Source organism: Haliotis asinina, chromosome 5, assembly GCF_037392515.1.
Source record: "Haliotis asinina isolate JCU_RB_2024 chromosome 5, JCU_Hal_asi_v2, whole genome shotgun sequence".
Classification (NCBI taxonomy): Eukaryota; Metazoa; Mollusca; class Gastropoda; order Lepetellida; family Haliotidae; genus Haliotis; species Haliotis asinina.
In genome coordinates this window covers 24,108,917-24,253,095 of record NC_090284.1, presented here as the reverse complement: position 1 = coordinate 24,253,095, position 144,179 = coordinate 24,108,917, and the positions used below count along the sequence as shown (strand labels likewise).

Sequence of the window (144,179 nt, the reverse complement as noted above, 5' to 3'; positions counted from 1 at the left end):
GTATTGTGAATATATTTTCCTGTGATGTTACTGCGTTGTAGCTATAAGTCTGGAAATGCTTTGGCGTGTTGTGAATATATTTTCCTGTGATGTTACTGCGGTGTAGCTATAAGTCTGGAAATGCTTTGGCGTATTGTGAATATATTTTCCTGTGATGTTACTGCGTTGTAGCTATAAGTCTGGAAATGCTTTGGCGTGTTGTGAATATATTTTCCTGTGATGTTACTGTATTGTAGCTATAAGTCTGGGAATGCTTTGGCGTATTGTGAATATATTTTCCTGTGATGTTACTGCGTTGTAGCTATAAGTCTGGGAATGCTTTGGCGTATTGTGAATATATTTTCCTGTGGTGTTACTGCGTTGTAGCTATAAGTCTGGAAATGCTTTGGCGTGTTGTGAATATATTTTCCTGTGATGTTACTGCGGTGTAGCTATAAGTCTGGGAATGCTTTGGCGTATTGTGAATATATTTTCATGTGATGTTACTGCGTTGTAGCTATAAGTCTGGGAATGCTTTGGCATATTGTGAATATATTTTCCTGTGATGTTACTGCATTGTAGCTATAAGTCTGGGAATGCTTTGGCGTATTGTGAATATATTTTCCTGTGATGTTACTGCATTGTAGCTATAAGTCTGGGAATGCTTTGGCGTATTGTGAATATATTTTCCTGTGATGTTACTGCGTTGTAGCTATAAGTCTGGGAATGTTTTGGCGTAATGTGAATATATAAGTCTGGAAATACTTTGGCGTATTGTGAATATATTTTCCTGTGATGTTACTGCGTTGTAGCTATAAGTCTGGAAATGCTTTGGCGTATTGTGAATATATTTTCCTGTGATGTTGCTGCGTTGTAGCTTTAAGTCTGGGAATGCTTTGGCGTATTGTGAATATATTTTCCTGTGATGTTACTGCGTTGTAGCTATAAGTCTGGAAATGCTTTGGCGTATTGTGAATATATTTTCCTGTGATGTTACTGCGTTGTAGCTATAAGTCTGGGAATGCTTTGGCGTGTTGTGAATATATTTTCCTGTGATGTTACTGCGTTGTAGCTATCAGTCTGGGAATGCTTTGGCGTATTGTGAATATATTTTCCTGTGATGCTACTGTGTTGTAGCTATAAGTATCTTAATGGTACATCTCGAAAACATACCATTCAGAAGAAGTCAGGGATATCCCATACCACTAGCCAATGCCAATGCATATGAGGAAAAGTGATATATATCCACACAGACGAAACATTTCCAAGGGAATGTTTGAAGAAAAATGGTCACATTTCCCTTAATTTCTCTTCATCATCTGTTTCCTCCTTGGCTTCACCATTTTGCATTTTATCAACCTTGTAAATCCAATATCCCCTACCTATTTGGAATGATGTACAATAACTTGGCATTGGTTTTGAAAAATGACTCAACACTCACGTGATACGTCGTTTCTACAATCTAGTTAAACCGTAATGCAACGTATTGTCTTGACAGATCAGAGGCTGAGGTAGTTTCTGCTTTAACCCTCCGTTACTGTCAAGGAATATTTTAAACATTTGTTTACCCGATCATTTTAACCCCCCCCCCAAAAAAAAAAAAATAAATAAATAATAATAATAATAAAAATAAATGAATGAAACAACTAGGACACATTTTCACGTGTTACGTTTCTACCAGTAATGTTATGTTTATAGACGTATTTATATGTACTTATGTAGAACTGTGCGGGTGTCAGCATCAACATCAGCTTCATGAATCTCTTTGAGACAGGACACTGGGCATTGGGAATCTAGCATGAGAAACTGGAACATGAAGTAAAGGTGAACGTGCCCCCGCACTTCTTCCTGTCGATCTAGACACGAGGGTAGAGGACATGGATCAAATCCTTAGATCACCAAGGCCCCGTTCCTCAACGCAAGGTCCGTGAAGGTCTAGGAAAGACTTGATTTTGCAGTAACCCATGCCTGTCGTAAATGGGGATCGGGTGGTCAGTGTCGCTGACTTGGTTGACACGTCATTGGTCCCAGTTGCTCAGATCTATGTCCATGCTAATGATCACTGTATCAGGCTCAGTTATTTACGGACTGCCGCTATATAGTTGCAATGTTGCTGAGTGCGGCGTAAAGCTAAACTCACTCACTCCTCAAAACGTTCGTAGCGTTGCGACTGTCTTAAGTCTGTGTTACAGTATTGGACATCTCAGCGTTAAGATCGTTTCGTGGAACGTGGCCCTGATCGTTTACTTCAGTGATTATATCAATGATTCAGCAGGGTGGATCCATGATTTGATCAACCTGCTCATCAAGGGAACGTGGCCCTGATCGTTTACTTCAGTGATTATATCAATGATTCAGCAGGGTGGATCCATGATTTGATCAACCTGCTCATCAAGGGAACGTGGCCCTGATCATTTACTTCAGTGATTATATCAATGATTCAGCAGGGTGGATCCATGATTTGATCAACCTGCTCATCAAGGGAACGTGGCCCTGATCGTTTACTTCAGTGATTATATCAATGATTCAGCAGGGTGGATCCATGATTTGATCAACCTGCTCATCAAGGGAACGTGGCCCTGATCGTTTACTTCAGTGATTATATCCCTGATTCAACAGGGTGGATCCATGATTTGATCAACCTGCTCATCAAGGGAACGTGGCCCTGATCATTTACTTCAGTGATCATATCAATGATTCAACAGGGTGGATCCATGATTTGATCAACCTGCTCATCAAGAGGACCGAGAAAGATGATGGATTGGAGAGCCTCCAAGGATGATGGGTGGGTTGGTGGGTGGGTGGGGGTTCCTCTATTTCGGTGGAATACTCACACAGAGTCACGAATCTATACCCATATTATATTGTTGAAATTAATGTTACACTTACATTAAATCATTTTGATAATCACCAATATGATCTTCACATACAAACTCTTGCCAAGTATACCAATCCACTTGACATGTTTCCATAGACTTACATGCTAATTTAGTGTGGCATAATATTTTTGTTATGAATTTAATATTAGGAAGATCCAAGTCATGTGAATATGTAAGGAATCATCTTACCCACAATCAAGTAATTTCTGTTTAATTTTCCGTTGCATATTTATTAAATGGCAACAGCTTAGTCAACAATTTTACAATGTCGTGAACGCTTTTACTTGGTGGCCTGTGTGATTGTTCATTGTACCTTGACAATGAGAGATTCACTGCCTGTAAGTTGATAGATATGATGTCAGTAGTTGAATACTGGACGGAAAACTGAACAGAAATTATGTGCGCAGAGCAGAGAAGATTTGACATTAGCCTGCCAAATTGTACAAAGATCCATCCTAAACTCACTTCAAGAAAATTATTTAAGCTACACTGAAATAACATGTATGTCTATGGAAAGACGTCAAGTGGCCCAAGGTAAAAGGCACGGCTCTGTATATTATACTTTATGTAGTCAGTAAATCTATTCTAGTAAATGTTATATTATTATGTAAAATTCCTTCATATGGTTACCCATATGAAGTTCACGTATGTTAAAACTCGATACAGACAGTATGAATATGAATGTGAGTGTTCATGAGTTTCTTTTTTCCTTAGAAAATATCAGATTGTCTACCAGTAGCAATTCATGCCTTACAAATGAGCCGCCCTTGCCTTAATCTTGTAGCAGGGACGTTCAGACAATAAAACGTTGAAATTTAAATAAATAAAAACAAAAACTCGACACGGACACCAATTCTGTCATTGTCATATGATTATTGTCCTACCCCATTCAGAGTAGAAGATATTGAGGAGGCGAAGTGTACTTGAACGTGCACTGCGTTCTTTCTGTCTGTAGAGATTTTACCTTGTAGAAATTTCCGGACATGTCTTGATCAATATTGTAGCTATAAATCATGACTACCTGTAAATAATGGAGACGGTACCAGGCAGACCAAACAATCTCCGCACGCTAACGTACAATTAGACATGTAACACAGATACTCAATTACAAGTGTATTATATTTCTACTTCACTGTGATATAATATTATACCCTTAACGGTATCCTCCCATTATGCAAACACCTCATACCAATATTTACGGTTAAGTGACCAGCTACTACATGTTACCTGCATATTTGAATGGAACCGTCCAAGTGAAAACACAAGAAAAAATCTGAGGCTGTATTATTTACATTTAAAGATATGCATTTGAAACCCATTAACTCATCCGCTGTCTTGCGATTTCGAAAAGGGTGGTTCTTGAAAGGTAAATACGCGTTCATAATAAATACTAGACTCGTGTCTTGGTATTTTTCTTCCTTATTCAAGACAAGAGGTGGAACTTATTTACATGACTGAATTCATTGATTCACTCTCAAAACAGATTTCGAATAGTTTCTTATGACAGTACACGTCACGTGGTCTCACTAAACAATGGTATGAACGCTCGGCCATCAACGTAGCACTGAAGATGAGATGCGCGACATCAGCTTCAAAACAAACTAATAATCACCAACTACCACATCTACGACAACGCAAATGCCACTACAACTGCTATTACTACTACTGCACAATTTGCTGCTAGTTAATGTCAAAAGGCACGTCTTCTGTTGTCACAGCTACTATAACTACCAACATTGTTGCGTGGTGTTGAGCAATATCTTTCCCAGCACGACACGGAACAGTCAGCATTCAGCTTATTCAGAATGTTTCTGATCATATTCCAAACAAAAGAAAAAAATCAAGAGTGCGGATATTTCGATCTCTTACAAGTATCTTCATGCACAAACACAGATTAGAGAAAATGTTTTGGGCCTCATGAGAGAGTGTTGGTGGGTGATGCCGCAGTGCAACATGTCAACAACACCTACACAATATCGCCTAGTAACATTACACGTGACAACAATACTCAGTCTAAGTATACTTATCCTCAGTACTTTTCGTTACACCCCACTACAGCGGTGGAGGAGTGAGCGAGTGAGTTTAGTTTTACGCCGCAACATTCCAGCAATATCACGACGAGGGACACCAGAAATGGGCTTCATACCTTGAAACCATCTGGGGAATCGAACCCTGGTCTGAGGCGTGACGAGCCAACGCTTTGACCACTTGGCTTCCCAACCGCCCTTATCACGGAGCGCTGCTCATCGTAACTGATCCATTTATTGTGTGTTCAAAGCACCCTGCCAAGAATAAAGGACTGAATCTTGAAAGGAAACTCAACGTAGCGTTGCCACAAGCCTCCCCAACAAACAATCACAAATAAATAAATAAAATAAAACAAAATATCGTTTTGACTTTGTAGTGACAAACATGTCAAAAGTTTGTTGTGGGAACAAGGTTTACAGTCACAAGCGGTGAGTATGGTTTCCAATGTTTCAGTAATATCGAGGCGAGGTACACCAGAAACTTTGGTTTGGTTCCTATGTGGGACATAATGTACAGTGGTGTAAAGTGAATGGGTGGAAAGCATTCAACTCGTTTCTAGTTTAATGTATACGTTACGAAACACCTTACTGAACTTATATCTAGGTTACACTTGATATTATGGTAACACTCGCGACTGTCAACCAGTAAGCCCTAAAGACTCATCGTTATTGCATTGTGTTTAGGTCCTTAGGGAGCCGGTGCGGCAGTGAACCTGCCATTGTCCTCTACAGCAAATGCTGTGTACAGCTGCATGCTAAATGTCCTATGGGGCTCTATGTAAGGAGGCGCTTTTGGACTTCTTTGATGTATACTATATAAACATTGTTTGGAAAGAAACGTATACTATGACCTCAATGACAGAACGCGATGTTTGCTTCTTCAAAACAAAGAAAAACATCAAAGATAAGCAAGTCCTTACCATTATCAGCCATGGGTCACTGAGGACGTTACAAAAGAGACCACAATTAATTGTCTACAAAACCTACAACAAAAACACAAAATAAAAAGGCCAATTTATACAATGCCCCCAAAGGCCCGCTGATGTATCTTAACCATTATAATTGCCTTTCTTAATTTCCAACTCTTCGACTTGTGTGTATCAAGGCTGTGTTTATATTTTTCAAAGACGTAATTATGTCATTTTTGAAAAGAGGCAAGTACCCCTGTTGAATTCCTTACTTACAAGCACTGCGCATGCATGATACAATATTTAAACAGTACATCCTAGTTGACAGCCTGTTAGCTTATATTTATTAAGAAAAGTCATACAAAAGGCAATGGTCCTTTGATAGCTAGAGGAAGATGATGGGAAGCTAGGTTTGAGAAAACATGATGTATACGGTATTGTAGAAAGCAAATCTCAAATAAAATGAATAAGTTATGTAACAGTTGGGTCACCATGACGACTTGAGTTGAGTGAATTAATGAGAGAGTATAGATCTATGAATCTTTTAGCAATATCCCAACTGTCACGGCAGGATGACAACAACTTCACATATTGTACAAATGTGAGGAACTAGACCTCGGACGTTCAGACATTGCGTCCGATTCCAGTCTACCCCACCACACCTACCGCTATCATTTACTATATTAGGTCATGTTAGTAGAAAGTGAGATCCACAAACCGGGAATTTTTTATGGTATCTTTGCTATCCACACTTACATAAACTATAGTGAGGATATACTTTATTCTCGACGAGTCCGTCCTCAAAAGGCAATTCTGTTAGTCCTCCAAATTTAGAAAGTTCATCATCTAAATGACAAGAATTTGTTTTCAGCGAGTAATATTTTGAGGGAGTTCATTGTTTCAAGCGTCACAATTTGCTGTGTAGAGTTGGTGTATCTTAGACAGCACACAAATATGATCACAGGTTAAAATCACAGTTGATTCAGTAGGTTTGTCATGGTATATGTTCGCGTGGTTTTCCACAAGACGTACACATCTAGGAGGTACACCTCTTCAGGATTTCCTAACTTCCACATCTGTCACCTCCATCCACAATTACTGAACTATTGCTCAATGCGGGACTAAAACCCCAGCCAACCCGAGGTTCAAACTGCTTGTCTGCTGTTGTTTTGATACAATAGACACTGCTACCCTAAACGATGGGACCCACTTGCACAAAGCGGCCTTTGTGCTACGGCGATCGTAAGTCTAATGCCTAGGTTAAAGTATGGGAGTTACGATCACTTAGCGGTAAAACAGCTTTGAGCAACGGGTTCCTGGTTTAATACTGTCTTCAGCAACCCATGCTTGCGGTAATTGGCGACTAACGTGATGGAGACTCAGGTTCGCTGACTTGGTTGACACGTTCTGTCACAGAGCTATGGTAGAGCTAAATGATGCAACTCACATAGCTTAACCTGCACCTGCGACATTCGTTGCGCTACGGTCGCTGTGTGGAAGCAGTGCCAGGGTGTTGTTGTTCATAGCGATCTCACATCCCACGTTTCAGGTAATCTTGCCGATAAGTTTGTCTTGCACACCGACACCACGGACATTATATGAAGTGGCCAAACCCTTCGTATTTCAAGGGCGACCATTATCTTCATTTTCGAAAGAGTTAAATTGCGAAATAAAATGTATAAATCGTTTACAAATGTTCATATTTCATATCTGTCTTCACGTGTATTAAATGGTTGTCACATAAAAAAAACATTAACACTTCGCCAGCAAACAAATAGAGCGTTCTTTGAAACGAGGAATCAAACATAAAGTATATAGTAATAATGCATGATAAACAAAATTATCAGGGAGGTTATGTTTTGTTTCAAACAATCGATGAAATCGATCTGTCTAATTTGTGTTTACGCAACCATTTCTTGATCTGTAACAATGACATGTGGCTAACACCGGAATACTGCGTCGACAAGTCGTTTTTTCCTAAAGCATCAAGTCGTGGTTTTCTAAACTGCCATTGATACTCCATATACGCGTGTAGATAATTTATGAAATTCATTTATCGCCTGCATAGCTCCAGAAATATGCTTTGCCTGAGTACACGGACTATAAATGGTGTACCCCAGTCAGTTGATAAATAAATTGTATAATATGTTTCAACATGGTAAAGATAACCCGTATCATTTGTGAAAATGTGCGAGACCGAACGTCACATACAGTTTTAACGACGTATGAAAACAAAGTGATGAATTTAGACTTATCAGCCAATTAGCATTGCAGTTTACTTAATTATGTCGCTCCTCTACTATGGTGTCAACATTGTGCACAATGTACATGAACAAAATGCCAACCGTACTGGGCCTAGATTTCCGAAGCTCTCTTAGCGCTAAGATAGTCATAACTTAGTGTTCATGTATGGCACTTGCAACTGCATTAGTGCCAAGACTGCTTCGAAAATCTTGGCCCATGTGTAAACATTTACGTTAAATAGCGAAGCCTATTTCGTTTGGGATTTTTTCATTAACAAAGCGTATTTGCTGTATATTTTTAAAACGGCTGGTACACTAATATTAATATTGCATCCACGGGATGACATTTTCCATCTTACCCCACACCTACTCGTTATGAGCAGTTTACTCAAGGATCAAAATTTGAATCTACTGTTAAACGTGTCATCACTGATATCTTATTTATTCATCTGATTTTTTTATGCAAATGAGGGAAAATATTTCATTTTGAAACAGCGTCATTTATAAACAGTGATATTTGATAAAGCGTTTGAAGCTAATACAATCTATACGAATAATTCGTTTTTACCAAGAACAACCCAAAACTAACACTGAAGAATCAGAGGAAACGACTTTTGTGTGCCACTATTACTTCAACCATTCAGAGACACATACACTGATTGTACCATTAGATGTCTCACCTGTGAGGATGGCAGCTAGGGTGATGAGTATCCCCAGGTTGGATGGGGCCATTTTGGGCGTTGTCATTCCACCAACATACTTCCACGTTGAATTCACAAGACAGAATAAACGTTTTCTGCTAAGTACAAACACAAAAATATCTCACTATTTCCGCGGCCTATCTCCCACACTTAAAAATTGATCACGGTATTGATATATCTTAAGCTGTAATCCAGCAAAGGAAATTATATCGTGACGAGCTTGGATTGTCATATGGGAATACGGCAAGCACCTGTCGCATGGTCCAATCGCAGGTGACTGCAAGCCGTCTCTCAAAGGCTCGCTTTAATTATTCAAACACTCGCAAATCAGCAGGGGCCCTAAACGATGCGTTGAAAAGAACAATTGTTTTGAGGACAGGTTCAATACGACCCAAATCTCTCCCTAAACGAAAACTTGTGAAACCACTCTTTTTCTGAGACTTAATTAGTGCAGCTGCAATAAAACCAATTTATTCCCGTTCTTTTCCGGTTTCTGACGGAGTCTATGCATTAAGACACTGTATAACAGCTGGCTATTATATACCAATAAACGGGTGCGTTTAGATATCGCCTCCATTGTTCTTGCTTGCATAGTCAATAAAGGGGGATAATTTGTTGCCGTATGATAAACCCATTCTAAACAATTACTGAACGCTCGTGGCTGTCTCTGTTGTGATGGCGCTACGCGTGGTCTCCATGGCGAGCAGTTCTTCCGCGGTAATTGACCAGCAGGGGAGATATTCCATTACACTACATTAGTAAATAATTTTTGTACTCATGCAATAAAGAATGATATCACAGGATTAATGAGCAGATTATTGTTACGCGATCCATCAGCTTGCCACTCAGATCACAAGTTATCACTGCAGGTTGTTATGCAATCCTAGTGGTACGCGCGCACCCGACAGTTACTGAGGCACAGTTTCTGAGAAAGGACTTCATTGATAGCGGGTATAGTACCGAATTAAATATCTGAAAGGCATTTAGGAGTGGAAAGCATAAGAAAAGCCAGATATATGGATGTCAACTTCTTTATTGTGAATAACACAACGTTTCGGAGTGTATGCTTGCTACTTCATCACGTGACCTGATGACAGTTGGCATCCATAAACCTGTCTTTTTTCCCAACGTACAGAAGGTTGTGCGATATTCGCTAAGCTTGAAGCATTCGTGAAATTCACAACTCTATATTTTCGCGCCCGTGACACATGTATTTTGAGACATCGTGGCTTGTGTACACATAAACATGCATTTTAAAAACTATTATAGAGAAACCCGTGAAGGTCCCGGGGTAGAATAGGCCTTCAGCAACCCATGCTTGCCATAAAAGGCGACTCTGTTTGTCGTAAGAGGCGACTAACGGGATCGGTTGGTCAGACTTGCTGACTTGGTTGACACATGCCATCGGTTCCCATTTGCGCTGATCGATGCTCATGCTGTTGATCATTGGATTGTCTGGTCCAGACACGATTATTTTCAGACCGCCGCCATATAGCTGTAATATTGCTGAGTGCAGTGTAAAACTCAACTCACTCACTCACCATTATAGAGATGTAATTGTTAGACCACAGAAACAGTCTAAATAAGCCTTTAACCAAGTGACAAGACATGTCTTACAATTGCTTTTGCTCCTTCAACTTTATCAAAGCCTTTACTTAAAACTTTCAGCAAAGGAACACGAAGGACATGGTTCCATTATAGAGATGTAATTGTTAGACCACAGAAACAGTCTAAATAAGCCTTTAACTAAGTGACAAGAAATGTCTTACAATTGCTTTTGCTCCTTCAACTTTATCAAAGCCTTTACTTAAAACTTTCTGCAAAGGAACACGAAGGGCATGGTTCCATTACAAAGCCAAAAATGTTCTAGCATGTTTTGGGGCGGTGGGGTAGTCTAATGGCTACAGCGTCCTCTCGTCACACTGAAGACCGGGTTCGCTTCCCCACATGGTCACAATGTTTGAAGCCTATTTCTAGGGTCCTTTGCCGTGATATTGCTGGAATATTGCTAAAAACGGCATGAAACCAAACTCACTCACTCTAGCATGTTTTATCGTCATTTGCACTATACCAGTATTTCGTATTTCGTCGTATAACAGTGCGAAGGGTGTGGGTGAAAAAATTCCCAAACCATTTTCACAATAAGTGAAGTCCATTTCGCTTCATGCGCTGTTTGTTCTGGAATCGTGATAAACGCAGCTTTCAACATTCATTCCCTAGTCTAGCACAGGGCCCCCTTTAGCAAAAAAGATAATATCAAAACCACTGCTTAACACTAACGGACGACAGTGGTGGTTCAACCAGCTTCGTGACAAGGAGCCATAGAGCGTGAACGATCTAACTTGCTGAAATCGAACATTTTTAACGACGCCACTTAAAGCCAAGCTATTTCAGACTATATCTAATCACAGGGGATGCTCATATACCATGGATAAGCAAATTGTGCAGCAACATTGAACGGTTACGTGAGGCCTACGGGATGTTTACGCAGTGCCACGAAACAATGAACGTTTCCAGAACGTACCGTTGTCATCAGACCTTTATGTGGTAAACTATTATAAGTTATAAAAACAGAACTGCAGTCAGCCGCACACATGACGGGATGTGATTATAATTACATCTGGCTGATCTCTTCCATACAATCGATACATCGACATCCGTGAAGGAATAAGTGACACTTATTGCTGGTCTGGTAGACACTAGCTTGACTTTCCATCCCGGAACAAATCGACAGCCAATGTCCAACATGTCCTTAAATGTCAGCAACATATAACGTCGGTGCCAAAGAAGAGTGAGTGAGCGAGTGAGTTTAGTTTTAGTTTTTAGTTTTTTTTTAACAATATGCCAGCAATACCACACCGGGAAACACGAGAAATTGGCTTCAAACATCGTTCCCATGTGGGGAATCGAACCCGGATCTTCGACGTAATGAACCACACTTTGACCACTTAGTCTTGGCTACCCCACTGTCTCGCCAAAGAATAACCAGTCTCGATTATCTCACAAAACAGGTTCCACTGGTAAAATAACAGTGAAAATTAGTAGAAATAATCACGGATAGTGAAGACACGACAGGGGTTGTAGTCGAGGTTACGATTGTTCTGCTCTACCCCTAGTGCCCGCCACTCACAGTTTACGTAAAACAAGTAATTGTTCGGATAAAAACTGAGGGATAGGATAGGTGATGAATGTGAAAAAGGTAACTGTTTTTAAATATTGTTTTTTTTTAAACAAAACGTATTCTCGTTGATGATCTCAACACTCATTTTCTACTACTGTGACATAGATTTAAGCAAATATGGATAGCAGAAGTTACCTCTTCCTGTCAAAAAGTTAAAAAAAACCTGCTACAGTGCATGGAGTGTGTTTATAGAGGGAATCGCGACCCTTAAGACCTTTAAAGTCTTCAGGTTATTGAGAATATGATGGGGCCGATGGGATTGTTTAGTTGTTAAAGCGTTCGCTCACCACGCCGGGTTCGATACCCCACATGGGTACTATGTATGATACCCATCTGTGGTGTCCACCGATTCTACTGGAGAAAGTACGTTCTAACACTTATTGCGGATATCTATGATTTACTTTATACAATGGTCGTTCTGTTGCATTTGTGATTTGCATTTTAAATCTAGAAGGGTTAAGAAGGTCGTCACCTTCATTTTTCAGCAGCATTTCTGTCTTTGATGTGAACATTGCCCCAAATAATGCACCCCAGCACCCCTTCATGCCGATCTGTTACCCAACCGATATGCTGCGGAATGCCGGATCATCCCACCAAAATATAACCTGGGAAGGTCACTTTGTAAATGTCCATTTTGAAATTAGACTTAGCCTTATCACAAACGATAGCTGACGTAGAAATTAATAACTTTCATACTGAAACTGTTAAGGATGCAGCTACCATCACTATAAAAAGAAACTGTTAGGACGGTCGTATGAAAAGCAAAACCAGGACGGGTGTCGCAGACGATGGTTGCATGGGGTCGGACTGGGGGATAGAGATATCAGCTAAGATAAGATAATTCCAAAGGGGAACTAAAGTAGGGAAGTACACGATATGCCCTAACATATATAACAATATCTAGTCTTGTCCATCTTCGGGTGGCCATGCCACCTATATATTTTGAGACATTTAATTCGATGCGTTTCTGTGGGTACCGGGTATAATACTCTTTTACATCTCTTACATAACATAAACATGACGAAGGAAAGACATGTGAGATATTTATCATTAGATGAGACAATTTCAACACACATGATAAAGAACGAAATACCTTTGATATGGCACCTTGTACCAGAAGACGGCGCATGCATTTCATGCCAGGTGAGTCGACTTTCCGTCGTCATACCTGACTGAGCGACATAATTGCCATCTATAGTCTGTACTATTGTTTTCAGTAGCTACTCGTACGTTTCCTAACTTTTGCCCGATATTACGAGTAAACATGCTTTTTCTTGATATCCTCTTATGCACCCCACTGAATGCCAAGTTAAGCCGAAGTGAGTTATTTCGACATACCTTATCTGCAAATGTGTAAATTTGAGATATACAGAGTAACAGCCTAAAAAAATGTTTTCTTCTATTTTCGACAGTACTTTAGCAAACCTATCGCTCTATGGGTGGATTCAGAGCAGTGGGTAAAGTAGGTTTCTCACCCCTGGTGATGTTTAATGGCAAACTGGGTATGCCTGCTGCAGAAAGGCAACTGTGGTGTCAGCTGAGGTCGTATGTATATCTGATTTTATGGGTCTGTTATCGGTAGTGACTCTGCTGACCGATTGGTCAACATATCCAGCCGATTAGCACACTAGATAGTGCAAAGATATTTAACTGGTAACTAGAACTAATTTCAAACATTAATGAACTCAGTTTTATATCGTCCTTAACCTTAACTTTAACCTCTGCGCTCCACGTTACATGCAAGCATACATTTACAGTATCATTCAACATGATTAATCCCAGCAGAAACCTTTTTTCAATTATGGGCAGATAGTGAGTATGTGTGTGTGAAAGAAAGAAAGAAAGAAAGAAAGAAAGAAAGAGAGAGAGATGAGGGGGGTGGGGGCGCGACTGTTACTCGCGTTTGAAACATAAAGGTGACGGTCGTACAATATTGCGCATGTGCAACAGAAATGAACCACGGGTCTCTTTCAAACTCCTCAGCGTGAGATTTATTACTCCTATTACACCTATTAGCCCTGCTATAGTTAAGACAATTAAGCGTTGTCCTTTTTAATTTGGTGCCAGTACACCTTTCATTAATCAAGTTCATAAGTCCGTCAACACCCAGTCAAGAATTTGCTGACTGTATCTAATATTTCATTTATCATAACCCATGTGGAGCACAGTGGTGTAGTGGCTAGCCTGGCATGCTGATCTCTCGCGCCCGGGTTCGAATCCCGGTGGAGAAGCCAAATTATTTGTGACTTTGGTCTCATACTGTGTTGTGTGCCTAGGCAAGGCACTTCGTCTACAATGCATTAAAATTGGTACCTGAGAAGCAGATTTACTTGCCAATAATGTAACACCTGAGGACAGCACTGTTTGGATTCTAGGTGCAAATAATCAGCATTATCATTAGTAGTAGTTTGCCAGTGGAATATGACGGTACCTGTATGGTACTGAATACCCGAAAGGATCACACGCATGTTCTGGCTGAGAATCAGAACATGACCATGGAAAAAGGGGGTTGAGGTATCATGGCCAACACGGCAAATGTAATAGCTGCGAAACTGTAGCTGTGTAGTACACACAAAGTTTGACAAATACAAAATACATGTACACTTTGAAACGTATCAGGGAGAATTTTTATTGAATCTCAAAATTTAACTTCACAAATTATTTACTATACACACAAAAATGTCACTTAAAAGTGTAAATTCATTCCCTAACATATGGTCTCATAGTGCAAATGTGAGCTGGCAATGAGAAGGCGAACCTTCAAGTGTGGCCTGGTTGTGTACCCCCGAGGGGTGTGAGAACGCATGCAATATGAATACAAACTGGTCCATTAACTTTGAAGGTACACTAATTGTGTAACACTATGTGCATGCATTAGAAAGTGCATACAACACAATATAAGTATGCATTTTTCATCGATATTATCATTACTAATAAATGGGCGTCGCACTGATAACTGCCGTTTGCGTAATAATCAGGTACACAATTTGTGATTCTCACAAATCTATCCAGTATGTTGTCAGTTCATTGTCCCGTATATTCATTATCGATGAGAATTAAACGTAGCACAGATATATAGTCTTCTACTTGCTATGGGGTAGCCTAGTGGTTAAAGCGTTCGCTCGTCACGCCAAAGACCCAGGTTCGATTTCCCACATGGGTACAATGTTTCAGCCCCATTTATGGCACACGTCCCTCGCCGTGATATTGATGGAATGTTCCTAAAAGCGGCGTAAAACCATTCCCATTCAACTTGTATTATATCTTTTGGGGTTTGGTTTATTTCATGCATTTCTGTTGTTTGTTTGTGTACTGCAGTCACACATCACAAATGCTCATATTGCACATGGTTGATAACAAATGATATGCTGAATGAATGAGCGTATAATAATGTAATAATTAGCAATGTAGCCGAAATATGCTAGAGTGAATGAGTTCAGATTTGCGTCGCTTTTAGCAATTTTCTAGAAATACCGAAAAATGGGTTTCACCTGAACCCATGTGGGGAAACGAACCGGGTCTTCGGTGTACCGCGCGAACGCTGTAACAAACTGTGATAGACACATGGAACTATACAAGTACCATCAAACCACCTGACAAGGAGAATGTTAACTATACTGCATGTATTTTTGTTTTGCTTGCTAGAATCATAAGGAATGAGAGTGTGAGTAGCCCGAGGGTTTACGCCACTTATTTCAGCAAATCTTCCGTAATATAACGGCGCGAACAAAAGAAAATGGCTACACACTTTGTTTCCATGAGGGAATTAAACTCGGTATTCGGCATGACGCGTGAACACTTCTACTGGTTTGCCCAAGAAATGCTACTTGATCTCCTTCATGGTTCAATAGATTCGTTGCTTATGACACGATCGCCCCGCCAATGACTGGGTTGTCTGTGTTAATTGTTACCTGGTAAGAAGTCTGTTTTAAATAGTTAACAATCGGAATGTGGTGGCGTGAAGCAGGAGCGCATACAACACGTGAATCACATGCTATCTTTCCATGTCTGCTGTGTTTATATACAGATCATGAAGATTCTCGTGTTACGTCGTAACTGTTGGATTTTCAGGTGTATTTTTCTGAAAGACTCACTGTGTGAGGTATTCCTGGCAGTTATAGCAACATTGCATTCCGATTCTTGACAACTGGACTAGTACAGTCTAAGCATGATCTTAAGCCACTTAAGGTATCATTTGGTATTATTGATAGCGAGTGTTTATACGCCACATCAACGACATGTGCCGTGGACATTAGTAATGAATTTTACTTGTTAAATATTATACATGTATTTTTATATATTATGTATACCTACATGAGGTTCCTCCGTGTAACAGACACTATGCGTGTCCTCAAACTCTGCCGCCCTCGACAGGTACAGTGTACGCTTTTATGTCACTTCAACATGAAAACGGTGGAAATCAATTGGGGATTTCACAAATTTCCACCCGTGTCGGGTGTATCAACGAAAAGGTCATTGTTCGTTTCCTGTTGATTAAAACTGACGATTCCTTGGACCCAGGTAAACATTGCATGTGCCAGGACGTGACAGTCCTTACCGTGGTGTGTCATGTATGCTTCGTATGTGAACGGACAAAGCTAACGCCCGTGAAGATCATATGTGATGTGATGATCTTCAGCAACCCAGGCCTGTCGTAAGAGGCGACTGAAGGGAGTGGGTAGTCAGGCTCGGTGACTGGTTGACGCATGCCATCCTACCTAATTTGCGTAGATCGGTGCCTATGCTGTAGATCACTGGACTATCGTGTTCACACTCGATTGTTCACAGACCATCGCCATTAGCTTGGATATTGCTGAATGCGGCATAAAACAACAAACCAAAACAAAGCTAGACAATCACACCGCGCTAGGCAGGTTGTATGTCTACAAGACTTATCATAACCAGAGTAACTGAGTGAGTTAATATTTAACGTCACATCGGCAATATTTCAGCCATGTTGTGAGGAGAACCATTAATATTATGCATTATAGTGGAGGGTAAAAAAAACTGTCAACGAAGGACAGTAAAACAACTAGATTATCACAGATAGAAATTTAATACTAGTAATTAAATCTAAAACGGTTTATCTACAGAGAACGATACAAAGTGAAAACTGGCTATAGTATCATAACCAGAACTGCATGAACTGGGTTTATTTCAGTAAAGGTGTAGTAAGTTTGTACTTTTTTAAAACCTCATTGCGGAAGGTACCAATTTTCAAAAACTGCTTAATGCAAATAGAGCAGAAAAACTTATAACAAGTATACAAGTGCATTTGCTGTCTGCTCTGGTGGTAAATATTTATTTTGTTTCTAATTTCAAAATAGGAGGCAACGTTAGCCTTGGTCTTGCTCCTATCCATCACATTTGTGTTATGTGTTCCACACCGTTCTGATTCACAATCCCAGTAGGGGAGCCTAAAGGCTAAAGTCTTGGCTCCTTACACAGCGATTCCTCACACAGGCACAATGTGTGAAGCCCATTTCTGGTGTCCCCAGTTGTGGTGTTGCTGGAAAATTGCCAGAAGTGGCATAAAACCACACCTACTCTCAAATATGTTGTTTGTGAGGTATTGTTTGTGAGGTATTGTTTGTTTATATTCCAGCTGGTGCAGATGTATCACCACCACTGAAAAACTCTTGATCATTATATGGCTTGAATTAAACAAATGTATAGGGTGTGTTTGGAAATGCCCTTGGACTGTCATGTAATATTTCTACCTGTGTACCAGTCTATTCATTAGTAGCATTAACAATATTGGTTTGGTGCTGGACCAGACAATCCAGTGACCAACAGCATGAACATCAATCTACTCAATTAGGATATGATGACAAGTGTCAACCAAGTCAGTGTGCCTGACCAACAGATCTGTTATTCTCCTCTTTCAACATGCATGGGTTGCTGAAGACCAATTCTAACCCAGATCTTCATGGGCAGCATGCATAGGAGTTATATCCCGAGATACTAGAACTAACAAAGAAATAAAACCCTGTACATTTGACTGGTGTCTGGATCACCGATGTTATTTTACAACATGACCAAACTATCAATACATCAGATGTCTACTCTACAACAAAACGCATTGTTGATAGCCAATTACTTTATTGTGTTATAAAGCCAAAACATTTCTCTTTAAAAACATTCTACATACATGGACATCAATAATGTCTTATTATTGTTAGCACTCTGAGCATACCTCTTGTGAGGTTTGGCGCTATATAAATGGACACATTATTATCAGTATTAATATTATTAATGTACAATCACAGACTTTTATAAGCTTCCCCCCAGCAAAAGTAAGAATCAAGATATAACACTGTGTTCACATAATAATATGTTTATGTGCAACATAACAAAACAACACTCATCTTTGTAATAAAACTACAAGACCAAAAATATATACGAGTAATACATAAGGATTTGTGCGCATCACTGACATCTCACATAAAACAATGGCCATCAACAGTCAATGAGTTTACATGCATCATTTGATTGTTATCTATAATCTGAGAGAAACTGTTTGAAAAACTACTGTACTATCAACATGAATTTTCAATATTAAATTACTATTTTCATCCGAATCTACTGACTCAAATCAACTAACATACCATTATTTCACATATTAAATATCCTGTCCTTGTCAGTCAACTGCCAGGGTCATTTTGTCAAAGGTAGATATCCTTTACACAAAACATAAATGCTAGACAATTTATACATTACATGAACGATTAGAAAAATACATTATTGCTTAAACAGATCTCCCAGATTAAATAAACTGACACAAATTTGATTGAATATGCAATATCAGTATAAAGAGATACATACAAGTAAAATGTCATCTTTCCCTTCTTAACTACAGGTAAAAAATAGGTATATTAGAATGAAACTGATCGACTGATGATGTCCCCAAGAAAAACACAGTTCTGTAAATCAAATACAATGACCCTGAGATTCAAACATATATGTTCATTCGGCTCTGAATGGAACTCACTCATGGAATCAAGAATGGTTTAATGGGTATCTTTGTAATATTTCACCAATACCATGACAATGTAAATTAAGGTATACACAAGAACAGGTTTTATTTTTGGTATCGTGAGAGAATTGTTCAGGCTATCACAAAGACCCCTGCTCAGTAAAAGTTGATATTTCACGCTTTTCAATAGCATGAGTGGAGATTTTGAAATTTTGTGTTAACAAGCAGATAATATTGAATCCTTCTCACATAAAATGTTTTTACCATTATGAATGTTCCATTAGACATGTGCAGTTACCGCTTTATCGCTATAGATTTTTCTCAACAAACAGACTTACTAGTGCTGGCTATTAAGATCAATAACTGGAAATATCATTGATAATACATCACCATATGTGATGAAATATAGTTTCAATTTATGGACACAACACACAAACTTTGGTCTTTATTTGTGTGCCGTTTCTAAACTGTATTCAGGACGATGTTTTGTTAGTTAACCATACATGAATGTCTTACACATAACCAATACGCTGATTTCTTTCAGACTTGGGGGCAGTTTTGCACTTAGTTACTTCTCCAATGTTTATCGACCCGTGAAAGTCCCGGGGTAGAATAGGCCTTCAGCAACCCATGCTTGCCATAAAAGGTGACTATGCTTGTCGTAAGAGGCGACTAACGGGATCGGGTGGTCAGACTAGCTGACTTGGTTGACACATGTCATCGGTTCCCCATTGCGCAGATCGATGCTCATGTTGTTGATCACTGGATTGTCTGGTCCAGACTCGATTATTTACAGACCGTCGCCATATAGCTGGAATATTGCTAAGTGCGACGTAAAACTAAACTCACTCACTCCAATGTTTATCGACAACAATCAATATTTAGTGAACAATTCTGATCTCTATGATCTGCATTGGTTCGACACCTTCTTCTCTGATGAGAATTACTTATCAAAACATACGTAAAATCATTCATGCTAGAGATACTTGCTTAACTTTTCCCACATACTTTTGAAATGATATATATTTACTCATCCATGTTATTTGGATTTCTTCTTTAACTTCTTCAAGGAACAATAATGGCAGATGAGTTGCTGGTCAACAGTAAAACTCAACTATTCAGTCACACTACAACAACCTGTTACTACTTGATATATTAAATTCAAAACAGAAACAAAGAGCATGCATATTTTGAGACTCTTTCCTTTATATAAACTCCATCCAGAGTCAAACACACTGCTTCTTCCACAGAAAAAAACAACATGTTACCCAAAGAAAACCAAATATAACACAATTCAGCCTTTTAGTTCTGAAATATAGTAGACTTGCTTCTTTGTTATTTAACACAACATTCAGAAATAATCTATCCACATGACAGTGATGTTTGAAATATGTCAGTTGACTGAACAATTCGATGCTAAGCATAGTAATTAACTGATTCATCAAAGTTTAAATTGTGACAGCAAGGGTTGCTAAAGGTTATTACCCAGAATTCACTCAGTGTTTATTCTTACACACTTAGAGTATATTGTTCTGTGGCCAACAGATGAGTATTGCAATTTGTCAACAACAAAAATCAAGGACTTGATCAGTTTAGCTCCATGTAATACTGTCTGGACATAGTAAACAGAGATAATATTCAGAACTAGTTTCTATACACTGTTTCTCCACTCCCATGAAAACATGGGACACTTTGTAGTTTAGTTTCATATTTCAATGCAAACATTAAACCACAGCCTAGTTTCAACCATGAAGTGGTTAAGCAGAAAGTGCTCTGCTACATGAATCTCATCTTTCCAAGACACCATGTGCAACAGACACAAAGCCAGAGACTCTCGACAATGGTCATTTGAGTTCGAAAAAAAACCACAGTACAATTTACTATAGATGTGTCACTATTACATCATAGTAGTATTTATAGGTGAGGGGCACATGTACAGCATTTACTGACAATGCTTCTGCTGGATTTTACGCAAAGCACAAATGTGGAGAATGGATTCAGACAAAAATTCACTGCATTCAGTAGGAAGCACAATTAGTGGATGCACAATATCATTCACTGTACCCTCCACACATCTATTGTTGTTTGTTTCAGAGCAGTTACATGCATCATTTCACCCATCAGTACACATGATCAATGATTCATTTCAGGCTCTAAAGATATGATCAAAACATACAGTTCTCTAAATCTTACTGCACAGGACCCTTGAATTGCCTGCAAGGACCCTTAAAACTAATAATTTAGGGTCACTGGGAGCCCCACTTTTGCGTCGAGTTAGCACCCTGCTTATGGTAATCATCAATGGTCTTCTTTCAGGGATTCTTCGATCGCTTGTAACTGGGCTTTCAATTCCTCCATCTTCAGTCCGATGGTTTTCAAGACGTCTTGTCGCTGTTGCTCAGACAACTTGGTTAGCAATTCTGAATATTCCTTTACTGTCTCTAAGACAGCTTCCTGTGCTTCTTCCATGTCTTCAGAGAAGTACACACTGCCCTGACTCTCTCGCTGCAAAACACATGTCTGGGTGAGATCGTGAACATTTACAAATAAGTTAAAACAAACTGACCGTTTGATTTTCTTGTTCCTGTAACTTCCTTTTAAAACACATGTCTGGGTGAGATCCTGAACATTTGCAAATAAGTTAAAACAAACTGACCATTTGATTTTCTTGTTCCTGTGACTTCCTTTCTAAACAATCATTAGTTAGGAAATGGAAATGAACTTAATCCTCAGGTTTTACTCCTACCCACACAAGAATTGTGCTATACAAATAATTAGTACAGCTCCTTCTTTCACAACAAACACATCCCTCAAAGGTTGAAAAATGAATGCTACAGTCCATGATAGGAAGGAAAAGTACTTAGGTACCCATCATGGTCCCTTGTATGATAATAATAATAATAATGAAGGTACTTATACCGTGCAATACTCCACACTACTAAGGGGCATGCTCAAAGCATGCACCAACTGCACAACTATTACCCCAGATAACCGAAGCTGCCAATTAGGTGGCAGAAGGTTATCGTCATATGATTTATTTCACCTGGTACCATTTCCTACTGGGTGAACAGAGGCAATTTGCCTAAGGTGAGACATAATGTATCACATGTGCATCATTGTGGAGCAGGACTGAAGTCATAGAAAATCACAGGCTGCCAAACATGGTCTCCCATCTAAGCACTATCCAAGCTCAACATTGCTAAAATTCCACTCATTTGTGACCTAAACTCTATGCATGGGACCACATGCCACCATTATGATCTGCCTTCAGTTACTGGTGATCTGTTTTTAGTACATTAAATCAAGGGTCCCTTAACAGTACTAGTATGCAATTTCTATGTGATCTGCAAGTACCTCATAGAAATATCCCCTTGTTTCTGACCTTCGCATAATATTAATCAATTTCAAATGTTTGAGTTCATGTTGCTGTCAGAAATACTTCAGCTATTTCACAATCCAGTTTTGTTCATAAAATATGTAACTGATATTATGAGCAATGACAAGTTGCTGTGGAGTTACGCAAGCATAGTCACCTGATCCATCTTGGAATGCTCTTAAAAGCTCATATTACTTATGACACATTACCTTGGTCACACAGGTACACAAGAAATGTAATCACTGATTTCCGAGGCATACATTTGGTTTTGATGAATTGTTGTTTAATGCCACACTCAGGAATATTCCACCTATATGATGGCAGACAGTAAATAATTGTGTCTGGTTCAGACAATCCAGTGATCAAGAGCATGAGCATCGTTCTGTGCAACTGGTGTAGAATGATGTGTTAACAAAGTCCGTGAGCATGACCACCCACTCCGATTAGCTCCCTCTCATGACAAGAATGGACTATTGAAGACCATATTTTAAAGAACAGCCTGCTGATTTTAAACTTTTGTTTATAACTTTTGTTTATAATCCAAGTTTCAGTTTTCATTCCCATACATAAAGTACTTACAGCATCTGAAAGTAATTCTCTTGCTTCCATGAATTTATCTGTCAAACTTTCTATTGCCCTTTTCAGATCAGTTTGGGTAATTTCTTGAAGCAAAACTCTGGCTGTCGAGAAAGGCCGCGTACGTGGTTTTTCACTTGATTGATGCCATTTTCGTTGCCACCATAAACATCCTACATTTATGGGCGATATCTTACAGTTCAACCAGAAAACATTTTGGAGCACATGATTTTGTGAATAACATTTGACAAGTGGTTCAGTGCCGGCTGAATTGTGCGTGGAAAAACATGACTTTTTGAAACGATTTACAGACACATATCTCAGTGTTCTAAAGCAGAGTGCTTTCGTATTGTTCGAAACCAATGTCATCATAATATAAGTCTGATATCCTCGAAAACTAATGCACACCCGAAACCTCAGATTCTAAATCGAGTTCTGTTGCGGAACTTGATAATGCGCATGTCCGGAACCGGAAGACGTCATATCGTGGCAAAACCCGTATGCAACATTCGAAAGAAGATTATTTTTCGACACTCGGAAGTATTTTCAGGTAAAACATGATGCTATTGCTACTAGACATTGGTATTTCAGTTTTTAAATGAATCAGATACACTTATATATCCACAGTGAATGACAATTTCTATCCCGATTTACTTGTTTACTTCTTGCGGCCGGCGCACAAACAATGTGAATTCCATGCCTTCCACCGCATGCTTTTCATACATGTCGCCCGATAAGAAATCGAATTTGAAGATGTTTCACGATTTTAAGAACAGTTAGTGAATAAATATCATCTAATTCAGGAATGTGTAGATATTATTGTGTTTGAATTTAAAGCTGTTGGAAAATTGTCGAGGTTATATTTTGACGTTTGAATAATCACATGGTCGTCACAGGTCTATGATCATATTAAACACACGAAACAGCACAAGATACGCTACCATTACGCAATTCAGGCCTTGTAAGCAAAAATGAGAAGACATGGCATGTTACTACACTATTACCATTCAGTATCATCTTGGAAATGAAAATGCATTGTTACATTAAGCATGTTTATCTATATCTGAAACCTTTAGAATTGATAACTCCATCCATCATGTTCACTGATTCAGTGTGTACATTGATCTCTTGTTCAACTTGTAACTTCTAAAAATGTTTGATCAATGTTTTCATCTGTATCAAGGATGTATTAAGTAATTAATTAATTAAATCAACAACAGAATGTTGAAAACAGCCTTTTTAACATTTTCAGAATATGTGCTTACATATCAGAATCTTGATCATGTTCATAAAGGATGTATGATATATCCATGGTTAACAGGATACATTAGGATTCTAGGAACAGTTAGAGGTCTCATTTCCTTTTGAAAAGAAATTGCATTTAAATTTTACTATTTAAACACAATAGCTGGCAGCAGTGTTGACAGACCTCAGTGGAGAGGTTGTCATGTTTTACTCATGCTGACACAGTATTATGTACATGAGTATAGAGTGAATGAGTATTTGGGGACCCTGAAGATATGGCGGTGGAAATAAGTCACATGCTTTTTCTTTTAAATGTCAAGACAACTCTTATTATAATTGTTAATTATCCATAAACATGATTAGCAGTACATGTATTTCCCTGAAAATGTATCTCAAAACATTATGCAGCCTCAAAGAACATGGGTTTTTTTTTTTGTTGTCTGTGTGGACATAACAATATAATGGAAATACTGATTGATGCTTTTGACATTTATGCAAATGCATATGATCCACTTGAGAGTTTATGGGCATTTGTTTGAATTCCAAAGTTGCTATTATCAAACACATTAAAATGAGATAATAGTTCAAGTTGCCACTAATTAGTAATCTGAAGGTATCACATTTCAGGTCTTGTTACGATAGCACTTCATCCAATCAGTGAACATGTTGCTTATCAGATGGCGAAAGGGGCAGTGTGAAGTTGTTTTCCAACCATGCAATCTTGAAAAGATATTCTAAACAATAGTTCAGGGCAGCACGATTCTATCAAAGTCATTCAGTATGTTTCTTATCAGTAGGATAAGCATTTGAAAGAGAGGGAGACATTTTACACAGCTCTTGGGAAGTTCGGACCAACAATCTCTACCTTCTATAGAAGATATGATTTTGTTATGCAAATGAACATGGTTATTATGGTCATGATGTTGATGTTAAATAACTCATCCTTGTTGAACAAGGTGGACTAGTGTTGTCACTGAAACCACATCATATGGTTCCTTACAAGCATGACCTTTATTTTTTAGGCCTACTGTGGAGTTAAATGGTGATTGGTTATCTCACTGGTCGTTGTAGATGAACCAATGCTATGCCAGCTAGTGCTCTGGAGAACATTGACTCGGCTGTAGACGAGACTCTGAAGGCCTCCTTGATAACAGGGAACGGCATCGACAAGCAGCTGGTCTCTTCTGCCAAGAGAGTGCTGCTACACAAGGTGGAATTCCACCCAGCAGACCGACCCTACTCATTGCAGATAGACTCCCTCAGATCTAAGTACATCCCCCTCAACCCATCCCAGACCTACACATCAGGTAGTGGTACTGGGGCAGAAAAAGGGAATGGTAAGTTGACATTTAATTTTCTTACAACTTGGACGTTAAGACCTACCCATTTTAGGTTTTGTGATAAAATAGAGCACGTTTGTTCTCATATCTGTATTGTTTTGCTGGTGAAGCATCTCTTGATGGGAGTACTACAGGTGTATAGTATGCACTTTGCATGTTAGGGCTTAGAAAGTTGAGACTATACAGACGAGAAGACTTTCTTTTTAGATCAAGTAGAAATGAACAAACTAAAACATTTTCAGTTGTGAATGATAGAAATTTTTATGCACTTTTGTCGTTGTGGCTCTTTTCTCTGAAGAAATCATAAGCACACTACATACGTCAGATATTATATGGTCATGGTCCTTCTGAATTTAATATTGACCCGCGATGGTCCGGAGTAAACTAGGCCTAAAGCAACCCATGCTTGCCATGAAAGGTGACTATACTTGTCGCAAGAGGCAACTAACAGGATCTAATGGTCATGCTCGCTAACTTGGTAGACACGTCATTGGTTCCCAATTGCGCAGATGGATGCTCATGCTGTTAATCACTGGATTGTCTGGTCCAGACTCAATTATGTACAGACCGCCGTCTTATAGCTGGAATATTGCTGAGTGTGGCGTGAAACTAAACTCACTCACTTACTCACTCTTAATTGAATGTGGACCCATGAAGATCTGGGGTAGAATGGGTCTTCAGCAACCCACGCTTGTCAATGACGCTATCGGGTGGTCAGACTCACTGACTCAGTTGACACATGTCATCGGTTCCCATTTGGCGCAGATTAGTGTTCATGCTGTTGATCACTGGATTGTCATGTCAAGACTCGATTATGTACAGACCACTGACTACTCAATCTATCTGTTCAGTGTTACACTGATATAATATCAATCATAAAAATACCAATATCCCTAATTTTTCCAGTATATTATATTGTGTCTGTGCATACAACATGTGTTAAACTTGATAAGTTTCATGCAAATATTATTGCATATCACTTAAGCATTTGGATTATTCAACCTGTTCAATGATATTGTGTTATGTATTATGTTGTGTCTGTAAATACAGAGGAAAAATGTCTTATTCATGATCAGTGTTTTATGTTGTGGTTATCAAGAACATGCTTGGATATTCAGCATGGTTTTGTTTGGTATTTAGTTCCTGGTAGAGTTTTGCTTTCATTCTCTATATCACCAGACCAAGTGAATATTGATTTATTTGGCATTATAAACAGCCAGTATTGAGTCATTTTGATTCCCTGTGGTGTTTTTTTTTGTTTTTTTTTGAGTTTGTCCAGCAGGATGTACAGCTAAGCATAATGTCATGGGTACATGTGATAACTATATAAAGGTTTGAGGTTTGAATTCAAGCACCCAATCAATGTTGAACAGTGTTAAATGTTGTAAAGACTAGAAACATGCCAATTTTCTGGCATCAGATTATTTGGTATAAATGACTCTGGAGTCATTCAAAATGTCAATGAAAGATAAATCATCTATTGATCTTCGATTAAAACAATGAAATGTTTAAACTTTGTTGATGTAAAACATGCTAAAAATTATTCTTCTTGGTTTTATGTGACATTCATTCCAGTTCTGGTGTTCTCTGTCATAATCTTGTTAGAATATTGCTACAAGCGATGTAGAACATTGCGGTGTCACTCATCCCTGCATTCATCAAATTCATAGCAGCTCCATCTGAGATGTTTTTTTAGGACGAATACATGATTTATATGTTTGACATTCAAATCATGAAAATTAGGGCTGTTATTTTTCACTCGTGAATAGGTTAAATTGACAAGACTCCTTTAATGAATGAATTGCGTCATTTGCAATCAGTGAAATGGAATAGTCAAGAATTTTGTACAAAGGATTGTTTTGCTTATATTTCTGTGTTACTAAAATGGAAGCCAAGCCACAGTATAGTCAACACTTGCATTTTCAGTTTGACAGTCAGCGGGACACATTGTCATGATAAATTATCATTGTCTACCTGGTCAAAACATGTCAAACAATCATTTTAGTTTTGGTTCACTGAATGCAGTGATAATGCGTCATGTTCGCCCTATAGTGGATTTGTTTAACCATATAAAAAAAACCCAAAATGTATCTATTACCATTCTGGCAAGTACGGTATGTACTGTAATTTTTCAATTATTAATTCAGATTTGTCATAAAAGTCCAAGAGTAAGTAAGTGAGTTTTATGCTCCACTCAGCAGTATTCCAGCTATATGACGACAGTCTGTAGATAATTGAGTCTGGACCAGACAATCCAGTGATCAGCATCATGAGCAATGATTTGCACAACTGGGAACCGATGACAGGAGCCAACCAAGTCTGCAAGCCTTAAGACAAGCATAGTTGCCTTTTATGGCAAGCATGGGTTGTTGAAGGCCTATTCCACCCCAGACCTTCACGGGCCTAAAACGCCCAAAAAGAGTAAATGGCTCAAAATTGGTCCTTAAGGTTTGGGGAAAAAATGCATATATTGATCTTTGTCTTCTTTCACAATGCAGCCTGTATTAAGGTTAACCTATCTCCCATTCTTTAACATTGCACTGAGGTTACCTTAGTGATTTACAATCACCTTTAGTGCTTTGTGAAAGTAAGCCATGTTCTGTATGGATGGTATGTTGATGTTGCCTTCATCATGTTAGTGGTTTGAAATATTGACCACTTTTTGTTACGTTTTGTTTACTTTGTGAATGTATCACATCACTATAATTTTAAATGGACTTTAGGAAAGATGAATGTTGCAAGTCAAAGGGAAGGCGAGGATGGTTTGCCTGTCCCCAAAGTGGTGCTCTACCCAGAGGAACGGGTCAAGTTGGAATGGCGACGTGTTCAGAAGATTGGATCGGGATTGGTCAACATGGGCAACACATGCTTCCTCAACTCCACCCTTCAGTGTCTGACCTACACTGCACCGCTGGTCAACTACTGCCTGACTGATGACCACATCACTTCCTGTAAGTGCCCAGATACCATGTTGTGTCCAGTATTCTTTGGAATTGGTTAAAATCTCATAATTGATCCCTTACAACCAGTCATTGAAAATAAGTGGTTAACATCATTGATGAACTTTTCCTGGCTATTATTATATAACAAACAGAGAAAAAACATCCTTTTGATGGATGAGTAGTATGTTAGAAACATGCACTTCTTGGGTTCTTTAAGATAAATTCAGTCATGACTTGGAATGAGCTTGAAGTGTTCATAAAATGTATCAAACAAAACCAACCTTGTGACAAATATTGTGTTTCAGAATTGTTTGTGTTTCATTATGGAAAAAACATGATCAATTGCTTTGTCATTTAGTCACTGCAACCAATCTTTGATTATTTCAATTTATGGGAGATCTTTTTGTTGCAAAGGGCGATAATTCTCCTTTTGAAATGATGTAAGCGACGGTCCAATTTCTCGCTTTTGGTCTGGTTCCTAACTCACAGTGCAATGCAACAACTTGCTTACATGTGAAGACAGAACTCGGCAAACGCAATGACACAGTCATCCTCATTGAAAAAACAATTGTTTACAACAAAAAGCCATTAACTGACATGTTTTGCTTTGATTTTTAGTTTACAAAAGCATTGTTTGTTTAATTTCCAAATGCAGTATAAATTGACACATTAGAAGATAACAGGGAGAAATGCCATGAAAACTTGGTATATTGTTACAGCATTTCCTACAACAGAACACAAGGCAGCGCAAGTCTCGGGTGTTGCAGCATCTATGAAATAATGAAAATTCTTTTTATATGTTATCCACCCTTATGTTATTCCCAACGATAATTCTTTAACACATAAACTCTTACAAATAGTTCCTTCACTACCACTGATCGCAGTGTAAAAAACTCCTTCAGAGTTACACCTTCAGAGAACGAGTATCCCCTGGAAGTTCTGTATGGAGAATTTGTGATTATTACACATCCCTGACAATTGAAGAAATTCCATATAGAATGTATCAGTTAGTCAGAAACTTATAAACCTAAAGTGTGCTTCTCACTATGTATTCGGTCATCACTTGTTTTCCCAGAACAACCGTATTTGAGGTTTTTGTTTTGGAGGGACAGGTTTTAGTAAGACCGCTTCCCAGGTTTTACTTTTCCTAACTTTATAGGAACATTAACATTCAAATGATACATGAGTGTTTGAAATCAACTGAAAAATATCGATCAAGATTAAACTCACAAAGCAAAGGTTTTCCAAAGCGGGAATGGAACCGCAATTCTCTCATTCATAGGCAGACGCTCTACTGCACGGCCACCGGGCTGACGAAAGTGGTGGGGTTAAATTATCTCCTTAAAGTTACTGTCATAAAAATAATTAATTATGCGCGCTTCAGTCATTGTTACATAACTTCATTAAATGATCATCTACATTGTAATTACCCATCATTGATGGTATATATGTTAGAGAAAACACTTCTCCTCGATTTTGGTAGACAATGGTCTACCAAAACCTTGGAGGTGTGTTTTCTCCTATACTCATTAATTACAATTTCAGCAGCAGTTCGTCACATATCTGAATCCATTTTGGCTTTAAATTCTGTATATTTTTATGTATACTCATACAAGTGCCATATAATTATTGTCCAAGCAGTTACTCGACTGCATCAGAAACACCAGTCATCATAGCTTGAAATAAAATATTTACCCCTTGTAAAATATGTCCTTCAGTCAGTGTTGTGGGTCATTTTATATGTGTGAATTTATTAACTATTTGTTACGAGGGAGGAGTGCAGAGACAGGGCCAGCCAGGTGTGCGAGAAAGCATGGAGACAGCACAGCATAGGCTAATGAATAAATAGCTTTCTCGGCACATGTGCTTCTCGAAGACCTGGCTGTGCCGTTCTCTACACTCCTCCCTCGTAATTAAAAGTTAACACTGTCAGTATTTTAATGATCATTTGTTAAACAACTCTTTCATTATTAGGACAAAAATTCTGCAAACGCCACACAGAGTTGGTATGTTGTTTTGATTATGATCAGCGCTTCATTGATTATGTTATGCTTATTAGTTTCCTAGTTACATTGCAATTCATCGGTTCACTTTTGGGCCAAACGGACTATATTCTATGAAGATATGTTCATGCATTTATTTATATTATTACAAATTTAAAAGATAATATGTACAATGACTGAATAAAGTCATGCACATGCAATATAATATTATAATTTAATGTACACACCCACCAGAATACAAAGAATCAGATGGAATTTCAACATTGTGCAGTGCAGATATAATGTAAGGTGGGAAAAGATATTGACTTTATTAATATGTTTGTGTCAGAATTTGAAAAATCAATTTATAGCAACAAAACAAAGCAAGATCTAAAAAATAAAATTTTCATGATTATCATAATAAGCCGATCATTATGAAGACAAGACATATGTAGACACTGTGGGGAAAATGTAAACCATTTGATTCTGACAACACTTAACAGTGCCATTTATTATACGGCTTTTGAAAACATTATGGAACCTCTGGTCCTATTGCATTTTTAAAGTGATTTAAGGTGTCAATGAATCATCAGAGTTCTGTTAATTATTTTTCCTTATCCTGACTCATGCTTATTTGCTTATCTCCTCCTTCTATGCGAAGATAGCTGAACACTTAAAATCCCATGAAGTTACCTTCTTTTGAAGCAAACATACAATGGTCTACATATGTAGGCCTGTGTCTAGGCATTCATGGAACATGAAGATCACACGAAGATCGCTCCGACATATGGCTCAGGGACAATGTTCAGCGAACCCTTTAGGACCGCTCGTGAATACATTTGCGGAAGAAAAGAGACGACTCTTTGGAGAATTGTCAGCTTGTATGAAGAAAAAGGGAGAAAAGTCACCTTCTCAGATCCAGAGATTACATCTTGGATTATGATTGGGCTAGACCTCACTTCAACATCAATGGAGCCCTCACCTACAAGGTGATCTACGATGCCTTGACATCTTGACCTTCCTTCTGATTGCGCTGATATCTATGGTACCGGACAACTTATCTGCGATTTCCCAGACTGTGACAAAGTGTCAGCATCAACACATCCTTCAGCGCTCAGAGATTTACTCATCAACCAACTCGTGACTGCACTCAAGCACTGTCAGCATTTCATCAGGAAGGGTTCTCACAAGCATTGTCAGGACACTACGACTTGAGATATGTGTCATCTTCACCGTTAAACAGTGATTTTCATCCTTCACAGGAGCATGCACCCTGTTCTACTAGACCGATGCATGCAGGATCAGCATACCCACATTTGCCATTTAACGCCAGAAATTTTCAACTTCGAAGAAGATGGATGATGTATCTACTCTACTTTCTGTGAAGAAGGATCACCAATTCATCTCCAAGTATCTGGCGCTAATGCCAGGTTGTTGTGCACTGGCAGCGAGGAATTCAACAAGATTATTTGGACACTTCATGGAACCCGGTTACTTAAGTCAACCTCTACCAACATGGGGAAGCATGGGAATTGCCTCGCAACATCTGCATGGATAACAGTCAGATATGGATAACTAGGAGGACAGTCTACCTATGTCAGTATTACGCGATGGAAGGTTTTGCACATTTCTACTCAATCATCTATGCACATGCACCAGATTTCATGATGATCATTTAGCTGCAAAACCGGTGACATCACATCTACCATCTGATTGGTCTTCGAAGGATGTAAACAACATCTCCAACAGATGGTTTCGACTCATCAGTCAGACATTCAGATCACCACAAATAGACCTATTTGCCACAGGGTTCAACAGATACGAACATTCGTATCTCCAGTTCCAGATCCATTTGCATGTGCAACATGTTGCTCTCAGCATCTTGTGGGAAGGAATGAACGCTTACGCGTTCCCACCTCCAGTCGTACTACTGAAGGTCATTGGTAAGATAAGATAGATAATGATTCTGCAACTGACTTTTGTCATGCCTACTGGCCAGGGAGAGAATGGTTTCCAGTTCTCATTGAGGAACTAAACATAGGACAACCATCACTGAAACGCTCAGAAGGGAAAAACCTACTTGTCCATCCTCACACCAAACATGGTTCCAACTACACTTATGGATCATATAGTAGCAAAATGGCGTTGAAGTTGGTGTCAGTTTCACGCAGATAATTAGCTTTACATTTGAAGATTGCATTTCGCATTAAACTGTAGGATTCACCTCGCCACTTCAACAACACGGAGAATGCAACATCAATTTAACATCAGAAATATCGTTATTTGCGGTAGTGAACAAAATCATTATCAAGTCGATATCATAGAGTACACTTCTCACCCGCTTCAGTGTTGAAAAAGGTATAAACACCATGCCTTTGTGATACTCAAGGAAAGGATAGTAACGAAAGGTGTCTGCATGCGATGGCAGTGGCCATGACCGTTTTAACACTCAAGGGCAGCTAATCTTAGTTTTTATGCAAGATGGGAGTGATTACCCTTTGCATATTATGCCGTTGCTGTAAAATCTGCCATGCCCAAATACAGTGCATGTTGTGTTGTGACAGCGCAGATCTCAACATATTTCTTTTCTGTCAGTGATTTTGTCTTAGTTTGAAATAATCTACCGTTGGATAACGTACAAAATCATGTGTTTTAATCTGTGCATTTTTAATATGGTACAAGTATTCTTCAAACAGGAAAAATACACTTGCTGAGGTATGTGAAATTTGAGTAAAACATATTTTTAATAAAATGAAAAAATAATTGTCAACAAAATTGCATAAAGTAATTAACATACTGTGGGTGAGCATTTAACAACACATACAACACACATGAAATAATAACGTTTTCATACTTCCCTGTCATGCATTTTCCAGAATGGTCCCACAGTCATGTTACACTTTCATATCTTTCAAAGCTAATGCTTGTGGGATATATTGGGATTTTACTCCAAATAACACCAGATGCCAAACTATGTTTAACTGACAGCCATTGACAAATTGGTTATATCATAAGGAAGTTGTATTTGTGTTATCTTTTAATTTCATGATTATTAGGTCAATAACTCCACACACAAATTTGTTAATGTATTTGTTTGTATATCAGTATTTTCTTAAAACATGATGTTTCTGTGGTTGCAGTATCATAAATCAAATTAGAATGTAGAAAAATTAGAGAATAACCCACGAGGTACGAGTGATTATATGTGTTACCTTCCATGTTATCATTTCCTTCAAAGATATGTGGGTTGGATTTTTTTAGTTTTTTTTTGTTTTGTTTCCATGAGAAATCTGCAAGGTGCGATTAAGGAAGGAAGGTCAGTTGCGTGCAATAACCAGTTCCACATTTTATTTGCGCTGCATGCTATGTGTACTGTAGACAGGAGTCGAGTTTAAACGTTGATCTTAGTTCGATCTTAGTTAAGATTGTGATTTTAAATCCATGCTATCTTAAGATCGTCTTTGTGCAAGTGGATTAGGGCAATTGTATGGTGATTGTAAAGTTGATTGTAGGGGCCTATGATTGATTGTAACTAAGATTGCTCTGTGCAAGCGGGACCAGCAGATCTGGAGTCAAGTTGACAAAAGTGCCAGATTTACTCGCCTTACTCTGCTCATTCAAGCTGGAAGACCAACAACGTTGATTTAAGGCTCCAGCTGAGAACTTATGTCAATGTCTCAACAGTGACACTTACGAGCCTCTGGATTGGACATACTTCAAACTGTTGACACAGACACCGTTGTTTCTACTCGCCATAGCTACAGCAGCATCATTTATCGTTATACCCAGTCAGAACATTGAAAATACATCCACAGTGAGACAAAAGTTCAGGCTCCTATTCATCCCACTATTTGCTGAGACACCTACAGAAGCATCCCACAACACTATCTTAGTATGGATGAAAGCCATTATACTGAGGGCCTACAAAGCAGCAGAACTGGAAACTCAGTGAGCCTCCAATCCACATGAAATAAGAGCCTTGGCATCAACACCCGCTGTACGTGGAAATAGCTCGCTTACAACGATAATCGAGGGCTGCCTTTGTAGATTGCATGGTGTTTTCCAACCACTACCTACGAGACACCACCACATGAAGACATCGCTGGCATTGATCAGTTTGGGCCACTTGTAGCACAACAACTAATGGTTCCACAAAGGTGGTAAGTTTCATTCACCCCTTTTTATCAAGAGTGATGATGACCCTGAACTTGAAAAGGAGTTACTTTTACAGGAAGAAGGGTTGAAACTCTATGATGAGGGCATCATGAAGAAAGAGTTGCTATAGATAGCTAGTTGGAGGAAGCAACCAGTACAGTTATCAGCATGCTAGCTGATCTATGTATCATCATATTCCAGTCAGTGATTGCTTCACAAGAAGAGAAGTTCGCCTGGATGTGATCCCTGTTTCACAGATGAATATTGAAACTTCAGGACTGAATTAACGCCTTTACAGGTGGGGAAGTACTTGATTCCACTGGATTCTGTAAGAAAATAAGCATGAGTCAGGATAAGGAAAAATGTTTAATTTTCTGAATAAAATGAATATTTTATCCTTATCCTGACTCATGACATCTGCAATCCTCGTGTCGGGCTTATGGAATTACAGAGGGAGTGACAAACATGGCTGATCATGTGACCATTGGAAATGGGGGTGGAGGGGGCTTCCTATGGGTGAGTGTGATGGTACATACGCTTCAAACGAAAGGAATTTTGACAGATTTCAAGTGTTACACTATCTTTCGTATATAGGGAGGACATAAGCAAATAAGCTTGAGTCAGGATAAGTATAGAATGTCAGTTGTATTCAGAACATAGCATGATTCTGGGTATCACAGGCAGCTAAGAATTTTATTGTGTGGTGTTCTGTCCCTTGTGTCCCTTGAACATATGATCATTTGTTTGAATGTCAGATTCACCCTGACTGTGGTTTAGGTTTCTTAGTACCATAGCCATGGATTTCAAGAAAGTGCTGAGTAGTTTAGTCTGTGCTTTTTCTCCACTTCAAGAGACTTCAGATTCCCAAGTCAAGTAGAATCTGTGTATGCATTATACTGTCCTTGTATTTCAGGTAAACAGGCTGGCTTCTGTATGGTGTGTGAACTACAGCGGCATATACGGAGATGTTTTGAGAATGCTGGTCATGCTATCAAGCCTCAGTCTATTCTGCAGAAGCTGAAATGTAAGATGGTGTTATCATTTCAAGGAAACCCTCTCACCCATAGAGTCTTATGTAGTAAGAATTTGTCCCTTCATATGTGCTGCTACCACTTCACATGCATGTCTACTAGATACATGAAGTGTTAGAAATTGAATGGATTTCATCAAATTTGCTGAAATAATTCTTCAAGAATTATTCAATTTCCGTGGTTCATTATGCTGGTGAACAGTGGCATATTTTGAACAAAGTCGTTTGCCCAGGACACACCAAAGACAATGGTTTGGTTCAGGCGATGGAACATCCCAATGGTCAAAGTTCTTGCTCGTCGTTAGCGAAGGACCAAGTTTAATTACCAGTTGGGTACAATGTAAGAAAGCCATTTCTGCAGTTGCTGGAACATAGCTTAGTGTGTACACCCCACTCACTCATGGTTTGGTCCCACCAAGGCTCTTTCAGGTCATCTCAAACCCACCTTCTTCGACACAAAACTCTTTGCATTAATCAGTGTAGTGGTCACGACCACTATTGTGCATCATTGAGTATGCACTTGGCAGATGTAGACTGGAAATGGGTTGTAGTGCATCATCTGCTTTTGAGATTAAGTGAGAGCAGGATTATACTTACCAAAAGGGTATCAACATTTGAAAGTTACTTTTGTTATCAGTTTAAATTTGAAACAAATGACAATTTGTTTCAGTGATTGCAAAACATATGCACTGGGGAAGACAGGAAGATGCTCATGAATTCCTTCGCTATGTTGTGGATGGTTTGCAGAAGGCTTGTCTGAATGGCCACTCCAAGTGAGTATTGATTTTTGTTGATCCTTTGGTTTATAAGTGTTTCTGTTCTATTCCGTTTGATTGGCTAGTTTCAGAGCCTTTCAAAAACATTCTTATTTCTTCGTGTAAGTGAACTTACAAGTCTGTGTTATGACTACTTCCATCATTGTGTTTTAACAAACATCCCCATGACCCGACTTCTTCAGATCAGAAAATTCAGTCTGGTCAGCACTATTGTGTATAAAACATCTCTTTTTTCAATTTCAGACTAGACAAATTTAGCAAAGAAACCACCGTGATAAACCAGATTTTTGGAGGTTACCTCCGAAGTCAGGGTAGGTAGCCATGATAACAAAGTGAAAATGATGTCAACTGATTTACTCTTACCATAATATCAAGGAGACCTGAGTTGATAAGCTAAGTAGGTTTGTGTTTATTTACCTCTAGTGAAGACCCGGATTAGAATTAGTCTTCAGCAAGCCATGCTTCTGATTAGAGGTGATTGACAGTATCATGTGGTTTGGCTTGTTGGCTTGGTTGACACGTCATTGTATCCCAGCCGTGTAGGTTGGTGCTTATGATATTCATCACTGGATCGTCCAGACTCATTATTCACAGATTGCCACCAAAGAGCTGGAATATTAATGAGTGCGGCGTTAAACAGCAAACAATATCTATTGCTGACATTTTAAAAATGGTCTTCCTGTTTTTTATGTTGCCGTGATACTGATTCATATTGAATATTGATCATTGATCCATGGGAATGGTGGTTGGACTGCTGCCTTGTTTGATTACCAGTTATCGTATCCTGACTATGGAGGATGCTGTTTCTTGATAAATTTACTGGACTGTCTGCTTCATACATGATTATTATTATTATTATTATTATTATTATTATTATTATTTATGGCCTATTGTAAAGCTTGAATATTGACAACAAAAAGCAATGCATAAAAAGTAATACTGAGTCTCTATTTCTCTTTCAGTTCAGTGCCTCCGATGTAAAGAAAAGTCGAACACATTTGATCCATTTCTGGACATCAGTTTGGATATTAAGGTACATATTTAAATGCTTTTATCAGTGTAACTGATCCTTCGTGTAGATGCTGAAAGTGGAACCTTCCACTATGGCCATGATTGTCTTAGAACACCAATGAACTATGTGATACAACCCATTATACACATCACATTACCATGGAATACATCATTCATATCAACTTCTAGCAAGTCCATTAACTGTGGCACTGTTATTCTGTTACAGTTATTTTAGCTGTATGGTTGATGTTTCAGAATGTGCAGAGTGTTGAAAAGGCGTTCGAGAGATTTGTGCATCATGAGACGCTGGATAATGACAATGCCTATATGTGCCCAAGGTAAGTTAAAGTTGTTCAAAGCTGTTAGGGACTTTAAAACAAATAATATATGTTATTTGGTTCGAGGGAGGTCATGTAGCCCACCATGTATAATGTATTAAAGCACACTTCTGCCCTGAACTAATATAGATAATAGTTACTAGCTTTAACATTATGATAGTTCAGGGCAAAAGTGTGCTCGATTATAATATACATGGTTGGAAGTATTTTGATTAATCTAAGGCAGAAAGCTAATGACGGTGTCAGTGACCTAGAATAAGAATCTTTGAACAGGGCTAACTGATGCTGTGTTCTGTTGACATTGCTTTATGTTGAACGTAACAGGAAAACAAATGATAAACTGTTAGGTGGCGGGTTGTGCTTGGATGAAATATCTTCTCTGTATCATTAACGTAAACCATATGGGGCAATTTGAACGTTGCATTTCTACTGCAAAGTGTAGATCAGGACATCCGGATGAGGTTGACTAGTCAGCTACTTTCCAAAATTGATTGTGGGAATGTTAACATTGCAAACGTTACTGTATCGCTATAAAATTGTGATTAAATTTTATCCTTTGGAATACATAAGCTTTAATATTTCCTACAGTGATGTTAGTTGAGTGAAGCAACTACAAACCTATAAGCAGTAACAGAGTAGTTTACTGTAGCAGGCTGTATGAGGCGTTGATAACTGACATACATCGTGCCATAATGCGAAAGTGTTTCATTTTGAGGTGGTGGACTAGAAAGGCTCTGTGACACCAACACATTGTGCTGTAATGCAAAGAGTGAATTATCCTCTGAGAAAGTACTATCAGCACCTTTGATGTATCACCGAAGCATCTTACAAAATGCAGCGTTTCACCATTCATAGTTACCTCTCTCGGAAAACATTCATAGACTAGAACTGATTATTTGTACTCACAAAGCACAGAACGTCTGAGTGGTTTCACTTTGTGATTGCCTCACAGGTCATTACAATTATGTTATCTGATGGATAAAATGAATAAAATCATTGCTGCAAATATCCTGATAAATCCTAATAACCAAAATTTGAAACAAATCTGAACTTGAAATGGGTTTCATGATATATGCTGCAATTACAGTACATGACCTATGCTTTGTAATCATGTTGATGAACGTATTTAGTGTCTTATGGTGCAGGGCAGTGAGGTAGCTTAGTGGTTAAGGCATTTGCCCGTCATGCCAAAGACTTGGGTTCAATTCCCCTTGTGGGTAAAATGTATTAGGCCCATTCCTGGTGCCCCCCGAAGTGATATTGGTGGAATGTTGCTAAAAGTGGTGTAAAACAAAACTCATTGACTCTTAAAGTGCAGAGTATGATCCATGTTTTGACACAAGGTGGAAATAAATTTGATTCTTTCAGGTGCAAGCAGAAAGTTTCTGCACACAAGAGGTTTTCAATCCACAAAGCACCAAATGTACTCACAGTCCAACTTAAAAGGTAAGTTGATTCAGAAGAAGTCTTTCCAATCCAATTTCTGCTCTATAATGTTTTAACCATACTATTATACTTTGGTCAGGCATCAGATTTGAGGTATGAGCTCTGTCCATCCATCCATCCATCCATCCATCCATCCATCCATCCATCCATCCCAGATAATGAGAACAACTTTTCTCAAAAACTGTTGGAAACACTGAAACCAAATTTATGTGTTTTCAGAACAGCAATGCCTTGATGGAGTTCTAAAATGGAAACTGTGTAATACTGTTATGATTCATTACCGAGTTATGGCCTTGTCATGCGTCCCCAGTGGGGACAAATTTTCACAGAATCCATATCTCATTAAACATCTTATGTATTGCCATTTGCAGGAAGAATGAATAGTTATCAAAATAGTAACAGAAAACAGTGGCAGGGGAAATTGATGACCATATTTCTGGTTGAACCATCATATTATTGGTAGGCATATCACCCTAATGACCATATGTCTTTGCTTTTGACTACCATTAGTGTCCTAGAATGTCCCACCATGTTTGATATTTGCTGCAGGTTTGACTATAACCGTTTGATGGGGAAAGTGAGTCGACACATCCAGTTTCCTGATAAACTCAACATTCGGCCATACATGAGCAGTGAGCAGGTGAGAGAAAGTGGAACAGATTATTGCTTAAGACGGGATCAAAAGTAGAAATCTACGACAGACATAATTCAAAAAGGTTGTAAATCTGAAGTTTTGGTGATGCAGTTGATGCCAGTGTGTAAGAAAAGCCTGTTAGTGTTAAATAAATACTGAGCTATACTGTGGTATGGGGGACTCATTGTCTTTGTATCGTGTTGTCAACCACTGGATTGTCTGGTCCAGATTTTTGACAGGTTCCAGTGTTTCTTTGTTTGTTATTTAACACCTTTTATCAGCAATATTTCAACTATGCAATAATCAAGTTAAGGCCAGACGGTCCTGTGATCAACAGCATGAGAACTGAGATTCAGTGACGTGTCAAGCAAGTCACTGAGTAACCACCAAATCGTTACAGTCACATGTATGTGTTTGTCTCCAGGGTGAAGCAGTGTTGTACCACTTGTATGCTGTACTGGTCCACTCAGGCTTATACTGCAACTCAGGTCACTATTACTGCTATGTGAAAGCGCCTTCTCAGATCTGGTACTGCATGAACGACTCCACAGTAAGTTGCTTCCCTTCATTATTACACTGAAATGTACTTAAAAAAAACAAGTTGATCGCTTTTGATTCATATTTTTAATTCTGTACAGATTTGCAAACATAAGCAGGTTTGAGTTTGCCCTGATATCTGAAAGGACTAGTGTTACCTTGCCTCCTATGTCTTTGAGAAGTGTTTGTGCTTGGCAGTGGTACGAGAATCTGTATGGTAACGTCAGGCTCGTGAATAAAAGAAATTGCTATCCTTAAAGTTTGTTTTACATAGTACCACCTATTACCAAACAAAATGCAAATCTCTTTGAATAGTATTATTCAAACAAGCCCAATTTTTCAGTAATCAGTTTTATAGCAGCTAGACTTTCGCGTTCATATCAACAGCTTCCTGTTCTCTTTGCCTCATTGAGAAAGTCATAGAGACAAAGTACAGCTGCACATATCATAGAGTACATCAAGCAATCTTGATAAAAGTATGCAAATTAGGGATGGGGTGAATCCTATTGTAGGATGAGAAAAGAACAAAACACCCCACCCACCCCTCTGGACAAAAAATATAAAAAATGACCTGTGGACAAAACACTCATAATATATGTAATGTCAGGTAGGTGCTCATAATGTATGTGATGTTGGCTGAATAAAACAGTTGAATAATAAACAACCTCAGTTATTCATTTGGAGCTTTTGGAGTTTTGTCCTACACAGTGTTTCTATTTTCTTTTCTTTTTTTTGTGTCCTAAGGGATTTTTGTAACCTTTCAATGAAACATGAAGCATGACACAAATGGTAAAACATATGACTGGTTTTCCTTTTTCTGTGATGTAACTCAATTGTTAACTTGCGTTGTGCAGGTTCATCAAGTCAGCAGCAGTCGGGTGTTCAATGCTGAAGCATATCTGTTGTTCTACATCAGGTCAGCAGCTCCTCGACAACAGCAGACCAGCAAGGTACCGTCACCTCACTTCCTTAGAGAGTCTTACAGTTCATTATTCTAGTGGGATTTAAATATTTCATGCAGTACTTTGCCAATATGTATGCCATGTTTATGTATTTTAAGATAATATTTGTATTCAAAGAGAACAAGCTTCATTGTGTGAAAGTGTGTCATGGTGTGTTAGAAATGTTTGAACTGACATTGATGAGATGTAGTTTTGGTATATAGCATCAGGCCTTTCCATGAGAGGATTGGGATAGCCATGTGGTCAAAGAAAGCATTTGCTTCCAATGTCAAGGTACCAGTTTGAAGTCTCTGCATGGGTACAAGCTCTTGTTTGGTATCCATGCCATATTATTATGGTCCATTTGTATAGCGCCATTCCAGGATGAATTTCTTGCTGTTATTGCCCCGTGGTAACACACCACCCATAATAATGTTACTGACAGCAGTATAGAAAACAGTGTTGAAAGTTTATCTTCACTTGACTATACCAGAGCATACCGACATATGCTGACACAGTAATTTTAATGTACATAGTTGTCATATTTTTAATTATCCTTTATAGATACGTGTTGAAGCTGTTTCTATTTAGATTATTACTAAAACTGTTTCCTGCCTTCCAGACTGGTTTTATTGGCCCAACTATGCCAGCTAACCACACACTTAATAATCAGCAAAGATTCAAGACTGTCAATGGCACCCATGGAGGTATGTGTGGTATATACATTAGATTTACAGATGAAGTGATTATGATCATGATGATTGTGTCGACTAGTTTGGTTGAGATTATGTTTACAATGATTTTCAACTACCTTTGTTGTGATTATGATCATGATGATTATGTCAGCTACCTTAGTTGTGATTATGATCATGATGATTGTGTCAACTCCCTTGGTTGTGATTATGATCATGATGATTATGTCAGCTACCTTAGTTGTGATTATGATCATGATAATTGTGTCAACTACCTTGGTTGTGATTATGATCATGATGATTGTGTCAACTACCTTAGTTGTGATTATGATCATGATGATTGTGTCAACTACCTTAGTTGTGATTATGATCATGATGATTGTGTCAACTACTTCTGTTGTGATTATGATCATGATGATTATGTCAGCTACCTTAGTTGTGATTATGATCATGATGGTTGTGTCAACTCCCTTGGTTGTGATTATGATCATGATGATTGTGTCAACTACCTTGGCTGTGATTATGATCATGATGATTGTGTCAACTACCTTTGTTGTGATTATGATCATGATGATTGTGTCAACTACTTTTGTTGTGATTATGATCATGATGATTATGTCAGCTACCTTAGTTGTGATTATGATCATGATGGTTGTGTCAACTCCCTTGGTTGTGATTATGATCATGATGATTGTGTCAACTACTTTTGTTGTAATTATGATCATGATGATTATGTCAGCTACCTTAGTTGTGATTATGATCATGATGGTTGTGTCAACTCCCTTGGTTGTGATTATGATCATGATGATTGTGTCAACTACTTTTGTTGTAATTATGATCATGATGATTATGTCAGCTACCTTAGTTGTGATTATGATCATGATGATTGTGTCAACTACCTTAGTTGTGATTATGATCATGATGGTTGTGTCAACTCCCTTGGTTGTGATTATGATCATGATGATTGTGTCAACTACTTTTGTTGTAATTATGATCATGATGATTATGTCAGCTACCTTAGTTGTGATTATGATCATGATGGTTGTGTCAACTCCCTTGGTTGTGATTATGATCATGATGATTGTGTCAACTACTTTTGTTGTAATTATTATGGCCCTCCTTAAAAGACTGCAGATGCATTGCATATCAGCTTATTTGGTGCCTGTTGCTCTTTGAATTCTTTCAAAGTGTTAACCTGTTAGGTTTCTCTTTTTAAAATAAGGATAAGAATACGAAGCTGACATGCTATGATGTTCAGGGTTAGTCAGATCCAACAACTGATTCAGTGATAATTTAACTGGGAGAGGACAACCTTACTACTGTAGTATAGTAGCATCAGTAAATGTGGTTTTCCATTATTCAGGCCAGTCAAGTACAGATATTGGAACCCCAGTAGCCAGGAAACAGAATATTACTTGTGCAACCACGCCTGAACGAACACCAAAACTTGTGCCAAAACCAATGGGTACACCCTTGCCTGAAAAGCGTGATAAGGTTTCTTTTGGCATTCGACCAACATTGGCCAAACCGCCTCACTCTCAAGAAGGGACTGGAGATGGTAAGCCTAGAATTGTTGTGCAAATCAAGAATGGAAAAGTGACAGCCTTGGAGAAATCTCCAGATGGCAAATCTAAAGTGGTTAATGGTGGTTCCAGAGCCAAGTCTCAGCTTGTTCCATATGGAGAGGATTCCGATTCTGATCAGGAAAATAAATCCAAACTGAATTCAAAGAAGACAGCTGAAACTAATGTGGATGAGAGTGTGCAGAAGTCAGAGGATGGAGATGGTATAGTGTTTGACAGCAAGCTGAATGCCACAACGTCAGTGCCAGGGAACTCTAAGCTGTTGGAGTCTGCAATTAAAAGGGAAACCGTTTTAGAGAAAGGAGAAATCACACCTAAATCGAACACCCATGACCTAACATTAAAACTGAATAAATCACACAGTACTCCTGTGAAAAGGTCTTTCAGTGAAAGTAATTCTCTATCATGTGTTACGTCTCCTACTTCCAAAATTAATGCAACTTCGTCTTGGCACGTACAGAGTCAGGACACAGCCCCCAGTCCATCAGTGGGTAGCTGTTCCAGTACAAACAGTGTCAACTCCACCACAGAGTGGCATGTGATTGATAAGAGTGAGGCATTGCAGTACGCCAAGGTCCCAGAGCGACAGCATGTAGGTTGGACAGTGATTCCTGAAGGCGGAGACATGGGGGAAGGGGACAACAGTGGTGGGATGGGACAAAGGGATGAGTTGGGTCAAGTCAGTATAGGTGGTGATGGGGACATTTTAGATGACATCGAGAAGGACCACCAGATATGTGATACTGAACTTGAGAAGTGTTCTGTTCCTGAAGTGGATACTGTTGACAGATTGAACCTTGAGATTGAACACAAAAAGACAAATGGTGATCACTTGAATGACATTTTTGTCAATGGGAAGTCCTCAACAGCAAGTTCAAGCCCTTCCAGTTCAGCCATTGCAAATGGCAGTCATGTAGATGTGTCCGAGAAGCAGCATTTGCTGTCTGAGTCAGCTACACCTGATGTCCATGTACACAAAAAGCATAAGAAACATAAAAAACATAAAAAGAACCATGAATACAAGTATCAGGAACTTATGAATGAGAGCAGCAGCTCTGTAGAGACATCAAGTAAAAAACACAAGAAGAAGAAAAAACACAAACACAAGCGAGACCGGGATGATTCTGAAAAAGATAGGAAACACAAGCATCGGTCGAGTGATGAAGACAGCAAATCGAAGAAGAAACACCGAGAGACGGATGAGGTGGAGTATCAGTATGAATGGGTCGAGAAGACCAAGGACTCATTGCCGGCAGAGAATGGGGACAGTAAACAAAGTGTCAAGGAAGGTATGTTATTTGCTGCTTTAGTGGTTCTCTTGTGCAACAATGGTCACAGTGTCTTACTTCAGTTGACATATGGAGGATGCCATGATAGGTTAGAATTATGTGTGTAGAGAATATGTACATTTCAATCTGTAGCTATATTGATATGCTGACAGTGCAAGCATGTTCTATAGTTGTTTGTGGAGTGTAAACGTAAGGGTGTCCTGCCTTGGGTTTTCTTAAGAGTTTGAATCTTCAGACCTTCCATATTTAGGAGATAAAGGCGTTCTGTTTTCATTTTTGCGGTTCTTTATCTGTTGATTTAAGACTCGTAAATGTCATTTAAAGCCGAACGCTTTTTTTTATTTTTGTGGCTCATTTAAAAACACTGTGATATCATGTCCACATTTCAAATGGAGACAGGCAGCGGTAGTGAGATAGCCCAGAGGTTAACGCCTGCGCTTGTCACACAGATTTGAGTTCCAACATGGGTACGATTTGCGAGGCCCATTTCTGGTGTCTCGTAATGTGATGTTGCTGGAATGTTTCTAAAAGTGGTGTAAAACCAAACTTGCTCACTCACTCAAATGTAGACAGTTTTCTCTGAACTATATATATTTCCTTCCAACAGTTCCCAGTCAGCCATGGGACTGGCATATAAAGGAAGGGAAAAAGACCCAGGAAGGTGACAGCAAGATGAGGTGGACCATGTGGGATGGATCGAAGACGTCCAAAGTGGCATCTGAGCTGGAGAAGCAGTCCTCCAGTAGAGTGTACGGTGCATCAGGTCTGTGCTGGGAGTGGCATGTCAACATTGTGTAGCCCATAGAAGTTCTGGGGGAATACATTGTCTCCAATGATTAGATTTTCAGCTGCAAGTCTGTGTCACATGTCAGTTCAAATAATACAAAAGAGGTGATATGAGACTTACTTTCCAAAAAAAAAAATCACCACCCTAAATTCCATGCATGTAAAGTGGTACCTATTCAATTTAGGTAAGTAGCATAAACATGTTTTCAGCAAAGTAAAAACAAATTGGCCAAAATTTCAAGATTTAGATAACTGCCTGTCAACAGTTATATTTGTCTCTTGCAGTATTGTCATGGGAAGGAGAACAAAGTATACTAGACCAGCAAGCTGAGAGGGACAAAGAGCGGGACCGCAAACGATACTGGGACAATGACGATGAAGACGATGAGCTTGACAGGGGGAAAGTAAGGAGTGCTCTCATGTACATTAAACTAAAACCAGTCATATAATGAACTATGGAGGTAATGTCCTGGAAGCATCACACAGTCACACTCAACTTGATTCGGGCCTAAACAAGGCTAGAGATACATCCTAGGATTCTCACTTACTCTGAGGTTCCTTTAAACTGGAAAACATATTCATGAACCACCTTTATTTTCCTCTAATTTTGTTTCATATAAACTAGTGTTGTCAACCTTTGAAAATTACCTTCTATACCACAGGACGAATGACAGGACAATAATTAGTGGTCCTGTCTGTATTTCACTGCTCCAAAATAACGTTCATTGGTATACTTTACCGTCAAGACAAGATCCACTGGCCACCAGGACCAAACGAACTTATCATTTAGTGGTCCTGATGAATTTTTACTAGTCACGGACCACTAGACCAGCGTAAATTTTGCACACTGATAAAGTAATTTCAAAACCAGTTAAACGTACTGTATCCATTTCATTTGTTCTGTAAAATGAGATGTGTTTCTTTCAGACAAAGAAGGTAAAGAAAGTCCACCCTGAACCAATGTACCCAGTTGGAAATCCCTTCCAGCGGATTCAGGATGACAGAAATAAAGGCAAGGTATGACTGAATGGGTCAAAGTTGGTGGCTTGTCCCAGTTTATCAGCATGGGCAGGAGGTCTAGGGTTAAATAAAGTGTGGGTCCCATGATGTGCATATTTTTCATTTGATAAGGTTCATAAACATGTACTATTGAAAAACCAGTGTAGTTCTCATGATGTGCTTATTTCTCATTCGATAATGTTCATAAGTGTGTGAACAGGTTAAAAATGGTCTCCAGCAATCCAAGCTTGTCATGAAAGGCAACTAAGAGGATTAGATTTTCAGACTCGTCAACTTATTGATTTTTTATATCCTGCATGTGCAGACAGATGCTCATGATGATGGACATTGGATTATCTGATCCAGTTCATTGTAATATTGACGCCACACTCCACAATATTCCAGCCATATGGTTTCAATAGTCTGTTTATATTCGACCCGTGAAGGTCCCGGGGTAGAATAGGCCTTCAGCAACCCATGCTTGTCATAAAAGGTGACTAAGAGGCGACTAACGGGATCGGGTGGCCAGACTTGCTGACTTGGTTGACACATGTCATCGGTTCCCAATTGCGCAGATGGATGCTCATGTTGTTGATGACGGGATTGTCTGGTCTAGACTCGATTATTTACAGACCGCCGCCATATAGCTGGAATATTGCTCAGTGCGGCATGAAACTACACTCACTCACTCACTGTTTATATTCATCAACTCCAGACAATCCAGTGATCAGCTGCTAATGCTGGAGTCATGATTGACTTGTTCTGATTTCAGTCATGGTTTAACACAGACAATCGCCAACCTCACTCGCAGCATCGAAACTATGACCACCACGGTGATCATACAGGCAGATACTACAGCCATTCATACAACCGGGATCGCCATGCCTACAGACATTGATTCCTCCACGATGCTGATTGGATGTTGTGCAACTAACAGTTGAAATGTTTTGTAGTGGCTACAAATGACATTGGATGTTCAGGTTTTAGTCTTGTAGAAGTTGGTAATTCAGATTCTTTCACACTGCAATTATACTCTTTTCTGTGCTCCATTCTTTGACTTGATGTATAAAGAATTGTGAAAATGATATGTGATAATATTTATCATGTGTCACAATATTTATTGCAAAATGTTTGGTACTACTATTTTCAAATTTGAAATATTGGCATTACTAGCATGGTTGAGCAAACTTGAATTTTGACTCTCTGTTTGTATGTTTGGTATGCTGGGTACAATAAAAATGTATGTCTTTAAACCAAATATCTCAGCATTGTATTCCCTTGAATGGACAAAGATTTTGATGAAATTGTTACAAGGTGAGAAAACAGAAGGGATTGTTCATATGGCTGTGAACATTTCTAATGAGGCAATCCTTTTTTGTCACAAATCTAACAATGCACAGATTTGAATTTTTTATTTGTTACTTGCTGAAATAACGTGCATTTTAAATACTTCCATGTTCTGTTTGTGAATTTGTTTTTACCTTTTGATTTCAGATTCTTTTATAATTTGTTATGTTTTACTTTAAACTTAAAACTTAAAACCCAGTGTATCAAATGTATGTAAATGAAGGTAAATGAGAATATGTAACCCTCCCCCTCCCTCTTTAAACCAACTGTACGATTTTTGTTTCATTTCATGTGTGTATTTGTCAACAATGTTGCGTTCCACATTTGTCTTGATGCTGAAGTTTTGTATAGACTGAACGTGTGAACACTGTTGTCACATGAAGCTGATTGCTGTAGTAGTCTACATGATGGTGTTAGTCTCCAGTTAAAGTTGCACATAGGGGTTTGCGATACGGTACTATCACTTCAACCGTCTTAATACACCAAAATACACATATGAAATATATATTGTTTGTAATAACCTCCTTGTTTGGACACCTTATACTTGCAATATTCTCTAATTGTAAAGGCTTTTGCTTTTATTTCTCAACTATGTTTTTCAGAACCTCTGGGCTGATCAGCATTACCAGTTTTTTCATTTTTTAAAAATTTGTTTGCTCCAGGTTTTTTATCACCATTTGAGAAGTATTGATATACCTTTAAATGATGAACTTCAACTTTACTTACCATATGCATTAATCAGCCAAATCTCATTAATTCTGGAAATGTTGTCTTGACCAAGGTTCGAAATTACTTTGCAGTGGCAAATTCGATATTTAAAATTCTATTTTGCTACCTGAAAGGAAAACACAGTAGCAACAACTTGCTACCAGGTATTTTTTTAGTGAAACCATTTACGTTCATCAGTTAGTTTCATTTTCAAAGGATAGATCTCCTCTTGACGGAGATGTAGACTGCAGACAGATATAGTATTCCCAGAAATTATTGAGAATCATGTTGCGTCATGTAACTCATTACGTTTATTAACTTCTGGCGTTTTACTTACATAAACATGTTAAAACATCATGCTTTTACAGTCTCAGTCTTGTTTTAGTACTTTGTTAGACCTCCTCGCTCAGCAATGCATGCCTGAACAGGTACACTACCCATGAAAGTTTGTAGGTAATCGTGTGACAGGGTATTCCAATATTGGACCACCTCGGCCTTCATATCTTCAATATTTCTCAGTCCCTTTTGGTTTATTCTGTCCTTCATGACTCCCCACACATTCTCAACTGGGTTTAGGTCTGGGCTGTAACTGGGCCAGTCTAAAACTTGAACATTTTCGCCTGACAACCACTGTTTTGTGTAGCGCGCAGTGTGTTTTGGGTCATTATCATGCTGGAAAATCCTATCATCTTCATACAATGTTTGTGCTGTCGGAAGAAGGTGACCATTTAGAATGTCAACGTATCTTTCTTTTGTCACGTTTCCCGTGAAAACACACAATGGCGTCACTCCGCGAGCCGATATGCCACCCCACATGTGAAACTTCGGGCTATGTTTTGGTCGCTGGTAGATAGGTTTGACAGTATCTTTGGTCCAAATTTTCACACAATTAGGGAAAAGCCAAACAGAACTTTCATCCGAAAAGAAAACATTATCCCAATCTTGATTTTCATGAGCCCGACACCAGTTTAAACGTTTTTCCTTTTGTGCATCTTTCATCAACGGCGAGGGAATTCCACGTTTTTTCACCCAATTAAGTCTCTGTAATTCCTGCCTAACAGTTTCATTCCATACCTGAGGACTTCCTCTGCTAATCATTTCATTTCTGATGTTCTCAACACTTTTCAATTTGCCCCTACTGACAGTCTTCAGCGATCCACAACACTGAATTTCCTAGGCCGACCTGCCCCTGCTTTGTGCTCTATCCTGGTTCCTGTTTGAATATTCTTCCAAGTTCTGTATACTGTAGACAGAGGAATACCATGTCTGCAAGCTAACACTTTAGCATCAGCCTCACCCCTTTCAAAATCATCTAGAATGAGCTTTCTTTTCTCTCTTGCTGTAAATTCTGCCATGTCAACACAGGAAGCCGTCTGCTCAGACAAGGGAGATAACTCTTGACGTAATGAGCTGCCTTCTAAGCCTTCAAGAGTTGTCTCCCTTATTTAGTATGCTTAGTGCATAGTGAAAGCCCTTTTTCCAATCTTAGCATCATTAGAAAAAAAACAAAGATTTTCTCAATAATTTCTGGGAACACTGTACAATTAAAGATTTGATGAAAATCAAACTTGCAGGCCCACAGACTTACAGAGAATTTGATCCTGTAAATCACTAGTGAAGTGATGGTGGGTGAGTGGAGAGGGTCAGGAGACTTATACAGTTACATATGGCCAAAGTCAGTAAGGGACTGAGAGGGAGGGATTAACAGCAATACGAAAGAATGCTGCCACCAGGTAAGGGATATTGCTACCTATTTTTAAACCAGGTTGCTACAGGCTAAAGTTAATTTCGAACACTGTTGACAACACAAACAATATCACTGGTGTCAATGTTCATGTACATGAAACAGTTACAGCACATGGTTTTCTCATCACAAGCAAGCTTGTTGTTTTAACATTACAAAATTGTCCCATCAGAATGAATTTTGGATGCAATTTTGAAAACTTACTTAATTTACATAGAAATATATAAGAGCACTACCCTTTTCCCCTGTTGATAATGTACGGATGAATGGTCTGTTGCCGTATCGTTACACCTTTGTATGCAACTGATTGCTGTACAGTTTGATGTTAGCATTCATCACTTGTCCCTTTGTGATATTAGTCAGCATTTGTAGTCAGGAGAGCATCAGCTTCTGTCAAAATGGATCCTTGCCTAGCTTGTGAGTGATACTGCTTTGATTGGACTTAATGTCAATCAGACAAACATTTTTACTTGGTTGGGATCTGGGTTATGTTACATTTATTAAATTCATTGGCGAGCAGAATCTTGGGGATGCAGTGGCCTAAGGTGCTATGTATAATCTGCTGCACAGAGTTGTGTCCCTTTGTTGCTGGGATCTGCTAGCCATGTCCTCGAATACAAGTTAGCTCATATTATGATCCATAGCCTGATGGTTCCATAGGAGGTTTTGCTGAAACCCTAAAGGTCATACATAAGTGAACTGACCATCTAATAAGTACCAAGGGTCATGATTAAGCACACAGTTTTAGTGGTCCTTTTCATAAATCTGATGTTAAACATTCAGAATGTTTTGGGTCCAGTTTACTCGTAGAACTATGTCATCAAAATATCTTCTACTGACCTGTCATTGAAAATATATGTAAATTGCTTGAAGTGCACTTTTGGAGACTTGAAACTTGTTTTGTTTTTGACTTTGTCCAGGAGGTAACAGCATAATCCTCTGACAAATGTCAGTTTCATGTTTTTTATCATTGAGATGACAATCCTGACAATCTACTTAAAAACCAGTTTGTACAATTTTCTGACTCTCACCAGAGATTAATAAATTTCGTGAATTATGTTAGCATGAAATATTTTCATTAATTCAGGAGATGTATACAGCTCAAATTGTGATTTTGGAATTTAACTATGGACTTGTCTTCCACCATGGATATCTACAGAGAACATCAGTTGGCAAGACCAACAATCCTTAAGGCCCCAATTATGAATCTTACTGTGTCAACACCATCCCCTTGTTTCGAGGCAGTTGTTATCTGTGACATTTGAGGCCAAGTTGAAGTTAAGAGCAGCTGTGATGGTGAAGAACATAGTACCAAAGATATACTTGTATACAAATGGGTAAAGAAGGTCTTTTTCATGTAACTACTGTCATTGCATGACTAATTAATGAATCATTGAAAAAATTGAGTGTCCTTTGACAACTCCTGGGTAGTATATATTCTCCAAATTCATGTGATTTTTTTTTTTTTTTTTAATCTCATGTGAATTAATGGTTCTTCCAAAACGTGGCACAGGTCACTGTGATATGATTGCAGAGGAAAAAAATTGTACATTTGCATATCTGATGATCCTTTTACTTTATTGGTACATGTCGAAAAAAAACCCAGGAAGTTCTTGAAACAGGTTTCATATGGTAACAAGATTCAGTATTTTACAAAGAGAAAAAGATTAAACATTGACGTTTAACTGTGATAGTAGGCTTCAATTTAGCATTACTAGTCAGCTTGTAGTTTGAAGTTGAATACTCTTTTTGGACCAGAGGTTGTCTAGTGGTTAAAACGTTCGCTTCTGAAGACCTGGGTTCTTGTCCCCACATAAGTACAGTGTGTGAAGCCTCCTTCTGGTGCTTCCTGCCATGATATTGCTGGAATCTCTCACTCCCTCACTGATTGGAGCACTCATCTTTAAATATTGATATGTAAATTCCAAACCTTTAGGAATTCTGTTTCATGTGTGCTTGCTTTAATGCCAAAACTTCCTCCAGTGTAAGGTAAGAAAGTAGTGCTAACTTCAGTAATAGTGCAGGCATGCAGATTTATCTATATTTGGCTGTCCTGCCTCGTTGAAGGATGGTCCAAATTAATGCTACTAGTTCAGGTATGCTGCTCAGAGTTCTGGGTGTAATCCCTGACTTGTCATCACACTGTGCTTGTGTGATGTCATGTGTAGAGCTTTCCTCCCATCTCTTGCAGGAATGGAGGGACTTTGGAAATACTGTTAAACATGACTTTGAATCTCAATTCGCGTACACGTGGTTGGTTGCCACCTGTGTTGCTGTAGCATTGTAGGATAGCTGGCATTCTCTCCAATATTCCTCACCAACTCTCATATTGTGTGTGCATGTCGTAAGAGGCGACCAACGGGATCGGGTGGTCAGACTAGCTGACTTTGTTGACACATGTCATCGGTTCCCAATTGCGCAGATCGATGCTCATGTTGTTGCTCACTGGATTGTCTGGTCCAGACTCGATTATTTACAGACCGCCACCGTATAGCTGGTATATTTCTGAGTGCAGCGTAATACTAAACACACTCACTCACTCTGCAGAAAAGTAAAAGATGTCTTGACCTGCACAGTATCTGTGCTTTACTGGTTCTACCAAAGTGATAAATGTTAGTAACTTGATTGACTTTGGTTTGTCCTCTACAAGGGTGATGCATGTACATGATGAAGGGTTCAGACCTACATCGTTCCTACTCTTATGCTTGCCTGCAAGTAACTCAAGGACTGGGAAAAGCTGCTTCTTCCTCAAACTGATCACAACAAAACTGGGCTAGCTTTTCTTGAAATTTTTGTAGCCCTACAAACTTCCTAAGCCCATTCTTAACACATTGGCTATGATCAAAGAATTCTAACATTTTGAGAATAATGGCCCTGAATATCTCTTTGGGCTGTCTTCTAACCTGCCATGTATGTAATTGAAATACACTTGAAAGCAGTGTTAGGTACAGCTCTCACAGACTGCATGTCTGTGTGCTCCACACTTGACTAAAGATTAACAAGTTAGCCTTGATCTGATTGGTTTTTAATATGGATTAAGTGACCACTTCTGCAACCTCCTATCAACACTCCAAAATGTAATTCTACCATGGAACATTCATTGTTTTTTTTCCAACATTTTTCCAATTCTGTCAACTTTTTTATGTTTAAACCCACTTTCATTAGTGAATTTCTGCCATCAGTTTTTATGTGGGCATCATGAGATAGAATCTGTCTCAGAAACTAAATGCTGAAGCCAAATGTGCCCTCTACATTTTTCTGAAGTAGATAACAGCCCTCAACAATGGCAGACTATGTGCATTGTGCCACTTTGGGAGAATGGTGTTAGGCGGAACAGAATGTGTATCAATGCCCTGATATTGCCTCTTCATTAGAGAGTAGTTCAAACATTTATTTTCAGAGAAAGATACATTTGATGAGTAGAGGTGTCTTTTTTCTTTACCTGGATGAAAATCTCCTGAGTAGTAGAATTTGTCAGATGGAAGTCTTGCAGACCTTATTTTTACTGGACATAGAAATATTGTGATGCTACTGAATCTGGGCTGGGTTTAATTAGTTGTTTGGCGACCCTGGTTGAACTGCTGAATCACAAGTAAGACATTAAACCCATTCTCTAATCATGAGACTGAAACTAGTTTGAGGGTAATATTGTTTTCAACAGTTTTGAGCTTTCACGTCTGATCCTTCGGAAGTGTTTCATTACAGTGAATATTATATTTGCCTGAAGTCACTTACTCCTTTTCCTTGTGACTTTATTGTAAAGTGCATATTTTTCATATACAAATGCAACATATCATATAGAATTCTGCTCAAGGTGAATAGGCGCTGTCCTCTGAAATTATTTGTACCAGTAAAGTTTGTGTTACACAAAATATTTCAAGTACCGTAAATCACGAAATTTTTGCGTCATGATATTTTTGCTCTCAAAAATTTAATGATTTACAGTATGTTGACAGTGTACTGGTTTCAATCAAAACTATCACCATTGCTTCCATTCAGTATTATTAAAAGACTATTTATGCTATTATACCTACCTACCTACCATTTGCATGAACTTTGAACCTGAAACAAGAGTCAGGACTGAAGCTTTGAAAGGTCTAGAAAATGCTCCTGTTTAAAAACAGACCCATCCTCTTTTACCAGGGGTGAAGGCTAGTTAGATGCAATTACCAACCCTTGTCATATATCCCTAGAGGAATGTTGTATCTGCTCTTCTGCACTAACCAATTGTGTACCAGTATCTGGATTGTCAAGTGTTTTGAGTATAATGTAGCAGTTTGGCTGGACATCCGTCCTGGAGTAAACTGTTCATGTGTACATTTCTCAGTTTGTGTCAATGGTGAGTACCAATCATGTGATGTAGATATGCAAGGGCATATTTCACTCACTGTATGTATTAAATTAAATATTCTAAATCATAACATGTTTGTGTTGTCTTTTATGAATTCTGTTTGTTCTCACACTAGTGGGTTTGAGATGGAAAAACATGTAGAGAAACCTTTAAACCAATGGTAATTTTTTCTGATGCACAGTTGAGTGACATGGAATTAAAGTCACTGTCTGTATGAACTTTTGATCACATAAACAGAAGTTTAAATGCACTGCACTCCCATTACAGGATAGGAAAGAGCAGAGTGACACAAATCTTGGGTGACAATACTTGGGCGAAACCTACATCCATGGGTATGATGCTGTCTTAGGAAAACTCACTGGGTGCCTTCTTAACACAATGTCTAACACTGGCACCTTGGACAATCCTTGTCCCTCACTAAAATTCAAATGGGCTTACATCAAGCTTTGTTTGCCATTAACATTTCCTCAAGGGTGGGAGAAGAAACAATTGTACTGAAATTTAGTATTTATGGGTTCGATTCAGAACATGGTCTGTTTATACATTATATGCTCTTCAATTCTCTCAAAATATCTCATGGCAAATTTTGTTTATGGCATTTGGGGTTTGCTTTCAGGCCTTGGTATTTATGCAGAAAGGATCCATGGGAAAGCAACCTCTTTGAAAAGTGTGTGGACTTCATTAAACTGATAAACACTGTTAACAGCATAACCCCCAGTTACTGACGCATGAACATCACTGCCATCAGAATGGTTGCCTTGGACTTTTTCCAAATGGTCCAAGGGATTTCTTTGAACAGGAAGGTTTGTTTTTTGTTTTGAAGGTGGATGATGAGCTGCTCTACTCCTATCCAGTACTTGCAAAGACTGGAATTGATAAAACTTGATACATCAAACATTAGATTGTGGACTACATCTCATTACATTTTTGTTTGCTTTGTCAACAAGTAACCAACATATAATATGACCATTACGTGCAGTCCAAGTGTAAGTGGCACTGTCCAGTGTAAAAGTGTGAGTGAGTGTGCTTAGTTTTACGCTGCACTCAGCAATATTCCAGCTATATGGTGGCGGTCTGTAAATAATCAAGTCTAGACCAGACAATCCAGTGATCAACAACATGAGCATCGATCTGCGCAATTGGGAACCGATGACATGTGTCCACCAAGTCAGCGAGCCTGATCACCCGATCCCGTTAGTCGCCTCTTACGACAAGCATAGTTGCCTTTTATGGCAAGCATGGGTTGCTGAAGGCTCCAGTGTAAAAAAAACCCTGAGACTTCCACATCTCCAGCAAGTCGTGCAAGTGAAGTGAAAACAAAACACAATTTCAAGTTGTAATTTCATTGAAGACGTTGCATATTTCACAATACATATATCAAATAAAAGTGGTATATCATAGCACATTATTCCCTTTATCAAACAATGTCATAATTACAGACTGGTGCAGACCTACCTATAAGGTTACTCTAAGGGTAAGTCTACAAAGTTCCCTTTCTGTGATGGTTGCAGTCCTATACGTCAAAGACCTGAGAACACACCTACTAGATTGCTGCATCGTTACAACTATGTCCTATACACCATGTTCCTCATCACTAAGGAATCCACAGGACCACAGCACAGCAGTGATAACATCAAGCTTATGAGGCCATGTGTAACTGACAAGTTGAAATGAGCCCTGGGCTGTGCATGACCTTTTTGTAAAACCTGGACATTGCGTTACATGTGTCATTGAGTGGGCTTTTTTTAAACGCTGTTTATAGCAATATTCCTGCAATATCATGGCAGGGCCCACCAGAAATGGGCTTCACACATTTAGCCCATGTGGGGAAATGAACTCGGTTCTTCAGCGTGATGAGAAACCATCCCTTTGCTTTATTTTTAGTTCAAAAACACTGAATATGTAGTCGCTGCATGTATCAGTGAGGTATGGAGGAACAGGGTGTGTACACACATAAAGTACTGACATGGGAATGCTTTGTAGCCAATATCTGATGAACAACAGGGATCAGAACCCAGTTTTGTCTCTTTTCACGTTTGTGCAATTCATGGAAGAAAAATCGAAATTTCAATCTCATTTGAAGATGCATATTCAGTGATCCGTTTACTCTAAAACCAACGTGAATTCCTATGCAACAGACCCTGACTATTCAAATCACAAAAACTCCTTGATAAATTTGTAGGCAAACCCTTTTACCAGCAATTTGAGGGTGTACATCTGCACTAAATATAAGGTGCTTTAAATAATCATTTCTAGATATCCATTTACTGAAAGATGTATGTACAAAAGCATATAAGGAATTATGAGTGCTCTAAACTGGATTTTTTTCACAAGAGACAAAAAAGTTATTATTTTCCTTCAAAGTCCTAACAAAGAATTCTTTCTAAAGATTTGAGCTTGGTGAGTCCATTCAGACGACTTGTCACCCTCCATAATTTCCCTGGCTACAAGATCAACTCTGGGGCCAAAAGAGGCACAGTTTGCATTCCACACAGATTGGAGGACAAACAAACAAGTACATGTATGTATGTCAAATTGTGTGTGATTGTGTGTGTGTGTGTGTGTGTGTGTGTGTGTGTGTGTGTGTGTGTGTGTGTGTGCGTGTGCGTGCGCGTGTGCGTGTGCGTGCCTATATATATATATATCAATAGTGCAGGTAGAGTTGTCAAAGTTGCAATATTGTTTAACATTCCAGTTTCAAGATATGCATGCACCAAGATGAATAAATAGCTTATTTAGAAGGTATCAAATGTTTTGATAATACACACTTTATATGATGTCTTCAAGTCATTAAAGTTACCTTTGAACATGGACATTTCATAAATACAATGCATCAGTAACAATGCCTGACACATCACATAGGCATAATAAACTCTTGTGGCTCTGACAGAATGAAGGCCAGGGCTCCCAAAAACTTGGGTAAAAATGTGGGTTTCATGTTATATCTGTCATATGGAAACAATGGCGGACATACAAAAGAAGTCAATAGTTTAATAAATGTCACGAATGTTTATTGAAGCTCTAAGGTTATCAGGAATTGGCTATTTTGACGAACCAAATACTCACAATTCCCTTTATTTTGTTTACATCAGACTGATTCCAACATATTAATTTCTCGTTTCTTATTTCTGTCTTCATTGATGTATGTGTACTTTCATTTACATATATCGAAAACGTCCACGCATCAATCGGAAATAATAACATACCAATCAACATCTAGGACACAATGATGACATGATTCTTAAGCTATGTCCTATCATATAATGCCAAGAAGCAGATGAAAAGTAAGTTAATAAATACTGTCATGGAACACCTACAAAACATGTCACCTGAAAACAAAACTGTTTTCTGTAGTTCAAAATGTGTGTCACTTTGTAACAAAACTAGATGTTTTGTCAGACACAATCACAGCTGGATAGGACTTCTAAACTTAACGTCTTGACTTTTTTCATGGGGTATATTTCATAGGAAAGTAGTACAATTTTCTTGTCAATACTTGTGTGGTGAAAATTACTTCTCATGCAGGAAGGAAACCAAAAAGAGATGTATGTTGGAGACATTTATTAGTTTCATGAAACCTCCAAGCACAGACGTGGTGCTCACGCCCTGAAACGAGCAATTATGAGATCAGAGTGTTACAACAGGAGAAAGTATCATTACGGTGGGCCTGGCCTACTGATCAGAACCACAAGAGTTACTGTGCCAGACTGCAACTGATTGCGGCAACAACGTGAGATGAGATGCAGTGAAGCAGATATGGGTATGACCATGCATCTACAGACTGGATCGAGTACTTGGATATACTTCATAACATTAACTGAATCATACAGAACAATTCATGAGTTGCCATCCAGCAGGTCGTCAAGACTTGCTTGCCTTCTTTGCTGCTTCCTTTGCTGAAAAAGTAAAGAAAGTTGGGATAAAACTTTGGGGTTCATAGCTATCCACATGCATACAGAATGTAGCACATTTGGGATGAATTTTACACACTGACATTTCTGAAGTGACTATCTGTAATCTCTATAGTCAACATGGTTGTTGCTGAGTTTGTGACAGTGAAACAGAGTCAAGTTTCACATTTGCTCAGACCCACGGCTAGATCTTGTTGCTAACAGTCCTTCTATTATCTCTCTATACAAACACATTTTGGGTAATAAAATCTACAAAATATATTTCACTGAAACCAACCTAATCTTTCTTCCTCTTTCTTCTTGGCTGCTTCTTCTCTCTGTTTTCTGATGAGGGCAAGTCGAGCAAGATCTGCGCGGGCCTCTTCTGTTTTCCCCTCTTCATGCAGCTGCTGATACCGTCGGGCAGCTTCCTGTTTCTCCAGTTCCTCCCTGATGGCAGACATTGATGAATCAACAGTCAGGATATAACACTTGATGATAGATAAGCTGACGGTTCAAGTACATTGGCAGTCAAAGAGACCATGCACTGTGACCCACCCTCAATAGCACTCACAGTAAAAGACTGAAAGCTGTGAATCAGTCAGCAAAACTCCAGCTATATCCCATGTCAACATAAACATACCTGTCTGGATCAGACAAACAAGTGAAAGAGTGAGTTTAGTTTTACACAGCTTTAACAATATTCCAGCAATATCATGGCGGTGTACACAATATAGGGGCTTGACACATTGTATCCATGACGGGAATTGAACCCGGTTCTTCTGCATGATGAGAGAATGCTTTAACCACTCGGCTACCACACCGTCCACAAGTGAGTGAAAGAAGAGGCCAAAATGAAACTCAATGAGTATTTAGCCATGTTTCAATTTTTCAATTACTGCTTAAATTTTTTTCAAAACACTCTACAAAAGGTCAAGTACTTAAAGCAGTCACATTGCATCATTTACCTTCTGGCAAAAAACACTGATCAATGCAACGAATTCCATACCGTTCCCTCCTTGAGAGCTGAGTTGAAGCTTTTGAATCTAATTCTGTAACTTTTCGTGCCGTTCTATTTCCTGTTCGGTTTGGATTGTGAATCTCTATCAAATGTTCTACACCCTTGGGACGAGCCTCCTGTAACAAGGAAATAAATTTGGTCAAGATAAAAATGGACTTTTACATTAATACAGAGCTTAATGTAACTATCAAAGAAACATCATACTTTGTATATGTCACTACAATACTACAGTAATCACAAAATTGGACAACCCAGTAAACAGTATGTTATGCAAAGCTTAAACACACAAGAGGCAATGACAATTTTCAAAGGAAAATTAACTAATAACTAGGAATGTGAAACGATAACAGAGCAGACATGTAAATGCTAAATGACAAGAAATGTGAACTGACAAATGGGTAGAAACAGGAAGACTGTATAACTGTCCACACAAGCAACATGACACCTGACAAGGACTCAGCTGGTAACAGTACTTGTACGCACCTCTTCTTCTGACGATTCCTCTTCACTTGATGAATTTGGTGGCAATTCCCCAACAGCACCACGTTTGTTTACTTCCGTCTCGTTTTCATCATCACTATCTTCTATGCCCTTCTTTTTCTGGAAAATCAGAGAATGTTGTGCAATGTAAACATTTAATCAAAAGCTAATGTGGTAGCGGATATGCCACTTTTTAAAACACAGCCATTCTAATTGGAATAATTTAAGAACTTGATCATGTGATCACATTAAATCATTCTAAATTAAAATAAAAGCTTCCCAATGGTCCACATATAATTTTTTTTAAAACAAACAGATCTCATTTAGTTTCTGCACAGCCAAATTCTTCACCTTTCTGAAATTTTGGTCCTGACATATGAAAACTACAGAAAACTGCACTAATGTGTTGAACCTATAGAATGTAGATTCTACTGTATTAAGACTAGTAAGAGAAGCAAGTGAGTGAGTGAGTTTAGTTTAGTTTTACACTGCACTCAGCAATATTCCAGGTATATGGCAGCAGTCTGCAAATAATCGAGTCTAGACCAGACAATCCAGTGAGCAATAACATGAGCATCCATCTGCGCAATTGGAAACCGATGACATGCGTCAACCAAGTCAGTGAGTCTCATCACCCGATCCCGTTAGTTGCCTCTTACAACAAGCTTAGTCGCCTTTATGGCAAGCATGGGTTGCTGAAGGCCTATTCTACCCAGGAACCTTCACGGCTAAGAGAATCTAAACAGGAATAGATAAACCTGAAGAGGTTTCCAAACCTTTGAGGAGAATAGTCCTTGGGGTACATATATGTAATTTTCTGAATAAAATTGATATTTTATACTTATCCTGACTCATGCTTAATTGCTTACTCTCCTCTTCCAGGCGAAGGTAGTGGAACAACTGAAATCCCTTGAACTTCACTCCTAAGAGAAGCGAACGAAAACTCACACTCACCCAACCTTTACCTCCCTTTCCCTCCACGTGTGCTGACCGCAATGATACTTCACTTTCTCCTTTAATCACCTGACACGAGAATATGAGAATTCAGCGTGTCTGTGAAGGGCAGCTGGGAGGGCTTTCGTCATGAGTCAGGATAAGTACAAAATATCAATTTTATTCAGAAAATTACATATTTTTCCTTATTCTGACTCATGCTTAATTGCTTACAGAATCCGACGGAAATGGCGGTGGGTCAGGCCGTGCTGGATTCTGCTGGCTGTTCCAAATTACGTCCAATAATTCACCCCCTCTAATGGGAACTTGTAACGGCGATAATTCGGTCTTATTCTTCTCATATTCGTTGTAGATGCTGGAGGGGGAATCACATCCAGTCGAAAAAGCTTCGTTGACTGGTACGTGATGACACTAATATAACTAGTGTCTTGTTAGTTTCTGATGCAGCTAAATATCACGATATAACAATCGAATCTAGTTGCGACCTTTCTTCATGTTAATTATCTGCATAATGAATACAAGGTCATGATCACTTATGCTAGTCTGTTCAAGACGTGCACACAGACCTTCCAGCAATATACTCTGCAGAGCGTTTGGCTACCAGAAGTCACGTGATAAATCAGGCGAGTTAAGTCAGTGTCATTGGGGTGTCATTGGGGAACTGTTAGTTGCTGAGCAACGACAAGTGGTCCAAAATGATGAATGCCAGCAACGTCCTCCGTGGCTATGTCTCGCAGGTAATGGTTGGTGAATACTGTATTTGACATAATAGTAGATAGCAAGTAATTACCATGTAGCACTAAAGTAGAGGCTAGAGCTCTGACTTCATGTGGGTTAGAGGCTCATGGAGGGTCTAACCCTGCTGCTTTATATGCTTAACAGGCACTTGAAACGTTGTACTTGCGATGCATATGTTCAATGCTCTGACTAGACGATATGTTGCCTTCATCACCATGAAGCCTTTCTTCTTGGCATATGTCTCAAACTGCTTTCACTTGTCATCATAAAGGGTGCGAGTGGATTTCCGTAAGGCAAAGGTAACTGCTTTCACTTCTCTCGTCGAGTATCCTCTGTTTTAAACAGATTTAGATACATTCCACACGTGAAGTCGGAACGCAGATGGGTTGCTGTGTGCCTGTTTGGGGATGGACAAGAAGATTTTCCCAATCTGGTAATTGTAATGTTGGTTGTCCTCTATGACCGTTGGAAACCAATGTCTCGTTAGCCAGTAAGGTGCGACCAAAGAGGATGAAATAAGGCATATTCCATGATGTTACAGACTCCTGGTCCTCTATGTCGAAAAGTTGAAACCACAGGTGTAGTAGAGATGGACGTCTCGATGATGCTTGTTTACGTAGAAAACTACTGTTGACTTGTTCGTCTGGACCAGTAACTTGTCTCTCGCTGTTGTCGACCAATGATGGATAACATGCATCACCACTTTCATCTCCAACTGGTTGATGGGAAGAGTTCGATCTTCCGTCTTCCAGAATCATGCTGCAACGTTGTTGTTTAGATGGGCACCCCATCCTTGGAGAGACGTGTCTACATAGAGATGGTTGTTGAATGCTGACTGTAACATATAAGTTTCTGTAAAGACATTTGACTGGTGAGTTCCCGGTAGCGGGTGTGGTTTCAAGTTGTCTAGCATCGTAAACCGTCAAGACGTGAAACTGTGACTTAGGAACCGCTGTCATAAACATAGTAAACGTCTTCGCCTGGTCATATCCTGACCCGAGCAGATCGAGTAGACATTACCCCTGACATAGCGATAACGGAGAGAGTAGAACTTGTTCTAATCATCGGCTTGAACTTCGACCCACCGATCCTGGGACAGCGATGTATTTCAATGTAGGGATGAATTAAATCCCGAGGAGTTAGATTCTCAAGTCATTCGAGCTGACTTAGTAACCTGATAGTGAAATCCAATTGTAGATTGAGTTGACTTCTCCATGATGAGCTTGAATGGCATGAAGATGCGTTATTCTTCGTCTTCAGATCATCAACGCTGAATGTGTTGACATTCCAAGGAAGTCTACTTATAGCTGGCTGGCTGTGCAATCAGAAACTGCCATTCATTGCTGCAAGCCTCCTGATAGGCAACATTGAGTCTGCAGTAGAAGATCTCTATGCCGTCTGAACAATCAAATGACACTGTGGACTGCTAATCTAGTGTGTAAACGACATCTTTCCATCGTTAAATGACTGTAAGTCAAATGTAGACGACTTCCTAACACTGGAAAAGTAACATCACATTCTGCGCAGGGCGTTGTCTCTAAAGGAGCAATCAGATTGTAGATGTAATGTCACTGGCTTTCTTTACAGGGCATTGTCTCTCAGGCTCCAATCAGATTGTAGATGTGATGTCACCGGTGTAGCAGATAACTGATCATAGGAAAATAATGTTCAAACGGTGATACCCTAGCTAACATTTAGGCTTGTCCGTAACCATGCTGTTTGGCGAGCACGTGTCTAGATGAGTAAAGCATGCAAAAAGACTTCCACCGCTTGAAGCTGATGTAGACAAATTATCTTCAAGGTAGATATGTCGGAATTTTTCCACCAAAGATAACACCGTCGTCTCTTGTGATCAGAGGTGTAGTTTGCAGTGGTATGTTGCAGTCATCTCAAAGAATCTTCGTGACGTATTCATCTTTGAGAATTCCCCGCTTTTTCCAGTCGAGTTGAAGACATTAATCCACTGGAGACGGTTGTATGGGAACGGCTGAGGGTGGAAAACTCCAGTCATTCAAACCCTGATCTTCAATGTTTACCTCCTGGACGCTCCGATATTGAACTTCTTATCTCTCATACTCTGGACTCTGCAGAAGATCATCTTCCATTGACGAGTAGACCTGTGAGTGCACTCACCCACGTGTGTGCACTCGCCTGTGTGGACGCACACATGTGAGTGCACTTGCATGTGCGGGTGCACTACCTCGACGTAAGTGGATCTCTCTCCGAACTGCGATGGGATGATAAGGACAACGGTGACAATCCTTCTGAGCAGGTGCATGCATACGCCTCCTGTCAACTTTTCCAAGCTCATGTTGGATGAAGGTGTCTGTGTCAAACAGCTGTGTTGAGTCCAGTGACGGCTGACTCGTAGAGATGTCTACTGCTTTGATCAAGGCTGCTGAGTAAGTCTCCATTGTCTGACGACCCAGAGTTGTCTATGCCGGTTGACATTCTGCTATAAGCGTAGCATCAACTGCAGCTCATTGTATATATGTCATTCCTGTAGAGGGACGATCTTGTCACCACAGGACTTCTTCGTTGAAGAATGTTGATTCTGCGACAACTTTTGATGCACATGAATTCGTCTTTGACGACAATGGTGATCTTGACCTCTTAAGCGGCGATGACTCCGTTCCCGATGAAGTACTCTTCAGTTGTCTAGGGAATGACTCGCTGGACCCAAGGTATAACCCCCGGGGAAATGCCTGACTGGTAACTGGAATAAAATTCAGCAGTTAATGAAAAACCGGTTACCCGAAGCTAAATCATCCGATTAGACATGCCAAATGAAAGTCGATGTTGAAATATGTGCTATATCAACACACAATAATCACAGATAAACAAATTGTGATACATATACATAAACCAAATACTGCACGACAAAGATATAGTTAAAGAACGAAATAGTTGAAAAACTTATCGTGGTAGTGGAGACTCCAGGTAACTCCAGCTGCCCTCGTCGGGCGATGAGGAGAGAGTGACAAGCATGGTCGGTCAGCTGACCGTTTGCACAGGAAAAGGGGAAGCTACATGTGGGTGAGTGTATTTTACACCTGCTTCTTTTACTAGTTTCAGAAGGGAACTTCAAGGGATTTCAGGTATTCCACTACCTTCGCCAGGGAAGAGGAGATAAGCAATAAGCATGAGTCAGGATAAGGAAAAATTTACTTTTAAAGTAACATATAATTATGATGGCATGACTTCTTAAATAATATGTATGGTCGCCATGTTCATGAAAAGAAAATATTTAGATTCAGATGAAGCTTTGGGAATAATCTGTAATTAGTGCCATTTTGAACCTGAGGGGTAAAAAAATCGCCACCTATAAATAAAATACAGAACTTAATAAATTAACTTAATAAATATTATACTATGTTGTGACCTGTGAGGAAATCTGTCTCATGCATATACTTTTCATTAGGCCAGTGTGTAAAGATTGAAGTAACCAAAGCTGAAATGTCACTTGACTTTCATTACATGATCGCTTGAAAAGATGGAAACAGTCATTTAGATGTGCATTTGACAACTCTTATAACTGTGTTTATTTTATTCATTAATTTATTCACTTCATACAATGATTTCTTCAAAACATCAGTAATTCAATCGTTGACAACTTAAATATGGTTGTGTTGCAATAACATTGCAAAAAAATAGTTTATAATACTAAATCTGGGGATAATATATGGTCAAATGAAATGTAATAATTATATTTATACACTGTAAAAATTTATGTATTTAATGAATTAATCATATGTCATTTTGATGTGACTACACCGAGGCCAGTCAATTGTCCTGCTGTGTCTGATGACTCATGACTGATTGTGCAGCATGCAGTGTAGTCTGTCGAGACTTGTGAGTCTACATGCAGTGTTGAATGGGTTTATGAGACTGCATACCATCATAACTAGGTGTGTTATTGTTATTTCAACTCACTCTCCATTCTCTGGCTTTTGCATCTTTCTCATCCTGTTGTTCCATCTCACGAGGATCAGTGAAGTGGCGACTCTTGCCTTTGTGGTTCTTTTTGCCACCACGGCCGCCGCCTCCTTTGCCTAACAAGTTTAACAAACATTTGTGTAAAATATCACTTTGATCAAGTCAAACAATATGTGAGTGACAAACTGTGCTGGATTGCATCAAGTAATATAACAGCTGGGAACATCAAGAATTATTTACTGTTAATAAATTGTCCTGGTTAGAAATAACACCATGTAAACAGTCACAAATTTTGTGTTCCAATCTGAGCAATACTGCTGCCTCGCAGTTGTCATTACACCCATAAAAAGTATTCTTGTTAGACTCTTTGAGTGAGTTGAGTTTCCAAAACTTGAATTTCCCGCCTGGAAATTCTTTCCTGCTTAATTTGTGTCAAATGAATATTCACTGTTTATCTGAGACCAATGTGTAAAAGATAAACAACAATTGCGTAGATAAGTCTGACTGATAAAACATGAACCATCTGATATCTGTATCTGACTTGCACAACAAAACGAAATCCAGCAGAAAAAGTGACATGCACTCACAGATGGCATATGCATGACATGAACACACAGAGCAACCGGACATTACACTCCATTACAAAAAAACATAGCAGACAAACGTTTATGTATTTTTAACTTTATCTTTAAATAAAAGAAATATGGGGTGTTCGATCATTTAGCCATGTGTTCTAGGACCACGGCTCCACGTTACCATTTGGAAACCCATACGAGGGAAAACGTCACATACAACGATTCTGTATCTAAATCTTTACAAAGAGAAATATGTAAAGAAGAGGAATGACCATCGTGGCGTAACGCGTACCTCTTGGCATTGTTCTTATTTCTTAAAAATATTGCAGGACTTCTGAGTCAACAAGCACCCTGAGTGGCGGAAGAACTACTGCGCCATCTAGGGGGGTCATAAGTTATTATGATAGGGTATTTTATGATGTAAGATGTTTTAGTGACATTTCCTGAGACATGAACGAAAGAAACGTATAATTTTTAATTTATTATACATTATTTGTATAAAACAGTGGCATTGCTCATCTATTTAATTGTATGAAGCAAACATCTCTAATACTATTTTGCTAAAATATCAATTTCTCCCTTTTCACGGGAAAGTACGAACTTTGCCGACTACCGTTTATCTCGCGAGATCTTAGTGGCAAATTTCATCGTACGGAAAGCAGCGCTTTGGACAACATGCCAAAAGTAAAGAGGAGCAGAAAACCCCCTCCAGATGGATGGGAACTCATCGAGCCTACTTTGGATGAACTTGATCAGAAAATGCGGGAGGGTAAATATCATTAATACCCATGATTATCACTGCTTAATGTTTGATTTTGAAACTGTCCTGTTTTCGATCGTTCAAATGTTTGTACTACACTGTCTGTCTGACTCTAGTGTGTCCGTGAAGATCCGGCATAGTATAAGTCCCTTCGACTCCCAGTTTTGTTAGTCAAGGTAAAGCCCTGAGTGTGAGGACCTTTGCTTGTGGGTGGTTGTGGTTTTATTTCATTAGTGCGAGGCGTGTTTAGCAAACTGCTGGGTGATGAGTGACAGCATCCTTTGTAGATTATTACTTCAGTAACTGATAGTGATAGCTTCAAATTATGACATGACTTTAATCGGTAAGAATCCCGTGCCTATCAAAACCAAAAGTACAAACTGACATGCATGTCTCACCCTAAAGATAGGTTCAATAAACTAGAACAGGTATTAAAACTTACGTCAGTGTTACTCGAGGTAAGGACTCCCTTTTACTATGTGAAAAGAGAGGGGGTACAGGTGGAACTCTTTCCCATCATTCTTCACCTACTTAATTGAAATCCATAAAAGTTAATTCAAACATATGCCCAGCAAACAATAGAATGAGTAAAGTGTTGTTTATTTTCCAGCTGAGACAGAGCCACATGAGGGAAAGAGGAAGGTGGAGGCACTGTGGCCAATATTTCGCATTCATCACCAGAAGTCACGATATTTATATGATCTATTCTACAGGAGAAAAGCTATCAGTAGAGGTGAGACTTATTCATATGAATTATCATCTCCAGTGTCAGATGATGCAACTCCCCATAATGGTGGCCCAGTAATTGCTGACTTCTGAATTGACAAGAATAACATTAACAACAAAGATTCACTTTGACTCTTGCTAACCTTTGCTGGTGTAAATGTAAAATTGCAGATTTTGTTAGTGAGAACACTTCAACTCATTAAACGTTGCTTAGACTCAGACTGCTAGTTGGTGGAGGAACTCTAACATGGCTGACTTTATCATAAAAGCAAAACAATGATCATTTGGCAATGAACCTGTGAAGATCTGGGTGTGGTGTTCAGCAACCTATGCTTGTTTAAGAGCCTATATTTGGATCAGGTGGTCAAGTTCACTGATTTGTTGACACATGATTTGTTTGATTGGCATTAATAGAAGTTAATGAGTAATTAGAGAGTAAGATTCTTTATGGATAGTCATCAATCTTGCTTGGCTACGGCAGCATTCATGAATGTTGTTACAAAGTAACTGGACATTTGGTCCTGTAGGTTTCAGATGTGCTGTCTGACTCACTGAATATTCACATGACTCACAGAATAAAATTAAACATACATTTCAGATTTACCATTTCTTATGATTGGAATTGAAACTATTAACATTATGTAATGACAAATATAAGATTTATAAACAGCAAACAAGTGTCACATGCCACAAATAACAACTTCAGTCAAGGTCATTGTGAAATGTTTAGTCAGACACTGGGGCCAGCAAGTTGGTGACTTCAGTCTGACTGCTGGCAAAAATGCCAGATTTGTCAGTAGGTCAGATGCTATTCGTGAACACTGCAAGGGTGTAAGGATCCATACCAAAACATTGCATCATATGTAATAAAGAGGTTGTTATCCATAAAGTATCTTACTCTCTTATTGTTGACACATGTTATTGTATCCCATTTGCACTTGAGTTATCACTGGAATCCAAACTCAGTTATTTACACACTGCCACCATATAGTCTAAATATTGCAGAGTGAGGCATTGAACAACAGATGAAAACAAAGTGATTGCCCAAGCTCATGAGGCAGTACTAAACAGTAGAGGGTGTAGCATATCAGTTGTCACTATAACTCATTGACTGCCTGATCATGTACAACAGAATTTTGTTAATACTTCTGGATCTTCCTATTTCCAGTCATCAGTGTTTGCGGTAGGCTTTGTATGAGTGTGTGCAGAAATAAAGTTATAAATATGTACATATAATCCAGATCTTTTGCACATGCTATTTTCATTACGACCCTGAATCATTTAAAATTATTGCTTTTTTGTATGTTGCTGTTTTAAGGGACTTTTTAAGATTAAGTAGATCAGAATCTATGCATCCAGAACATGCACACAAAATATTGTTTGCATGTTTTCTGCATGAAAAACGGAGGTTTCTGCGTTAACGAGAACACTGGTCATTGTAGATACATTGTACTTGTAGGTATTAAGATACTGTTTATCTGACTGTAGATAGGTCACAGTGGTAACTGACAATAGTACTTAGGTAACTGTTTTGACAACTAAGTAAAGACTTTGTTATGTTCCAGAACTGTATGAGTACTGTCTGAAGGAGGGAATAGCAGACAAGAACCTGATAGCCAAGTGGAAGAAACAAGGATACGAGAACTTGTGCTGCCTCCGCTGTATCCAAGTCCGTGACACCAACTTTGCTACCAACTGTATCTGCAGAGTACCTAAAGGCAAGCTGGAAACTGTAAGTCTTTTTACATTTGTGGTGCATGAGGATGTTGACCACAGTTATATGTTGCTTTATTATGACCTGTATAAGTATATGAAAAAAGCCAAAAACCCAGCCAGACATCAGGGCTGCTTACTTCAAAATGTTACCAGGCCAAAAAAGATTTAATCAGACCAGATCTGGTGAATTTACCCAGATGAATGGATCGTTTTAACCAGACCATCGGGTTGGCTAGCTGTAAATTTAGACCCTCCGTCAGAAACCTAATCCGTCTCTGGCAGTTGGCTGGGCCTCTTTTCATACACTTCACACATCATTGGTGTTCTCATGTGCAATTCTGATGAGTGAAAGTAATCTAAGAACAAGTAATACAGGTCTTGTGGGTCTTGCATATCCCACAGGTAAAAAGCACCCTAGTTCAATGCAGAATTGTCTCCCTTAGATGTGCCAGGATTTGTCAGTCAAAGGAATAAAGACCTAGATTCACATTGATACTGATGTTTTGCCTGTCACTGGTGTGCATTTCTAGCTACTAGTCCAAAGCAAGAGTTGAGTAAAATTCCGTTTGGTCTATGTAATTGTAAAATCTAATGAAAATGCTGTTAAAAGCCATCTCCTAGCTTTTGGTGTTGCAACTTTTCGTCACAGGCTACTGGCAGTACCATATCTGTGCTTGTGGGTGTCACCATCATTTGATCAAACATCTGTGACACCAGTTAAATATTTTTCAGATGTGTGTAGTACCAAATTTGGTCATTCATTGCAAAATTGTTCTCTTTTGTACTTTTTCAGGGCAAGATTGTTGAATGTATACACTGTGGATGCAGAGGCTGTTCTGGCTGATACAGAGAAAAGTGGGAATTTGTTTTCAACTAATCTCAGACCTCATGTGACCTTTACAAGTCATGAAGATTTCACACACTTGTTGAACTACCTGTTAGGCCCATTACAGTGTGAATACAACAAATACATGAGACACATTTGTAAAAAATAGTTTGCATATTTTATAAGTTTGTTTGTATTCACCATATGAAAAAGAATGTCAGTCACAATCATGTTCTTCTTTGCCTTATTGATAATTAGGATGCAATTTGGTATGTAGATATTTTCAAAGGTCATTTTTATTTGTGATTGGTTATGTATGTACAATTCAACACATTTTCCACAAACTTTCAATGATACATCATGTATATATTTCTCAGTCTCACCTTATGTAAATATGAATGTTTCTGTCACCATGGTAACTGTTTTCTGTAGAACTTTTGGATGGAGTAATCTGTGTTTTCAATGGAGCGCTTGGTGGTGATAGATTCACTGGAGAGTACATCATGTTTACTTTTAATAGTAAGTGTGGTTCTAGTGTATGTGTGAATAAAATGGGAAAAAACGGAAAGGTTTCATTTATTTGTTTCACATAATGGCTAAGTAGCAGAGAAACAAGGGTGTTGGCAGAATAATACCTGGGTTTGATTCTCCACAGATGTACAATGTGTTAGACCTATTCTTGGTGTCTCCTGACGTGGTGTTTTGTATAGGATAAAGCAGGACTTCAAGGTAATGATTGGGAAAGTAAAACCCAAGACCGGAGGGTGGGAGAGGTCTTACTTATGTCCACCCGATGGTGAAGGGCTTACTTTCCCTACCATGACCAAGGATGAGGCTGTAATGAGGCTACACAAAAATAACTGAAGCTCTAGTAAAATCAGTTCAATGGCAGTTACTGAGATAAAGTTCCCTGACAGATGTGGTTCTATTCCTGCTAGGGAAAATATTTGCACTTTAAAATTGATCTTTGACAAAGTTTTCAATTGATTTTAAACAGTCACATATCATCTGAGATTGAATGTTGATGTTAATGTAGCATTAGGAAAAAGTAAAACCTGGGAAGAGGGCCTACTTTCAAGTAGTAAACCTGGGAGATAGATCTTACAAAAAGTAAAACCTGGGAAGAGGGCCTGCTTTCAAGAAGTAAACCTGGGAGATAGATCTTACAAAAAGTAAAACCTGGGAAGAGGGCCTACTTTCAAGAAGTAAACCTGGGAGACAGATCTTACAAAAAGTAAAACAAGGCAGCTAAACAACCCTAGAATGTGGTTATTCCAGGAAAATAAGCCATGCCTAATTTACAGTGAGAATTACCCTCCAGGTTCATATTGCTCTCCTGCACAAGATATAGTATCTCACTCGCATAACTCAGAGTATATGTTGCTGGGAATTTAAACTTTCAGAGAGAGTAGAATAAACTATTCATATGTCTGCAATATCTTTCAGTTCAGTTCAAGGATCAGGACCTGATACTTAAAAAGTGTTTTGGAATATTTTCATTGGCATGTTCATGAGAGATGGTCATCATGTGCATAAGTGAGAACGGTTTAACACCGCTTTAAACAGTATTCTATCCCAGTGTCAGATTTGTGTTAGGAAGTCCAGAAGTGATGCATGCATATGTCATGGCCATGGGATATAGTGGATTTCTGATGTCTGTGTAATACACAGCATTTGATTTCCATGTGATAATTCATAATATGATAGGGGCAGTTGGCTACCCTCATGATTAATGATTTTGCTCGTCACACTAAGAATCAGGTTCGATTCCCCACATGAGTGCAATGTGTGAAGCCCATTTCTGGTGTCTACCACAATATTTCTGGAATATGCTAAACTTACATAACTCAGTAACTGTAATATACTGCATATTTAATGTCTGATGCACAGCTTTTATTGGTCATGTGATATACTGGATGACTGTGTGATATTATTCATACCTAATGTCTGTGTCATACACAGCGTTTGATGGGAATGTGACTACCAGTCATTTATCCACTCAAAAGCAAGAGACAGATCCATCATAAAACCTGAATTCAATGAAAACATTAAATCATGATAATATATAATTTATTTCATAATTTAGTAATGAGCATAACAATCCAGCATCCCTGATCAATATACACTTGCTCCTCAAGAATGGCTGTAGTCTATAATACTGCAAATTCTGACGAATGATGTCAACACCTGTACTTGTACATTGCTTGAGATCAGAAACATATGGGCAGCACAGGTATGTGTCAATGTTATTCATAATCTCATAAATGCCAAACCATTTTATCAAGTGAAAGAGAATTGATATTGAATGAATGCCTATAAATTCATAATTCACATCAGTCTTAGAATAGCCAAGTTAGAATGTTGAATTTGTTTTATGGAGTGAGTTTGATTCTCCAATGAAAAATGTAATTAAATGTTGAGTTTGGAAAATCTGACCACGAACATGGTTCTTTAATTGTAGAGCACAATAAAAGCACACACATGAACAATGTACCGGTACACATATTTTGTATACATAAATTCCAATAATTCTCATTCAAATGTCTTGCTGACTAAAATATTCAGTATCATGTACAGACCTGACAAACTCAAAGAACTTAAAACATTTTCACAAATACCTACCTGCACCTTGTACTTTGTTGCGTAACACAGCTAAGTTGTTAACTTAGTAAACTTAGTACTAACAGCAAATGAAATGCAATGGTTTTTTTGGGGGGGTTGTCAATTTTTTTTAAACAGAAGACAAACATAAACACTTACTTTACTAAGATTTCATGTTTTCAAAACTTACATTTCTTTTGCTGTTAAGTATATTTTCAAAACAATTCTAAAATTGATCTAATGCCAAATTTAACAGCTTTTCAGTCAAATCATGGCATAAGAGCCCAGTCTTAGAGTATGTTAGGTTAAATGCTGCTTTTAACAAAATTCCAGTCATATCACAGCTTGTTGGCTTGAAACAAGAGGAAATCCCAAAGTGATGCAGGTACCTTAAGTTTACCACTTAGGGTTTGCTGACAGAATCTGAGGGACATAGTCATACAATGCAGTATGCAACATGCACAGTATCACAGGGCAGGTTAGTGTCAACAGCTCACTACTGTCAGTGTGATCACCAGAGTAAAGTGAAAGAGGTAGTTTCAACTCAACTTTAAAATTCAACTCTTAAACTGAAGCAAGGGCACAGGTAAGCTTACGTTTAAGTGTTATATACTGAGGGAAAAATAAGGGATCACATAAAGAGATAAGCATTCCTCTATTTTTGCGCAAGGATAATTCACCATCTTTGTATTGCATAACATGAAGAAACCTGGAAAAAAGAAGGGAGCACTTATGTTTGTATGTGATCCCTTATTTATTTCCCTCAGTATATTTAAACCAGTAGAGGGCATGATTAGATCCTGGCACAGATAAAGCATGTAGCTCTGCACAGCCTCTGACTGAACCCAACTATGAGTAAAGAAATATGATATGAACAAGGGGTGTGTATAACATGATTATTTACAAGAAGACAGAAATGGTGTTCCAAGCTTAAGAAAATAGATGAAGATGTGTAATGATATTAATATTCCTAAATATGCTGTAGACAGTTACAATCACCGGAGACTGATATAATGAAATTGTTTCAGGCAGTCACAAGATATGAAAATCATGACAAATATTCTTTCTTCATTTACAGTGTAGAAGCCATGCTCAATATTCCAGCAATATCACTGTAGTGTCTCCAGGCTTGGCAAACAATCTTGTGTGTTCTGAACACATAATTCACTCCTAAAACGTGGGATCAAACAGATGCAACACCACACAAACAGCACTGACTAGGTTTTCACTAAAACAAATACATAAACACCACATATATTCAGAAAAGCATGCCACAACCTGATCAAGCTAATCATGACAATGAGGCAATCAATGCAGTAAGATACGAGTTTGCAAAAATATATCATGTCATGAAATAAACAAAGACCACAAATAAGATCATCTGCAAACTAAATGACCTAAGGTCCTCGACCTGTAAACAAAGTTGGTCAGAGATATACCATTAAAAGAAGTAGGAGATATTCCATTTTGTAGCCAATGCAAATGAGAAAAAGTAGTTAATATCCATACAGATGAAACAGTCCAAAGGAATGGAATAAATTGTTACATTTTCACTTAATTTCTCTCCATCATGTTTCCTCGTCGGCTTCATCGGTTGTATTTTATCAGTCTTAAAAATGCAATAACCCCTACTTTTTTTCGAAAGGTATAGATATGAATGCATTTCTAGATGCTGCCATGCATAGAGTGGAATGTCACCATCACTGAAGTTTGTTTGCATTCAAAAGGATGTTTAGTAAACAAATTTAATCTTTCTTTGTTTGATGCCCCAGTTGGCAATTTTCCACCTGAATCATAGTGGACTAACAAATTAGGTCTTGAAAACTTATGGTCGATGAAATGAGCAATGGTCCATGTAGTTGGTACAATAACACACACCACTGAGCCATATGAGCCAAGTTCACATTTTAAATAACAGATGGCTCTTATAAGTCAAGGATTCCTCTACTGAACAGCAAAGGAAACAACTTTGTTAAGTTATTAAATAGAAGACTTACTTTAATGAGATTTCATTTTTATTTAAACTTGTGTTTCTTTTGCTGTTCAGTATATTCTGTTCTAAGATTTGCATGCTTTTCTCCTGATTCTGATTTCACCTACCACTTTCCTTAAAATGTGTACTTGCATCTACATACAGCTTCTGAAATTCCCTGAAGATCAAATTGATGTACATTCAACTCAAACTGGCCGCTTCAAAGTACAGATAAGACAGTCAAAGTGTAGACTGAGAGCTGATTCTGTTGTACTTGGCAAAGGAGACTGAGCATGTGTTCACATGATAAGAACATGCCCATTTAAAAACAAATATACCATACATATAACACATATATCTGCTATCTTGTAAGTATTAAGTCCATGTACATGTGGATGTACCATGGGAAACTTGTAAGTGTTTACACAGCAAAATAATGCTAATTAGAAAAAAAAAATATACTCGGTTCATTGACATAACTGCTTTTGTATTAGGTCCATGTACATGTAGATACTCCCATAAGATGTGTGTGGGCAAAACTGTGTTTAACATAATTTGAAACCAAATTTGCACCAGTTAGAACATGTAGAAAGATAAATCAGCCAGACAAACAAAATGTGGAGAAAAGATACAAGAAAAGGTACACATTGCAACAACTGTTAGCAAAAAACACATTACACCGATCCCAGACACTGCACTCAACACAAGCAAGTTACTGAATATTAAATATATACAAGTAGGAAGCACCCATTATTGCCCTTGCAGCAATTCATCAACATTATTAAACACCTCATTATCTGCACAATTCTATATGTCTGTGGGTAGTAACTTTTCACATAATTTCAATCTCAAATATTTTAGAATCTGTAACAATTTGTATAAAAAGCCACCATAAGTTTGAATTTAAGATATAGAGTTTTTCTTTTGATCAGGTGTATAACCCTCACTAACAGAACTCAAAGAGTGAACGCTACAAACTTGATTCAGAAATGGCATTGATTCTCAGGCAGTGATCACATCGACATGACAAATCAACGTTAAGACAGAGCTTGATTGCACTCAGTTTGTGTGCCCCACTCACACCATTATACTGACCAGTTGTTTAACAACAATACCATCTTTAAATATATCTTGGTATGACAGGCATGGGGATCAAACCACCAATCACTCAGTCTCCAGTAGGGGTGCCAAAATTATATTCCATTCATCAAAAATCAAATCTGACACCTTAGTTTTGTTTTTCGATATAACCATTATCACTATTTTGATTCAACAAATGAATACCAATTTAAATTATTTCTACACAGCCACAATGTAACTTTGACTACAACTCTCAAGCCATTTCGAGTGATGAAAAAAGACGAAACTTGATTGGTTGACACCAGGTTAATTATACAAGTATACTGACAACTGTTGTCAGTGGACATCACAAGTTGATGATAGATTTCATGATAATCAGTTGCCTCTGAGATTTAAATGAAATCTGATGTATTACTTGTATGAGGAATCAAATCCAAAATGAGGGTCCAATATCGAAAATTTAATCGAATTGAGGTCTGGGTGAATCATTGCTGCCCTGGTCTCCTGGCAGATGCTCTATCCAGTAGACTATAGGCAGTCACATCATTGGCTTGAAATGGGTTTATATCCATGTAACAGTACTTAAGCTACACTGTGATATTGTAGCTACATCAAGGTATCTCGATCATGGAGGAGGGTGAAGCAGGTTCCAGATGTTTATCAATGTGTTGGAGGAAACCTTTGAGAATGATAACGTGGTCAATATGGGATCTGTGATCACCAGATCCTGGCAAGACTAAGGGATGTTACTCTGCACAGCAACACACACCTGAATGTTCCTTACTGAGCATATCTTTTCACACTTAAAATAAGAAAATTGGAAAAATAAATAATAATCCACATCATATATACATTGTGATATCACCTCTGTCAAATGTGAAATTGTGCATCTGTAGATAAACTGCATAAGTCCCTGATAAAATAACACAGCAAGGTAAGTACAATTCAACAGCAAGGTAAGTACTTAATCTGGACTCCATAATCAAGCACAGTCACTGGCGGACTGGGAAAATGGCACAAGGCCAGACCAATTTTATTTCTTGTTTAACAGATCCATCAGTCATGTTTTTTCAAGAATAAGAAAAATAATATAAATAAATTTTTCCTGCTCCAAAAATAAAATTTAACATATTTATTGGCCAAAAATATAACTGTGCAAGAAAATCTTCATAAATTGTCACAATTAAATTACTTTCAGTATTTAAAAAGAATATTACTTTAACAGATTATTTTCTCTCCTGCCTTTAGGTTTTCCAAGGACAAAAATCCCCCAAACAAGACATAATACTGGTCTGGTCCAAGGTTTGTTGTGTAAAACGTGTGTCTTCTGTATATCAGCTACCTCTCCAGATATCCCCAACAATAACAACTAGAACAACAACATATAACCATGTATTGTCTACATGAAATAAGTTGTGATGCACAGATTCACTGAGAAACAATGTAAGTCCTTCTTAAGTCAATAATAGGTAACATGAAAATATGAGGGAAAGTAGAGGATAAACTGTATTTGAGACTGGCTGAAAGAGATGATGAGCAAATGGCTTTCACACCTTAGCAGCAATATTTCAGCCTTATCACAGTGGCCAGTATGTGAAACAGTCAATCAAGTGATTCACATGCTATGGCAACACACAGCCATACAGCTTGACTTAGGATAAACTATCTTGCTGCCATAATGAACAATTTCATTAGAATCAGAAGATTAAATTCTGTGTGAAGACTGACTATTTATGAGCCCACATCAAGCAATTCTTTCAGTCAGCAATTCAGCCCTGAAGTACAAAGAAGAAGCATGGAGAGCAGTGCCATAGCATATGTACCATTCAAAACAACTAGGGGATATTTCATTTTGCGAGCCTACCAGTAGCCAATATTCCAAAGCATGTAATATATATCCATACGTAATATATATCCATACAGATAAAATGTTTCTAAAGGAATGGAATAAATTGTCACATTTTCCCATAATTTCTCTTCATCATATCTTTCCTCCCTGGCTTCATCATTTGCATTTAATCCATCTTGTAAATCCAATATATCCTACTTTTTAAGAATGGTGTACAAAATCTTTGAAGAAAGTTTGTATGGAAGTTCTTCCATAAGATCTACAAATCGAGACGGTTATGAAAGATTCTGATTTGTCTTGAAATGCTGACATTTGAGGCTCAAGAACCCATGTATTTCTCCACACAGACTAAGTATTCAAACTTTGCTCACGACTCTCATACTACCTCCTACAGATAGTTTCTTCACACAGTCAGGTATGAAACTGGAGTTTTTAATGAGTTACCCATGTGTTGTCAATCTCACACAGAATCATGAAAACAGCACCAGACTATATGCACACCATGGGCTAAATGCCGCCAATCACTAAATGCAAGAGTTTCAGCAACAAAAACCATTCTGACTAATTTTCAGTTGGTGACTTCATTGTGAACAGTTGAATAATGCTTCTGTTCATTCCACGGCAATCTTCCAATCTTCATGGGTAAATCTCATAGCAAAATATAGTTGATGTGCAGAGAACTGTCGACTCAGTGGCATGCCCAGCATAGGTGTCGCTGAGAACCCAGCAGCGCCACCTGGTGGCACTTCAGCCTTCCAATCAAATGTCACTTCTTTGTCATTAGTCTCTACACTTACTCGCACTTTCCCATTTGGTAGAGGCTCAGTCTTAATGGTGAGCACAGACCCTTTGATTATTGGGGACAGCTTTGTCTTCATCTCTTGGCCATCAACATACACTTTACCTGCAAAATACAGGGCATACAGAGTGCACACATTTATTAACACACTTTACCTACAAAATACAAGGGCATACAAAGTATTCCTGGTGGGGCACATTCATTAACACACTTTACCTAGAAATACAAGAACATACAGAGTGTTCCTGGTGGGGCACATTCATTAACACACTTTACCTACCAAATACAAAGGCATGCACAGAGATCCTAGATGAGCATATTGATGAACCCACATTACCTACAAAATACAAGGGACTTCCTAATGGGGCAAAGCAAGGACAGTTTGAAATGAATTACAATTAATAATCATATAACTCAGTAAGTCTAACATGAAAGCCATGTAAACAGTTTGGACTGTTCTTTCAGTACATCAGGCTTTTGCTTTTATGATTTCTGTGGATCAACTCCCAAAACATGCACAGAGGGGCAATCTGACTCACCTCCTGTATCTACAAAAACAGCTCCTGCTCGTCGAAGAGTATCTGTATGGTCATCCATCCATGATACTCCAACACCATCATCAAAGGATTTTTCTCCAGTATCCAAAATCCTGAATGAAATCTGTTCCCCTGATGATATGCTTGGAACACCTGAGTAGAGAACAGATGTCAAGGACCCGCTGACACGAGTCGCAGTCTTGTCTTCATTACTAGTGCAATAAGCCTCACTTTCACTGTGCCATTCTGAGGAGAAAATAAGAAGTTCACATCAGACCTATATTCACCTGTTGTAAAATCCAGCATAAAAAGTGTTTACAAGTACCACAAAAATATAAGCAACTCTTCACTAACCTTTACAGAGGGACAGAATATCATAAGATATGATGCATTTCTTGTGCAATACCACTGCTTTTTTTGTGTTGAAGTATTAGGTACTCTATTACATACCTTCAAAAGCAATTCTAATAGCATCTTTCACTGACAGTTAATTGTAAACCCTTTTCCTCATAAAGCATAATTTCTGGGCATTTATGAAACAAACAATTAGTTGGACTGAGATAAATAACCTAGCACTAATTACAAATGGTCATGAAGGAAGGTGAGTCAGTTTCAGTTTTACACTGCTTTTAGGAAAATACCAGCAATATCATGACAGGGTACACCAGGAATGGGCTCCAATAGTAACCACATGGGTAATCGAACCCAGGTCTTCAGTGTGACGAGCAAATGTTTGAACCACTTTTACACCCTCCCTCATAGAGCTGAAAGAAATGGTTTGAGACACACCAAGCATCCTCGGTAAGTAAGGTTTACATACGGTAATGTGGTATAGTAGTTGCAGCTGAAGTAGGTAGGCTCCAGGCACTCCAGTCAGACTTGGGGTCAGTTCGACCACATACTCGGAATGAATAGATTTTACTGGTGGAGAGATGCTTCACAATCGTTTGTGTATCACTGCCTGTGTAACTTGTATGCCAGAGAGCATTGACATCATCATTAAACTTTATATTGCCATATGCATGTTGGAGCCAGAATTCAGTGACGTCAACTTCATCATCAACCTGAGGAAAAAGGTTGTTTATTAATCCACTCAGAAAACACAAAGAGATGCAACTTTATTTAAACTACAGTGGTACAGCTTATGATAGGATCATGAGGTGCATGGTTATGCTGTTATGCAAGATAAAACATTAAGCTTTTGTTCTACAAATTGGGTCTTACCATAATCACTAATGTTTATCTTAATGTGAACTAGTGGTGTTCCAAATAATTGAAGTTGCTGAAGATTTGTTGCAGTGACCAAATGACAAGGCAATCAATCACATTTTTGCATAACCGAACACAAATATTTTTTGAGCAATTGTTTTAGTTTTTGAAACACTTGACAATAGGACATATCTTAGAAGTCATCAGTGTTTTGTTGCAATCATCAGATTTTGTGTTGGTCAGCAATTCATCAGTCTCAAATGAAATCAAACGGACTGTAGGTGTCTACACAACTGGTCTTGACCTTTGACATAACTGCTTTTTCAGAACGTTGGCTGTTACTTTATACTCCCTATAACAGCTCATCAAACATATTCAATGTGACAAACATTTTCCCTTTACTGGTACACATCACCATACTCACCTCACTCCAATGTACAATAAGTCCTCCTGGACGTTCTATCAAGTCTGTGATCTGAACAGGTGCTGACGCTGTTACTTTGCCCTCCTTCCGAACCATACTGCATATCTTCTCCCTTAAAGGTCCTCTCAGTTCTACTGTGATATCAGGGACAGCTGATCGACATGGAATTTCTGGCAAGCTGAAATGGAATCAAAGCATGAGATATGTCTAACGTCTTCCACAGTTACAGGATCAGGGGCTCCTTTGGGGTAAGGTTAATCTAACATCCTATTGTTTAACACTGCACTAAGGTTACCTTAGTGACTTACCATCACCTTAGAACTTTGTGAAAGGAGGTCCAGCTCTTTATGTTGTTGCTCATCTCAGGAGAGTAAAGCATGTCCTTTGTCATACATGTATATTTCAACCAAAAGGGATTCTTCCATTATCAGAGTAAATAAATTCTTGTTCACTTTCAAATTCAGAATGTTCATGAGCAAGAGTGTGTTTGGTTTTACGCCACACTCAGCAATATTCCAGCTATATGGTGGCAGTCTGTAAGTAATTAAGTCTGGACCAAACCATCTTGTGAAGATCAATTCTTACACAGATCTTCAAGGGTCACACGAGCAAGAGAGGAAGTCAAATTATATGCCTTTTTAGCAATATTACAGCAATATCAAGGAAAATCAGAAATGGGCTTCACACTGGGAACTTGACAGCCAGGTCATAAAAGCCATGAGCAAGTGCTTTTATCTCAATGTTATCTGGCAATGTACAAGAACTTTGGGCAAGTAAATCCTTCTAAAGGCATGAATGACACATGCAATTCAAATTCCAGTCATCTCATCGCAGTTTGTAAATAACCATGTGTGTCTTATTACCCATTGACTGACTGTTAGCTGGCTCTTGTGATGAAATGTAGCACAAAAGACTTTCTCTACCCTGGAATCCAAATAGGTTTGAACAAATAAAAATTCTATTTGCAAAAGTTTTCTTAATACCTGGAAAGTCCTTTAGTGTGGGGATTGTCCTTGAACTTGATAATGCCCTCTAAATTACTCTCAGGGTCATTTTTTAGCAGAAGTGAACCTGAAATGTAGATAACCACACTGTTACAATCACCTGTCCACCAAGGTTTGTCATTTAAACCTAGACTTCTTAATTAAAGTAATGCATCTGTGGTGGATATAGAGAGGAACAGTCTGCTAAATCGGGTCACATGTTGCGGCCACACAATCAACATTTAGTTTGCTCTTTAGGTCACCACAACAAGAAGGGAAACTGGTACTTCACTTAGGTACCGAATCTGTAAAATTCGCAGTACAAGGAAACCCTGGTGAAATTCATATTGCAAGCAAATTGTAATGAATTTACAATACATGCGAATTTTGGTGAATTCACAAAATCTAGAAATATTTGTTGGTTGGTTGTTTGGTTGGTTTGTTGTTTAATACCACACTCAGCAATATCCTAGTTATATGACTGTAAATGATCGTCTTCACAAGACAGCCCAGTGATCAACAGCATGAGCATAAATCTATGCAGCTGTGATAAGATGACTTGTGTCAACCAAGTCAGCAAGTCTGACCCTCCAATCCAAACACATCTTATGACAAGCATGGACTGATGAAGACCAATTCCAACCCACATCTACATGTGTACTGTTCCAAGTTTATTAGTCACTAATCAATAGTAAGTATGCACAGATGTATGACCATACCTTCCTCCATGACAGAAGCCGCATTATCAATGCCCTGCTGTATCATCTCCTCACACTGTCCTAGAGGCGTCATTGCAGTCTCTTCAATACTGTCTATCTCCTGCGTCAGAGTTAACAACCGGGCATCCAACGCTTCATTTAACACAGATTTCAGCTCATCAAAATGAGCTTTTAATTTACTCCTGGATTTATCTGCACTTTGCTGAACCTTGAATGAATCAAGAAAATACAAGAAACTAATGAACTCAAAGGGATTACTCATTTCACTTCATATTAAATATATATTTCTTTGGTTTTACACATACATATCATATTATTGTATACATTATTGACCTTAAGATAAATCTTGTAAGCAGTCTTGATTTTTCTAAGGATCACAGACACATAAAAAACACCATATTAACAATAATAACAAGAAGACTGGTTGATGCTGACAAATCAACAAAAATAATCCATGCAAATTACTGTAAGACTGAACCCTTGATTGCTTCAGTCAACTAGGTCACCCATAACCCCTATAAACTGTTTTATAAAGACATAAACAAACAAAATGCCATAGAAACATGTGACTGGCAACTTTATAAAGGAAAATATATAAAATGAACCCCTGAAGCACTCCTAAAATACCTCTGCTCCATTCCTCTAGGTATGCATCTTTTGAATCACTATTTTTGCTGAAAGGAATTTGTGACAATGAGTGAAACCCTTCTGACATCATTTATATGATATTCTTAAGAATACATCTTCAAGCCACATGCACTGGTTTCAGCTGCATAATATATGCACTACATTTGCCCATTACATATATGAGATCAATAAAAGTGAGTGAGTGAGTACGGTTTTAGGTCACTTTTAGCAATATTCAAGCAACATCATGACAGGTGACACCAGAAATGGGCTTCATACACTATGCCCATGTGGGGAATCACACCATCGTCTTTGATGTGACGAGTGAATGCTTTAACTACTAGGCTACCCTGCAGCCCCAAAGTCAACAAAAGAATTACTGAGGAAAGATATGTATATGATTGGTCGAATAAATCAATTCAGTATTAGCTGTAGACTCTGTACAAAAAAATATACTGAAAAACAAGAATGGAACCTCTACCAAACTAGCCCATTTATAGACAGCCTGAAATAGGAAACACACATTTCACATCTACAGTGAGTATGGATATACACTTCTGTTTTCATAATTTTAGCAATATCACGTTGTAGACACCAATTATGGACTTCACCTGTTGTACCAGTGTGGGGAATCAAATGTAAGTCTTTGGTGTGACAAGCAGATATTTTAGCTGTTGGACTACCCGTTCACCCCTTACATTTACAGACTGAAGAACTGTTTTATGACGGTGGGACACAGCTACCAACCTGATGTTTCAGCTCTCCGAGGTTTGTAAGCAGCTCTGACAACTGGTAGCGATGCTGGTGTGCAGAGTCAAGGATCTCCACAACACTATGAAGCAGCTCACCGCTCATGTTGCTGATGCTACTTCTGTAAACAGAGATGCTTGCAAACAGTAAACATATGCCAGATGGTTTGGGTAAATGTAATTAGCCACTACTTACGTAACTGGCAATCTTATAGATAAAACTGAATGATTAATTGAAGATCAGTACAAAATTAATAGGGATGGCATCCACTTGCACTTATTTCACATATGCTGAGCTTGGTTTCAAGGAGGTTCTGGGGGGTTATCTTATGTGAGAACAAAAAGTTCCAATCCATATTATTTGCCTTTTAAGCATTGACTGCTGAAGACAATTCTTACCCTGGATCTTCATGAGTCAGCAAACTTTGGTTTGCAGCTATATGACAATGTAATAGTAATTCACCAGCACCACTTTTTAACAATGAATTGCACCTCATCCACTGTTATACACTGCCATATGGCAGTTTGCTTTGACAAAGTGTTTTCTATGTGTAAACAAAATATGTTTCACAATAGCTCTTGTACAACAAGTTTAAACACACATTTTGAACCAAAATCCCAAGACCTACATATTGGATGTACCTGGTTAATGGTTGGTACTATGTGGGGGATATCCAGGTAATAAATGTTGCTCGTCGTAGCCCAAAATGGCAAGTAACTAAACACAAAGAAGTGTCCTGCACAGTATAGAGACTGGTTAAATTCAGGCAAGCTGAAGTAAATTTTAAAAAAACCCAAAAAAGCTGATAAGTTTGTTTGTTCCTGTCTTTTCACTAAGTCCATATGACAAGGGAAGACATCATGCAAATACATCTCTGTTGTAACAGTACAGTTCAATGTCCAATTTTGATGAAATTGAAAATTCACGAACTATATGCCAGAGGGAAGGGGGAATACCCTCATGAAATTATAGCATATAGTATCATCATCTTAAGAAGGGCTGAAATTATATATTCTGACACACCTTTCTGCCATTGGCAAGGGAGGTAACTCAAAATAACATGTTGCATTCGTGTACAATAAAACCGGCACAGTTTGAGGACATGTGTTTCTCACGTTTCGAATGGTGTGGTACAATCTTGTCAAGTACAGTTTATTGAGCATGCAAAAGAGGCCAAATTTGTAACAAATGCGTAAAGTGTCACAGCACATCTCCGCAACGAAATTCACAAACTTTTTACAGTTTTTGACATTTTTCATCTTTTCGAATCATTTAGCGGTAATTTCTCTGCTAATACGACTGACACTGCTACAAAAGGTAATGGATGCAAATTTGAATATCAGTATGAAATATTACCGGTTTCCTCCACAACCGCCTGAATAACCGAGGGCTGGTTTTCAATGCATAAGGCCCAAGTGCACTTTCCTAGAGGAAGCCGCCATTGATTGAGATGCTACACCCCTAACAGCTCCTATTAATCATCATGTTTTCTCAACATTATAAAACATATTTAACACATGCACCTTTCACTTTATATATACATAGAGCTCATAAAAGTATGCAATTATATCAATTCCATATCAGTAACAAGTGAGATTCACCATAACCATATACCGTTCAAAACATTTAAGAAAATAATACATTTGAATTATATGTAAGACACTGAAAAAAAAAAAATGTATTTAAATTGGAAATTGCGCCAAATAGACCTGTTATTTGGTCATTGATGGAGCAACATAATAATCATTTTGCATGCCCTAACACTTTTGCAATGGCAAAAAAATCCTTCTGCGGCCTTTACTTATAAGTGTTATGGGAATGACTTTGTTAGTATGAAATATGTTTTAAGGTCAAAATGACTGCATATCATTTTACTGGTCAGAATTTTAATTTACGTTTTCTCAGTGGAAAACTTTTTTTGCATCTGATCCTAAATACTTAAATGTCTATTGTGAAGAAAACAACAACTTTCATTGCATGGAAAAAGATTATACTGCTTACTACACATTGTTCTTTTAGAGATAACAAGAACTAGGAACTTTTTAGAATGAGGTTAATCTCACATACCACCTTACTATTGTAAATAGTTCTGATAAAGTTATTTTCAGGTATTGTAATGAAATCGTGTTTGAAAATGAGGAAAATATAAAAGAACAATGATTGGTGAATGAACACTATATTTATGCCATTTTTGTTTGGTAAAAATTCCACTGTAATAAGGGATAAATATTTAATAAATACATGTATATCGTGTACAATAAGTTTAGTTTTCAACCTTGTAGATAGCAGTTTGAAGTGAATTTTTTTGCTAGACCAGCAGACGTCTGTTTGCGTCATAAATAACTCGCTGTCGGGGAAGCAGTATCGTCCTTTCGTGCTTGTATCCAGTGCACTATTCAATGTTGTTGCACAGAGAGCTAACTACTGCTGGCGACAAAGGGTAACCATCGAGTTAGCGCGGTGATCGCGAATCGGAGATACTCGTTCTTTTGGTAAGATTACTTGTGTGCTTGTCATGATTTCTTTGAGTGGCAGTTAATAATAGTTATTTCTTTAGCTTTATGTGTCAATAATCCACAGATCCTGACTCGATACCATCATTGTCAAACGGCGGTCTTCATGAGAGCACTGTGGCAGTCTCCTTAGTGTTTATGTTACACTATGACAGGTGTTCCCTTACTTATTTCTCTCTTTCGCTTATGAGTGAAACTACTATTACAAACAGTCTGTGATCTTAGCTGATTTGACGTTTACATTTTATCTCATTGTGGCGATTTGTAAGTTTAAACAATAATAGCAAAGTATCACATACACATTGGACGTGAGTGTGATTTCAACTGTTTGAAATTGGTAGAGATCAGTTATGTTTATTAACCTTCAGTTAGTGAGGACTAACAGTTATGTAACCATTAGCCATAAGTAACAGCAGACCCAGTCAATTCAATATGGTCAATTAAGAGTCCCCAGTGTATGCATCAATAAGCATTGTGTTCATTTCACGGTTCAGTGATCAGCCTGGCCACTTCTAAAGATTCATGTGTGTCTTTGAATAAGCCATTGAAATCCATGATTGGCTTTGTTGACAAAGGTCTATATTTCTTTTGTTACAGGCTGTCTAGGCTATTTCAGTGCCCATGTTTACTTCCTCACAGTAGAGCATGTGGCCCAGTGCAGTCTTAAAGTTGGCCACGTGCCAGGTCAAAGGGGGTCACGCTAGTGGAGCCAAAGCAGTCTTGTCCCCCTGAGTCCATCTGTGTTCTCCCCCACCTGTTTCCTGACATCAGCATTGATCATAGTAGAAGGTGCAGGTTTCAATGGCAAGTGGAGTTCAAGTTATAGGCCCTGGAAATCTATCTGGACACAAGGCTCCCCCTCCCCCTAATCCAGCAGGATCTTCATGGTTACATTACAGTCAGAATAGACAGTCCTTGCCAAATTACCCAGATATAGTTGATAATGAGACCTACTTTCAGCCTGTCAACTCAGATAGTGTTAATGATCTGACCCCCAGCCAAAACTCCACCAGTGAGTTTAACCCTGAAGCAGGTGTCAGTGGCTCAGGGCACAGTCCCTCTCACCATGTTGGCGAGAGCAGACGGGTGGTATCAGAGCTTGAATCCAGCCCACCAGACATGAGCGGGGCACCTCAACTGCCACTGTACCCCTCCCTGCAACAGGATCCTGACCTCCCGGTGTCCTCTAACAGTGGCACAAGACAGGTGCAGATACCAACATACAGGCAGATCCAAACCAGGGATATTAGTGTGGGTGTGTCAGCCAGGATTGACCCACAGCGTGCAGATACCCTCCCTGATCTTTTACACTCCCATGTTGCATCTCCAGTGACGCCATCTCGGCCAAATCAGCATCGACAAACACGGAATGGAGAGAGACGTACTCGACCAGATCATCGAACAAGAAATCAAGGGAGACATAGGACCCATGAAACCAGTACCCGGACAGCACGTCATGGCCGAAGGAATCGCACACGATCCTCAAGTTCAATACATTCAGATGAGGGAGCATGTAAAGAACCTTGTGTGAAATGTTTTGTGAAATTGACATCATTCCGATGGGTTCTGGTGGTGTTGTCCCTGTTGGGAGTTTGTTGTGTTGTGACTGGGATAGTACTCGCAGCGCTGCATGCAGCAGGAAACAGCTTCCTCTTTCTAGCAATTATGTTCATAGGTAAGTAACTGTACAATAATAGTGAATTCTGTTCCAAAAACGTGAACTGAAATAATGGATCGACAAATGTACCAACAGTAACAGTTCTTAAACTTTGTCAGAATTTGAGTGTAAAGCTCCCCTTTACCTTCATTCATTATCAGTACGTCTAATGTAGTTTTTCAAATTTTGGGGAAATTGTTCATTCCTTTGAAATTATCAATTGTGGGTACTGATTGGATTTTATCATCTATTACAGTATACTTTGCATCCTTCATTGGATAAAACAGTTGTGTTTTTGGCATTTAAAATTAGTGCTTTTTGACTTCTAGCTTGTAAGGCACTAAATTTGGTAGTGCAGCTGTGAAAGGGCCTTAATTTACATTCTGTTTATGTCCAGTGAACTTGCTTAAAAGGCCTTTTTGAAACCACTGTTAATCCTGTTAAATGTAAGTAATACAGTCATTTGTTTCTCTAATGTGAGATGACACATAGCAAATTATTAGTCCGCAGCATGATAAATAGCTAGATCTCTCTCATGTGGAACGTGAATGTTTGAATAATATGTATGATTTAGATGAACAAGTGGAGGTAAGATGGCTTTATTTACATTTGACCTTGATCACTGCCTGAACAGGTCATCAGCCTGTAAATGTAAGGGGCGGTGGTGTAGCCTAATGGTTAAGGCATCTACTTGTCACACTGAAGACTTGGGTTTGATTGCCCTCGTAGGTATAATGTGAAGCCCATTTCTGTTGTCCCCCACCGTGATATTGCTGGAAAATTGCTAAAAGTGGCGTAAAACTAACTTCAATCACTCACTGCCTGAAGAGTCCTTGAAAAAGCCCTTGATTTTGTGTCCCATTACTATGATATGGCATAATGGTGTAGAGATTTTAATGATCCATGGAGCCTTGGCTTGGTGTTTGTTTACATGGACGTGTTCCAACATACCACTTGAATTACATGTGATGGTCCAAACTGACTTAAGCTAATACTAGACCTCAGTTATTATTAGTACCACTTCACATGTACACCAGATAGAAGTTATGGCATTTGCAGAAGTCCTGCATCAGCCCTGCATGTTTTGGAATTACCACCATGATTCTGACTTTTGCATATCTATTCCACGCCAGATGTTTTTTGTAAGGAAGGATAACAATATATGGACATAGAAATTCTTTATTACAATGAGAGTGACATAATAAAGAAGTTCTTCATCCATTTTTTGTTATGCTTCCATACTGATTCTCAAAAAAGTTTGGTTTATTCCAGCTTCCAATTGTGGGTACTGCTTATACTCATTTTGTGTTGTGTTGGCACAATTAATATGTTACTGACAGAGAAGGTACTTCTGCAAAAGAGGTCACTTGATTATTTTTGCAAAACAATTCTTATCACGCGAAGAGTTTCTTGACAGGTTAAAGAACAAGACATAAACGATAAGATTAACAGAAGGAACGTCTGGAAAATAAAAGTCACCTGAGTAATTTTAGCAAAACAGTGGTTCTTACATAAAGAGCAGTATGACAGTTTGTAAGGACAAGACATGATAAATGCTTTTTTGCATGCTCATCAAATATATAAATGTTTAGAAAGTATTGGTGTGTTGTGTAGGTGTTGCTCACAAGATGTGACTTACTGATAAACAGATGATGTAATGTGGGTAGGAATATTAACACATCAGTTTAATGTTGGGTTGTTTGAAAATACGTGCCTTGTTTTATTACATTCACATATAATTATGGTCTTTCTCTGACATTTAATGTTGTCTTGCAAGAAGCAAGTCAGCCCCACCTGTTAGTGTAAAATGGAGATCACTGTCGTCTGCTTGTCACAAAGCCATGGAACTGTTCAAAAACCAGTACACAGGGTATAGAAGTGAAATGTTTGAATATTGCAAGTGCTGTGTGCCAGTGTCAACAGGCAGGAAAAGCCAGTATTCATTTCAATAACGTGACAGACCTTGCTAACTTTAGACGAACCTGTCTGACAGCATGTATGTTCTATAAACTCTACAGAGTCAACATGGTGGATCTTATTCTAGAAGGCTAATAATGCTGGCAAGAAATCTTAAATCTGCCATGTTGTACTTCTTTGCTTTGCTAGTTGGTCCTGTTTCATGCTCTATGGCTAACAGACATGTCTCTGTTGAGGTCATGGTTGATATGTCCATAGCACTCAAGTCTTGTGTTTGTCAAATGTTGAGGTGGGAAATCTTTTGTTACCTAGTACGGATATTTTTGTGCAGATTTTTCCAGGATCAATGAACTAGCTCGTATTCTTTTGAAATTAAACGTTGAACATGAGGACTCTGAGGGATGGTGGGGAGGACCTGGGTTTGATTTCCCACATGGGTACAATATGTAAAGCCCATTTCTGGTGTGCCACAGTTTGCCGTATCCCTAAATATTTAGGAGTCATCATAACACCATGGTGTAATGAAAGGGAGTCATGGACATGTTTTGGGGAGTCAACTTCAGTTTCCAAATTTATTGAAGACATCAAGTGTGACTGTTTAATAATGGCAAAAAAAATGTAAGGCAGGTCAGGCATTTAATCAACACAGAGCAACATTAAACTAAGGAGTTTTGCATTACAAGTTTAGATTATTGGCACTAAGGGCCTAGTAGCATTGCATCAACAATGACACAAGCTTCTAATTTCACTACGCATTTGAGATAGTTTGTGCATCAAATACACAGTTTTTCTGTGTCAGGGCAAACACTTTGTCACTGCCATGATATTGCTGGAAAAGTGGCATAAAATCATACTCATTCATTCTGTCCAAACTGAAGATCCAGTAAGATCAAATATAAGTTTTATCAGATGTTTATCATTATTTAAGGAGATTGGTATTTACCCAGAGGTGTGTTGGTGCCACAAGTGGCACTAACTTTCTTGGCACATTGGGTGGAAATGTACACAAACCTCTGCAGGACAGATCCCAGTCAACAATAGAAGCCTTCATTGAACCACAATAAAATAATTATGATAAGTTCACCCCCACCTGTCACATCAACCCAGACTAAGCCAACCTTGTAAATTACATCACAAATAGACATTATTATCAGGAGTATTGTGAAGCAGGTATACAAATCCTCAGCACCTCACAAGCCTGTGGCAATAACAGCCCAGACCCTAGCACTTACTCTAGTGGCTTACAGCACCTGAGGCAGATAAGAATAATTGAGAACAGTGGTAGGAAAATGTGATGTAATGACAACAGGGAAGTGTCAGACTGGGGACAACAACCCCTCCCCATGCACTTTGACAGGTTGATATACTGTTTCATACTTCAAAGGATTCTACTGATTGCCTTACAGTTCAGGGAACAGTCTGGGAGTGGAGGTGCCAAGTAATTACTTATTCTATCTTGAGATGTGATTGATTTATTGGTTTCATTTGCCTTTTGCCTGTATTTCATTAACACATTTTGAATATAGTCCAAGGATATGCTGTAATTATTTGAGGATTTTAGGGATCGGTAATTAATTATAGTCCAAAGAATATCCTCGTTAGACCAAACAAAAAACAGTGAATTTTCTCTGTGTGTGTGTGTGTGTATTTTCATGTTAACAATGACAGAAGATCTGTTTGATTGGCATTTTAGATGTTGATGAGTTATGAAACATGTATAAGAACCTTCTCTGAAATATCATGTCATGATATCATAAATAAGTTGTTATCCATATAGTATCTTACTGTCTCATAAGATATTTGAACAAAAAGATGTCTGTAGGTGAAACTTTGAATGTTCGTCAGCATCGTCATGCTTTTTCTTAAATGATATCTTTAGACCTAACCTGACCCAGCACAGTGTTTGTTGATACCAGCAGCGTGATGACATTCTGCCTGACTGAACCCAGCTGACTAGATGCCTACAGTGAATCAGTGATGTGGAACACATAACTATAGTATTTCTGATGCCCTAAATACAGTCATACCCAGTAGCTGTCACGTTTAGGATTAGTACAGTTGTGAGGGCATATGGCTCACAACAATCAATGACTTTGCAATTCTAAATATGGGGCCTTCTCCACTTGATTTTCTAAAATTATGATGGCATAGTCATGTTGTATGATTGTACATTTAGTGTTCTTTATGTTCATGATTGAAGAAACTCAAGTATTTGTTTTTTAAACAGTCCAATAGTTTTGCATGGGAGGACTTCCAATGATTGGGGGCTGTGGGGTAGTCTAGTGGCCAAACATGGGCACAATGTGTGAAGCCTATTTCTGGTGTCCCCAGACATGATATTGCTGGAATATTGGTGGAATATTGCTAAATACTGCCTAAAACCATACTCACTCACCCATCACTCGCTTAAAATGATTGTGTCCATTCTCAGAATGCTTATACTTATTAAACCACAGTATTTATTGTTAATATAAGTGAACAGTTGAATAGTTTTGGATGATAATTTTACAGCAGGGTAATATGAATGTCTTCACAAGAAACCTCTAAAAAACACCCTATTAATATCATGTGTTTTGAACCTTTGTTCTGTGACGAATCTTAATTCAGTGTTTGTATTTTGACCTCCCTGGGACCCGCATAACTATGTTGAAAGCAACATGCATCTTGAAAGTTTCAATGGATTGATCCCAAAGATTGTGCCATGAAAAAAATGTTTTTTGAAATCATGTGATCTGTTTTTAAAGGATTTTGCATAAAAACACTTTCAAATTATGCTTAAGATGCATGGAAGTAGCCCAAGCAACCAAGGTATGGAACTTGATATGCTGTGTACACCTGAACACACAACATGGTGGGACATGTGATACACTAGTTTTCTGATTGACCTGTGTCAGTCAGCTGTTAACCTGTCATTATCACGTGTCACTTGTCATTAACAGCATGAAGCTGTTGTATGATCTCCAGGTAACTTTTCAGCATGCAATATAGCTGGGTTTTATCTGGGCGTACTCAAAGCCAATATTCAGGAAATGTTGGCCAACATGTTCAAAATTCCTGAATTAGAACTAAAATTCCATTTCCTGTTAAGACGTTAACATCTAAAATATTAAAAAGAAATTTTAATTTAAGTTTTTGGCAGGTGTTAAATTTACTTGAAGCATAGAACTGTTATAGATGGAGTAAATATATTATATCAACTGACAAATTTCAAGTAATGTTTTATTCTCAACGACTTGCTATTTAGTCAAAAGGGTAAACCATTGATAGTTGATAAATGCCATTGTTGTCAGGAATTTATGAGTGAGCGGGAATGGATTTCTCCTGCTTTTAGCAATATTCCAGCAACATTCCAGCATTATCATTGCAGGGACACCAGAAATGGGCTCCACACATTGTACATATTTGGGGAATCAAACATGGGTCTTTCGCAGCGAACACTGTAACCACTAGCTTACTTCAAAAATGAGATAAAGTAGTTATGTTGAATTATTCATGACTTGAAATATTACACAATGAATAGTAGATATATATGTGCAGTACATCCTCCTTTAAAAAGAAACTGAGCATGCTAAAAGTTTTGTTTATAAGCCTGAAATTCCCAGGCAGGTAGAAACTGTCATGTCTGCTGTAAGTAATACTTGAGGAGCAGCCATTGATATTGCAAAATTAACAAGCTCCACTAGAGAAGCGTTATTGACATAAAGGATTATTGAACTGCAGACTCCTTGCTGGAATATATCCAGGCGAATAAGAAAGTGAGTGTGACAAACTGTAGATTTTTGCAGAGAGTATTAGGGACAAAAAGTTTTGAATATATTTGAAATTACCTTATTACAAAGGTTTTTCATCGGTTCTCTGGTTGTTGTTGACAGATAGTAAATCACTGGTTTCTTATTTGATATCAGACAGGTAATCATCAGTAATGGTTTTAAGAACAGCCAAATCTACGGATGGCAACTTCTTTATTGTGAATAACACAGTGTTTGGAGTGTGTGTACTCCACATCTAAATGCCCTTCAGAGATTTGGTAATTGTTTTGTTTTACCATTTCTGGTATGGTATGAAGTCATGAAAAGTAAGACAGATTATAATTTGCAAATGTGACTACATGCTACACCACATGGGATATTCTGTTCTCAAATTTATCTGCATTAAAGCCTTTGCATGGTATTTAGGAGTGATGTATATAAAGAGACAAGTTTATGGATGTCAGCTTGGATATTACAAGGAACAGTATAGTCTTATTCCTTCATCTGCTACTGCAGTTGTAGAACAGATGGCCCATCTGGGAACAAGCTTAATCCATACCCTAAGGAGCTCTGTTCACAATGGTATTGAACAATTGTGTGCTTGGTACATAGCGTGTGCTAGCAATATACAATCATGAGAAGCACATGGACGTACAGTAATGAGATAGTTCAGTAAGAATGTCGTCGTCTGGCAATGATCATGTTGAGCATTGTTACTGGGTGTGACCTACCCTGATCAAGTTTTCATGGGTATTGATTAAAGTCGAACAAGTTGTGGGAAGACGATTGCTGGCGAGTATGTGATGTGTTATAACTCTGATTAGCTACAACAACATACGCTGGTTATTCTCACGATCTGTCCAGATGGCCGCATTGTCTTACTGAGAGATCAGCCTGATTTGAGAATGTATTGATCATTGACAGTACATTTTAGATTGGGAAGACTCTCATCAGACCAAACTGTTAATTACAAAACATCTGTGTTTGTTAGTGATCATGGATAGGTGCTGGGCTAGCTTAGTGAATGAAGTGTTGATCCCACACCGATTACCACGTGTTCCTGGTGGGTAACCAAGTTGGTATCGCCTATTGTCATACAGCGATGGATGGATGCTCACATTTACATTACATGCTTTTGATTTCCAAATATATGTCAAAAGGCTGATGAAAATGATTTCAATGAAAACAGCAGTGTTCACTTTCAGTTGTCAATGTTCAATTGTCACCATTCTCACAAGGAACCATTTCTTTAGATATATTTTCAAAGAAATAATGTTGTGTTTTTCAATTTGCATTTTCACAGATGTATCAACTAAATATAATAATTCAATATAGTTGTCTTATCGAGTTTACCTCAGTGACACCAGGTCAGTTTGTTGAAATCTTAGAAAGTTGTTCATATTGTTACTTCAAGATTATCAGGTTAACTCCAGATAATCTAATATTAATTTACTGAAATCCTAGAAAGTTGTCCCAGGTCAGTGATATACAGGCAGCTTGTGAGCGCTAGTCATCAGGGATGTGAAGTATCGTCAGTAAAGCCTGTCTACACCATGTGAGCCCCTGCCTACATGCTGCTATAAACACTACAGTTGGGTTCACTTTGTCACGTTCAGGGCGGTGTTCAACTAATCATCTTGACTTCTTCCAGGTACATGAGAAATTCCTCAGGCTCTGTTCCAGTAAGCTTCATTACACGGCGGTCACTTTGTTTTGTCCGTTTTCAATTTGTTAATTGATCTGATCCTAGTGGGGCTTCATGGCCTATTTCCCCGAAGACTGAGCTTAGCTGTTCATCTGCTGAAAGAGCGTGTTATCAATGCTTTGGACGCAATGGGATTGTGTCAATAACATTTAGAGGAACATTATTTAAGATGCATGTATATATCCCAAAATTAAATGAAACAAAATTATTGCTTTCTGTGGAAGTGAAGAGGTTGCATGTTTGATTTTGAGAAAAAGAAAATGTAATTCAGACATGTAGCATGTTGTCAGGAAAGATGTGTACATTTTATCTCACAGTCCTGATGCATTTGATGCATTGCTGATATGTAGTTTGAACTTTGAATTTAATATTGCAAATATTCCACATCTTAAGTTTAGAATACGTTCCTCAGTCATAGTTTTGTTGGCAGATGTGTTTGAAAACTTTTTCATTTTGAAATATATTTTTTTCAATGTTTGAGAACATAATGCTCTTTCTTTGACAGATTTTGTGAACCTTTTTTGTCTTTTTCACCAACCTTTTTTCTCAATCTCAACGTTTATGTTGACATTTTTTCCAAGGTTTTAGAATTAGACAAAAACATTTAATGTATTGAAGCCTGGTGTGTCTTCTTTTGACATCAAATCTGCAAGAGATTTTTTTTGGTAACAAAAACATTTGACACCAACATTTCCGTGTAATGGTCCCATGATTCTCAAATTACATAAAAACAGATTCGGTAAATCCTTTTCGTGTTGATTCTCCTACCATACTCTCAAGAGCTCATTTGAGAAAGAGATTTTGTCAAGTTGATGTTTTTTCACTGACAAGGAGTGATTTGATTACTTTCATAATGTTTTTTCAGATTTCACAGAAATCCCAGAGTTACTGATGGACATTCCTAGTCTGGAGGAAGTTTTTAGAAAGAAAATGTATCTAAAAAGACAATTTAAACCTCTTGGATGCATATGGCTAAAAGCTTACATTAAGGTTATATAGTGCAGCTAAGTCAAATTAATGAATAATTCTTCCATGATGTTTGAGAGAGTGTACTATTTGGCCTTGCATTGTATTTTGCCAGGCCTATGGAAATGCTGTAAGGAAAAATCACCAATTCTGAAAATACATCAGATTAGAATAACAAGGGTTCTTATAGATCCCTATTGGCATAACAGTGACTATAAAATTATTCCAAAAGGATTTATGTGCTAAATCATAACTACATCTCTGATTGTATCATGGACCAAAATCAAAACAAATTTTTTTAAAAATCCTTTGAGAAAAGTTCCACTACAGTGTTGTTACGTTTTTATTTGTTTGACCATGCAAGCAAATGTTTCCCTTTCAAAACCCTAAAATGTGATAAAACAAACCTGTTACCTAAACCTTTTATTTCTTTCTCTCAAGTTAACCTCAGCTTTAAGCACTTTCCCTAGTGTTGTCCATGTTGTCTCGAACAGTATTGTTTACACTTAATTTGAAAGCTGTCATGAACCTTCCTTTGCACAAATACAAATTTTCAAAGAAAATTCAGAAGTGATTTTCTGACCCACCTACCCTGTGTGTGCGAGGATTGGATAAAGACAAAGTTGTTTTGACTCAAATAGACTGAATACAGACTTATTCAATTGCTGTTCAATGAGAAGAGCACTGTACTTGACCCCTTGCTGGGACACCTTGTGTAGGAATTGTGGGAATGTTTTGGTGGTATTTTGACCACCAGCAGGGGCCAGGTGAGATACACAGGTATAACATATCAGTGACTGATCCCATCCACCATCCACCCCACACGCCCCAGGGCTTTGTGATCAAATGATACCAAACCTGGCTGGATGAACATCAGTTGTCACGACACTGTTCCTCAACCATCATATTCTCCCTTCTGTCCAGCCCTTTCTGCAGTGTTAAAGCCTGTTCATTGTGTGAAGAAACTTTAATTCACTTGTTTTGGCAGTTTCCACTTGTAGAATTATTTTTGAAAAAACTTGTTGACACCATCAACTGTGAGCATGATGTCTGATCTGAAGCTGTCTGCTGAACTTTGGTGTTGACTCATTTTTTATTGTCTTCTAAATGCTTAAATTTAATAGAATTCTCCTAGTTAGTTTTAAGAAGGTTTATGAAAACAAGAACATTTGGCAACTGGCTGCAAGAAGCTTGTTGAATCAAACATCATATGCTGAAAAATGACCATTGTTTGAAGGCAGTATAAGATCAAATACTGCATTAATAGTGTTTTTGGGTGAAGTATTTTGTCTTGCAAGTTCAAATCAGAAAAATAATATAGCAAATCAATAGCTGATAAAAAATATAATATCATTTTGATCAGATTTTGATATGTAATGTTGAAATATTATTGTTTGGAAGAAATTTGATAATATTGTTTCTGCAAAAATTGTTTGACAATAATTTGGGTTAGCCAGGTTTTGTAAAGTTCTTAAAGCTGTACAACAATATTAGGCATTGAGAATGTAAACCTTTTCATAACACCAATCTGAGTTTTTGTGTACAAACATCAAAACCAGTTTGCTTTAAGAAAGTGCATCCAAATGTCACATTATGCCCAAGGTTATGAATCTTTCGTGAAACGAACAAAGTGTACAGCGTGGTAAAAACAGGATAAATTGTTTTGTTGATTTATCACCTGGTTAGATAAAGTCAAAGGTAAATATTGACAGTGACTGACGTTGTAGAGGTAAACAGTCCACTGATCGTTGTAACCGTCTGTTTCTCCTGGCAACACCGAGGACTGCACTGACACATCTCTCGTGATGTTGTCTTACACTCAGCTCTGATGTCCTCTACACAGAATACCGAGCCTAGCCGTGGCCTGTATAGCGATATTCAGAATAATTGTGTGTGTTTTGTGGAGAATCATGTGGAAATGTGTGTGTTGAGTTGCCAAGGAGTGTGTTTTCGCAGTGCAATTAAAATCGAGCACATAGATTCTGAACTCAAGAACCTGTTTTAAAGAGTCTTTTAAAAAATAACAATATTGAATTGCTGGCTGTGTGGTGCGTAATTAAGTCTGAGAAATTGTTATTGAGAACTGTAAAGCATAATTTTCTGCTTATTTTGTTGGAAAGAAAATCTTTGAAGTTATGAAATATGTCTTTGAAACTTTTATCATATGATGTTTTTATGATAATTCATATAGATAGACCATTGTGCTAATTCCTCATGGGAGATTGTTACACCTAACTGGAAAATTAGCAACACAAAGATCCTGTTTTGTGGAAGAGAATATGGATTTTGTTAAGTCAGTATTGCTTTAGTCAAGGTTCCACTGTCATGGCAATATTGATATCTTCTTTGTAGACTGTTCCTTCAAGCAAGTGTAAATCAATGGCTTTTACTTCAATGCTGTTTGTTCTTTGAGATTAGATTTCAGGTGAGATTGTATGTGATAGCTGTATATCATAAATCAGTGAGATCTATCATTGCTCAGCTTATCTCGATGGTGATACAAATCACTTGTTTTATCACTTATTTTACCAGTAGCCCAACTCAAATAAGTATGATCTGGCTCATGAGTGAAATCTGTTGTAGTTCACCTTTGGTGTCAGTGGAGTGTTCTTTTGATCACATTTTGTCATCAGTGAAATTTTCTGCATGTCACCTTTTGTATCGGTGAAATAAACCATAGCTCCATAAATTATGTCATCACTGAAAATTACCATAATGCAATTGTATTATCTGTTAGAAAAGAAGTTAATGACAGAAGGTATAATAAACCATAGCTCCATAAATTATGTCATCACTGAAAACTACCATAATGCAATTGTATTATCTGTTAGAAAAGAAGTTAATGACAGAAGGTATAATAAACCATAGCTCCATAAATTATGTCATCACTGAAAACTACCATAATGCAATTGTATTATCTGTTAGAAAAGAAGTTAATGACAGAAGGTATAATAAACCATAGCTCCATAAATTATGTCATCACTGAAAACTACCATAACGCAATTGTATTATCTGTTAGAAAAGAAGTTAATGACAGAAGGTATAATAAACCATAGCTTGTATGACAAAGAAAATGTTTGTTGGTATTGAATAATTCTGGTAATCAGCAGATTGCGAAAACCGATTCCACAGAGGTCTGTATGTTAACATGTGCCCCCTCTTTGACAGTCCCCTGTCAAGAAGTGATTAGGGACAGTCAGGTCATGGCATAACACACAACAGTTTTTTGGAATTTCATTTCCTAATGGGTTATTATAAAAAACCCACTTTATGATGGTCATTGAAATTGTTCCTACTCTATAAAAATCATCCTACGGACACACACCCCTCCTAGCCATTAATCATGAACAGTCCCTTAATACACTCAGTTCCTGGAGATTGTGACCTTTAGTTTTTGAGGACAGTCATTGTATCTAACTGAATAAAAAATATGTTTTCCATCCAACTGTTCCACTATCTTCAAGAGTTTAATAATTAAACAATTGATTTCTAATCAGCTTGACTCATACAAAGAAGTAACAGATGGACAGCATCAATAAATATTAACCCAATGTTTGTGAAGAACGTTATTTTGAAACAGTTCCCGATAGCTATTAGGACATTGCTAGCCCATCAATCTAATACATAATAGGTAGCTGCTGATGCAAATCTTCGTCAATCTAAGGCAGAACTCCAGGTAGAACCCGTGTTTGCATATTTTACTCAATATAAATCACATTTATTCAGTTATTCACAAATGTGGGAGTAAAACAATATGCATAGGAATCACTCAAAACCCACCAGCGCCCGATTTCTTGAAAAACTTAAGTTTTAACTCAAATCTCAAACTGAGTTTGACAATTTGAAACAGCTGAATTTTTATCCCAACTGCACTTTTTAGACTAAAAATGTCCAAACAATTAAAGAATCTGTCCACCAAATTCAGATTGTCTACTATGTTTGAGCTGGATGCCAATTTCCTTTCATTCTGGAAAATGCATGTTCCTGCATTTTCTCAAATTTGAGCAACAACTTGAACTTAAGTCAAAACTCAGACTTAAGTTTGTTTCGAGAAATCGGGGCCCGGTCTATAGTACCTTGCATCCTTTACTGAATTATTAACTAAAAAATTGGCTTGCGTATGATACTTTGTCGTCGCGCCCAAACTCTACAATGAAATGTTAAGCCATGCTATAGTTTACTTTAGCAGTCCTATGACTTCCAAGTTTAGTGGAATTTATTGAGAGGCATATATATTTTCATATTTAGAAGTGTTAATTACCCACTAAGGATAAGAATCTCTGTGTAAAAGTACTCAATTCTTTAAACTAGTGGGAGTATACAAAATGGTAGCTACTCCTCAAAAAGAGATGCAATTACTCAAACATAAACAGACATGGGAGTAAATACCCAGTAGCTTGCAAAATTATCTGGAGCTCTGCTAAGTGGTCACTTCAGACAAGCATTTGCAATGGCATTTTAAAATATTATCCCAGATGACAGAATTATGACGTTTGATAACTGCATTATATTTAGACATGTTTATTTTAGCAGATCTAAATGCTGATTGGTCAAATGAAGCCATGTAAAGTTACAGTGCTTTATTGTTAATGAAAACATGTCTCATGAACTAACAGCTTTCAGTAAAGATTCTCTGTAGGATAGACATTTTGTTTCTGTATTTTCTTTTTCAAAATGTTTATGAATAAACTACAGAATAACCTACTCAAAATTTGGAATTATAGGTCAGAAACGAATGCCTCGTGAACGAATGCCTAAGTCGTTCACCAGTGGTGGGATTAACACCATTCATTCACGTGAGACAGATAATCCGTGATTCCATGTAGCTTGTTGGTTATTCTCTACATTAGCGACAGCCATTGTGTGAATGCCATGGTGTATGCTTTCCGGACAATGGATAGGATGAAAATTCGTGGTACATTTGCTCAAAGGAATATTTTTCTCTCCGAAACATTCTTCATCAATTGATCACTGTATCATAATTTTTCACTTTACCGAACTAATGTCTGTGTTGCTAATTAGGTGACTGACAATGAACTGGAATATGGTAGGTCATTATTTCAGAGGCTAATGCTCTTCAGGGGAATAGTATTGTCAGTGACCAAGGTATAGATTCTGGGAATAGAAGAAGGTAGTGTTTCAAATCGGAACTAACCTAAGTATTGTTTTTAAGCATCAGTTAACATGTAGCATGAACACTGTTTATAAGAATACTATTTTCTATAAAAATCAAAATTGGTCTTTCATTCAAAATTCTTAAAAGGTTTGTATCGTATTAATAACTTGTATCAAACAGAAAAGAAAAAATAATATTTTGGACATGAACAATATCTCAATATTGTAATGATCTTATCACATTTATAGGTGTTTGCTGACATAACAAGACTCCATCTTAGATGTTTTCACATCAAAGTAAAATTGTTTCACTCATATTTGTTTTAGAAACATTGGCTGTTGAATAAAAGATCAGGTACAGATCTTTTGGCAGGATGAGACCCAAAGTTTAAGCGCCATGTTGATAATAAAAATGGGGAAAAACATCAAAGTCAGAAACCATATACACTGTGAGCTTTTTTCAGGGTAACTTAAGATTCCAGTTGCAAAACATCAATAACATATCCAAGCCGTAGATGCTGCATAATGGATTATGTTTCACATCTGTGGTCGCAGAGATCTTGAATTCCAGTCAGGCGATAAATGTGCTTATCCTCTTACAGGCCATCTAAGATCATTGGATGATTCACTGCTACTAGTGCTAGGTATTACAGAAAGTATAGGATGTTCAAGCTGCAGACAGGAGCAGACGGCAAGGTGTTTTATTACATCTGCATTATGAGATCTGGATAAGGAATGTATGTTTAGTGATGATGAATCATAGTTTGAAACTGTTGTAACTAAGGCTCTACATTTCTGAGTTAAGTTGAAAAATGTGACTCTGTTGCTTTGGTAACTATAGATGATTTAGAAAATAACTAATTTGATTCCTCATCCATTTTTTTGGTTAAATGCAAATGATGATGTACTTAACAAAAAGAAATAGACTTTTTCAATCGTGTATTCACTCACGGTAACATTTTCACTAGTTAATGGATACCAGCTTTCATGAAAACTATTGATATGTGAATGAGAACAAAACGTTTATAAGGATTTCTTCATATCATCCTGCAAGAAATCTGAATGTTGAGATCCAACGGTTTATGACTTTCCAGTCCATGGCAAGGTGGACTTTTTACAGTTTGGACACATTCATTTCTATTTTCAAGAGTCTTATCAGGGCGGTGGGGTAGCCTAGTGGTCAAAACATATGCTTATCATGCTGAAAACCTGGGTTTGATTCCCCATGTGTATACTAAATGTGAAGCCCATTTCTGATGTCTCTCTCTCAGGTTTTGCTGGAATATTACAAAAAGCAGCGTAAAACCAAAATCACTCACTCAAGTGTCATATCACTCTGTATGGTCTTTGATGAACCTGTTTTCAAAGCAACCTGACAGTAAGTCATTAAATCAGTTTGGTCTTGTTCATCAAAGTGTCCTCTTGATCAGAATGTTAAACACATCTTGGAGATACACAATTTCAGGTGGAGATTTATTTGCCAACACTCAGTCATACTCCATGGACCCTGGAGGGTGAAAAGCAGAAAGTCTTTATTAGTCTACAGGGTGGTTGGTTGTAGATCTGACCATTAATTATCAGTTGTCGAGGTGTGTAGAACCTGGTGTCTTCTTTAAATAGTGCATAGGCAAACAGTATATTTGTTAACATTGGTGAAGGACTGTTACCCTAACAGAAGTGTATGTTTACAATTAGTCTGATATTTAGTTGAAATTCAACCATGATAACCGAGTTAAGGCCAAACCAATTATATTTCTTGTTTTACAGATTTTTGTCCTCAGAAAACCTAAAGGCTGGAGGGGAAGAAAATAAAATCACCAATTAAGTAATATTCATTCTAAACACTCAGAGTATTTTACTTAAATCATGTTGTGTATATCTTTTTCTTGTCAGTTTACATTTTTGGCGAATACAAACACTATGGTGGGTAAGATATGGTTGGAGGATCGGTAAAACAAGACATAAAACTGGTCTGGCCAAATGGTTGCAAAACAGCCAAAGAACTTCAAAACTGCTATAAAATCCAAATTATAAATGCCTTGAATTGTAGTATTCTTTGTTTGAAACCTTGAATGTTTTATAGGTGAAAGTGTAAGGAATGCATATTTTTGTGAGGAATAACTGGTTAGACCTATAGTTTTGAATTTATATATAAGTTTTATTACATTCATCATCAGTGTATGAAAATGCAAGATGCTTTTGCACTTAAATACATTTTGAAAACATGACTGAAAATACCTATTTGCATTATCACTGCTGCTCTTTTCAAAGCATGTGTCTGTACCTGTGAAGTGAAAGTAGGAAAAAAGGAAGTGATAAAATGATTGTGTAGGAAACAGCTTGACTGTTTTAGGAATATTGATTTGTTGGCACACTCACGTTTCACGTTTGAGATCTCGGTTTAAGCAAATTGTTTGTATGTATACAGGGTTGTCTACATTCTCTGTCTTAGCTATAAAAAGGCGAGTGTATGTTGAAGAGATTTCTACAATTGTTTAGAATCAGACAATCTGTTTGATGTAGACAGTGGTATTTTAAGAGTAAGAAGTGGATGCATAAGGTATTTTGTTTTGTCTATGTGTATTAAGGATTTATATTATGTCCATAGTCTGGTGCTAGATTGTGGAGATGGTGGAACAAGTCGAATAAGCTAGTAATGCCAACTGGTAAGAAAATGCCCCATGAACTATATGTCTCAGGGGTGAAGGTACAGGGCAGTGGTATATCTAGTGGTGTTTCTTGTAGCCAAGCTAGTGGTCAAGCTGCCATATTCCCAAGTTTGAATCCCAAGATGGTTATACTGCATGGAACACTTTATGTTTCCAGCATTGATGTTCTTGTAATATTGTGAAGGGCAGTGGTAATTGCAAGTGGTTAAACTGTTTCCATCATGCCAAATTCCTAAGATTAATCCCAGATGGATGCACTACATAGAACACTTTTCTGTTCCTGCCTTGATGTTCTTGGAATATTGTGTTAGGGCAGTGGTGTTTTTGGTGGTTAAAGTGTTGTCATCATGCCAAATTCCTAAGTTTGAATCCCAAGATGATTGCACTGCATCGAACACTTTTCTTTTTCTTGCCTTGATTTTCTTGGAATAATGTGTAATGTGGTGAAAAACATATTTACTCATCCCCATGTATATGGAGATATGTCATAGCTTCGACATAGCTTATGGCCTCAAAGGCTGGTTTGGGGGTGAATTTGACTGACTTTTGATCAAAAGGCCTGTGCATTCTTTTGATCAAGGTCGCCCACTGAAATTATATACCTTCTATGATTAAACTTCAAAGAGGGTTTTAACATTTGTTGCAAAAAATGCGAATCCAGAATTTTGGTTTTGATATACAATGTTCACAAAAGGAATGTTGTGTGTAGAAGTCATTATTCACTATACTTTATATTTTGAAAGCGTTAAGAAAAAAGCAATAGATCTTGTTGTTAAGAGTTGACTAATATTCTTGTGCAATTAAAAACGTTTGGCATGTTATGACTCGGTTACTCCAGGATCACTATTTTCCCATGTACACTGAGGTGTGCAAATCTTGGATTGATCCCCAGTTGAAGGGACCAATGATCCAAATGTGACAGTGATCCAAGCTATCATATTAAGAGCGTTGAAAGTTCTGGTGTCAGCCCACGTTGCTGAAGCTGTTACTAATGGCTGTGTTATAAAGGAATGTGTATGACAGTATCTGTTATGATGATAATGTGATATGTAAATAGTGTATGATGATAATGTGATATGTAAATAGTGTATCAATACTATATGCATAGAGAGTACCCCACATGCTATAAACTCACATATCACAGAGTCTAAAAACTTATTCGTTTTGCTCAAATAAGAGAGAGATGGACGGATGGATGGATGGATGGATGGATGGATGGATATTTCTTATTTCCTCCAGTCATTGAAGATTCAATGTTATATGACATATTTATGTGCAGATCAGAAATGGGAATACAGATAGTTACAAACAATGTACAAAGAAATGTTTCCAGCTGTTAACAGTTTCACATACATTGGTCATGCCTTCAAGCTGTACATTATATCAAGGGATATACAAAATTCTGTTGGAAGTCCTCCAAATAAGGAACATACTGTCAAATCTTGATCACTGGTCCAAAGGCAAGAAAAAATATTTACATCTATTGTGTCAATAATTGATTTGATTTGAAATTCTCTCTGAGGTCGTCTCATTGCATAGTACATAAAAGCATGTTTGAGGAGTACTTGTTTGTAAAGTTTGTAATAGAGTGAAATAGATCAGGTCATAAGATAAACATTTGCATAGACATACATTTGTCTTATACACCAGAATTCATAACATTATTCATGATACTTATACAGTGTTTAAAACCCCCAACTTTCCAAGCTAGACATCCGGTTTGGTAACTTTAAACAGTTAACAGTCTGGTTGCAAACTTGCCCGTCCGGTTTTCAACAATAAAAAGACAAAAACAAATAAAAATCAGGTTGCTGAATATAACATTGTGAACTGCATAGCACTAATGGCAATGCATCTGGTTTAGGTAAACTGAAAGTACAAGTGTTGTGATTGGTTTTCATAATATGAACTGTCCCATCGTAAGTACTTTAACATTATCATAGTACCTTAAACACCTCATTGTGATGACAACAGTATCTGTCTGATATTATGAAATATTAACTGTTTTGGGTAAAATATCTACCAGAGCACTGGACAAGCTACTTATGAAGTGTGACCGTCTGAGATGAAATAGACTGTTCCAGACGGTCAGGCAAATGAGAATTTTAAACGCTGAGTTACGTAGGTTTTAAAATTTATTGTTGCATCGGCATCATGACTTAATATTATCATTATTTTAAGCCATACAGATCGGAAACTAAGGGAATTTGCATACCTCTGAGAATTTTCACAGGGTGGATTGTTCAAACAACAAAACAGCATACCTGCACACACAGTGATTACTCAGGCCTTGCTCGCCCCCTCCTTGTTGAAGTGTCTGCCTGAACAGAGTTCCGCATTCAAAAACTATGTCCATTGTACATCTGCTGCTTGATGTCCACCGGAAGCAGCTTGAGAGGTGGCAGCTTGTTGGAGCGCTTTCATATTTCTGTCTCTTTGAAGATGATCTTGTAATGTATTGATCATGTGTATCTCTTATGACCCCTCCTGAGAAAATGATAAACCTGCCGTGTGAACTTTCAGGATCTCACATGCCCAATGTTTAATTTAATATTTATGAAAAAGATTATTTCCTAAGTCAGTGTTGAGAATGATGTGAATTGTTTTTTATGCAACTTTGCATTGATGTTGGGTAGGATGGTTCTGTGCACACAATGAATTTGGAGTGTGTACAATGATTCATGTGAGGTTGTGGGAAGTTACTACATTTTTATAAAATGCATTTGATGGAAGTGAAAGATGTTGGATAAAATGGCTTGTTTGAATTAAGTATCAAGTGTTATACATGTTTAAAAGGAGGTCCCTGGGTCCGTTTGGCAATCACAATGCATTTAGGACCTACAGAGAGCCATATGATTTAGTTTCCATCCCTCTGTGAGAATCACTTGATTCTATCTCCATTCTGGACATGATACAGATTTCATGATCAAAACAAGGTGAAAGGGTGTGATACACAAATGTCTCTCCCACACAAGATCAGGGTTCATGTTTTTACTCTTTTCATGTCCCCCAACATGACTAGGTTTTCCTTTCACTCTCTCATTCCTTCAGTGAGATCAACATGACTCTCATTCCAAGGATGAGTTGAACATGAGGTGATTTAAACAAGTATCTCATTCCTTTAATGTCTTATCCCTTTTGTATTGTGAGTCAAACTTATCCTTTTTGTAAGGTGAGTTAAACAATTGTATCTCATTCCTTTAAAAAGGTGAGTTAAACATACGTCTCATTGTTTTAATAAGGTGGGGTAAACATGTATCTCTTTACTTCAATTAGGTGTGTTAAACATGTCTCTCATTCCTTTCATAAGGTTAAACATGTACTTCACTGCTTGAACAGGGTGAGTTACATAGCATTTCTATTCTTTTAGGATGAGGTAATTTCTCTCTGTAGGTAGGGTGAGTTACTTATTTGTCAGGTAAAACGAAGTATAACTCGACTGTTATCTGGTAGTGAGTGTGTGCCCTGATGCACCAAGAGACATGGTAGAGGGGCTGAATGTGGCCATGACAGAGAAGGAGGGACCTTGGTGCCCTTGTTGAACAGTGGCCAGTTTGACAAGGGATCAGCGGCCATGTTGCCAAGTGTTAGTACGGGTCAGCAAAGGGACACTTCGGTCAACACCAAGGGAGACCAAATGAAGGAATTTGGGGTACACAGCAAGTTGGCCACACACCTGGCGTTTGAACTGTTTTATTGAACAAAAGGAGATAATGAAAATTAATGAGTTTAACCAGCTCTTTGATTGTTTGTTTTGCTTTGCTGTATCCTTGTTTTGGGTGTTTGATCACAGGTGTTTGTCTAAACATTAAACAGACGGTGATTCAAAATTTGCATTCAATTACGTAGTGGGTATTTTAATGGGCCCCAGGAAGAGGGTTATATTTTTGGTCTCTGAAAATTGTTAATATGTTTTGCATCATCTGGGACGTTAGGTAGTCAAGTGGTTAAAGTAAACATCATCTGGGATGTTAGGTAGTCAAGTGGTTAAAGTATACATCATCTGGGACGTTAGGTAGTCAAGTGGTTAAAGTATACATCATCTGGGACGTTAGGTAGTCAAGTGGTTAAAGTATACATCATCTGGGACATTAGGTAGTCAAGTGGTTAAAGTAAACATCATCTGGGTAAAATTCTTTGAACAGCATTTTAAAGTGGTCACATGAAGGCAAGATTTTCTGGATGTTATCCTCTTTATTTTGAGTGTCACAATGTTTTGGGGTATATATTATTATGAATACGTACGTTTCAGTCACCTGATAAAGGAGGAAGAATATACTCTGAAATGTCATCTACCTCAAAATAAAGAAGTTGACATTCATTAGTTCTCACCTTTATTCTCCGTTATGTAACAAAACTGAAACATTTACTAAAAGCAGCATAGATCCAATGCTGCTAGTTTTGCTTGAGATGGGATGTGAGGATGGCTAAGTTGTTGAGGAAGTAAAGATTCACAGAGATGTGCCCCTATGATTGTGTGTTTGAATCCTGTTTTACCCAGGATATGTTTCCAAAGAATACACTACTGTGTATTGTGGGTTTTTCCAAAGTGATACACATTTTCATTAGCTTGGCTCCCTGCCTCCGTCTGTAATACGGTTGAAAGCAGCATTAGACCCTGGACTAGTAGGTCGCTCACTCAGTTTAGTGCCTAGAACATAAAGAGAGGTACACAGTTATTTAGCACCATTCATGCTATTGCAGTAATGTGTGGTGCTTGCTGGTGGTTACATAATGGCCTGTCTATATACTCACGTGACCTGTCCACTGACAGCATTGTGACCGAGGGAAAGAATGTTTAGAACAAGCAACTTTCATGGCAGTCATCCGCTAGCTCTGTGAGGACATATAATTAGGAAATACTCAAATTTCAAAGTAAGGGATTGGCCCCATGTATATTTGATGAGTCTTTATTTGAAAAAAAGGGTGATTTTAGAGGTCAGTTTTTAATTTGTTACCATAAGGAAAAGCTATGCATTTTTCTTGGTAGATGGTATATTTCACCTACAATGAAAACACTGTTGTAAAATATGATCAGTATCATGTACACAGGGTAACATGTGAATATTTATTTATGAATACGTTAACACGTCAGATACATGTGGTGAGATTGTTCATAACTGCTTCTGTTCACCCAGCAGAAAATGTGTACCAGGTGGAATAAGTGATGTCAATATAACCGTTTAGCAAGCAAATGACTTATCTGGGTAATAATATGTCAGCACCATGTGTATGCTTACGAGCATGGATACATGCATCCTATAAGTATGCACGAATGACCACTTTCCTGTTAAATGAAAAAATACGAGTGCTGATTTATTCTGCAGTTTAAAAAACTTATCAGATAACAATTTGGCTTTTGTGGCTGTACAACTGGACAAGGTTTCTGATCACCATGGATAAAACAATAATTATGCTGGAAACCGTTTGTCTTCTTAAAAAGTGACATTTATTTGCGTTATGTCTCTGTGGTAAGTAAAAGTTCAAGTGAGTAACATAAATGGTGTTTGGTGTTGTAAATATTGATTGTTGTGATTATGAATAAGGAATAATTTTAGAATGGATATGAATCTGTGAGTTCATCTATTATGCAAGTAAATCATAACAAAGAACAAAAAAAATCCTATGAATACTTCCTTTTTAGTTACTTTTTTCACTGTATGTGTTCATTTAAGAGACATATGGATATATTTTGTATGTTGTTATGTCGCTGTCTTGTGATTGCATTGTCAATAGCTTCCTGCTAAAATTAAGAATTGAAATTTATAAAAAAAATTAAAATTTTATAAATATTGTCTCTTCATGAGGATCTGGACAAACAAGCTATGTAAATATTTTCTAGAATGGAGAATTGTTCTCTATCATCTGTCCTTTAAATCATACATTAGGTAAAAAGTGGAATTCTGGTATAAAGCATGATTGGTGAAAAAGCACTGTGTCCATCTGTCATGTCTCTTTTTTAAGAATTGGACTTAAGAATGGAGGAAAGAAGTTATTTATCAAGAAAAGTAATTATTCATAGTGAAAAGGCCAACATACATTGCAACATACAGGTCCCTTCAGTTTACAATGGAAATATGATCTCGTTTCCTACATTGAACTTGTACCATTCTTCCAATTGTTGCTGTTTTAGTGAAGCCAGTGAAGCCAGTGGACCTGGTGAAGATGGCAGTCAACAACTGATTGTTGTGGATAAGCTGAACTGGGCTAGTTGGCAGGCATTGTGGGTGAAGAATGTCGACAATGTATCATATAGCATCACTAACTCAGATAAAATGCCAGTATGGGAAACTAGATAGCTACCTGGATGTTTGTCATTAGAGAAGAGTTTATCATGGGATCAGACAGGTCCTGAGTATATCCTGGCTTAATGAAGGTCCTTGTTATTGATGGTGTGTTGTTGTTCAGAATGTCAGACCAGAGGTCTGTTTTATATAAGTTGACTGCTGTGATGAAGCTGGAGTGTTTGGCTCGTCCACTCACTCACTCAACCAGTCAGTCAACCAATCAACCGTTGATTCAGTGAACAGCTTGCTCAATCAATCAATCAATCAATCAATCAATCAATCACCCAATCACCCAAACCCACTCACTCAACCAGTCAGTCATTGACCCAATGAGCAGCAGCTTGCTTGCTCACTCACTCTCTCACTCAACCACTTATTCAACCATTCATCCAACCATTTAACCAGTCACTCAACCAATCTACAAATGTAACCAATGATTACCTCACTCACTCGCATAATCAACCACTCTCTGAATGAGAGGAAGTACTAGCTAAACGTTAATTCTGTTTGGAGGATCAAACCCTACTGTTTGTGCTGAGTAAATCTGACATTTTGAAAATCCATCAAAATCAATTTTGGGTCCATTTGATCTATACCATGTCAGTTGATTCCCTTGTGTTTTCATCATTCTGTCACTGAAAGTGTCCAACCCGAACAACATAGCCGCCCATACTTTAAACCACCCCCTCCATATCAGTGTGTTGTCATATGTCACAGACACAGCATACCACAGTCACTGCCTGTCGCAGATCAACACAGGTAGCTGACTTATATTGACCATATTGATGGGATTCATTCTATCTCAGGTTAAAGACCAGTGAAGCGTTGATGGATTAGCTTCAATTTAGAACCTTCACTCGCACTTTACTTTTTATTGCATACAAAATTTTCTGGTCACTTTGCTTTGGTCGGTATAGTATTTCCTTTAATTGTGAATGTTTTAAGTTTACTTATATATTGATGCTTTTATTGTGTAGTTGATTCTTGAAACCAAACCAGTTAAAAATTGTAGCAAATGTGTTGATTAGAAAATTAATGACACCATGATTTCAACACCTTTCTTTTCATCAGTTAAAACTAGTTACAAAAAAACTTATCGAATGTTAGAGAGTAATGCATGAAATTTCTACCCCTTCATGGCCAGAAACAAAAAATGTTTGCTTTGTATAATGTCAGTAGAATAGGATTTCCTCTTTGGTTAGCTTTGCATGGTGCATTTGTTTATTCTGGTAAGGGCCCTGCAAACTGGCCATTTATCTTTATTAATTTTAGATAAAGATCTCATTTCATTATTGATGTTTATCCCACATCGCCAAATTGTGTACATCAGGGGTGATATTTTGGAAAACAGGATTATGATGAGCACAGTAGATAAGGCCAAAGCTATCCACAATAAACAAAAAGTAATGAAAGTATGATCTAATCCGTAACTGACATTAGATAAAAATTAGATGTAATGTCTGATGCATTTTAAATCTTTTCTCATGAAGAAACTTGGAACACTGCAAGTGTTGTTGGAGTGTGGTGTTAGCTTGAATGCACTGATTGTAAACACCATCTTTTTCTCAGCGTAAACTGACCAAGCCGAAAATACACATTCAGATTTCAACTATCTGAATAAACTTGATATCCTCAGCAGAGTAAACATAGCAAATATTGAAACATTTGCGAAGCAAATAATCACTGATCTGAATAGTGTTGAGAAGACTGAGGTACACAGCTAATGGGGCTGGCGGTTTTAATGGCTGTTGCTGTAATCTAAGCTTATATTTCATGGCGCCAACAGCTTGCGTTAAAAACTCTGGCATCATCGCATGGAGATACCATTATCTTTATGGATATTCTCATGACATATTGTACAATAAAGACAAGCCTGCTGCCTGTGTCACAGTGACCCCTTTATGGAGTTTCAACTGCTTCTGAACATTTTTGTAAACATTGCAACAAATTAACTTGTCTCAATTTTGGAACCTTCCACTAATATTTAACTGTATTTACAAAAACCCTGTTTAGTTTAGGATAACAATGTTATTTACTTTAATTCTTGGATTATGTTTCTATGATTTTTGATAAGTCAACTGTGTTCTAAATAGGAATAAGGAAATCGGACATGATAACATTTTTTCATTTCATTTTAAATTTTCTTGAGTGGCATTTAGAAGATGGTATATGATGAAGAGGAACACTTTTTATAGATATACAACTTCTGTATTGCAGGGGATGTGACGTTTCGGTGTACATCCTCACACCATTATCATGCAAATGATGGTGTTCTTAAAGCTCAAAGCTTTGTTCAGACTTATGCAATCAAACTTAACCATGAATATGTATAGTGTGGCATCTTGATGGTTCAGAATCATCCACCTCAAGATAAAAACACTTGCTTTCACTTCCTCTTCTGCAGCAACTTTCTTTATTTATGGATTTAAAACAATCATTGATTCATTCTAAGGCTTTTAGGGATTATATGGTGCAAGCATTCAGTTGCCAGCTTCCCAATAACTGTCAATTACTGGCTGAACATTTGCATCATGTTTCCGATTACTGTCCCTTCTAGTGCCTGCCTTGAGATGGAGGGGCTAAGATGCGACTCTAGTGAGATCTTCTCTGCCATTTGGGCTTAATGTATGGTTCTTACAAACACTCAGTGCCCGACACTGTGGTGAACATTTGTTATTGGAACATGTTACCAAATTTTTATATTCTCTGATGATTTTTGGTTTGGTGTGTTTTCTTAAGCCACACACAGAATTATTCCAGTTATATGGTGGCAGTCTGTAAGTAATATAATTCGGACCAGACAATCCAGTGATCACAAGCACAAGCATCAATGTATGTCAGCCAAGTGTCAATCAAGTCAGCAAACCTAACAAACATATCTCATTAGTCATGCCTACGACAAGGGTTGTTTGATTAAGTGTTAATGCACTTGTACATTATAGATTGTTGTTAATAATGTTGGCCACTGGATTGTCTGGCCCAGTTTTCAGGCTGACCTCCTATAGTTGCAATGCTGCAGACTGTGGTAACAAAGAAGTGGGGCTGTCTGGTAGTTAGTCTGTCATACAGACTCTGAAGCAAACATACCTGCTGCACCCCATGCAAGTCTGGAATACCACAATTTCACGAAGTCAAGACTATGAAGAAAGTAGTCAGTAGTCAGCTCCTTTTATGTTATCATTTGTGAACATAATTTAGGATTTTTTTCTTCTGTAACATAAGTTTATGTCAGAAACTAGATGTTAGTCTACCTGGTAGTGGTAGCTTATTAGTTCAAGGGTCGCCGTATAGCTGAAATGTTGCTAAGTGCAGCGTAAAACTAATCTCACTCACTGGTTCAAGTACTTTTTCCTCATGCCTTAAGTCCCTATTAGATTCCACACAGAAATATATTGTGACATGTCCATCTCTAGTGTCCCCTGTCATGATATTCCTGAATAATTCTCAATGTCTGATAAGACCATATTCAGTTATATGTTAAAACAAAAGGAACTACTTGTATTGTAGAGTAGCATAATACCTCAGGGAAATTCCCAGTCAATGATTTCAACATAGTTCTGGTTATCGTGCTAGCTTTCTGCTGAACATCTTTAATTGTTGAGGTTGTTGAAGTTTTGTTGAGGTTCCAAATAATTACCTCAGACAGAGAATCCATCTGATCACAAAACAAATCATTATAGCAAGCCACCATTGTGTATTCATGGGGAAGCCCTCTATAATTTCTCGCTTGTCATAACAATTGACATTAATTTGAAGAAATAAACAAGAAAACATCACATTTGCTACAGCAAAGTTTAGGCATGTTTTCATTCTGTATGTTTTCTCATCTATGTCATAGCCATGTTTATGTACATTGTTTTTTTGTACCTGTTAGAAGGGTCAGTTGAATCACACTGTAGGCTCTACTGGCGGGAGAGTAGAGGGGCTACTCAGGAATGCTGGGAAGTGTTTACCAGGAAGTGTAGTTTCTGCTTCTTTCACAAAGTCATATGTAACTGCCAGCATCACCACAGTGGTGTCAGCCAGGCGAGAACTGTATCAGTTTGTCAGAGTTTGCACATTTGCTATATTTTGGATGAGTGTTGTCGTGTTAGGATCAGGTATGAGTGATGTGTTATAATCGGGTATGTGTGTTGTGTTATGATCAGGTAAAAGTCATGTTGTGTTACAATCAGGTGTAAATGTTGTGTTACCATCAGGTATAAGTGGTGTTGTGGGACACTGTACAGGAACAACTACTTTTCTGAATATATTGTTGATGGGGGATGATTTTCAAGTACAAGAATGAAGAGGTGATTCACAAGGAGGGGATTAGTTAATGCTGTAATATTTCATGATGTGGATGATTAGTGCTAATAGCGTTGAGTTTTCTCATTGAGTCCTGTAGGTTGTTGTCTTAATATTTCATCAGAGCACCCCTTACATAAAGTGATCTTATGAACAAGGGGATCTTAGTGCTAGAAACACTTTGCACAAAGTGATCTTTTGACAAGGTGATCTGAGCTTAAGGTTGTCTTATACACAGGTATAATTAGACCTTAACACAGTTTGATCTTTGTAAAAGGTGATCTTAGCTCAATTAGACCTTAACACAGTTTGATCTTTGTACAAGGTGATCTTAGCTCAGTTAGACCTTAATACAATTTGATCTTTGTACAAGATGATCTTAGCTCAAGGAGACCTGAACACTTCACAATCTTTGCACAAGATGGTCTTAGCAGAAAGAAGTTGTAACAGAAGGTAAAAGAAGGCAAGCTAAGCTCAAAGTGTTGAAAGGTTCTTTGCAGGAGACATTATTTTTACCTCATACCTCAATCTTAGTACATTTGAGAGATTATAAAGCAATCTCAAGACAAGGGAACAAGCAACCTTGATACTTGTCTGTCCTTACACTAGAACAAAGTGACGAGATGATCTTGGCAACAGTCATAGGTCTTAAGTAAAATAACCAGTCCAAATTGTCATTTCTGACAAACACAGAAATAAGTCTTCCAGATATCTTTAAGGAAGGGTCTAATGGACAGTGATGCTACTGCCATTAAGAAGGGTACTTCACTATGGTCTATACCTCAATTTCAAGTTTGCCCTGTGAATATCTGGATTAGAATTGTTCTTCTGTAACCCATGCATGTCATGAGAAGTAACTAAGGGGATCAGGTGGTCAGGCCCACTGACTTGGTTGGCACATGTCATTGTATCCAAGAAGCTGAGAATGATACTCATGCTGTTGATCACTAGATTGTCTGGTCCAGACTTCATTATTTACAGAACAGCCTCTATATTGATGGAATATTGCTGAGTGCAACGCTAACCAACAAACCAACCAGTATCACAGCAAGTTCATTTCGTCTTTGAAGGGTAGAGTAGCCGTCACTTATAGGGTTAATATGTTTCATCACAGGAATAGTTAACAGAACATTCCCACAAGGAACTTATCTCCATAGATATCGAGACGGCAGAGGGACAGTTAGAAAGCAATCGATTCAGGGAGACTACAAAACAAATTTATGGTGCAATTAACTTGAGGCGTATGCTCAGTATGAAGTATTATTGAATTATTATCACCAAAGATAGTCTTAATGAGTTCTTGTCTGCTGGAGGTCTCTGTACCAGGCAACTTGGGTAATACTTCATTAAGACTACAAATTATATTTGCATAATGTGAAGATTCCCTTGTAGAAGGGATCAGTGCAGAGGGGTCAAGGAGGAACTGTTTAAGACAATTGAATAATGAATTTGATTAAATCGGGCATGGTTCACCATGCAGAAAGCTTGCAGGTTTCCTGAGAGGGCCCTTTGTCATGTCCTGTCAGACTTGAGGGAGTTTAAAAAAGCAATATACTGTTTGTGGTATTTTTTAACAACAGTACAAACTTTAATATTTTTACATCATAGTGTTTTCTGAAAAAGGTTTTAACTGCTCTGAGAACAGTCCGAAAGGGTTTTGTTTTCTTTTGGTGAATTTTTCTTCAACAAACAAAATTTTGTTTAGTTTATACATAGTTAATATGGGTGTTTGGAAAATTTATAGTTTGTTAGTTAATTTACTTCATAATAACTGTTTCCATATGGTGTACTTATTCTAAATGATTTGAATGATACTGCTATTCATATGATATGCTGTAAGTGGCCTGATATTAATCATAACATCAATAATATTTATGCCTTATGGTGATGATAAGCAGTAATGGGTATGTAAAAGAATATTCATTTGTATTGACAGTTGATGAAACTTACTCTGATGTTGTGATGAAGAAGGTACATACCATAAGAATCATTTCTTATTTTAGCCTAAAATCACAAATTGGTTCACGATAAGATACCCTTTGTGACCAGTCAGTGATGACGTCATCATTAACAAAGAACATTATGTGTCATCCGCTGTATCTGTATACCCATCTAGAGGATGACAAATGATGACTGGGTGCATAAAAGATATAGGACCGGAACAGTCTCTACCTCGACCCTACTATTATTTCGGTCATTTCTCACGCTAAAATGTCTTTTCCATTTTACACAAATATCAAATGTATGTTATGATTGACAATGGGCTATGAACACAAGGTTTGATTCCCCACATGGGTACAATGTGTCAAGCCTGTTCCTGGTATCCCCTGCCATGAATTTGCTGGAATATGGCTAAAAGAGGTATGAAAAAAAACTCACTTACTTAATCTCACTCATGTTAGATACGTCAGGGACATTTTAATTATACTAATGCTCCAGTAGTGTTTTCTTTTAAATACAGAAACTGTGTTTTTACTTGCAGCTCACATACAGCTTCGGCTAAAGATACTCTTTAAATTCAATTCTGAATCCTTCATATGAAAACATCTTTCGCTGTGACCTAACATATGCAGTTCAGACAGATCTTAGATACAATGTGCTGTATGCTGACAAATCCCAGTGGTCTCTATATAAAATATACACAGCTTCTACTAGACAAACAGGGACAGGTTCGTCATATTCTATGAGGCCATTATTGAGAATCAACTCATCTATGATTGCCCCAGTGGGCAACTTCAGGTTGCAGATATACACAGTATATGGCCATTGATGGTATCTCGTACTAGCTGCTGACAGGCTATTAGTCATGTGCCTCCTATGGGATCCACCATTCACCACTGTGATAACTCATACAGGATCTTATTAGAAACTCTTTGGAGCTTCCTTGTCGAACATTTCGAGGGTTACGAATCATGATCAATGACGGGACTGAAATTTGATTAAAGGTGGGTTTTTTGTTAACAATAAGACCAGACCAATGCTATTTCTTGATTTACAGATTCCAGTCGGATTTTTTCAATTACAACATTAAAATTGAACATTAAATGCTAAAAAATATTAAAAATAAAGTCCTAAGCTTGTAAAACTAAGGTTGCTCCCTCCCTCCCTCACTCACTCACTCACTCACTCACTCACTGCAGATTTAATTCCTGTGAAACAAATATTATGGAGTATGGATTGAATTCAGTTATAACTGTGTTAAATATAGGTATCGCCTGCTGGTATTTATCTATCCATTCTTTACTGAACATCTTCTCTTTGTGATTTTTCATTCCTTGACTGGGTGGGTTAAAGAAGGGACAGGATGTGTAGTACACAGTATTTTTACTACAACATGGTGAACTGCTGAAGCATGAAGGAAAAGGTTGGATGCTTCAGGGTCATATCGCAGGAAGCCAGGATCAGTAACGAGTAGTTACCTGGTGTTACCTGAGGTATAAGCCAGCTTCCTGGATTCCTGTAGCTGATTAATCTGGACCCCTCAGCTTGAACTGACTGTGCATTGTTTAGTACCATAGATCAGGTCAAACAGTAAACAATGGCCCCCAACTGCATCATTCTATCACCATTGTTTAGGTGGTACTAACATTACTCCTTCTATACAATTGCCTTATGAGTCTGTGTCACAGTCCCAGGGTCTAGATTTTTTAAGCTCTCTTTGCGGTAAGATAGTTGTAAGTTAATGATAGTTAATGGCGCATTAAAACTTATCTTAGCCCTGAACTGGATTACCTATGTGTCTGTTAGTGATTATACTCCAGGGTCTTATGCAGTGTGCAGATGCAACCACAATGCATCTATGACTTTGCTAAGTATTTGGTTGTTTCTGTGAGAGGAGTGATGTTCATCATTTCATCCACCAGTCCACATGACCAGTGATTGATTCCAAACTCTAAAGATATAATCAGAATCATACAGTTTTCAAAACTGTTACTTTACAGGACCTTCAAGTTACCACCTGTGTTTGTGGATCAAGGTAGAACCCTGATACTATGACCAATGTGTCCATTAGTGATTTAAGTAGTGATTAGTGAACAGTAATTTTGTAGCTTGTGCTATGTGACCCTTCATTAGCCTAGTGGTTAAAGTACTTTATTTCCTCATCACACTGAAGACCTTGGTTCGATTTCCCACAAGGGTACAGTGTGTGAAGTCCATTTCTGGTGTCCATGCAGTGATATTGCTGGAATATTCACTCACTCACTCACACACTCATTCATCATTACATTGAAGTACCAGGTTCATTCAAAGGTGTGTTCTATCATCTTGGTGTGATATGTCATCCTTCAGACACAGGTATTGATGTTTTTATTATGTCATATATGATAGAGATGCAACCATATGATGCGTATCTGAACTCACAGTCACAACACATGTCATGAAGAAGAATTCTTCTGTTTGTCAGATGATTTGGAAAAGGGTGATGGACATGGTTGTTCAGTGTTGCGAGTCTATGAGAAGTACTAAGAAGGACTTCAAAGTAATTCAAACAGTGATCAATCAGATACACTCTGACAGCCTTTCAATCTCTCATTGGTATCCTATGGATATTGTATTATTGTTTGTTTATGAAGTCAAAAATATGTGGTTTCTATCACCATGGAACCTGATTCAGGTCCATATGTATCATCTGTGGTACTGAAAGACAAATGTCATGGTTTGGTTGAAGAGTATCTCCAATGTAACAGACATAGGGTGTAGTTACAAGACAAATTTGAATCCATGTACATCTGAGATTGCAGCCACTCTTAATTCAAGTGATAAAGCACCTTTTGGTTAGTATGGCAATCAGTGTATTTGAGAAAAGAAGCTTACAGGTTTATGGAGTTAGAAATCAGTGATGCAGTGAATTCTGCAGTCTCTTTATGTATGTAATAGGATGTAAGGATTATATGTCAGGGCAGGTTTTCAGCGCAGCCCTGTTCAAAATAGCACAGACAACCTTGTTAGGGAAAGCCCTTGTGTTTCTCTTGCTGGGAAATCTGTCCCATAATGAGATATCCACCTGGTAGAAACAATCAGAGTAATGAGAGGTTATCAAGATTAATGATGGGAATATGTTCCAGGTGATTGGATTTGATGTCCTTGTTAATGAAGCTGGCTTGTTCTCGTGTCAAAACACTTTACGTACTTGATAAACCCCAAACCTGACAGAGGGAATTAAGATATGATTAATGAAAGTGTGGGAATATTATTAGTCATGGATTTGTAGTATAACCAACAAAACACAGGGATTATTGTCCCAAGGTAATAAGTGGCGTCAGGTCTTTTAGTCTGGGGCAGGAATCCTGAAGATGACTCTGTAGGTATGAGATGGTCATGGTCGATATCTCTCTATGTATCAATTTAAAAAAATACCATCATCAAGTGAACATGCACTTCCGGTGTTATAACGGACATAGTGAGAGATTGCAATAACTTAAGGATACTTTTGATACTAAAATTTTTTTTTTCAGGATACATGTGTTGATGTTTTTGTTTCTTAAATTATCTTGGAAACCATGAACATCTGCTGCAGAGGGTAAAGGCAGGGCTGCAAGTGTATCATCCATAAGGGTTTTTCATCATCACCATGACGAGACTCATGTTTCACTACATGGTTCAGTGCTTTTATCAAAGTGATGGTTATGCGCAGATCATTGGTGAGTTGATGTCCCCTCATGTGCCATGAGTCATGCAAGATCATATCAGGTAATAGGATGCCTTTACTGCCTTCTTTTGTCATATGTTGTTGATGTACAATCAAAACATGTTTTACTTGCTGTGCAGGACACATGTCCTGTGTTGACTTAAATCCAATGATGGTCAGGTCAGGGGTTTTCTTTTGACTGTCACACAGCCCCTGAACCATATGATAATATAGATGGTAATAATGTGTCCATTTTTTTAGCACAAAACTCCACATCAGGTATGCTTATAGGCCTACAAATGAATAAAGTGTTATTGATGTCAGTTGACATAAAACTCTTTGTAGAAAAAGGTTTTGAGATGACACTTTGAGTTTTGAATTGTTTGAGACAGCTTCTATTCATCAGGGAGGGAATTCCATTTGACCACTGACACGTTCTGGTAAGGCTTGCAGCCAAATGATTTGACACCGGGCAGGTTAGACAAGGATGTACATACCAAGTTGGCATGTAACCAGGGGGGAGATCTTGAAGATAAATGGGTGCAGTGTGAATGAATGGACTGATAAGCAACTCTAAGGATGTTACAGTCAGCTTGACACAAGACCAGTTAGTAGACAATAATTAGTGTCCAGTCTGTGAGTTACTGGTTCAAAATAACATGAATACATTTACGTAACTATCAGTACAAAATTCACTGGTCTGCAGGACCTCTTCAAACTTATCATTAAGTGGTCCTGATAAATTTTACTAGCCACAGACCAGCCCATTTCTGGTTGCCCCTGCCCTAATATTGATGGAATATTGCTAAAAGCAGCATAAAATTAGACTTAATCCCTCTAATGCAAAAACCCAAAATGAAGCTAGTGTAGATTTTCCTTGGGGATCTCTCATCTCACAAGGCTCCTTTTCATAGATACTGAGATATTTGTTTCCGTAAAAATATGTATTTTCTGCTACTAAGTGTTAGTCAGGTATATATCAAATTTATCTTGTAGAGCCACACTAACATACACTCCCAGACCTAAATGCTCCATCTCTCAATGTCTGGCACCAAGCTGAAAGGGTGATAGCAATGGAGTTAGTGCAGCTGTTATGTTCAAACAGTAAGCTTGAGGGACTGTAAGAGAAATTAATGCAGAACCTGAACAACATCATATGAATATTCTGAAGAACACCTACCACACTGACAAGTATTTCTTTACTTTCAGGCTGCTAAATAATGAGGTTCTCATGGACATTAACAGGCATATTGAACCAAATCATCTTTAAAAACAATTTTGATATCCTAGATTGTTATACAAGTCTAAATCCAGTTATCTTGGGATGACATTTTGTATGGTTAACTGGAGTGAACACGGTATATCATACTTTTGATGAGATGTGTGAATTGCATGATGAGTCATGTGCCCTGAAAGTGTAGAGTTTTACCATATGTTGGCATATGGAGGTTTATTATTCCACGATATGTATTACAATAATACTGCAATGATCTTTCTGAATGCATCTGAACTCAAAATTATGTTTATGCAATATTTATGTAATAGTATATTGCATGTTGTGTGTTGCAGTACATCATGGGGCATTGCAATATATTATAATCCATTTTGAACCGCCAGTGCCATCCCTAACGTTCCCTGAGTCTTTGTTTATAATGTCAAGAACATGCCAGTAGAACGTGACAAGAGTGGTATAGGTTTATATTTACTGGGGTGAGATTGGTGTAAGAGGTCTTCGACATTTAAGAGGTGGATGTCTCCAGAGATATTAATATACCATTCTTTGACTCCAGGGGGCTTTAAATAATGTTTACTTGGCTGTCTTTATCGGTATCAGTATTGCAGGGTTGACATTGTTGAGTATACTAACTTAGACAGTGACCTAAATGAATTTGAGGGTCAAGGTCAGTGACTTGGTTATTTTTGTGCCATTAAACTCTAGTTCTGTGTTATGGTGCTCATGGTATCAACCACTGGTATGTCTGGTTTGACCAGGTGGGATATCCCCTATACTTACCTATCTTCCTTGTCATTTGACCGATCCTTCAGCAGATCCAAGGACAATGGGGTAGCCTAGAGGCTAAGCATTCACTCGTCATGTATAAAGGCCAGGGTTCAATTTCCCACATGGGTACAATGTGGAGCCCATTTCTGGTGTCCCTTTCTATGATATTGTTGGAATATTGCTAAAAGTGGTGTAAACTTACTCATGAGGATGACATGGTCACATGATTTGAATTGGGATCAACAATTTTTTTTAATCAAGAAACAAAAGTATCTACACATTCTGGACTGGCTTGACCTCATACCAATTCATGTCCTTTCTTTTATCCTATCCCTTTTTAGTGTCAACCTCATTTATAAAGCATTTATTTCAAAACTGAAAGGTATATGACATTATACCTATACTCACAAAACAGAAGTATGCACTCATTCTGTACTAGCTTGACCTCATACTAATTCATTTCCCTTTTTTTTAAACTAATCCTTTTTAGTGTCAACCTCATTTATAAAGTTTTTATGTCAAATTCAAAAGGTATATGACATTATACCTATACTGACATAACAGTAATATATTAGTTTAATTGATCCACTAAAATACAAGTAATTGGCCGTGTTTTGTAACCTAATGTTTACCACAGTGACAAGTATCAATTGATCCCGTGCTTCAACATGTGGTTGTAACACACAGATCAACAGAGGAACACAAGGCAATCAGGGTCTCGTCACACCTCATAAACAATAAACCAGCAACATAGCTGTTGTACATGTTTGTTAATCACTGTGTTGACATCATGATGGATGTTGTTTGGCAAACATTCCATCATTATGGTTTCCATGACAACAGCAGTAGGGACGTTTGTATAGAAATGATAAAGTAAGTGGTGGTCAGATGTCCGAATTAGAACAGAGGTAATATGTGTAGTATTGGAGGTACAATATGGTGGTGTTAATTAGTGGATTGTTTGGCTTTGTGGCATTGTGCAGTGATGCTACTGATTGTCCAGATGTGGTTCAACATACACTGGACAAAATAAGTTAAGGATATTGTCTTTTTTATGATTGATATTTTATCAGTGTGTCAGTGAGTAGACAGATCATTATACATAGTTTCACAGCTTACGTCCTAGTTAATATCCCTAGGTACTTTTGTCCAGTATGGCTAAGGTGGGTTCAGTAAATCATTAACAACTGCAGAAGGAAGATCAAGCACTTCACAACTAGATTTACAAAATAATTAAACTTAATTTTGTCTGTTATTATTTTGACTGTAAAAAGACATTATTCCTGCAAACCTATAGGGGATTAGGTTAGTATTGTAAAAGATGACTAACTGTTAATGGTTTATTTTTGTCCCTTACTGCATGGATTGGTACTCATGATATCAGTCACTGGATTGTCAAGTCAATTTGCGGCCACAGCTATATAGCCAGGACAGTGCCAAGGGTGATTTTAAACCACAACCTTACAATATGATGACGGGAACTCCTGTACCTTAGCACAGACTTAACATAGTCTTAGCGCTATTGTTTTGAACAGGACTCTGGAGGTGACTGTATATAGGACTGCAGCTACATTGAGATACTCTTACATATAGAGTCCTCTAATCTGACTGGTCACAGTTGAGAGTGTTGACTGCAGTGTATTGAAAACATGCTGATGGTGTTGATGTATTGCAACACCCTACATTGTATTGATGTCAGAGAGTGAGAACTGGGTTGCCTAAATCGCTGCATCTTTGAGTTTCAGCCTATGTTACCCTGGCAGAGGTCTTAGTCAGGCTTTAAGTCTCATTTATTGATTTAGGTCATAAAGTGGTATTAAAGTTCAGTGTGCTAGTTCCATCCATTTATTTGCTCAGGGTGCCATTGTTCAAAGCGATCTTTGCGCTAAGGTGATCTCAAGACATTCCATACCATACAATAGACTTGAAACAAAGTAGAGGTTCAGTATGTCTGCTCACCATGCTGGAGAGCTAGCTTCGATTCCTGTGTGTGACCCTTCTGTGTACTGATTCATATTTATGAATTTAGAAATAAAGGGAAATATTTGTTTGTGAAAATTGAGACGAGGAAGGAGAGTCAGTATGATGCAAGATGCTCATGTTTTTAAATCAGACAATACGAAAATCAAACACTGATATCTTTATGCATGTGATTTGACTGAACATTGTTTCTTAGTATTGTATCATTGAAACCAGATTTAAAACAGTTGTAGTGTTGAATGGGTCCTGAGTGAGTAGTGAGTGAGTGAGTTTAGTTTTATGCAGCACTTAGCAATATCCCAGATATGTGTAAATAATTGAGTTTGGACCCGGAAATCTAGTGATCAATAGAGTGAGCAATGATCTTGGTTCTGATGTCTTGGGCTGTTTGTGAGTTTAGGTTTATGCCACACTCAGCAATATTTCAGATATATGGCAGTTGTCTATAAACAATTGAGTCTGCAATAGACAGTCCAGTGACTAACAGCCTGAGCATTGATCTTCACAACAGGGATACAATCTGTTGGTTCATTAGGACAGAGATATAATACACTGAAAAACCAATGATACTAAAGGATATTTTATGTTTGGTCATAAAGGTAATGTGTGTGTTTATGTTCCAGGTCTGGGAGTATTGCTTGTGATTGTGGTGGGCGTCGGCTGGAAGTGCACCCCTAGGGGACATGAGCCCTTACATGCACTTTTCAATATCGGGGATTTCCGTCGTCGACGAGACCGCCAAACACGAAGGGCGTACAGACAGAGAGATAGCAACTGGTATGGAGGTAAGTATCATTTGATGGAAATGTTCAACTATCCACTACACCGAATAACCCCTTTGAATTTCTGAGGCAATACAGATTTTCTGTTCCCATGCTTTTTGTAAGAGGTGACTAACGATGAATATGTCATTTTGTGGGGCCTCATTGATGATGTGTTATCATTTGCTGTTGGTGTGGACTGTCGCTTGTGAAACTGGTGTGCATAGAATTCTTATTGCATTTAATAAACAGATATTTTTTACCATACACACAGACTAAAACATACTCCCACTTTGGCAATATTTTTTACCCTGAACTAAATAGGAACATGGTGTTATCTAAGTTCTCAATCTTTACAGGATCAATGCTCAGACAATATCATTAATAAAGAGATAGACATAACAATGGATCTTTACACTGTGAACTTCAGACACACCTTATTTATTATCATTTGGTAGCCTAATGGTTAAAGCAAAGACCCGGGTTCGAGTCTGTAACTGGGTAGAATGTGTGAAGCCCATTTCTGGTGTCCACTGCTGTGATGTTGTTGGACTGTTGCTAAAAGGTGTGTAAAAACATACTCATATTTACTGTCACCAGAAAAATATACACAGTCAAGGTCTTTACCTTACAGTTAGACTTTTCTTAACTATTAGTAGAAAGTTGAAAATGTCTGAAGTCTCCACAAGATCAACGTACAGACATAGTTTCTATATTCCATCCATATAAAGATACAGATATCTCAGATACAGATATTTTGTGGAAGTCGCGGTGGCTGAGTGGGCAAGGCAGCTGACTTTGTGTGCTGGCGATTAGGGGCGGGTTTGAATCCCGGATGGAACTCAACCATAAAAAGTACTAGAATTTGTACTTTCTTGAGAAAGTGAAATCCCAAATGTGACATATGTTGCAGATGTCACTCAGGTCTCAAGTGACTTCTCAAATTGACAATCATCAAGGACACCACACACAACCTGCTGAAGGCAGTTATTAAGGACTTCTGTTTCACAGCACATCAGATGCATGTTTTTCTCTATGACATTAGCTACAACCTAGACACATGATCTATTGCATGTGTTGACGAGACAGTGACAGTGAATATTCCACTGAGCATACATGAGCAGAGAAAAGTTTTTGTGACTTATGTTGAGAGTGTCTGCGAACCATCATCTTTGTTTGCCAGCAGTTTAAGTATTTGCTACCAGGGAGTGTGAACAGCTGAAGAATATAATGATGTCGTGATCACCGACTCGGGTCTCACGCTGTTCTGTCATCATTGTATGACCAATGCTTGCTGCAACATTTACTGTGTCCAGTGTAAACCTTTCACAGTTTACATAGCATAAGCATACGAGAGGAACTGGTTTCTTGACAACTAATTAGTGTTGGGACGATTGAATAAGACCAGACCGAGTTGATTATTGTTTTAGGAATCTCATATTATTCTGTTAATATTACCAAGATGTTCCTTGAGATAAACAATTGAAACTTTTGGCATGATGTTTATTTTCAAGATGGGTGAGGTGGGGTAGCCTAGTGGTTAAAGTATTTGCTCATCACTTTGATGATTTGAGTTTGATGAGTACAGTGTGTGAAGCCCATTTCTCGTGTCTCCCATCATAATTTTGCTGGAATATTGCTAAAGAAATGTAAAACCATACTCACTCACTCACTATTTTGAAGGGGGTAGAGATTTATAGAACAAATAATGTGTTTTTATAACACATAAGATTTTCTCTATGGCTCAGTGATCTAGAATGTGTTTCTTGACCTTGAAGCCCCTTCATATGTGGAGGCAGTGGGATAGCCCAGGGGTTAAAGCATTTGATTCCCACATGGGCACAGTGTGTGAAGCCTATTTCTGGTGACCTTCTCTATGGTATTGTTGGAATATTGTTTAAAGCGGCGTAAAATCAAACTCACTCACTTCAGATGGCTTCACTCATACTGATGACTTGCCAAGATAATAACTGAACCATTGAGGACTGATATTGAAATCAGCTCACTTACAGAAAGGGGAGGTAAGGGAGGCCTACTGGTTAAGGTGTTCACTCATCACAGCAAAGACACAGGTTCAATTCCACACATAGGCACATTGTGTGAAGCCCAGTTCTGGTGTCCCCAGACACGATATTGCTAGAATATTGCTAAAAGCGGTGTCAAACTTAACTCACTCACAGTAGACAGGAAGGCACAATGTATTAGTACATTCAAGTTGCATGTCTGACCATTAAATCTTGATAAGATAAGTAGAGTTCAACTGGTTGTTGGACCTTAGCTAGGTGTCCTGCTTTAAAGCTTTCAGAGGCACTCAGGGATATGAGTGAATGAACGATCTGCTATGTCCATAACTCGGCACTTTAACTCCAGCAGTGGTATTGTTCTGTGTCACTGTGTGATCAGCACAACAGACCTCCATCAGGAAGAGATGACAGGAGGAGACATCTGTGTCTGAACTCATTGAGTTACTAGGTCATGCACCCTAAGCATCACAGTTTATGTTGTCTTGGTTTTATTGTCTAGTATATGTGTAATTAAACATCAAGCAATTAGTGAGTGAGTATGATTTTACGCAGCTTTTAGCAATATCAGGTCAAGGGTCTGTAGAAATGGACTTTACATTGAATGACATGGAACTGAACCTGAGACTTTGGTGTGACGAGCTGATGGTTAACTTTTAAGCTACCCCACCACCTCACAAGTCTTATCAGGCAGCACCTTGGCATCACAGATCACTGCTGTCCTAAAGACATGCACACATTGTACCCATGTAGGGAATTGAAGCTGGGTCTTTGGTGTGACGAGAGAATGCTTTAACCACTAGGCTACCCCACCATTCCGCACACCTTATCAGGCAGGATCTTGGTATCACTGATCTATACCATTCCAAGGACAGGCACACACATTGTAAACAAGTTTGATCTTAACAAGGCTTATTGATATTATTGATTTTGGAAGAATGTATTGATTTTACCTAAGTATAATCTTGATGATAACACGTGCAGCACTGTGTTGACTTACTTTGATCAGTGCTGCGTTATGTTATCAAAGAAGAATGGGACAGGTGTCTTACCAGGTTTTGACAATTACTAAACTACTAGTGAAAGCAAAGCAAGCAGGCAAAAATTAACAGTTAAATGCACCCTTTTGCATGTAACCCATTTCATGCAAGTTGTATGCAACATGTTGTCAGAAGTGTATTTTCCATGTATGCAGTATGGCATCTGTGGCAGTTGCTATGAAGATTGAAACAGTTTTTGATGTTATGCTATGTTCACGCTATCATGATTCATGTCACGATTGAAATTGTGGTCTTAATCATGGACCAGTCATGGTGATCCTAACTGATCTTATCAGATTTTCAGGTCAGTCCCGGCAATCGTGTTGAGCGTATAAAAGTTTCGCATGGTTCAAGAATTTTCTAAGAAGAACATGATTAATTGTCAGTCATAATTGTTGCATGAGATCGTATTAAATCGTAACACAGCACAACATATCGCATCTAATCGTCCTTCATGATTTTGGTGATCAGAATCAGTCGTGGACAAGACGAACGCCTCAGTGGTTGTGTTCACTCTGTAGGAGTTCAAGAAACAATGAAGTCCATGGTCACCTAGGCTGTATATGTACCCATCAAGGTCCAGTCGTAGCTCAATCAGTTATCACCTCGATTGTGATCATCAAAGACATGGCAACCACAATCGTATCCTAACGCAATAGACTGCATCGGTTTGTGTTGAACATATCAGAATGTACCTGCATGTACCACGTCATCCAAAATTGGGGACCCTGATCGTGATGTTTGTGTCAGATTGCGACCCAGTCGTGGAGTCAATAGGGACAATCCTATCACAACATGTATGATTGCACTTGAACAGGAGATCAGATCATGACAATAATGCATCCAAGTGCAACAAATTGTATCAGAATCTATCGACTTGGATCACCTTGTATCCAAACCTGAAATTTCAGAGAAGTTCCATGATCAACTACGAATGGTCATTTGTGGCATTCGTAACGAATCACATGACGATGTGAACCTAGCATTATCGTTGAAGGCAAGATACATGCATTTAGCCATCTAAGATTTACTATTACATGCCATAGGTAATACAGATTAGACAATAATTTAAAAAAAAAACCTACTGCCATTGGTTTGAATCTTACATTAACCATTTTCAGACCAATACCAAACCATGACCCTAAGTTTCACTATTGGTTTCACTATGGGTTTCACAAGGGATAGCACTATAGGTTTCATGATGGGTTTCACTATGGGTTGCACTGTAGATTTCACAATATGTTTACAAGGGGTTTTATCACTTATTGACCTTCATTTTTTAGATCCTTGCCATTTCCATTGGTTTCACGTCAGGCTTCCCTCCATTATTGGTCTGGTCTGTCTGGATTCACTATGTACACAATTCTAAGCAGCAGCAGCAGCAGCAGCAGCAGATCCCAATAGTTTATTGTGAAAGTATTAATTCATAATTCTTATAATATCTTCCTTCTTCTTCCAGGCGTGATGTACCCAGAATTCCAGTACCGTCGTCCACCTCCATCCTATGCTGCATCAATGCAAGAGTACCAACAGCAGCTGTTGTTGGCACAACAGCAATACTTGCAGCAGACTGGCAGTAATGGCGAAAGTCTTCCAAACTCACCTCCACCCTCATATAGATCCCGTACAAGCACTATACACTCAGGAATCCATATTGCCTTCCCACCAGACTCTGATCAGCCCAACTCGCGGCCACCAACATATAGGTCAACTGCGAGTACAATAGGCCGTAGGGGCCCTGTTCGCCCACCATTACCCAGAGACCCTAGTTATGATGATGACAGGGGAGACAATTTACCCGGTGGTGATATTTCGTTTGCTGGTCCTGATGTCAGTCCGACTGGTGTAGGGTCAGAGGTTGGTCAGTCATCGGAACCAAACAGTGCTAGCATAGATAGGACCCCATCAGATGACTCTATACTGAGTGCATCATCACCATCAGACTTGGTTACAGGGAGGTCATCAAGTATAGCAAGTCCTGAAACTCCTAGTAGTGCTGCTAGTCTGGCGTCTGCTAACAATCAAACCACAGTAACAAACCCAGAACAATCGTCTGTGATTCAAGGTCAGAGCTCATCAGTGAGTGGAGGAACAAATGGGCCAAATATGAGCAATTCGAATGAGTCTTCCAGCCACGGTCAACCAAAAGATGACACGCTTGACCAAGAACTACAGCAGACACTTGAGACCTTTGACGAGATTACCTCTGGTGCTGTTTCAGACAATGTATCCAAGACAATGGAGGAAGCCACTTCATCAGAAGAACCAGAAAGATTTCAAACAGCTTTGTGAGTCATGAGCGATGCAGGATCTGGTTTTCTGGATATATAGGAAGGCGGATACATTACGGAAGTCTATACCCAACATTCCCGCGTGTCTTGACTGTGTTCATTTTGTGTCAGCGCTGAAGGATGAATGAAATCTGTATTATTACTTTTCAAGTCATTTGTGTTGTATGCATTCATGAGGAAATACAACTGATGAACTTTGACTCATTTACCCAAGGTCAACAGTTTTTTTAAGGATGTGTGTATTTCATTTAAATGGTAGTCATTTTCATGTGTACTTTTAGCATGTGAAGATGTCTTTGATTTCTTTGAAATATTTTGTGTTCAAATTATAAGTTATTTTAGTTAATGTTTAGTTTGACCTTCTGTGTCTTTTTATTTTAGCTTCCTTTTTTTATTCTTTTTCATTTCTTATTCGTTAGAATTAGGGCTTTTATATGAACAGCATCAGATAATGTATTTAATTATCTTATGTTCAAGTTTGAGAGCAATATATGAAACAGGTTTTAAGGAATTATTTTAGTGTTTTTGAATACAAGTTATTTTGTTTATAGGTTTTAGATTTGTTTTTAAAAGTTTTATTAAAGCAACAGTTTTATGTCTTTTATATACTCAGATCACTGCAACTTTCCCTTAACATTTTAACAAGAGTTTTATAATGTTGATGTAATCATGGTAATTTGATGGTAATATAACACAAAGAGATTTAGATTTTATGAAACATAAGATACCCAACATACTGGAGCAAGTGAAACCTGGCAACTTTATCTGAATTTGTTATTACCTCAGTTATATTGTCAGTCAGCTTCTGATAGAAAATGGGATTATTATTTTTTAAATTATTAATGATTTTTTTACATTATGTGTAAACTAAGAACTAATTTGACACAGCAATATATAGAAACCGTACTTATAATGTTATGAATAACAGCTGCAATATTCACTTCACTATGACTGATACTTTAAGACCATGGGGTAGGGTAGCTCAGTGATTACAGCATTCACTGGTCACACCAAAGACCTGGATTCGATTTCCCACATGGGTACAATATGTGAAGCCCATTTCTGGTGTACCCTGCTGTGATTTTGCTGGAGTATTGCGAAAAATGTTTCAAAGCTAAACACACTTTAACACCATGCATCTACTTGACATCATGAAATGATGTGATCATGTGATCATTGATGCACCAAAATATGCACACCCTCCTGACACCAAGGCGCACATGAACGTAGCTGTCAGCCAGAATATGTACCATGCATGTCAATTCGACATTATAAGTATAATCTCTACCCCGAAGGCCCAAATCAGACATCTGAAATATGGAAGTGTTGCCGTCATGATGGAATATGAATGTGGGAGTGATAAGAAGGATGAATAATGCAGGCAGTATTCTGGCAATGTAATAATCTGTGTGACTCTTGCTGCCTGATTGTCACTTGTTCTTGTTTCTGGTTCATCTCCAGGGATTGGCACGTATTCAAATTATGCAATTTGCTTTCTAAAACCTATGAATATTGTCCAGGCTTGAACTAGTTGTAGGCGGCCAGATTCTCATGAATTGCAGAACATGTTTCTAAGGTCTAACCATTTTGATGTGTTCACTTTTAGTTGTTTTGCTGTTGCATCTTTCCCTAGATATATGGTAATTAGGTAGGGATGTATGATAGACCCTTGCTTGATCCCACTGAAAGACATTTGCAAATATAGTTTTTAAGAAACATTTTACTTCTAAATCCATTGGCATTACTATTCTGTAGAGATTCTGTTACTATGTATATTTTCATTCTTTGTCCATCTTTTCTGCCAGGCCTGACTCATGATCTACACCAGTTTGGTATACATAATATCCAAAAGTTATAGCGTCAGCCTTTACCTTTAAGTCTTTTATGATATCTCCCTGAGTGCCTTGGACAAATTGCTGAGTGCTATATCCTCTTCTTTGATTAAACTGGTAATGGCAGGTTGATAATGTTGACAAGTTTAATGATGGTATATATATGTGCCTTACTAGTTTACAAGGATGTGTATAGATGGGCAGTGTTAAGTCTTGAATCAAACGTCTTGAAGAGATTATATGAAAAACTCATAAACCAACCAGATTTATTGTTAAATGTTCGACATGAATACTGAAAGTTGTCTGCACATAGAACCATTTCCATGTTAACATATACTGGAAGTAAATTCATGTCAGATCAGAGGTTATTTTGACTTCCATTCAAATAATTATGGATAATGTTTCATTTGGGTGGTTCAAACAATATGTAACATTGTGCACTTTTGTTTTTCTTTTTTTAAAGACTTAATATTTTTGTTGTCATTTTTATTATACTGAAGCCAGTATAGTCAAGTCTTATTAATATGAATAATGTATAACAATTTCAGTATTTTAAAAATGTTTTGTGTACTGAATTCAGTCCCATTTATATATCAGGATATCGGACTATCAATCTGTGGTTATTGTGAGCAGACATGTTCATGTGTTCCTATGAATGCACCACATCTGTGCCTCCTTGTTATTGATATGCATCACTGGGCTGTTCATGTGAATAGAGTGGGGAAAGCATTATAGTTATGTCTTTGGCACCAGCTGGTTACTTCCTCGCATTGAATCATTGAATTTTCTCTTGTAAAGAAACATCAGTTCAGTCTGCTACATTTACTTTCATCATTTTCACGCATTTCTATGTTTCTGTGAATGAACAATTATGCCCATGCTTGTTTGAACACATGTAGTACATTTTCTCCTTAGTCATTTGCTTACAAGTGTTTTGCAGTTCAGCTGTGTCCTAGTACAGTATTTTGTTAATTCTATTGCAGCAAGAATGTTGATGCAAAGCAGATTCAAAACGTGATGTTGTTTAATCATTTGAAGAGGAGGTGGGCTATCCTAGTGGTAATATCCTTCACTTGTTGCGCGGAAGACCCAAGTTCGATTCCCCACGTGGCGACCATTTATGGTCTCCCTGCCATGCTCACTCACTCATCATTTGGTAATAAAGAAGACAGAATTTAGGATAATATTTTCTGTAGTTTGATTTTCACACATCTAAGGTCATGCTCTTATTAAACTCTCAGAGGGAATCCATTGAAAAACAACCAATCATAAAATTACGTTTTGTCTATTATGCTTTAGTGACGAATGTGTGAAAATAAATTGCAAAGGGACCATTCATAATTAATGGCCCCAACCCACCCTCCTCGCCAGAATGGGTGACCCTAACTTTAAAATCATCACCACTACCAGCAAGATTGCCTATTCTGCTGAAATGGTCTAAGTTTGAAATAATTACTCACCTTCACATCGCAAATTCATCATACTCATTTAAAGAATTCTCAAAGCATATGATTTAAAGACATAAAATGTTTTTTATGGTTATCTCCTGTATTGCCTTTAATGTCATTGCAGGGACACTTTTTACATCTTCATTATGTGACTTCTTCAGTTATGTAATTAATGTTAACACAGAAATTGTTATCATACAAATACCAGGCATCTAAGAGTTGGCTTAAAATATAAACATGACACATTTTTATGGACAAGTTTAGGTATAAATAATTAAAAGAAGTTTTTGTCCATGTAAAAGTGCCATGTAAGTATCAGGTCTTTATATAAATTTTCTTTGATACAATCTTGAAGAATATAATAAAAGTGTGATGTGAAGTGGACTAATACTAGGAATCTCAGGACTGTTAATATCAATAAAAGTTTCTTGTTTCATATTCACATAAATATATTCCTCAATTTTTTATTTTTTTTTTTTTTCGTTTAGGTTGTATTGCTATCTCATGGATCTGTTGTCCCGTCTATTCGTTTGGGCCTTTATAAATACTATTACAGTGTATTTGATGTTTGTTTGACTTTCTTTGGATTCATTGCTCAAAATGTTCTATATTCGTTTACCGACGCTTTGATCTGTGCTGTACAACCTTTTGTATATCCAACATTTAGGTTATTGAACTGCACAACAGAAGACATTTCACAGAACAGAATTTCATGCCAGCTGGTTAAGACATATCATAACCCATTCATATAGACGTGCACTAATAGTAATACCGTTTGTAGGTTCTCAAAGAAAAGCTCATTCCCTTTATTGAAATATTTTTACGATGCTTCAGAATTGTACATTTTAAATTTACTGAAAGGATTTTATATATCGACTTTAGTTTTCACAACCCCAGTTAAGTGGCAAGTTTCTTAGATCTAAAAATTGTTATAATATTGGATGTGCTTTACAATACTAGAAAAGGTTTTCTTAGAATCCTGAAATAAGTGGCATTAGACAGAAACTGCAAATTATTCAGATCTAAAGGGTTGAGAGTGTCAGTGATAACTTTCATGTTGGTGCCAATAAAAAAATTACCATTTTCGTGTGTGAAACAGCTTATCAGAAGTATTGCTAATGTTTGGTTTGGGGAGGGAGGGGGGGGCATTATGTGTATAAAATGCTAGTGTAAAAAAAGTAACAAGGCAACAGACATCAGAGTGAGAGAGAATATGTGTTTTCCAGGGGAGAGTATTAGAGGGACCAGAGAGGAACACTGGTGTTACTTAAGCATTCCACAGGGATCATTACAGACAATGCTGTGGTCATATGTAATGAATGATTTGAGTCTGCAACCCTTTTTTAAATATTTTACCATTTTGTGCCACAGAAGTTGTTTGTGTGGTGCCAGGTATTCCACATTCCATGATTTATTTATGTGCAATGCAGCCCTTAGTTACCATCCTTGTTACAGTGTTGTCAGTGCTGTTTCCAGGCTGATCAATGCTCCAGGTACGAAGTATGCTTGTGTTATAGACAGGAAGATTCTCACACTGCCGCACTTACACAGGAGTCATAAGGCTACACCAATTTTATTTCTTGATTTATGGATTTTTTTTCCTCAGAAAACCTGAAGGTAGGAGAAGAAAAAAAATGCAATCATCAGACAAAGTAATATTCCTGGATGCACAAAATATCTTACTGTTGGCCATTTGTGGCATCTATATGGGGCAAAAATATAATCTACACACAAAAAAATATTTGTGGAAGTCTAATTGTGGATCTGTGAAACAAGAAATAAAACTGGTCAGACCTAAACACGTGTATTTTGACAGATCTTTTTCTCAGATGCATATTTTCACAATAAACAATGAGAAGAAAATGTGTTCCTTAAAAGATTGTGAAGGTTCATTTAAAGTCAACTTGGTATAAAATTGTATTGAAAGTTTTACAGCAAAGGCAGTGTTTTAAATATTTTCAGTTCAAAATTATATTTTTATTATGCTACTAAACTTTGGTTTAGCACGTCCATCGTTTATCATTGATTGTGAATGGATATTTTGGTGGGCCCATCACAGAATAAATATGCAAGATGTGTTTATATGAGACTACAATACTCTATGAAAATACAATGCTGTATAATTTTCCCCTATCATGTTGCTACGCAATATGATAGTTGGTGATGATTGCATCTTTGTTGCCGGTCATTGCATCTCTTTAGCTGACAATGCATCTAAGTTGCTGGTCAATGCATCTTTGTTGCTGTTGAAGCATCATTATTGCTGCCATTTCATCACTGTTGCTGGTCATTACATCATTGTTGCTGATCATCGCATCACTGTTGCTGGTCATTACATCATTGTTGCTGTTTATCGCATCACTGTTGCTCACATTGCATCATTGTTGCTGTTCATCGCATTACGTTTGCTGGACATTGCATCATGGTGGTGATCATCACATCACTGTTGCTGACATTGCATCATTGTTGCTGTTCATCGCATTACGTTTGCTGGTCATTGCATCATTGTTGCTGATCACCTGGTCATTCCATCATCATTTCTAATCAGTATCATCATTGCTGGTCATCACAAGTTGTTGGGCTGAGACAGAGGTTGTGAACATGTTTTATATCAGACCTTATTTTTGTAAAACTGTAAATATGAATATATATCTTCTATCCAAACATTTTATACTATTCCTGTACATAAGTTGACTATTTATGTTGATGTTTTATGTGGGACAGCTGTTTGACTCCAGACAGTGCTTGATGTTACAGATGTACATTATAAGAACATACTCAGTTACTCAAACCTGAAATTACAATTTGTATTTTCCACTGTCCACTCTGAACATAACTGTTCATGTCAAATAGGCCATGTTAATTTCATACAGTTGTCGTGTTATAATTTAATCATAATTTTTTAATGAAGATACGGTAAAACACTCAAGCATTTTTGTGCTTGATGATGTAAATGGTATGAAGTTTGATATTGACTTTTGATTTTGTTGTAATATGTATGAAATACTGCTAAAGTAAGTCAATAAATATTTCATGACAAATATAGCTTGTATTTGTTTTATTTGTGTAATTTAGATAAGTCTATCTGTCATCAAAGAAGGCAGCACAGAAATGTTTGGGTGCAACTTGATTGTGCATAGTTATCTACCTATTTATGATTCCAGGATCTGTTGATTTGTTAGTTCCAATGAAGAGGTTCAGTTCCCTCAGTATTCAAAAATACCCAATTTTATTTGTTAGTTGTCTGGTTCTTGGGCAGAAGGGACAAAACAAGCAGTAACCAGCATAGGGTCAGTGTATCTTGGGTATGTGTTAAAACTGTGACATCATATCCCAAAGGCATTCTGTATAAACCAATATAAGAACCAGGGATTTTCAAAGCTGTCTTGGCGTTAAGATAGTATAAGTATATTTTAATGTATGGCACTTATGACTACCTTAGCACAAAGAACTTGACAAATCTAGGCCCAGGATTAGAACATGCAGTTTCACACATGTTCAATGCCCCTGAAACAATCTTGTATCCAACATTCAACACCAGTTCATTGCACCTCAAAGGTTTTCTCAGACAATAATCCACCTTGATGTTATATGCCACCATTGGTCAAATCGATTTCCAACATATTGCATATCTTGTGTAAAATTCTAGATTTATGAAGAAGATTGTATTATGCTTCTGCCTAAAACCCTCAGCCATATTCAGCCATGCTGGTCAGTTCTGACAGCCAAAGGATGTACTATCTATTGAATATCAAACCAGCTAGTAAGTCACCAGTGACTTATGTAAGTTCTTCCTCTCAGGAAGACTAGCAATAGTTCAGAGTGAAGTGAGTACAGTTGCGCCAGTTTTAGCAGTTTTCCAGCAATATCACATCGGGGAATACCAAAGTTGGGTTTCACACATGCTATCTATGTGGGGAATGGAACCCGGGTCTTCAGCATGACCAGCGGATGCTTTAATCAGTAGGCTACACCACTGCCCTGCACTGTTTCAGAAGATAGCAGTAGTAATTTGATTAGAACATACATTGTTCTTTAATTTACTTAAAGTCTCCTTTAGTAAGAATGATCATGAAACTGATAATGTTATATTGTTTTGTTTTAGGTAAAGTACATATAACAAAGTAAGGAAACAATTTTCAGATTTTTATCAGGGCTGTGTACAGTTTTTAAATCATGACTAAAATGTAGGTAACAAATATGGAAAAGAAATTAAGTTTTGAAAAATCTTCCGTTTATTACCATGTCACTTAAACAAGGCAATTAGCTGTGATGAACAGCAGTTTGTTATAATGCACTTCTTCCATGTCCTGATGTCTACCCACGACTGTTCTGAACACAGGGGTGCCGCTCCACACACACGCTTCTCTCAGCAGGAAGTTCATGATGCATCTCTCAATCAGTACAACTGAAAACACCCAACAGCCATGCCTTACCGTCAAGGTACCTTGAAAGGTGTTCGCAGTAAATTAGGCTATGCCACTTTGTCATGATTGCGAAAACTTCTCCACCAGAAACATGTCATGAACAGTTTTGACTGTGACAGAGGTGACATCTGACCTCACCAATATCAATCTGAATTTATCATGATATCTAATGTTATCTAATGCTGTACTACCTTGTTCCAATTCGTATGCCTCAAGCTAGTCACAATTTATGAGCACTTCCTGTTTCCTTACGAGGGGTGGTTCTTAAAAACATGCATGTACCTGCTCGTACATGTAAAGATGGAAAATAATACAGCTCAATCATTTTGTTGGAACCAAAGGGCCCATGCATTTATGGATTGATGAGCCATTAGCAAAACTGACTGTATTTGCATCAAGATAGGCTTGTCTACAGTTACAATCAGTTATAAATATTCTATGATTTCTTTTGTCAGAAACCTTCGCACACAGATTTCTGAATTGTCTGAATTACTGAAATAATATTTGGAACAGTTCAAACATCATGATACATTTCCCCTTCTAATAAAGGAATGATGGAGTGGCAAGGTGGATAAACCATTCGCTCACCATGACGAAGGTCTGGGTTTGATTCCCCACATGGGTACAGTATGTGAAGCTCGTTTCTGGTGTTCCCTACTGTGATATTGCTGGAACATATATTAAATAATCAGTACAGTTTTGGTAGCCAGGAAAACTGGAGAACAATCAGTACAGTTCTGGTACCCATTAAAGCTGTGGAGAACAATCAGTACAGTTCTGATACCCACAAAGCTATGGAGAACAATCAGTACAGTTCTGATACCCATTAAAGCTGTGGAGAACAATCAGTACAGTTCTGGTACCCATTAAAGCTATGGAGAACAATCAGTACAGTTCTGGTACCCATTAAAGCTGTGGAGAACAATCAGTACAGTTCTGATACCCATTAAAGCTATGGAGAACAATCAGTACAGTTCTGATACCCTTTAAAGCTGTGGAGAACAATCAGTACAGTTCTGGTACCCATTAAAGCTGTGGAGAACAATCAGTACAGTTCTGATACCCATTAAAGATGTGGAGAACAATCAGTACAGTTCTGATATCCATTAAAGCTATGGAGAACAATCAGTACAGTTCTGATACCCATTAAAGCTGTGGAGAACAATCAGTACAGTTCTGATACCCATTAAAGCTATGGAGAACAATCAGTACAGTTCTGATACCCATTAAAGCTGTGGAGAACAATCAGTACAGTTCTGATACCCATTAAAGCTGTGGAGAACAATCAGTACAGTTCTGATACCCATTAAAGCTGTGGAGAACAATCAGTACAGTTCTGATATCCATTAAAGCTATGGAGAACAATCAGTACAGTTCTGATACCCATTAAAGCTGTGGAGAACAATCAGTACAGTTCTGATATCCATTAAAGCTGTGGAGAACAATCAGTACAGTTCTGATACCCATTATAGCTGTGGAGAACAATCAGTACAGTTCTGGTACCCATTAAAGCTATGGAGAACAATCAGTACAGTTCTGATACCCATTAAAGCTGTGGAGAACAATCAGTACAGTTCTGATATCCATTAAAGCTGTGGAGAACAATCAGTACAGTTCTGATACCCATTATAGCTGTGGAGAACAATCAGTACAGTTCTGATACCCATTAAAGCTATGGAGAACAATCAGTACAGTTCTGGTACCCATTATAGCTATGGAGAACAATCAGTACAGTTCTGATACCCATTAAAGCTGTGGAGAACAATCAGTACAGTTCTGATATCCATTAAAGCTGTGGAGAACAATCAGTAGAGTTCTGATACCCATTAAAGCTGTGGAGAACAATCAGTACAGTTCTGATATCCATTAAAGCTGTGGAGAACAATCAGTACAGTTCTGATACCCATTAAAGCTATGGAGAATAATCAGTACAGTTCTGATATCCATTAAAGCTCTGGAGAACAATCAGTACAGTTCTGATACCCATTAAAGCTGTGGAGAACAATCAGTACAGTTCTGATACCCATTATAGCTGTGGAGAACAATCAGTACAGTTCTGATACCCATTAAAGCTGTGGAGAACAATCAGTACAGTTCTGATACCCATTATAGCTGTGGAGAACAATCAGTACAGTTCTGGTACCCATTAAAGCTATGGAGAACAATCAGTACAGTTCTGATACCCATTAAAGCTGTGGAGAACAATCAGTACAGTTCTGATACCCATTAAAGCTGTGGAGAACAATCAGTACAGTTCTGCTATCCATTAAAGCTATGGAGAACAATCAGTACAGTTCTGATACCCATTAAAGCTGTGGAGAACAATCAGTACAGTTCTGATATCCATTAAAGCTATGGAGAACAATCAGTACAGTTCTGATACCCATTATAGCTGTGGAGAACAATCAGTACAGTTCTGGTACCCATTAAAGCTATGGAGAACAATCAGTACAGTTCTGATACCCATTAAAGCTGTGGAGAACAATCAGTACAGTTCTGATACCCATTAAAGCTATGGAGAACAATCAGTACAGTTCTGATACCCATTATAGCTGTGGAGAACAATCAGTACAGTTCTGATACCCATTAAAGCTATGGAGAACAATCAGTACAGTTCTGATACCCATTAAAGCTATGGAGAACAATCAGTACAGTTCTGATACCCATTAAAGCTATGGAGAACAATCAGTACAGTTCTGGTACCCATTAAAGCTATGGAGAACAATCAGTACAGTTCTGGTACCCATTAAAGCTATGGAGAACAATCAGTACAGTTCTGATACCCATTAAAGCTGTGGAGAACAATCAGTACAGTTCTGATACCCATTAAAGCTGTGGAGAACAATCAGTACAGTTCTGATACCCATTAAAGCTATGGAGAACAATCAGTACAGTTCTGATACCCATTAAAGCTATGGAGAACAATCAGTACAGTTCTGATATCCATTAAAGCTATGGAGAACAATCAGTACAGTTCTGATACCCATTAAAGCTATGGAGAACAATCAGTACAGTTCTGGTACCCATTAAAGCTGTGGAGAACAATCAGTACAGTTCTGATACCCATTAAAGCTATGGAGAACAATCAGTACAGTTCTGATACCCATTAAAGCTGTGGAGAACAATCAGTACAGTTCTGATACCCATTAAAGCTATGGAGAACAATCAGTACAGTTCTGATACCCATTAAAGCTGTGGAGAACAATCAGTACAGTTCTGATATCCATTAAAGCTATGGAGAACAATCAGTACAGTTCTGATACCCATTAAAGCTGTGGAGAACAATCAGTACAGTTCTGATATCCATTAAAGCTGTGGAGAACAATCAGTACAGTTCTGATATCCATTAAAGCTATGGAGAACAATCAGTACAGTTCTGATACCCATTAAAGCTGTGGAGAACAATCAGTACAGTTCTGATACCCATTAAAGCTATGGAGAACAATCAGTACAGTTCTGATACCCATTAAAGCTATGGAGAACAATCAGTACAGTTCTGGTACCCATTAAAGCTATGGAGAACAATCAGTACAGTTCTGATACCCATTAAAGCTGTGGAGAACAATCAGTACAGTTCTGATACCCATTAAAGCTATGGAGAACAATCAGTACAGTTCTGATACCCATTAAAGCTGTGGAGAACAATCAGTACAGTTCTGATACCCATTAAAGCTATGGAGAACAATCAGTACAGTTCTGATACCCATTAAAGCTGTGGAGAACAATCAGTACAGTTCTGATATCCATTAAAGCTATGGAGAACAATCAGTACAGTTCTGATACCCATTAAAGCTGTGGAGAACAATCAGTACAGTTCTGATATCCATTAAAGCTGTGGAGAACAATCAGTACAGTTCTGATATCCATTAAAGCTATGGAGAACAATCAGTACAGTTCTGATACCCATTAAAGCTGTGGAGAACAATCAGTACAGTTCTGATACCCATTAAAGCTATGGAGAACAATCAGTACAGTTCTGATACCCATTAAAGCTATGGAGAACAATCAGTACAGTTCTGGTACCCATTAAAGCTATGGAGAACAATCAGTACAGTTCTGATACCCATTAAAGCTATGGAGAACCCAACTCACACACTCCCATGACATACTGGAATGACTGAATACCTTACGGGGGGAAGTTTAGTCACGAAAGTGATGTATTTTTCCTTGTAAGTATGCCCTTGGCAAAGCTGGTGACAGAAAGCAGAATGTCTGTTATAGTATCTAGATCTGACTTGAAGCTTAGTGTGGGGGGATTTTGTAAATGAAATATTTGTGAACTGATGGACAGAAGTTAGACCTGTATAGAAAAGTGTCTCAGTGACTGTTGCCTTAATCAGTACCCCATAGGGGTCCGTGCAAACTGTGGTGAAGAACAACCATTTTCTTATGACTTCACACAAATACATGTAGCATTTTGTCATGAGCCCACCTCACTATACTAAATGCTAAAATCCGTTATATTGTTCCAATTTAAAATTTTGTTTTTGCTTAAACATAAATGTGTCACTTTTCATGATCCCCCTTGATGCTTCTCCATACAGCTGCAATTTATTTTGGCAATCCCTTTCAATGTATTTTTTTTAATGGAACACAAAGACATCCCTTAATTTTCATTAAATTCAGTATGTGGAACTCCATGCACAATGCATATGAACAAGTACTGGAAGACCCGATACCTATCTTAGCCTCTTGCAACAATCAGCACAGACGAGAGTATATCATGAAGATACTTACAAGTGCTTTGTTTGTGTCCTTAAATGATAGATAGTTGGAAGTAACACAAATTTTCTGTGACAAGTCCTAAACCTGACTCAAGCAAAACACTTGATTTTATCATGCTGACTTCATTAAAAAAGAAGATTTATATGTACATTCTGTACAGTGCACTAAATCAAATCATGTAAATAAAAAATGCAAATTGAAATCATGAGACATGCAAGAAAAGTTCACTTAGATCCATTCCTAATTTATGAGAGTCTGAGTATCCTAATGGAGATAAATCTGACCTATGTTTTTACAGATTTGGCCTACAAATAGGAAGCTATGCATTGTAATGGAATTGACATGTTATGGTGGAGTGAGGTAAAATGGGGTTTAACACCATACTTAACAATGATTCATTCAAATGGTGTGTATGTGTGGCTACTTGTACAAGCCCAAACTTAAGCTGATTTTACAGTGCCAGCTCACTGAGATACCATGTGGCAGTTAAGCATGAACACCCCACTCCGACACATTATACTCACTCCAAGGCAACCAGTCCTTGTTGTACCTATTAATGCCGAGCAACAGGCAGGAAGCAACAAGTACCTTATTTTAACGTCTTTTGGTGTGAAGCGGACAGAGATCAAACTCATGATCTACTGCTCTGTTTGGGTCAGTGCTGCAACCACTATGCCACAGAGATGGTTGACTTGTTAATGTGCTTTTCAAGTATAGTCCGTTTGGCTCAAAAGCAGACCGATGAATTGCAATGTCACTCGAAAACTAACGAGCATAACATACTCAATGAAACGCTGAACATAATCAAAACATCATACCAACTCTGTGAGATTTTTACAGAATTTCTGTCCTAATAAAAAACTATCATTAAAATATTGCCACACTTCACTGTTTATTTTGAGGGAGGAGTGCGGAGAAAGGCACAACCAGGTGTTCACAAAGCACATGAAATGCTGAGAAAGTTATTTATTCATTAACCTGTGCTGTGCTGTCGCCATGCTTTCTTGCACACCTGGCTGTCCCTTTCTCTTCACTTTAAGGACAAATATTCTGCAAAAACCTCACAGAGTTGGTATGATGTTCTGATAATGATCAGCATTTAATTGAGTATGTTACATTTATTAGTTTTTGAGATAGACTGCAATTCATTGGTCTGCATTTCGAGCCTAATGGCCAGTAATTACATACATGTACACGTATATACAAAAGTAAAGATGGGAGCATGTATACAATGTTTGGGAACGGTTCCACAATCCTGAAATAGG

General features: G+C 38.0%; 5 protein-coding genes across 6 annotated transcripts; 3 read left to right on the top strand and 2 right to left on the bottom strand.

Moving 5' to 3' along the window:
* Positions 1-23,320: 23,320 nt before the first annotated feature.
* On the top strand, positions 23,321-47,827 carry LOC137283646 (ubiquitin carboxyl-terminal hydrolase 36-like). Of its 2 annotated transcripts, none has more exons than XM_067815252.1 (18): positions 23,321-23,396; positions 25,114-25,428; positions 28,155-28,382; positions 35,424-35,534; positions 36,211-36,313; positions 36,560-36,627; positions 37,279-37,349; positions 37,583-37,665; positions 39,034-39,111; positions 39,661-39,751; positions 40,170-40,295; positions 41,137-41,232; positions 41,846-41,930; positions 43,279-44,787; positions 45,395-45,550; positions 45,859-45,977; positions 46,501-46,590; positions 47,345-47,827. In XM_067815252.1, the coding sequence occupies exons 2-18, from the start codon at positions 25,176-25,178 to the stop codon at positions 47,468-47,470; spliced, it is 3,393 nt and encodes a 1,130-aa protein (XP_067671353.1). In that variant the 5' UTR covers positions 23,321-23,396; positions 25,114-25,175; the 3' UTR covers positions 47,471-47,827. The 2 variants fall into 2 exon arrangements, with proteins under 2 accessions (XP_067671353.1, XP_067671354.1); XM_067815253.1 differs by having other exon boundaries at positions 23,328-23,396; positions 25,163-25,428.
* An 8,222-nt stretch (positions 47,828-56,049) lies between these two features.
* Positions 56,050-66,698, bottom strand: LOC137284287 (28 kDa heat- and acid-stable phosphoprotein-like). Its single transcript, XM_067816041.1, has 6 exons — positions 66,609-66,698; positions 65,739-65,857; positions 60,117-60,233; positions 59,622-59,749; positions 58,911-59,062; positions 56,050-58,618 (listed from the first exon to the last, which is right to left on the bottom strand). The coding sequence occupies exons 1-6, from the start codon at positions 66,616-66,618 to the stop codon at positions 58,584-58,586; spliced, it is 561 nt and encodes a 186-aa protein (XP_067672142.1). The 5' UTR covers positions 66,619-66,698; the 3' UTR covers positions 56,050-58,583.
* A 228-nt stretch (positions 66,699-66,926) lies between these two features.
* On the top strand, positions 66,927-70,912 carry LOC137283466 (protein BUD31 homolog). The gene is made up of 4 exons (XM_067814978.1): positions 66,927-67,085; positions 67,687-67,809; positions 69,368-69,534; positions 70,312-70,912. Exons 1-4 carry the CDS (start codon positions 66,992-66,994, stop codon positions 70,360-70,362), a joined length of 435 nt encoding a protein of 144 aa, XP_067671079.1. The 5' UTR covers positions 66,927-66,991; the 3' UTR covers positions 70,363-70,912.
* Positions 70,913-77,226: 6,314 nt separating this feature from the next.
* On the bottom strand, positions 77,227-85,341 carry LOC137284421 (cytokine receptor-like factor 3). The gene is made up of 8 exons (XM_067816217.1): positions 85,250-85,341; positions 83,891-84,014; positions 82,517-82,724; positions 81,798-81,885; positions 80,815-80,992; positions 80,002-80,245; positions 79,185-79,427; positions 77,227-78,750 (listed from the first exon to the last, which is right to left on the bottom strand). Exons 2-8 carry the CDS (start codon positions 83,996-83,998, stop codon positions 78,458-78,460), a joined length of 1,362 nt encoding a protein of 453 aa, XP_067672318.1. The 5' UTR covers positions 83,999-84,014; positions 85,250-85,341; the 3' UTR covers positions 77,227-78,457.
* A 938-nt stretch (positions 85,342-86,279) lies between these two features.
* LOC137283182 (uncharacterized) lies at positions 86,280-131,105 on the top strand. Its single transcript, XM_067814626.1, has 4 exons — positions 86,280-86,385; positions 87,004-88,081; positions 124,993-125,154; positions 129,651-131,105. The coding sequence occupies exons 2-4, from the start codon at positions 87,208-87,210 to the stop codon at positions 130,481-130,483; spliced, it is 1,869 nt and encodes a 622-aa protein (XP_067670727.1). The 5' UTR covers positions 86,280-86,385; positions 87,004-87,207; the 3' UTR covers positions 130,484-131,105.
* Positions 131,106-144,179: the final 13,074 nt, after the last annotated feature.

Coding starts and splice junctions, on each gene's coding strand:
- LOC137283646 (XM_067815252.1), top strand. CDS start 25,176: ATGCCAGCTAGTGCTCTGGAGAACATTGACTCGGCTGTAGACGAGACT. Junction 36,628..37,278: donor AGGTTACCTCCGAAGTCAGG/GTAGGTAGCCAT, acceptor TTTCTCTTTCAG/TTCAGTGCCTCCGATGTAAA. Junction 41,233..41,845: donor GACAACAGCAGACCAGCAAG/GTACCGTCACCT, acceptor CCTGCCTTCCAG/ACTGGTTTTATTGGCCCAAC.
- LOC137283182 (XM_067814626.1), top strand. CDS start 87,208: ATGGCAAGTGGAGTTCAAGTTATAGGCCCTGGAAATCTATCTGGACAC. Junction 88,082..124,992: donor TCTAGCAATTATGTTCATAG/GTAAGTAACTGT, acceptor TTTATGTTCCAG/GTCTGGGAGTATTGCTTGTG. Junction 125,155..129,650: donor AGATAGCAACTGGTATGGAG/GTAAGTATCATT, acceptor TTCTTCTTCCAG/GCGTGATGTACCCAGAATTC.
- LOC137283466 (XM_067814978.1), top strand. CDS start 66,992: ATGCCAAAAGTAAAGAGGAGCAGAAAACCCCCTCCAGATGGATGGGAA. Junction 67,810..69,367: donor GAGAAAAGCTATCAGTAGAG/GTGAGACTTATT, acceptor GTTATGTTCCAG/AACTGTATGAGTACTGTCTG. Junction 69,535..70,311: donor CTAAAGGCAAGCTGGAAACT/GTAAGTCTTTTT, acceptor GTACTTTTTCAG/GGCAAGATTGTTGAATGTAT.
- LOC137284287 (XM_067816041.1), bottom strand. Junction 60,234..65,738: donor CAAAAGCCAGAGAATGGAGA/GTGAGTTGAAAT, acceptor CTGATTTTCCAG/AAAAAGAAGGGCATAGAAGA. Junction 58,619..58,910: donor GAAAGAGGAAGAAAGATTAG/GTTGGTTTCAGT, acceptor TTACTTTTTCAG/CAAAGGAAGCAGCAAAGAAG.
- LOC137284421 (XM_067816217.1), bottom strand. CDS start 83,998: ATGAGCGGTGAGCTGCTTCATAGTGTTGTGGAGATCCTTGACTCTGCA. Junction 81,886..82,516: donor GGCTTCTGTCATGGAGGAAG/GTATGGTCATAC, acceptor TCTACATTTCAG/GTTCACTTCTGCTAAAAAAT. Junction 78,751..79,184: donor TGTTTTTGTAGATACAGGAG/GTGAGTCAGATT, acceptor TGTATTTTGCAG/GTAAAGTGTATGTTGATGGC.